The following is a 144,179-nucleotide window of genomic DNA, read 5'->3' as shown; positions in this document are numbered from 1 at the left end:
AAAAGTGTTATTTTAATCCACCCGGGGAAACAGACTCAGACTGAAAACATCACGCCATAAGGACGAAATACAACCTCTGAATCATTCATACGGATAATAGGTCTTCAAACAAAAGGAGAGGGGGGAGGGGGGCGAATGGAAACGAGTGGGGCTGAGCCAGTCAGTAGCAGGAGCGGTTTTAAAATCTCTGCTCTAGGTTATATTTAATCTGTGTCCACAAAATGCTGCTACAGCGTGTACCGCCGCATTCCCGGCCATATGGACGTCTGTCCGTTCGTCGTTGTAGCACATTCCCTAAGTTTTTTTTTTATTCCGTCCTCAAAATCTTCCACGATAGTCGTTGGCGTTTCAAACTCAGCTACCACCACAGAGTGGACTTTGGGTTAGCTGGACGGAACACCAAAATCACTTTGCTTCCGTGGAGCACATAGCTTCCCTGCTATTTATGTTATGATAATTTTTAATTTTTAATGCCCACAAACTTGGATGCAGACTGAAAAATGAGAACAGCTTAAAACGTGGATAAATGAATGCGGTTTCGTGGTTAAAGTGAAGGAAATAAATTTTGAATCTCATACCACTTTGTGGCTCCTCAGCAGTGGTGCTCTGATGTTTGACTTTCTGCTGGTAAAAGGACAACCGCTTTCTCGAGGAATTGAATTATAAATTTGCATCGTAGTTTATATCGAATTCAACATTTCCTTAAAGCATCCCATTCCGATACCGGTACAAGATACGACCTCAAAATGCATCTGATGTTGGCATTTTCCTCCGTACGAACCATTTTTACATCCAATTTCAATGTCTCTATAAATTATTCCATGTTACAAGTGGGTACTACCACATCTCGATATTCGATCTCGGTTTCCGCACTTTATCCGGCTTTGATCCAGAAACGATGAGACAGCACATAACTGCATGTAGGAACATGTGAAAATCTGTTCTCGGAGCCTTGGATGATGACGGTACAGAAGACACACACACACATTGTCTCTGGTGGAATGAGCCGAAGGGATTTTTTTTCTGTTTCGATTCGAGGGATTGTAAGTACCGGATGTGAACTTGTTGACTGAGGGGAAAAGACATTGCTAAGACCATCTCCGACCGATTCGAGGAAAGTCAAAGATACCTACTTCACTGTCTCTTTGGACGAGATGATGATTATCGAATCTGAGAAAATTGGAGATGAGATTGAATATTTATGATGCTGAACAGTTTGTTCGTTCACTTTGATTCGGAGCTGAGCTGTAGGTTTGACAGTATAGATATAGCAGTATGTGGTGCACGAAAGTTGAGAAATATTTAAGAACTAAATAGAAGGTCACGAGTTCTGTTTGAATTTCGCATGATTCGAACTCGTGACCTTCAGCATGAGAGGTATGGATACCAACCACTACACCGGGCTCATCTTCGTTTTCTCTTATGATATCATACTGCTTTCAATTCTGTATTTACACGATTCTCCCTTTTTTCGAATTTGGTCTCATTTAGGATGACTACAGATATTTTTTCTGGGTTTTTGATACAAGTTACAAATAAATGGATCGAAAAAATAATAATGATGGCGATCTAGTTACAAAACAATATTATCAAGAATTAAATTCCTGTGGCTTTCCTAGGACAACTTTCCTTACAAGTTTGAATTGAACAACTCTTTGACCCGACTGTGTAACCGCGAGATAACGCTAGCAAGAGAAATGTAATAATCAGCGGAGTCAACTGCACATGACAAACGGAGAATGTAGTACCTAATACACATTGAATCGTAGATTATCATCCGATTGAAGCTGGACGAACCTATGCGCAGTAACGATCATTACAACTGAGACAGTTGAGCAAATCAGAAAACGGACAATGATTACAACAGGCACTATAATTGCGTTGCTCAGCACTGTGATCGCTATGGCATTAGCTGGTAAGCTTATATTTACGCTCCTCTCATCACAGTTTTTTTGAAAATATTTCCCACATTAGCCAAATGCAGTTTACCAGCACCGGGCGTTTGTGGGATCAGAGCGCTGAAGGAAATTGAGGAACCGTTCTACCCGTGGACAGCTGTGCTTATTGTGCAACCTCAGTGGAATGGTCCTATTGTTGCCATCTGTGGTGGAACCCTAATATCCGATCGGTTTGTTTTGACACCAGCGCATTGTTTCGAGAATTTGCCGGGATATGTCACGTGAGGGAAAATGTGTTCTTATTTTACTTCTTTGTTTATTGCAGTAGCAAATTCATTCAATTTTCCAGATTCAAGATACGTTTGGGTGGGTGGAACATTACAAGTGAACGGGCCTGCGATGCCGAGTTGTGTGCAGGAAGAATCATCGACGTTGCAATCGTCAGTCATGTCATTCACCAGGACTTCAACTCTAGCCACATCCAACATGATATTGCCATGATTAAACTTGCCAGGCCAGTGACATTCACGAATTTTATATCGCCAATATGCCTTCCTTGGAGTGAATCACACATGAATCCACTTGAATCCGGTAGAATACTCAGAGTTGTGGGATGGAACATTGTGGAAGAAAATTACATTCCTAACGTTACGGATTTTATTGGGGATCGCCATCAAAACTCCATGGAAGTGCGTACCGTAAGCGACGAGGAATGTGATTTTGATTTTCAGTCAACTTCGGAGATTTGTACCGAGCAAGTGGATGAAAATAATCTTCAACGTGTTGATTTTGCAAGATCGCTCGTCACGCAGGAAAGGGATGATTACTGGTATCAGCATGGACATGGAGTTTGGGAGTTTGGAAATCCTAAGCAACACGAATCTGATATATTCACTCGTATTACTCATTATTTGGATTGGATTCGGGAGAACTTGAACGGTGCTGGTCCATGCTGATCATTGTTAATAAAAATCATAACACAGATGTGATCCTGGAATTGATACACCTCAGATAATCAGAGTTTTATAGGAAAAGCTCTGGATTAAATTAAAGCCAAATGTATCCATTGTAGGTACCTTTACCGGTTTAAACCTCATTTCTGAGCAAATATTCTTACACTAATCTAAACAGTGTGTGTAGCTTGATGACAATTCCGAGTTCATACATCTTCACAAGCAGTGATGCAATCAAGGTTGCAAAGACTCATTTCAGCTAAAACAAAGTTTTTCTAAATTATGAAATAATTAGATGCCATGATCAAATTTTGAATTGGTAGGATACAAGAAGAGGTTGCAAAGAATGTGTTTGACATATTAAACCTGTTTATTTCACTTCATGAGAGTCACAATCAGCGATTTTTCACAAACTCATTCACTCACTCACTCACTCAGCGATCAGCAAATCGCTGATTGTGACTCATAGAAAGCAAAATTTACAGGTTTTATGTTTCCAACGCATACTTTGTAACCTCTTCTTGTAAGTTACAAGTAAAACATGCCATCATACCATCTTTTGGTTTTATTATTCCGAAAAACATTATTTTAGCTGAAATGAGTCTTTGCAACCTTGGATGCAATGCGCTACAAACTCTATTGCCGACAACGCCATGGTTTGTTACTCCAAATACTCGCACGTTGTAATCGTTCATCAATCGTTTACCTTTAACGTCATTTCCACAGTCCACATCTGAATATGTCACCAGAGCTTCTTTTTCTTCTTCTTCTTCTCCTTCATAGATGGCTGAAGTCAAGATTTTCTGTCACATAGCGAAGAAATATGCATATGACTTAATTACCATTCCATCTAAGGCCGGGGTCACGTAACGGAATTCGAAACGAGAAAATATCGTTTCATATTCCGCATTGTGACCTCCGGTTTTGTACTTAAAAGTCATCTCATTTCTCGCGATCCAAGGCTGCATGTCGTCCAGGGCGTCGCAATAATATTATCAGCGTCAATCGACAAAATCGATGCGACGAAGTGTGACTGCTGGCTTTCTTTTTCTGTTGAAGTCGAACAGCTTCGCAGCATTCGAGAACCTCAGTCGCCATCTGCAAACACATCTTCAATCGCTTGTCTCTCTTTCTCCCGTTACTTCATTTGTCTTTCTTTCAAGCTTCAGTGAAGCAGACTAGTGAAAGAACGCTTAACTTTGATAGTTTCGTCTTCCATGAAACACATCAACAGAGGCTTCATGACATATATATCCGAAACGAAATATATGTTTAAAGCATATCTCACGTGAAAACACATGAAGATTATAGGTAATATGTTTAATGTATCTTCCATTCAAATATTTATTTTAAAAAAGTAACGAAAATGGGACAAAAATCATGTTAAATAAATTGAAAAAGCAGTGATAGAGCGTCGGTGAAAGGGATTGAGGTTTCATTTCAACTCGATATTCGCCGTTACTTTCATTGAAAGCGATGAGCAAAGCAACGACGAGAAAATCCACCGAAAACTGAAACGTTCCTTAAACCTGACCATAATGTTAAGAAGGACGCAAATTATTTCATTTATAGAAATGATCGTCTTGATGGACCCTGTGGTGGCGTTGCCATCATTGTTCATAGACGAATGAAACATAAAATTCTTTCTTCATTTGAAACCAAAGTTTTTTGAAACTTTGGGAGTTTCTGTTGAAACAAAATTTGGACAACTTACGTTTATAGCTGCCTATTTGCCTTTCCAATGCGTAGGCCAGCAAAAGAATTTTCTCAAGGGTGACCTTCAGAAACTTACCCGTCATAGGTCTAAAGTCTTCATTATTGGTGACCCAGGTAACAAAATGATGCTTAACAAGTGTTCTTTAAACGATTTTAATTCAGACTTAGTTTGAATAATTGTTGTACATAGACCATTTTAACCTTTGTTCAGCTTTTAAACATCTAAATCTGGTGATTTTAATCAGCCCAAAGCTTAACAGCAATCTCAATTATAAGCTTTTCAAGGCATTAACCAACAGTCTTTTCCAACCCTTGTTCAGCTTTCATTTTTTTTATTAAAAAAATATAATGGAAGACCGCTTCATATCTTATATTTTTTATGAGACTGCTTTAGAATGTTGCTGACTAATTGGATTTACATATTTATATTGTTATTACATATCTAAAAATAACCTTTACATTTTGGGATTCGAACCGGTGGTCACTGATTCACAGGCGTCAACTATACCCACTCAACCACATAAGCATATTTAAGGCAGAAGATAGGATCATTAACATGAAGCACGTCAAAATTAAGTTGAATAATAGCAACCGGAAGAGTATTATACAGCAATGCAGAATTGTAAACAATAAATTGTGACAGTAAAACATTCTTCTCATTTCAAGTGCAGTAAACACAATGTGGACACAAGTGCGTGATGTATTTCGATGCTATTTTAGTGCTATAATTGAATTCTACTTTTGAAATGCGGTATGAATGGTGTATCAAAGCTTAATTTTTACATACCTTCTCGGCAACTGCGAACTCGAAACATATTTACTACAAATCACTATCGCACAAATTATGCCAAATTTGGTCCACTAAATCAAATTATGACTGCTTACAATAAACATAGTGAAGCTATTGATTTTATAATGACAAAAACCAGTACTCAATACTTTAATTCTATTCGTAATTTTAACACATGACTTGCAACTTGTAAAAAATGGTCTACATCTGATTGATGACAAAATAAAATAAATAAATAAATCAAATTAAATGCAATATAAAGTGGTGAACAGATAAAACACAGGAATACTAATGTTAATACTTCAGACGTCGTCGCAGTCCACTTCTAGGTGGAGCTATTCTTAAAAAAAAACTACTCTTCCTAGTCTCTACTGCTGGTGCTGCTTGGGATTAGAAAGGTAGGCAGTGAAATTAGAATAACTAAAAAGTCGGAAATGCAACAAGTCATATTATTCTATCAGCCTATCAGAATAATTGAAGCGCATTGCTGGTTTGTGGAGTAGTATTAAGCTTAAATAAGTCTTGTTCAGTCTTTATATCAGCTAACTTACTGAGGTTGAATTATGGGGCTACAATTCGCTTCATGCACTACTAACCAACTGTATATTCAGCCTGATGTTTATCAGCTTCGTACACCTTAAATCAACCAGTAATCAACTTTTGTTCTTACAATTCAGCTTTAATTGTTACTTGGGGATTTTAATGCAAAACACCGCTCATGGAATAATGCTCAAAGCAATTCCAATGGTAATATTCTGTTTGATGATTTTTCTGCAGGTTATTACACTATTCAATATCCAAACAGCCCAACATGCTTTTCTTCTCCAAGAAATCCCTCAACTATTGATTTGGTCTTAGCTGATTCATGTCAACTTTGTAGCCAATTGGTTACCCATGCTGACTTCGGTTCTGATCACCTTCCAGTAGCTTTTGAAATATCCCAAGAAATAATTTCTAATCCCAACAGCTCTACTTTCAATAACCACAGAGCTGATTGGGAGAAATATTGAACATTTATGGAATATAACTTCGATCCAAACATTTCTTTGCAAACCAAAGATGAAATTAATTATGCCCTTGAATCTCTGACTACTTCTATAGTTGAAGCAAGAGCTGCCTCAGTACCAAAATGCGAGGTTAAATTCGATTCAATTATAATAGACGACGATCTTCAGCTCTTGATGCATCCTAAAAAATGTCCGTAGGAGACAATATCAAAGAACACGCGATCCTGCCATGAAAATTATCTGGAGGGATTTGCAAAAATTAATTAAAACGCGATTATCTGCCCTGAGGAACAAAACTTTTGAAAATAATGTTTCTAAATTATACCCGAGTTCCAAACCCTTTCCAACTCACAAATTTTTTGAAAAAACATCAAAAGCCTAGTTGAAGATGCTAATTCCAAATAACAGGCTGTAGTGGTAATTTTTATAATATAGATGGAGTAGATGAAAGTATAGAGTTGATAGTTCCGTTAGAGTGCGACAGTGTGAAAATTGCATATAGATAGTAGAATAGCGAGCTAGGACAACTTTTAAGGAAGGTACAAATCGGTTTTTTCATCTCTCACATATCGTGGTAGGGGTAAACAATAGCTGCAATTTCCAAACCTACGACTGGATGCCTTCCTTCAAATAACAACTGAAGTGCGGTAAAAAATCGGTAGAACTGTTTCAAACACATCGTTGGTACTTGAGCGGTCGGCTTGCATCTCTTTTTGCCAGTGGTGACGGGGGGGGGGACACCCTCACCATCCCTCTCCAAAGGGGGAGTTTGGTAAAGAGAGATGAAAAAACCGATACCTTCCTTAAAAGTTGTCCTAGCTCGCTATTCTACTGGTAAACGCTCCTATAGTTGCGGTACGTTAGAAGCGTTAGGTTCCTATAGTTGTGTATGGAGACTCAGTACACAACTATAGGAACCTAACGCTTCTAACGTACCGCAACTATAGGAGCGTTTCCCCTATCTATATGCAATTTTCACACTGCCATACTCTAACGGAGCTATCAACTCTATACTTTCATCTACTCCATCTATAGTATAAAAATTACCACTACAGTCTGTTATTTGAAATGAGCATCTTCAACTATGTAAATCGTTGACTTCACGCAGAAGTATTACTAAACATATAGTCAAAGTTCAAAAGCCTATTCCAGCGCTTAAAGAAGGTGGTAAAATTTTGATCGCAAATTTGGAAAAAGCTCAGAAACATGCCAAGCAATTTGAGAGTTCCCATAATTTCAGTTTGGGTCTTACTAGTCTCATTGAGAATCAAGGTGCTCGGGATTTTCTGAATGTTTTCTCTCGGGAAAATATTTTTGATGATATCTTGGGGACTGATTTGGCCGAAATAAGGTATATAACTAAAAAAATTTCTATATCCTCATCAAAAAACTCCCAGAGATGTACCTTGTCTTTCTTGGTAAAATTATTTAACAGATGTTTCCATGTGGCATACTTTCCTGATAAATGGAAAAATGCTAAAGTTGTTCCAATTTTGAATCTGGATAAAAATCCAGCTGAAGCTTCTAGCTACCGTCCAATAAGTTTGCTTTCTTCAATAAGTAAACGTTTTGAAAAGATAATTTTAAATAGAATGATGCTTCACATCAATACGAACTCAATTTTTGCAGATGACCAGTTTGGAGTTCGCCATGGGCATTCAACTACTCATCAACTCTTAAGAGTTACCAATTTAATTTGTTCAAACAAATCTGAAGGCCACTCAACTGGAGTTGCTCTTCTAGACATAGAAAAAGCATTCGACAGTGTTTGACATGAAGGTTTGATTGCTAAATTGAAAAAGTTTAATTTTCCACTTTATATTATGAAATTAGTTCAAAATTATTTAACTGACAGAACTCTGCAGGCAAAATTATCAACATTCCAAATCTAATTGACTACCTGTTAGAGCAGGAGTTCCTCAGGGTAGCATTCTTGGCCCTATATTGTATAACATTTTCACTTCGGACCTCCCTGATTTGCCTCAGGGTTGCCACAAATCTTTGTTCGCTGATGACACAGGCATTTCCGCTAAAGGAAGAAGTCTTCGTGTCATTTGCAGCAGACTGCAGAAAAGTTTAGATATTTTCTCTTCTTATTTACAAAAATGGAAGATTTCTCCCAACGCTTCCAAAACTCAACTTATAATATTTCCACATAAGCCTAGAGCTTCCTTTTTGAAACCTAGTAGTAGTTTCATAGTCGCTATGAACGGAGTTCCAATTTCCTGGTCAAACCAAGTGAAATATCTTGGATTAATACTTAACCAAAAATTAACTTTTAAAGATCACATTGAGGGCATTCAAGCCAAATGTAACAAATATATAAAATGTTTGTATCCTCTTATAAACAGGAAATCCAAACTTTGCCTGACGAATAAACTTCTAATATTTAAACAAGTTTTTAGACCGGCCATGCTTTACGCTGTGCCAATATGGTCTTTCTAAAAAAAATCTTACTACAATCTTTCACTTTTCAAAATTGAACCGTGTTAATTATGGCATTCAGCATAGCAGCCTCCACGTAATTTTTATGATTCTGCAGTTTGCTAGAAACTGCTTCTTATAAACTTATTTGTTATTAATACAATGAATTATAAGGAAAATATCTTTGAATTTCTTTAGCCTTTCCCCTTGACTGGTTTCACCATCCCTTACTACGGTACTGATTGTGGTCCGAACTTAACGTAGAAACTTGCAAAACAGCCCGCCATATGCCTTCAGCTGAGCAAAATTGACCTATGTTATTGATTTGATTTACTGAACAACAAACTAATAGCTCAAAGAGAAATAATAGCAAGCTTTGATATAATCTTCTTATGTACCACTAACCGGAACTTCTACCGAGATAAGCTGACGCTTCGGTTACTTCATAGAATTTACAAATAATACGATCATAAACATTTGTGAAAACAATTGATACCACATACTAAATAATAATATCTCGTACCCTGACGACAATATCTTACCCTTAACAAGTCTAAATATTTTTGAACATTTTTAAAATCACCCTTGGTGCATAATTAACGTGACCTCGATCTGCTTTATTTTCGTCTTTGAAAAATATAAAAAAATAAGAAACTGTTCGGCCTTTTTCCTCCTACCTTCAACAATAAGATATAACTGAGTGGTCAACACCCAAAACAATCACGCAAACGACCTGGGTTCACGACTCGTTGAATCCATACTGCAGTTTTTTTACATTTCTGTAGTAGCTCAATATGATATTGGTATGTTATTGTGAAGCTCAAAAACTCGGTTATTCATGAGATTTGCCAATAGCTTACTTTGGTATTACTCAGTTACTAGCCCATATGGTTTCTGATATTATTTTTGGTATTTTACCTCCAATTACCAAGCTAATAGCAAAAATGTTCTTTAGATATCCTATTTTAAGAATCAACATATGATATTGATTTGATATTTCATCGTACTCAGGTATTACTGTTTTATTGCAAAATTTCACCATGTTGATCATATCTCAAAAACAAAATGTTCGATCGGGATGGAATTCAAAAATAGAGTTCTATGAGAGATAGATATAAACAAAATTAACAGAGTTACACTCACTTCAGCAATCGCCGAGAAAGATGAGTGAGCATTACTGTTTTATCTTTAATATCCCTATGGTGGTCATATTTCCGAAACCAACTGCCCGATCGGGATGAAATTTAATTAAGTTCTATGGAAAACAAAAACAATCAAAATGGAACTAAATCGGTTCAGTCATCGCCGAGCAAAGTGAGTCAGTATTGGTGTTTCAATGCAAAACTTCACTATTTTGGTCATATCTCTGAAACCAAACGGATCAGGATGAAATTCACTTTGTTACTTACAAACTTTCACTGGTTTGGTCATATCTCTAGAACCATCCGATTGGTATAATTCGTTTATAAGGATCTACGGAAGCTAGAAACACACGAGCTGGAACTTGCTGCATAAAAATCGGTTCAGCCATCGTTGATAAAAGTGAGTGAGAAACGAACATTCCAACAAAAAATGAATGCTGAAAAAGTACTTATTCAGGCAAAAATATGTTTACTTAGCTAAAAAAATTATTATTCAGTTTTTAATCAGCTCAAATTGTTTGTTGGGATAGACACGTGCACCGTTCGAAACATTCATGTCAATTTCTGCGAGATATAGCGCACATAAAATTAACGCTAGATTTGGCATAGATTTACACGATATTTCGTGTAAATTTAAGCGCAATATCGCATAAATTAGCAATATTGTATGCAAGCTTGTAAACGCTTTTGCTTTTTATGCCAAGTATAGCTCAAAATTAAACGAAGAGAGATTTTACGCGACAGTTAAAATTCAGAATTTTTTTCTGTGTGGAAACTTTCTGGCATTGTAATCAAAAGATAAACATTTAACATATTGCTGTAATTTTATACAGTTTTGATTAGTTGTAGCTGAAGGTTGCCGACTAAACCCGTTTTCCTCTACAATAATGCTAGGATGACTACAACAAAGTCTTCGTTGTACAATTTATATTCCACAAGAGCTTAAAAATACAATAATACAATCGCTTCCCAGGCAAATGTTCTAATAAGCACTCGTCCCCATCAATGACAAACGCTATTCGGTAGAGAAGACGTCGATTTTCAAATTCCTTATTTCTCGTACCTCACGAAACAACAATGTTTCAAACCGTCACTGATACCGTCACTCAACCTGCGGCACGAAATCGCACAAGACTCGACATAAATTGTGTGATATCGCTTTCAATCATACTCCGATAGCTATTGCAATTTGATGTGTACCGGGCGCATATGTGATAAGATGGTGTTTGAACATCCTTCGCCGTATTTGGAACGTTTTCTCGTTACAAGGGGGTATGGCATTGCGGTGTTCGCACATTTACAGGTTATCCTCCTAGAAATGGGTCAAATTAAATTCAGAACAAGGGTTCAGCCTGAGACTGTCCGATCTGCTATCCCATCATCCATGTAATCGGGCTTTCCGGACCCATCGGGGCAACATTTGGGGCTTTCTGCGCTGAAAGCCAAACGATCAGACAAATGTTCTGGAAAAGACAAAAACCCTGTCCCCTTGAATTCGATGAAGAAACAAAGGAAAAGGAAGTTAATTGGGTTAAGTCTTGGGTAGAGCCTTTTTGGTTAATTAAATTTTCGCGGTCACTAATTGTTGACATTATGCAGATATGACCCGTTGAGTTGATGGACGGTTTTATCCTCTCACTAGTCGGGAAATTAAGTCTGCTACAGGCCACTATAAATATCAATTTACAAGGTTCAGAAAATAAGCGTATCATTAAATTAATTGGAATAATTTAAAATCGCCCGATTAAATTATTTATTAACTACTAAACGGCAAATCAGATTCAAAAGGCACACTTGATGATACTGGAAACCGATTTCCGGACACCATCCATCACTGCAAACAATAAATCACCAATTTGTGGAGTGAGCGTCCTAATGGCCCCCGCTACAACCATTATTCAAATTAACCAAACCATTCGAACCTGCGCCAGCACCGGTGAAGTACACTTCCGATGGACCGGTTTTTCGAAACGCTCTCCTGGTGATCATTTGTAACAAAACCTTTTCAACAACTCGTTTGCCTCGAATACGGGAGCACGGGATGTTGACTGCTGCTGCTGCTGCTGCTGCTGCTGCTGCTGCTGCCGCTACCACCGAACGAACGTGTGCTATAAACGATTTGTGAATAAATACGTTTTTCACCATTTCCGTCAACGGGGGACAGATTCTCTTTGATCATGACAATGGCTCCTCATTGGGGTGAAAACGTGACTGAAGACCCAGTTTCGGGTGCCCGTCAAAGAAGAGTCGACATACATAATGGCTTGCATCAAACGATACGGTGGAAGCTGCTTCGTGCTGTTGTTAAAGTATTTCATGTAATGATGAAGGGATGTTCGACTTTTTTTTTTGGGCTCTCCGATGTTTCGGTCTAGTTTAGGCTTGTCAAATTAAAAAAAAATGTATGTTCGTGAAATCTAAAAGTTTCCTGAATTTCTTGCAAGAGGTTTTACTCAAATATTTTGAGAGTTACTCTGAAAATCATGCAAACATTTAGTTGCGTATCTGCAACAGAAATCCCCTGATTTTTATTTTCAGACAAAAATTTGAATTTTTCCATGAGCTTCTATGAAATTTTCGCACACAACTCTGCGGTTTTTCCGAGAATTCGTCTTTAGAACTTATCTTAAGATTCTCTGGAATTCTTCCAAGAATTCCAAAGCAATTGTTTAAGATTTCACCTGGGATTCGTACAAGAATTCCACTATAGAATTCCATAATTCATAAGTTTCTTTCCAAACATTCTTCGATTATTTTTCAAATAATCCCTTTAAAATGTATACTTGATTTCTTCAAGAGTTTGTCTTGGGAGTATTTCAAGAGCTCCTCGAACAATTTCTTAGGGCCTCTTTTAAAAAATATCTTTGAATTCATCCCTCTAAAATTCTTCCAATAGTTTTTCAGAAATTCTTCCAATAATTCCTCTGGAGTTCTACATAAGGAATTCTTGCAAAAATATCTCAGTATCTCTTCCGAAAGTCTCTGATGAATTACTCTAAATAATTTTTTTATAATTATTTTGTTATATTCTGAAAATCTTATTGAATTGCCCTGCAATTTTTCCAAGTAAATACTCCCAAGTATAGCATAATAATAATAATAATGATCAACTTAATTCCTTCTCGAAGAAATTGAAACAAATCCAATACAATACTACTTCCACAGGGGCGCTGGTAGTGTAGTGGAAAGCGTGATTATCTCTTACTTCAAAGGACCTGGGTTCAATCCCAGTCGGTGCCGTTGGGATTTTCTGAGGCATAAAATCTCTGATCACGCCTTTGTTCGGAAGGGAAGTAAAGCCATTGGTCCTCGGTTCATGAGTTGATGGGTCGATATGTAGGGTCCAGGTGTGGGAGCTGCCTCCCTGGCGTTGGTACTATTGGTACTCACTAAGAAAAACAAATCGAGGAAAAAACACATCATCCATCTATTCGAATTTGTTCGCAAATTATGTGTACATCGTACAGCGTAATATTAGACAAACAGCGCACAGTGGGGATATAAGGACAAAAAGGATTAAAATTGACTGCCGCTGAAATCCGAATGTGAAACATTTTTTTTTTTACGTAGACTACGTCTTACGGGAAGGTACTGGGGGTAAATCGAAAATCTAAAATTGCGACCGTCACGAAAACGCTATAAGCTTTGTCATTTATAGATGAAATTAAAATCCGAATACACCAATCGATAGGAAATACCTTTCGTAAGCTGTTGCAATAAACTTTTTTTCAATTTTTCATAAAAACCTGGACAAATAAAAAGTGATAATTTTATCACTGTTTTCATGAAATAAACGTTCTCCCCAAACCCAGTCCTCATAATCAAGTACAATTTGGTTGCACATCGTGCTGCTTGAATCAGAAAAGTTATAAAACAGCGCTGCTAATGTGCCTCAACTTATTTTCGCTTCGGACGGCGGGTAAGCAGGTAGCAGCAGAAGCAGTAGAAAGGCGGTTCCTGTCAAGCGCGCAGAGTTCGAGTTTTGCACCTCGAACTTTGCGCGTCGTTCCCGTCGAGATCATTGGCTGCTGGCAGCGGCGTCACCTTGATGGCGCAAGCGCTCCTTGCCTGAATGATAACTACAAACCTCGATTACTTTTCGGAAGGACATATCAGCTTTTGTAATTTATGGATGGCCCTAATCACGCTCGTATAAAGGGTGATACGGTCAAAATTTGGTCAAGGGAAAACGCGTGTAAATCAGTGAAATCGTTTATTTAAAAAATCAAATTAAATTTCTTTTTCAAGTTCAATTAGTATAAAATTCAGGAAAAATATTCAGTTAGGCTTCCGCTTTTCCAAATCCGAATTGCCGGGCCTTACGTTTGACCCCTGCCATCAGATTTTGTACAGCCACCTTGTCCACCTTCTTCACCGCAGAAAGCCAGTTTGCCTTGAACTGCTGCTCGCCCTTAGCAGTTTTTTTTTGGTCTTCTTTAGGTTCCGCTTGACAATAGCCCAGTATTTCTCAATTGGGCGGAGCTCTGGCGTGTTGAGAGGGTTCTTGTCCTTGGGAACCACCTGCACGTTGTTGGCGGCGTACCACTCCATGGCCTTTTTACCGTAATGGCAAGATGCCAAATCCGGCCAAAACAGTACGGAACAACCATGTTTCTTCAGGAAAGGCAGCAGACGTTTATTCAAACACTCTTTCACGTAAATTTCTTGGTTGACAGTCCCGGAAGCTATGAAAATGCTGCTTTTCAAGCCACAGGTACAGATGGCTTTCCAAACCAGATATTTCTTTGCGAACTTTGACAGTTTCATGTGCTTGAAAACATCTGCTACCTTTCCCCTTCCTTTTGCCGTATAAAACTCCTGTCCCGGAAGCTGCTTGTAGTCGGCTTTGACGTAGGTTTCGTCGTCCATTACCACGCAGTCAAACTTCGTCAGCATCGTCGTGTACAGCCTCCGGGATCGCGCTTTGGCCGTCGTATTTTGTTTATCATCGCGATTTGGAGTCACTACCTTTTTGAAAGTCGATAGTCCGGCTCGTTTTTTGGCTCGATGCACGGTTGTAGACGATACACCCAGCTTATTTGCGGCATCTGAGAGAGAGGTTAGGGTTTCGCTTGAAACTACCGGCAACTCTCTTTGTCGTCTCAGCGGCTTCCGGTTTTCGATTTCCCCCCGATCCAGACTTCCTGGCTGTCGACAAACGTTCCCCAAACACTTTAATTACATTTGTAACGGTTGATTTGGCAACTTTTAGCGATTTTGCCAACTTTGCGTGCGAGTAGCTCGGATTGTCGCGATGCGCGAGCAAAATTTTGATACGCTGCTCTTCTTGCTTGGACGGCATTTTGACAACTGAAGAGTGAATTCCAAAATCAAAATAGGAGCAACATTCTACACACACACACCTTCAAAATGAGGGGTGTTAAGGTTTTTTAAATGCAAAATTGAAAGAAATACGTCAAGTTGATATTGACCAAATTTTGACCGTATCACCCTTTAGCAGGGTTATTCGATAACTCATCTGTCACTTTTAACCACGAGTTAAATTCAACTCACCCATTGCGACACAGCCTTGGAAGTAAAATTAGGGCCATCCATAAATTACGTATATTTTGACCAATTAACACCCCTTCCCCCTCGGAACGTGTTTTGCAATAAACCTAATACATGACCGGTCCCAACTTCTGAAACCTCTTCTCCTTCCTAACTACTACGTTATTTATGAAAGTTCCCTAATCATTGGGCAACACTGAAAGACAGCAGCACACATCACACAAAATGGGTTGGACATTTATGCGAAATTTCGGTATTGATAGACAATATATCGCGATCAGAACGTTTTAGCATTATGGCAAATGGCGTCCGAAATCGATTTACAGCCTCTCTACACGTCATCCCTATTACGTTTCATGTCATCACATTGCACAGCAACATCTTATATGGACAAGCTTTTCAGACATAACATATTAAGGAAGTTCATGTGCACACTAGTGCCGCGTAGTGAGAGAGTTCTTAAATAATATGAGCACTATCCGAAAGGACTTGGTCACTTGACCAACTTTGCTGAAGACAGCAACGTTCTATATAGCCAGGTTCTCGAGATACAGTTTATATAGGAAGTTGAGAGAGAGTTCTGAATTAATATGAACATCATACAAAAGGACATGGTTACCTGAGCAACTTTGCTGAAGACAGTAGCCTTCTATATGCCCAGGATTTTGAGATACAGCTTATATAGCAAGCTCATATGCACACTAGCGCTGCGAAGTGAGAGAGTTCTGAACTAATATAGCCAGCATCCGAAAGGACTTGGTCACTTGAACAACTTTGCTGAAGACAGTAACTTTCTATATGGCCAGGATCACGAAATATTCTATGTTGGAGCTGTGATCCATATATTATAGCACCCGTCATAAGTAACATAAAAGTGAAGCGCCTCTAGCGACGTAGTTCCCAATTAAACCTGAATCCAATGACACAGGCTTGTCGACCTATATCAGTACAACAACTTTATCGAAGACAGTATAGCTCTATATATTGAAACAAATGAGATAATCCACCACAGCCCCTATTAGTGAAAATCCCATAAGGTGTGGGTATCCTTAATTCGCGGTTCTTTATTCACGCCCCTGTTACCCCGGCAATAAGCATTCCTGATTGTACTCAGTTTAGTTCCCGTAGGGGCAAGGAAACGAATGATGTCTCGTGTTGCTTTCCACAGAAATTGAGCTGGATTTTGCTAAAAAAAAAAAAGAGCAAATTGCTTCTGTGTTCTTAGATATCAAGGGGGCTTTTGATTCAGTATCGATTGACGTCCTTTCAGACAAACTCCACGCATGTGGCCTTTCTCCATCAATTAATAACTTTTTGTACAATTTGCTGTCAGAGAAACATATGAGCTTTTCTCATGGAAACTCTACAGCTTCACGATTTAGCTTCGTGGGTCTCCCTCAAGCCCCCTTTTGTATAATTTCTACGTCAGAGCAATTGATAATTACCTTAGTGACAACTTGCAGATGACGGCGTAGTGTCTGTCACAGGGCCCAAAGAGGTCGACCTGCAAGGACCCTTTACAGGATACCTTAGACAATTTGTCCACTTAGGCTATCCAGCTTGGTATCGAATTCTCCACGGAGAAAACTGAGTTGGTCCATACAATTACCGGAACGTGCTGGAGAGCCCATCCGCAAGATCTTCTTTCTTCTTTCAAACATTTTCTTTGGAATTCTTCAAAGAGTTTACTTGGAACTCTTCCAACTTCATTCGAATTATTTCAAGAATTTCTTTGGATTTTTCCATGAATTTCTCGGGAGTACCTTCAAGCTTTCCTCTAGTATTCTCTTGAATTGTTTTTATAATTCTTCTGGCATTATTCGAAACCTTTCCTCTGGAGATCCTCCAGTATTTTCTGTGGAATTCTACCAGGAATCACTCTGGATTCTTTTATTCATCTGAGATTCTCAAATAAAAAACCTTTTTAGATTCTCTCATGAACTTATTCTTGCTTATTCTAAAAATCTTTATAATACGTTGTTATGAGATTTAAAACATTCAAGACATTCTAAGAACTCCACTGAATTAGCGCCCCATATTCCGCAAACTTTTGTCCGGAAGACTGTTCGGCTTTATTTTTCATAAGCTTCGATTTTATTTATTTTTGAGCATTCGCATATTTGTTTTAACTCGCTTTTAAGTTTATTAAGTGTGTACATTAGGGTGCCCAAAATAGCATTTTTTTTGGAAAACCTGGGGGCTCACCCTCCAAATAATAGCTTAGGGTTCTCAAAAACAAACTTTTGTATGACGGCAACTCTGGGAAATGTTGCTTCGAGTTGCTAATCTGAGTTTTATGAAAAAAGTCCCTTTTTTTCTTAGCTTAGATCAAAAAATATTTGTAATTCTTTCAAATCTAGTGAAACCTTACCAATTCAATTTTTTTACAATTTTTTTAGGGTCCAAACTATAAGACAAAAAATTGTCGCGGGTTGTTTTGTGTCTAATTTTGGTGTTACAATTTTCTTAATTCGCTAAAACAATGATTTTTTTGGAACCTAATAGCATTTAATCATTGAAAACGGAGTTCAAACATAACGCTAGTATCAGTCTAATGAAACAGAAAGATGAGAAATTTTATCACAAACAACTTTGCCAAAGACAGTTTGGTTCTATCTCTAAATCATCGTTTTAGAGCATTAAGAAAATTGTAACACCAAAATTAGACACAAAACAACCCATGACAATTTTTTTTTTCTTATAGTTTGCACCCTAAAAAATTTGTAAAAAATTCGTATGGGTTGGGTTTCACTAGATTTGAAACAATTACAAATATTTTTTGATATAAGCTAAGAAAAAGGATCTTTTTTTCATAAAACTCAAATTAGCAACTCGAAGCAACATTTCACAGAGTTGCCGTCATACAAAAGTTTGTTTCTGACACCCTAAGCTATTATTTGGAGGGTGAGCCCCCAGGTTTCCTGACAAAATGCTATTTTAGGCCGCCCTAGTCTCCATCAAACATCGTGCAATGTGTTGCATTGTGGTAAAGTTTCCCTTGTTTTTAGGCTTTAAAACGAACAGTTAAGCTGTCGGTAAAAATTACCTAAGTCGGTAATAATTTCTGAGTGTGTAGGACTATCTTTTGACAGAAACATTTTACAAAAAATATTCCGCAGAGTTGTTTGTTTCAACGTTGTTAACAACTTTTTGGAAGACGTCAAAATTCCACAGCCTACTGAGAATGAGATATTCTATAATTTTGGTAAATTCCACGATAAATCGTTTAATCAATTTTTTACGAACACCTTATAAAAAAAAATCAGTATCGGTGAAACACCTACTAAACAAAAGTTTAGGCTAGTCCCTTTTATATGAGGCTAGTTTCAAAATCTTATATCGTGGGGCTTTAAACAAAATTTTTTCGTATTTCAGTATTGTACTACAAAATTACGGTCAAACATTTATTTTCAAACCCAGTTTAGCCCACAAAATGAATGGAAAAACTACCCCCGATAGAACATTTTGAAACTAGCCTTAAATGAACGAGAAGCACCTAAGATTTCGTTTGGTGGGTGTTTCAGCGATACCTTTTTTTTATTAATCTTGTTCTGCCCGAGTCACCGTGAACACCCCCAAGTTCACCCACGTCCAAAAGACCTGCCCTTGGTGTGTTTGTGCAATGCTCCAATCTGCCAGTTATATCCACAGGATGACCGTTTTGCGTTTGCTTGGCTTCTTCTCTCGTCGTGTTTGACCATGGACGTGATGTGGACGGAACCTGTCGATGGCTAAAGGTGTGATTATAATTACGTTCATTACGAAGGTGAATAAGAAGGGCTTTTCTACACGATGATGCACATGATGTCGGTTACCATCCACAGATAGGCTAAGCATGTAAGGTGGTCGGATGCAGTGTCCCAGCATGTATCCAGTGTGATTGTACTAACAATTTTCGGTCAAACATAACATCCGGATTGATGTGACATCGTCCAGGATGACTACGAACTGTACATCTTACTCTACAGCATGGTGTTGGTGTCATTGACTCAGTTGTGCTTCACACAGTCAACTTTAGGGCTCTTAATTTGAACAAATTTAATTTCCGTGATTACACACTGCCTGACACGTATGGGACACAGTCCGGAGGGAAACGAACAGCAGTACACTACCCATACATGCGTGCCATTTAAATAGGAAACCAAGCAAATATGTGACGGTTATGCTTTTATGGGCAGTACACACCTACAGATTTTGTTTTCCTTTGCCATGCTATGCCAAATTTATCGAACAGGAAGGCGAAGGACGGATGGCTAGACCTATGGCTGGATCTTGGAATGCAACAGTAGCAAACAGCAGCATCCGGATAGCGATAACAGAACCTGGACACGTCACCTTGTAGCTTTGAACGTGACTGAAGTCAACGACACATAAATATTAAAAGGTGGACTGGTCCGTTTAGATATTGAGCGAGCGGTAGTCTCAAAACGATGCTTTAGTGTTCATCCCCATGTTCAGTTTATGCCGGTCACATACAACCGTAAGAAAGGCAAGTAACTCCATAACGATAAACATCGCTTTTGTGCGAGTGGGATCAGATTTACTGTAAGCGAGAAATCGTTTTGTTATGAATCATTAGGAAGGATTCACGGAAACTTCTTATCGGTTAGATTAGCTGAGATTGTTGTTTGCTCGTCGTAGAGCTATGATTTCAGCAACGCAAATGATTGATACCGTAAACCGGGGACAAATTGATTCTGAAAATCGTGACTATTTTTTATGTATGTAATCTATTTCTTAACTAGAATATATTGAAAACTAGTACTGGTGCGCAGGTAACAAAAGCTTATAGAATGTTTTATAAAATTGTTAAGGTAGCTATTAGAATAATTATTTAATAGAAAATTTCTAAATAGCACTTTGGAGTGAAATTGAATAACAGAAACAAAAGTACATCTTTAACACTTCTAAACTAATGTTTATTTGAAAAGCTTTCAAACATAAAATTAAAAATCTTAAAAATGTAAAAACGCTCGACTTCGATCCACATACATATCTAAAAAACAATAACGAAAACAGGACATACCGCATATTAAACAAATTGAAAGAGCGGTGAACACTTTCGTGAAAGGAATTGAAAGCCATAATGAGGTTTCGTTTAACAAGAAAATCGACGTTACTCACATTGAAAGCGATGAGCAAAGCAACGACGAGAAGAGCCACAGTCAGCCTTTCCTTCTTAGCGTGCTTCTTTTTCAATTTCGTTTCTTGCTGATAGTCTAGCTAGGCATTATAGAAATGGCGCATTGAACACGTTGTATGAGAGAAACAAAACACAAGTTCATTTTAGAGCTTCGAAAATGTAGAGCCCTGGTTGCAATCATTGGAATAATATTATCCATTCTCATATTTTTTGAATAATCACAAAATTCAAATCCATATCAAACTCTGGACGCTCATTTCGAATAAGCCTTCTCATACATAACGAGGCACTCCACTATCCACCTGAATAATTCAGTCGAAAACCAACATCCGCCCTATTCGCAACATCAGCCGGCGTACATCACCAATTGGTCAGGTGCCATCCCGCCAGAACAGGAATAATATATATTCTGCAAACCACCTTCCGGCAACCACTAATTTGAATAACAATGATACCGAAAGCTAGCCTCGGGTCGGAGTGGGTACGAAGGCATCAAGATAAGCATTAGCATCCTATGCTCGCCTCGGTCTGACCAACGCACTTTGGCATGGTGTCGAGTGCGGTTATTGTACGATTATTGAAACATTTAATACCATTATCCCCGGTATAATCTCGCTCATCGCAAATGAAGCTGGGTGTGTTATCATCCTTGAACCGAAACCTAGCGAGCGATAACATTCCAACCTGGTCATGTTGCTGACCACCACCTGGAGCCAACCGGACAGCCTTGCGTTGTTTACATCCGGCAACTATTTCAGAATAATTTGAATTTAAATAATCGTAACTGTATCCGAAATTGTGGGCTGCTCTGGAAAAACATGCAGATTCAATCCTCGTGATTCGACGGAGACTTCATCTATCAACGGAGGTGGCGAAACGCTGCCAAAGCTCAAAATCAGCAAAACCATAAAGATAAGCTCGCCGATGTGAAATGTTGATGATGCTGTTGATGGAGCAATGATGGGAAAGTCTAGCTATAAAGAGAGAGAAACGTCCTCAGAGTAGAGCCGAAAACCACTCACTGGATCGAACACACTGCGGCTGGCTGACTGGCTGGCCTGGTTGGGTTGGTTCTGTTTTGTTGGATTCTAGAGATGCAAATGGCATCGATTCTTGGCCCGTGAAACAGCACCACACAACCGGCGAACGATATGGCTGGCTGCGGTTCGAATTTATTAGCATATAAATTCACAGTACCAAGTTGGCTGATCGATTTAGATGGGGGAAATTACGACTTCGGCACTTCTTATCCTATTTTCGTCAGGGAGGGTGAATAAAGTCCTTGAGGGCTGATTTTGTGCATCATATTCCAGAGCATCGATTGATGACTCTAAGACTTCATTTACCCCCTGCCGATAATAGGTAAAGAAGTGCCGAAGCCGTCATTTCCCCTGTGTAGCAGCGGTATATGAATTTATTTTTTGTTCTATTCTATGCACGGCGGTGGTTGTTGGTTCCATGTTTATGAAGTCGAATCGAGTCGGGTTAAATCGGTCAATAGCGGAGCGAAATTCTTCTATCTAGCTGTATGATCTTGTTTTTCAGTGGATTTCATACCGAGAACGATTCGGCATTTCATTTCATTTGTGCTGATGGGAAGCGGTTTACGTTCCGCGGTGAATCAATTTTGGGAATTTTTTTTTTTTTGCTTTCTCTGAACTCGTTTTGAGTTGATTGATACAGCTATTACCATAACCGATAGGGTCGATAGGTTGTTCTGGAGTGGTTAAACATTGTTTGGAGCTTAAAGGTTTCCCTATACTGATTATTGGAGCGACCGCTGAATATTCGAAAACGCCTCGTGAATCCCATGTATATTCCAAACTACCAAACTTAATTAATGGCATCAATTCCCTTAAGGGGGTATTCCCAATCTTTTGCCTTTTTTCGGCCTGTTTTTCAATTAATTTTTTTCAAGGAAAATGAATAGTAATGCGCCTAACTCTTTGGGATTCTTGTTTATTGAACATTAAAGTTTACAAATAAAAAATTTTCGACATAAAAAAAGACATTATTGACGTCACAAAATGGCGGCAAACAGACCCCTGTTCGCCGCAAACGCCTGGACGGGCGAAGACTTTTCTCGGAACGGCTTCATCTGAAACAGATTTCGTGATGAAATTAATAATCTGCATAAGATTCTCTGGAGCTTCTCCCGTTGGCAGCAAAAAATCTTGCAAATTAACAAAATGGCGGCCAAATGAAAAAACAGGCGATTTTTAGCCCGCTTTTTTGCAGCTTTAAGGTGCTTCAAACAATGTTAAATGTTAATATTTTTGGCTGAAAGTGGGAGAAGCTCCAAAAAATTTAATAAGGAACAAAATGCGCAAAAATTCAAGTCAATATCTCTTATAGTTTCTGAGAAAAATCTTCGCCCGATAAAAAAAATGTGGTTTCGAGAAAAACGCGTTTAAAGTTTTGACTTTAGTTAAAACCATTTGGGGGTTCTTACCATTAGTCAGCTATGCCTGGACACCGAATTCGCTGATCGGAAAACGGCTTGGGGGGATGAAAGTATATAGTCTAAAGTACAAAAAAACGTGAAAAAAAAAATTTTGATTTTTTGAAAAAAAAAGATCGGGAATACCCCCTTAACCAAACACTGTGCACTAGGATGCTCCATTTGGGAAAAAAAAGTTTTAAATTTCTTATCGGCCACTCTAAATCGATTCATAGCCCCAAATATGAGGCTGTGCAAAAAAATGGTAACGATAAAAGTTTAGAGGTCTCGTAAATGGTTTGAAATTTTTATGGGAATTATTCACTATGGAGATTTAACTTGGGTTCTACATGTTACACAAATTAAAATGGTGTTACTTTGGCAATAACCAAAAAGTATTTTGTTGTTACGATCAGTTTTACAGCATATTAAGAAAGCATTAGCATTAGCATTATTGACCGCCCACGGTTGCTACTCTGTTATTGCCAGATCAGCTGCAATTACACAGAGAACCAACAGATGATGTTTGGGACTAACATTCATCCTCAATGTGTAAAAACTGAAGATCTAATATTTAGCAATACCAGCGCCGGCCGTGTCCGAATGCAGGTCCAATTGGGAATGGGAAGGAATGTGTTGACGTGATACTCGCTGTGAAGGAAACCGAGAAATCCTCTGCGCTTCCACGAGAAATCACTGGGATGTTGGATGTGGGGAAAGGTTTGCAGCAGCAGGGATTGTTTTTGGTAAACTAATGCTGATCGTAGTGATTTATGATAGGTACACAAACACAAAAACACACACACGCACTCGTGAGTATAAACAGAATATAAAATGATATTTAACTGAACTTTAACTTAATTTTAATTTTAACTTAACTTTAACTTAACTTTAACTTACCTTTAACTTAACTTTAACTTAACTTTAACTTAACTTTAATTTAACTTTAACTTTACTTTACTTAACTTTAACTTAACTTTAACTTTACTTTAACTTAACTTTAACTTAACTTTAACTTAACTTTAACTTAACTTTAACTTAACTTTAACTTAACTTTAACTTAACGTTAACTTAACTTTAACTTAACTTTAACTTAACTTTAACTTAACTTTAACTTAACTTTAACTTAACTTTAACTTAACTTTAACTTAACTTTAACTTAACTTTAACTTAACTTTAACTTAACTTTAACTTAACTTTAACTTGACTTTAACTTAACTTTAACTTAACTTTAACTTAACTTTAACTTAACTTTACCTGAACTTTAACTTAACTTTAACTTAACTTTAACGATCAGTTTTACAGCATATTTAAGAAAGACATAAATACTAAAAAATGACGAAATAGGGCGAATTGAAAGATATGTGGAAGACAAAAATACCAATTTCATCACAACAAAAACATGCTTGTTGATCATTGTCAAACACATACTAATTTATAATAACAACCAAAGTTAGAGCAATTATTCACTTTTTTTTCAAAATTTAGCACCCTGAATAATAGAGATTTTTAATGCTAATATTTACCATACATAAACTTTATACGGAGCAGTGAACGGAAGATGAACGGATAGTGGAGACCATACATTACTATGTCATAGACACGACTGGATTATTGTCAATGGAATACTAACTACTGTTACTACTGCTGTTTGTTTTATAAGTTAAGGTGTTCCAATTTCATCGCTGTAGTTTTAACAATAACTCCACTGATTTCTTACTTGAATGTTTCTGACACGGCTGACTCGGTTAACTGGTTTCAGGAAGTTGAAACAATGAACCACCCCGAATAGAATCTTTACTATTGATATCTAAAGCTTATATGGATTAGCATTAGCATTACAAAATTTCAAAAAATTAATACCACAAATACCCAGTCGGCGCCGCCGGGATGTTCTGAGGCATAACATCTCTGATCACGGGAAGTAAAGCCGTTGGTCCACGGTTCATGAGTTGATGGGTTGATAGGTAGGGTCCAGGTGTGGGAGCCATAGGTGGCAACAGTACATTTTTTGCAAAACCATCGTCCACAGCAAAACAAAACAGCCAGCACACGGGCGATCGTATATTTCTACATTACAAGCAAACAGCGGCGATAGAGAATAGTAAAAATGTCGTAGCCCATTATTTTTCAAACAGTTTATTGAAATTACATTTTAGCTGCAAGCTTGCGTGTGACAGTAAATTATTAACTCCCTTATTTACGCATCATTTTAACATCTAAGCTTATAAGTGGATAGCATTCGTTCTTATTTTATAATTCCATGCAATAAACATCAAATAAATCCTATAATTAACAGAAATCACCAAAATTCTACATGAAATAAATTTATGTCGCACGCGCCGCTGGTTTTGTCTGCTTCATTGTGCGCAAATGTTCTGTCGCCCGCAGAAAACAGTTTGGAAATGTCATGACATTTTTTCCGCTTGCCAGATTGTGTTTGTGCGTCTTCTGTTTGGTCATTGCGCAAAGTATCAAATGTTAAGGAAAAAACGTTAAACTTTAGTACTCGTGCCACCACTGGTGGGAGCTGCCTCTCTGGCGTCGGTAGCATTGGTGCTAAGCACGGAAAACAAGATCGACGGAAAACAAATCAAGGGAAAAAAAATACCACAAAAAGCATTGCCAAATGTAATTTTAAAAACCAATCTCAATATTTGCATATCAAAAAAACACCTAAACTTTAATATTTTGTTATTGATTTATACCGTAATTGCTTAATTTTCTATTGGAAAGATGTTGCAGGATCAAAATTCAAATATTATTTATTGATAGTTAACCTCTTACATCGTGCTAATTCATATAATTGTTAGATATCAAGATCATAATTTTGTAAGATTGAGATATTTTCATCTGCCAGGGAAGTATAATGGTACTCGAATAACAGTGAACACATTTCCAAAAACACAAATAAATTCGTTTTTAATGAAGTAGCTTTTTGTATTATAGTCATTTAAACGCTCTTGGGTCATTCGTGAGACTTGTCCGGGGTGAGATTTGATCTCGTGACTTTGGCGTGAGAGGTATGGATACTAACCACTACGCCGAGATCTCCTCCATAAAGTAGCTGTTATCCAGCCTGAAAAATACTTCCAATAGTGTTGTCCATTAAGGTGCAATTTAATTTGACTCAAAGCAGTGCTGTCATGACAAATTTGCAGCTGGTTACTGATTTTTTTTTATTAGCGCCAGGCATCAGGTTAGTTCCTCAAACTACATAAGAACTGCAAGGCAGTTTCATTAGCTTCTGGAAAATTTGAAAACTTTCAAAAAGTTTTGAAATCCTCGTTCATATTCAACGGAGATTTCTCATGAAAATTACTTGAAGTTTTCCTCAACATTCGCTTTGTGTTCTCCCAAAACTCTCATGGAATTATGCTAGAAATTGGAACGCTTCTCTTTTATTTTTTCTTCTTGATTTGTTTTCCGTCGATCTTGTTTTCCGTGCTGAGCAGTTCCCACACCTGGACACGAGGCAGCTCCCACACCTGGATCCTACCTATCGACCCATCAACTCATGAACCGGGGACCAACGGCTTTACTTTCCTCCGTGATCAGAGATGTTATGGCTCAGAACATCCCGGCGGCGCCAACTGGGATTGAACCCAGGCCTGCTGGGGTGAGAGGTAGTCACGCATACCACTACACCACCGGCGTCGCTAGGAACGCTTCTCTGAATTCTTTAAAAATATCACCTGAATATACGTAAAATACTTCTCGCAATTCCCGCAATATCACGCGTGATAGTGGAGCAAAATATCGTCCTTGATATTGATTTTACAAGCTCCTTTGATATTGCGAGACTATTTACAACGTGTGAAGTTGAAGCTAAGAGTTGAATCAACAATCAATACGAAACTAACGATTTGAAGTTGGCTCACTAGTTGACTAGCCTATTGGTCCCAAGCAAATGATTAACGAACCCCATTCTAGTTGAAATTCTAGTACTACACAATGTTTGTTTTGATCCGGTAGTCTTATTATAGTCAGGAAAGTTCCGAGCGCTTCAAGGATGATCAGAGAACTCCAAAACAGCCCCTTACTTCAGGAAATCACAAGAACTTTTAAGGAATTTCGAGGAATTATGGAATATCCCTAAGTGCATTTCAGGAATGTTCCGAAAACTTCAAGGAAATTGTGGAGTCTTCCGGGATTTTTTATGAATATCAGGAACATTTTCTGGATTAGTAGAATATCCCCCAGGAATCTCTTTTTTTTTCGGAATTATGTCCTTGTTTCTTTCGACTGTTCCGTAAGCGCTCTGGCTTCCGACTTTCTTCAGATGTTTCTTCCAATCTACCTTAGGAAGTGTCTGCCAGTGTCTCCACGAAGTATCTTCCGTCTTCTCCAGGAAGTTTAATTAATTCTCTCAGAAAGTTCCTTCGTCTTCTTCTGGAAGATTGTTTTTTTTTTGCTTCTTCTGGCTTTCCCTGGAAATGGCTACTTCTGGAAATTTACTTACGGTTTCCGAAACTTGTTTGGCTTCCTTTGGATGTGACATCCGATTTTTTTCCGATAGTTAATTTAAATTTTCGCCACAAGTTTCTCAATTCCTGTCTTGGAAGTTTCCCGGGTGTTTTCCAACTTTTCTTAGAACTTTCCTCGAACTTCATCCAGGAGAGCTTCTTTCGTCTTTCCCTGGAATTTTTTTTCAGCTTCGTTCAGAAGCTAATTCAAACATTCCCAAAGTTTTCTTCCAGAATTTACCGATCACAGTTCAAAAGCTAAAATTTTGCTGTGATTAACGGCTTTCTCAATCTTAAAACACTGCAGCGACTACGACGTAATCTGCCCAACATTTCGGCCATGGGTTGTGGCCTTTGTTCAAGGGAAAATATTGTTTGTCGTTATTTCAATAGTTTAGTCGTTGTTGTGGATGATTTTTCATATTTTGGTTTCATTTAATGATATTTAATTGAAAAAAAAACACTACTTGGTCACAATTAAGGCAACGATAATTTTAAAAATTAAATATAAAAATTAAAGCGTGTTTTAAGACTGAGAAAGTCGTCAATCAAACCAATTCCCCTCAAATCCCAGTTGTCACCATCGTTAAAATGTTTGCTTTCAAAAGCGTAAATATAAAATTAATTAAATCAGGCATAACATTTGTTAACGGCACAAAAGCATTTGTAAGCAATCGTTCTAAGGCCCTTTACACGCGAACCAAAGTACGCCCACGCAAAACAACATCATCGGATAGGGGCCTCCCTCGCCTTTCCGAAAGTGGTATTGGTTTGCGTGGGCGTACATTGGTTCGCGTGTAAAGGGCTTCAGAAAGTTTGTTTACAAATGCTTTTGTGCCGTTATCAAATGTTATGCCTGAAATAGTAAATACCGATAAATACCGATTTTTTAATATCTTTGATACCGATAAGCTTCAAAACAATCTGGCAACGCTGGTTTCGGTTGCGTTCGGGTAAAGCAAAAATCAAGAAACTCAATTTCACCACACTTTGGTGAGATTTGCACCTGGTGAGTTTTGTTAGTTCGATATTCCATGCTTTTGTCTTCGAAAATCAAGCGTGATCGAAATTTACCTGAAGATCTCGGAACTTTCCTGAAGTTCCCGCAATTTTCCTAATATTCATGGAACTGCATGCTTAAAATCTAATGATTCTAAAATATTGGACATGATATAAAAAATCCAAGAAAACTTAGCTTTTTTTCCTTAGCTTACTGAAAAAATTTACATGTACACATATAGTTTCTATCTTAGGACTACTAGTGGGTATGTGCTATAATAGTAGTGACTTTAGTGACAAAACGAACGAAAATAGTGATCAAATTGTGACTTTAAAAGAATGAAAATGTGACCAACAGTGACATTTATTGATCGGAAAGATATGCTTCCCATCTTCCGTAGATTGCGATTGAAAATAAGTATGAATTGAAAAAGCAAGAGCACGGTTCAACTATAACCTCCATTTCCTCACTCTGCACTCATTTATCCACCTCGTTCGTTTTTCAAAGCAAATAATTTACTAAGTTAAAGTTTAGATACAGATAGCAAATGATGATCAGAAAACAAATTTAGACAAATTTTGACAATTTTAGGTCAATCAATTATAAAGATCTAGAATATAAATGAAGCGATGCGTTTAGCAACTTGAAGAGCTGCAGTCTAGTAGATCTAATAGTGAATTTGTTTATTATCCAGTTCCAACCTGGATTGGGTATCAAGTTAGAGTCTGCTTGTTTTCTAGAAAACGTCAGTTTGATCGTTTGCTTTTATAACCTGGCACGGGTCGACTTTCGCACTGACAAAAAGTTCGGGTTTGCACTGGGTTGGAACAGGTTCCAACCTAAGAATAAACAAATTCGCTAAAAGTTACTCATGAGGATTTGAATAAAATTATAGTTCGCTTCTTTGTAGTCACTACAACGGACTGGTCCTCATTTTACTTTGCTCCATTCCTCCCAAGATTAGAAACTTCTGTAACACCTCAAAAATAGAAAATAAAAACATCATAACTCTATATCGACACTGAGCGTTCATAAGGACCAATGTCGAAAACATAACATTTCTTTCGTAAATGTCTCGTAGGTCAAAGTCAATCCATGTAAGCTACTAATTTTATCGGATAGGAAAACTCTTTCTGTGAGTGAGTTTTCATTTTCGAGAAATTCACGTAAAAAGTAATTGTTTACATTGGCCCTTACGAAAGTAAGCATTGACGTTGACGGCTACTCTGCAATTCTCGCATCACTTTTTAAAAGGTCCTAAGTAACAAATGTAAACAAATCGAGTTAAGTGATACAAACTATTACTCTTCTATCATTGTATATGATACAAAAACACCCATCCGAAATTACTTTCACTTATTTAAGATAATCAAAGGTTAAAAATTGTCCAATGTACAGTTTGAAATGATGAGTACATGATTGTTACTTCGGTCATTCGGACTGCCTAACATGATTGGTGCTCGTTTTCTGAAGGCGGGGCCAATCTAAATTTAGGTATTCTACTCTGAAATCTGTGAAAGGGAATCTAGTATCATGTAGAACAAAACGTCCAATGTAACACTCATTGATTATGTCATTGAGAAAAATCGTCCAATGTACAACTTGACTAGTCAAAACGTCCTATGTGGTTTTTTTTTTCTATATTGTAGCATGAAATTCAAAGTAAATTGTGATTTTACCGTTTCTAATGAATTTTTAACGTTATTATTTACTGACTGTTTCTAAACAGTTAAAATAATGATCTGTCGAACTTCAACTTCGAATTTCTCAAAATGGTGAATATGTTACATTGGTCTATTTGAAAAGTGACGCGAGAGTTCTTTACTCCTGGTAAAATCCCATAAGCATCTGACAATCTGTGCATGAAATCTAGCGGAATTTGTCTTATCTCTTCATTCGTTCAGCACGCCGCCGTTTCTTCACGCAAAGATTGACAGAATCATATGGGATTTTCATATGAGTGAAAGGGTAAGGAAATGTTCACCAAGTTTCACGCACATACTGATGTTTGCTTATGTGATTTTACCATAGGAGTGAAGAGTTACAGAGTGACCGAAGAGGCGAATTGTCAATAGTCACGGTAATGCGTAATGAGATGTAAACAGGTTAGGCCCAGATAATTTGTCGTCTCTTTTGTTCCTCCGCTGTTTAAAAGCTTGACGGAGTTTGACGTGTGGGCATTCTTTTTTCGACTAGCTTGACAGGGGGCTTTTCAAAGAATTTTTTAACTAGTATTTTCAAGTCGTTCAGAAGCCAATCAAGAGCGCTGTTATTCAGTAATACTCCGTTCACATAACAGCGTATATCACGTGATATACGCTGTCTTGCAATGAGCACTCATACTTCTAATATACACTGAAAATCCTATGTATGAGTGCTCTTTGGTAGGCAGCCTATATTACGTGATATAGGCTATAATGTGAACGGGGTATAATATTGCCTATTTACGCATGCAATATTTCTTCGTCTCTTCGGTCTTATTGGTTTGCATTGGATTCATTACGGATATTATGTTAATTGAATGTAATTTAATACAAACAATTCGAAGATTTGATGATTACGTTGAATAGGTGTAAAACCACAGACAAACAGACGTAACTCTTTGAAAAACTTGTTCTTGAAAACATAGTATCTCAAAACATATAACCTCAGCAACGACATCTCTCTGGCTTCTCGCGGAAAACAAGCTTGCTCACTAACTCGTAAACAATATTGCATAAAAGTTCTATAGAATGTATAGAAACGTCAAAGTGATCTGATGCCAGCGCTGCGGCGAGTAGTTCGCGGAACTGATAATATTCAAATCAACCGTTAAATGCATGAACGAAGATACACAATGAAGAGTTACGTTTGTTTGTCTGTCGTAAAACTATTATTTTGTCTGTGGAATGTTGAAATATTGTTAACTGTGCTTTTAGTGAGTCAACTTATGATTACATCACGAAATATTCAGGTGATGCATAATAATGATTAATTTCGTTAGTAAATAGTGCTTAACTTTGATAACTTTGGGAATCCCACCCTGCGACCTTAGCTAGCGGTCGAAAAAAGTTTGTTATGATTGTGTGTAGCTCCTCCTTTGCCTTTTCGATCAACAAGGATCAACCTTACCACAGCTTTTGTTACAAAGTAATTGGAGCTAGTTCTTTGTGTTGGGATTTTTGATGAAATTTACAATTGACGGCAATTGAGAAACATAGGGAGGGTTGAAATCTTGGATTTTGCAGGTATCGATAAGCGCTCGATTCAAGGGGTAGGTCACTCCGCACACCAATCTTGGGTCATCTTTTTTGTCAGTGTGCCACAAGTATGTCGATTGTGCCGGTCATAGAGCAAGCTGCGATTGTATGTAAAACACCCATCCCGGCAACCCGGTATTTCTGACACCTTGAATGTTTTGGATTGAAATCGCAAGGATAAATCGGATTGAGGATGACGCGGGAAGTGGCGAGTGTGCGAAATTTCGGTGTTTTGCGATCCATATGGTAATAAAAGTCCTGTGTTTTAGTGATTTATAATGCCCTCAAAGGCAGACCAGAAACCTAGCCTTTCGGCCGGAAAGAGTTGGAACCGGTGGGGAGCATTGTTGGAGACCGACTATAGAGGGTGAGGAATAGACTTCTTTAGTTTGTTTTGTGGGAGTTGAAACATTATTTGAATTAAGGGGGGATCAACTGCCTCTTTCTCTTGAGCCCACTCTGGAACCTGCATTTCGTATTTAGATCTATAAGTGAACTACTGGTCTGAGTTAATCTGGTATATTCAATTAGAAGATGTTCCTGAACATACAGTCAAACAGCACGTAATGTTCTGAACAACTTCAATGACAGTTGTCCAGCAGTGCTCCCATTTTATTTACAACAATCTAATGCCTCCGAGATTGTGATGAAAATGTGCCGATGGATGTTCCCAAGATGTGCCGAATATAATTTCGGCACAATGTGCTGAGTGACTTACCCCTTAGCTCGATTTCATTTATCGTCCATATTTATTATTTTATTTATTTTATTTCATAATGGCGTCAAACATCGATTTCGGGTCCCTGCACGTCACTCCGATTCCAAAAATATCCATACTGTGGGGTATGGACAGTATTTTTCAGATTTTCATGAACCGGATACCGCCATCTTTGATTTGAAAATGGCGTCAGACATAGATCTCCGGTTCCTACATGTCACTCCGATTCCAAAGATACCCATATTGTGGAGTATTTCACAGTTTTTCCCAGATTCCCAAAATCGCAAAACAAAACTCGTCATTTGGAATTTACTTCGTAAAAAGAAAACTCGTTATTTGGGATTTACTTCGTAAAAAGAGGGACGTAAATTGAATACTGCGTAAAAAAAAAGACTTCGTAAACGGAGGTTTCAGTGTTTGGTGAAGATATTCTTCCAAAATGGCACTTTGAGTAAGAAGTATTCAAAAGATCTCCAGCAAATCTAAGGTTTCTGTGAAGTCCTATGAATATTCAAGCGAATCAAATTTTATTTTGAAATGTCCAATTTTAGTTACATTATTCTTATTTTACAGGAATTAGCTTAAAATTTGAAGTCAAAATCTTCATTTATTTATCAAAAATATTCAAATGCCACCTTAAAATTTAAAAAAAAAATCATCAGAAGTCTTATTCAGATTCAGCATGTCTTCAAACACAAATCATGAAAAGTCTTCAAAATGTATGCATGAGAAAATACCTCCACAGAATTTTAAATATCTGCAAAATGAAGAAATCTCTTTTATTATTATCCATTTCAGAACATCGCTAGTAAAATTATTAGAAACATATGACTATTAACATAATCTACTATCTTTGTTCGCTTCCTGGATTAATATTTCCCGAATCCCAGGATGATGAGATCCCCCAAGAAATGGACGCTCTATTTAATAAGAATCTACAAGAATGTCAAAGTTAAAGCAAAGTTTGAACATTGCATTGTTTGAAGCAAAAAGAATCGAAGACAAACCAAAAGCATTCCTCTTGTCTTCTGAAGAAAGATCTACCAACGCTGTCATTGGGTGCCAATGGAAGACAAAGGCAGTAATTGTGTGGAAAAATTTGATCAATTTGTCAATCACTACCAATTTTCTCCCGCAACCTGCCCCAGAACGCTCGATGATTATATTCCAGTCAACTGCAATAGGAAAATTCGAAAGAATTCCCAATTTCCCCTCTCTCTTTCGCCCATGAGAAAATGCCACCAAAACCAATGAAGAAGTTGTCCGGATCCGGAAAACTATTTACTCTGGCGTAGTTCACGCAAACTCATTCTTTTCTTATCTCATCTTCTCCAAAAAGGAGGCCCACGTCGACGACGTTCCGACTTCCGGGAAGTGAAATCATGAAGTCTCAAGTTCGACAGTTGCGACAAACTTCCTCTCGTCTGCTGTCGGTGCAAAAACCAGCACAATTCGAACAAAGAAAACCTTAGCGTCCATTTTTCGCAACCCTCCTCTTTCCAGTTTTTGTGTACACTTACGTGTGGCAGTGAGGGCAACACTGTTGAATGGGGACGACGTGACGGTCGGAACAAGACACTTTTCCTTAAGTAAAGTTTCGCGAGAGCAATTTCAGTTTTGTTGGTTTTCTTCGAGCATTGTTTAAAAGAGCAGCGAGCGAGTCATGTTTTTCTACGGGAAAACAAGTTCAAAGTGGGGAAAAGTAAAATGTGGTATTTTTTCTCGAGAAACGGCAAATCTCCATCAATGGAAATCATTTAAAGTTCCAAGAGGGCTTTGGATGCTAAAATCCACCACTGCAGCTCGATGTTTTATAAGTCGATTCCTCGAACTGTCTTGCTAACCTACATTTTACCATAATGGATCATTGAAGATGCTGAGGTTTTGACAGCACCGTACTGTGGCTACCACAGTATTTTACATTGGTTCGTCCGTATACAGTAGCGCCAAATGAAAGCTGTGGTGGGTTCAAAACTCAGCCATCTAAAATGATCCATTTGCATGATGCACTTCTTCTCATATTTTTCTCGCAACAGCAGAAAACGGCTTCCTGAAGTACAAAAAAGGCTGCAGAGACAAAAGCAAAATGTTCCGTTTAACAAGAACTGCACTGCCCGCCAAAGAAGCCAACGCAATGCAGTGCGGTTGGCTTTCCATTGCTGAGTTGCGGATGCATCCAGCGCGCGAATAAGAGGAAAAATAGTTGCATTCAGGTGCAGCAACAAAAGATTCATTTTCGCATCGTTAATGAAAGTTTTCGAGGGGGTGGATGTGTTTTCCCAACAAACGCGGACAAAAATGAGCATCCGAACGCAGAAGGTTGTAAGCAGGTAGGTGATGCACTCCGGAGACAATGATGGATGCAATAAGGAACACGCTTATTGGATGTTAGTGAAGATTGCAGTTTAGAAAATATTGAAATTATACTTTTTGGAGTGATGCTTCAATAATTTTGACTTGTGAACGCACCTTACCTTACCTTTCCTGGTCCATTGTCCTTCCCATAAAAAAATAACGATACAGGTACAATGAAATGTATTGTAACCATACAATAGAATAGGGGGTTGTTATGTATCTAAACCGTACAGAAAATCACTTTTCCCGAATAAACTTGAGTCATTTACCATTAATTTTATTGTTTTTCTATTGTTGAAAATTCATGCTCTATGGAACGTATTGTAGATCTATTGTAATAACAATGTTTTAAATTTACTTGTATGATATACATACAATAGGATCGATTGTTGGCAATAGATTGTGTTGTGATTTTATATTATTTTATGGTTATTGTATGGTTATTTTTTTTCGGGTTGGGTTAGTCTTCTCCTACTGTACAAATTTATGCCTTCTAACTCGTTTCGTGACTTTAGCTTGAGCGTTCACACTTGCTCCACTTGGTATAACCACCTAGCTCCCTTAACTTCTCTGCGTCTTACACCGACCGGATTCGAGGCATACACCATTGTTGCGAGATTTTTGTCTGGCATTCTTAAAGCGTGTCCATTGGACTATTGGACTTTGGGCTCATTATTCATCTTCATACGACAGTGTACTGCTACCTAAAGCTACAACAAATTTCAACAGCACTGTTCAGTGCTAAATATTAACTACAAATGTCCAACCTTGTTTGATTCTTATTCCTCTTCGATCCTTGTTTGGACCCTTAAGGTAATCTGGCATGGATATCGATTTGTAAAATTCCTCTTCGATCCTTTGGATTCTTATAGTAATCTGCTTGGAAGTCAATTTGGAGAAATTTTCTTTTTCCGCCATGGAAGAAAGAAGAGGCAATAAATTGATCCCCCTTCTCATGAAATTCATTTGAGCAATAAATTTGATATGTTCAGAGAATGATCATTTCCCGACTTAATGCCAAGAGGGAAAAGGTCCCCCCTACTGTGGTAACCACTTCCGATTTCTATGCTCTTTGCAAGGAACTTTTGAACGTCGTTTTCACTTCAAATTGGCCGTCGGGGTGAATTTCGTGTTTTGGCTGAAACCTTGGACGGATACGAACGTCTTCTTGAGTATCTTCCTAAGAAGAGGCTCATTTTTTCAGTTACGATACCAAATCAGAACGTCTGTTCAAGGTTGTCTTGAAAGATCTGCCCAGTGATGAAGATCAGATCATTGATGGCGATTCGCGTAATGGGATTTCTAATGATTTTTATTCAGTACACTTTATGTCAAGCGAACTAAACAACCTTAAGGCCTTAGAAAATGCTAGCCATATCCATGTCCAAGTGAAGTGATAGTTTTTCATTTCCCGGTTGGGTGTTTTTAATAGACATGTTTCATTGCTTAAAACATTGTCCCAGTCGCGGTTAATTTACTAATTAATTTGATCTGAACTCTAAGTCGATTTAAAAAATCTATATTTTGAAATATGTATGAATATTGATCGAAAATTATGCGCATAGGCTTTTAAATCTGCTTGGACATATTTAGCTACATTGGAAATTTTCTCAGTCGTGGTAGATCTAGTAGATTGAATAATATGAGTTAGTTTTTTTATTAATCAGGTCTTCTCTTGAGAGTTAATAAACAGCAATGGTTTGGAAACGCGTACAATTAATATATTTGACAGACCTTGTGGAGTGATTAGAATGAAAATTTTATCGACTTGTTACTTGAAATCAATAGGGTTGCTAAGGACTTTGTAACAATTAATAAAGTCTTCGGTAGCTTCGATTTCTATTACATCAATACCCCCTTTTAATCGGCTAATCCTAGGAGCTTCCAAAGAACTTGAAATCTTGTATTATCCAGTGCTCTGGTGAATATATCCACTAATTGCTTGTTGCTTGGGATTGACTCAATCTTCAGTGTTCCCTTGTTGACGTAATCCCGCAGAAAGTGATGCTTGACATCGATGTGTTTCGCTCTTCTACATTCTGCGTTCTTCGTCATAGAAATACACCCGTGGTTGTCCTCGAAGATCGTGTAGGACTGATCTGATGCCATAACCTGTAGGTCCATGATAAATCCATTCAGCCATATACCTTCAGACACAGCCATACTTAGCGCATTGTATTCAGCTTCACTGGGTCATAAGGCCACCGTCTGTTGTTTCCTGCTGGTCCACGAAACTGTACTGCCAGAAACTTGTAATACAAATCTGAATACAGATTTCCTGTCTATAGAATCTGGAAACCAATGCGTGTCGGCAAATCCCACCAGAGCAGTTGAATTTATCCTTTTTGGTGTATAGCAGCTTCATGTCCTTTGTGCTTTTTAAGTAGCGAGCGATTCTCTTCAAAGTTTTTCCAACGGGAATCTGCTGGATTCTAAAGATATCTACCTAAGAATCCTATTGAGCAGCTGATATCCGAACGAACCCATAGCATTGTGTACATGATACTTCCCAGTAACTCTCGGTATGGGTGGTTCGTAGTGCTTATATCTTGAACTTGCAGCAGACAACCCTTCTCCATCGGCGTTTTGCGAAATGCAGTTAACCATTCCAAACTTAGTCAGTTCTCGGTAGATTCCAGTCTCATTGGACAATGATAGAGCCCTGTCGTATCGAATCATGATATTCCCAGCAAGTAGCATGATTACTTCCTTCAGCTTTGTTCCAACAGCGTGGCCTTTGTTTCAATCTATATAAAGATTGCTTTAATTTGCATACCAGGTTGGATGGCGCATCAATCCCATCCGGAACAGACCATAGAGAAAAGCTGTCTACACGTCAAGTTGATGCACGTACATTTTCCTGTGAACCGCCACAGCCAGGACAGTCCGAATCGTAGCCATTTTTGCTACTGGAGCGTAGGTTTCAGTGTAGTCCAATCCATGTCTCTGTTGAAAGCCCTTGGCTACTAGAGGAGCTTTATAACGGACAGGTTTGCCATCTTCATCCTCCTTGATGCGAAACACCCAGCATTTGCAATAAAAAGGCTTGAAATTGTCTGCAGCTGAAACCACACATTGTAACATATGACTTTCATTGGGAAAACATGTCAAGAAATTTATTCTGCATATTTTGAATCGGTGCACGCTGTGATAAGTGCTTGTTTGGAGCCAATTTTGCCCCAAAATCCCATATTTTCTGTAATTTTTTTTCCCAAATATGATACTTCATTGATTTAAATTTCCAGTACCTTTTATCAGAAGTAGCCAATATGTCTTCTAGTAGTCAACTTGTGCCTTTTAAAAACTATTAAAAACATATATAGGAGAGCATGAGGTCCAATAAGCCAGATTTTTTAATAAAATATAAAAAAAAATTCCGAATTTAAATTCAATATTAAAAATTTAAATATGAGAAGCACAAAACACTCCGAAACTGGATTAAAATAGTCAAAACGACAAAACTGATTCAAGTGCATGTTTTGAGCGTATTTTTCCCCGGTATCTCATATCAAAACAATTTACTTTATTTGAAAGATTTCTGCCGCTGAAATGCTTACACGAGATTTAGGTTTTCTTGAAGTAAAAAGGGATCTAAGCATCAAATGTTAATGCATGTTAAGAACCTGATTTAACCCAAAATCATCTATTAATTGAAAGCATTTGAACTGGTTTATTGGCATAAATAGATAATATATCTCTTTTAAAATTTCCAAATATACCATTTAGAAACCAGGAAGTGAGCTTTGATTAACTATTTGAAACATTCATAGGAGAATGAGGCGTCAAATAAGCCATGTGTCAAATATACAAGTTTGCTCATTTTGATGGCATATTAAAAAAAATAAATATGTACGCTGCACAAAATACTCAGTAAATAGGTTGCAATAGCCTAAAAGATCAAAATTAGAAAAGTTTAAGTATAAACTTTGTTTTGCACTGGTATCCTTGTTACTTGCTTTATCAGTTTTGTCCTTTAGACTATTGTAAACCACTTTTTGAGTGTTTTGTGCATCTCATATTTAAATTTTTAATATTGAGTTTAAAGTCAGATTTTTTTTTTCAATCTGGTTTATTTGACCCCATGCTCCCCTATAAATGTTCAAAAGTTTTTAAAAGGCACAAGCTGACTACTAGAAGACATATTGGCTACTTCTGAGAAAAGGTACTGAAAATTTGAATCAATGAAGTATCATAATGGAAAAAAAAAAACTACAGAAATATGGGATTTTGGGGCAAAATAGGCTCCAAAAATGCACTTATCACAACGTGCGCCAAATCAAAATATGAAGAATAAATTTCTTGATATTTTTCCCAAAGAAAGTCATATGCTGCAATGTGTGGTTTCAGCGGCAGACAATTTTAAGCCTTTTTGTTGCAAAAATTCCCACTGTGCGTCGCTTTCGTTCATGGAGTTCAGCTCGTCTTTCACGGCTTGAAACCAGTAACGTTCATCGTAGCCAAAACTCTCGTCGTAGGTTCCAGGTACATCGGAGCACCGGCATTCCAGTTCGTTCGAAGGCTTGAATGGCATCTATTTATGAACCGAGGATCCTGCGATCCCGTTCGCTGTGCTTCATGGTTGCCATATCAAGGTTCAAACCAAGTTCTTGTTGCTGGAGGGAGCGCTTCCGGTCTCGAAAGCTGCACAGCGTCATCGTTGTTACCAGATTCGTTATCATAAATCAGCGATACACCAAGATCCAACACTCTGATTCTTGCTCGGCTTGTGATGCAGTCGTGAAACTAAATTAATTTTGTTGCTCATCGTTGGATTCAATCCAAATCGCAAGGTACAAATTTCAGCAGCACTTCCGATTACTTCTTCTTAGGAAACGGCAAAGAAAATTAGTCGAACTTAACGTCTCTTGAGATGAATAGCTGCCTAGTTTCCGCATCCCATAAGCGGTAGCTGCAGCTCTGCTCTTGGGGTCTAGCTTCTTTTTCTGTTGCGATAGTATCCAAGCAAAAGCCTTGCATCCGAAAACTCTAAATTTTGCAAGATCGGGTTTGTCCTTGAGCCAAAGCTCCGCAGGAGTCTTCATATCAGCGGTTGCGTGGGTTGAACTCCTGTTGACTAAGTAAACTGCAGAAAACACCGCTTCACCCACATGGATTCCAGGACCACCAGCATCGTACGAACCTTCTCTATTAACGTCCGGTTAAAACATTCTGCTACCCCATTTTGTTGAGGTTTATATGCTGCCGTGGGCTCAATTTCGATACCTTTTCGTCGTAGCATCGCTTCTGTTCATTGGAACAATATTCACGGCCTTGGTCAACGGTGAACTTCGACACGGCGTGGCACAACGCTACTGTCGCCATCGCCTCGTAAAAGCTAAACTTCTCGAAGACTTCGGACTTCTGCTTCATTAGGTAAACGACTGCAAAATGTGTGAAATAATCTCCAAACGAGACGATGTACCGGAACGCAAACGTCAGAATGGATCTTTTCCAATGGACGACTAGCACGTGATCGGGTTCCGTTAAATGGTTCACGGCACTGCTTCCCGAAGACACATGCATCGCAAAATTTCAGTTCATCATTTATATTTGAAATACCTGTAAACCATCTTTTGCTTGACCAGTACGTCCAGATTGCTCTTACCAATGTGGTCCAATCTACGATACCAGATATTGACGTCTTGAGTTGCACACAGATTGGCAGAACCGTTGGAATAGAAGATGTCTAACTCGTAGAAGGCACAGTGGGCAGATCACTATCACCGAGTTTTCATTCGGTCTGAAACTCACCGTTACGCCAGCCTTGGCCAACCTTTTTGACTAATAACAAATTTGCACAAACAGAACATTTTTTGACGTAGGATTTCGTCTTTCGGCAACATATCGAGTGTGCAATTTCAAAAAACCAAAATCGACCACGTTACGAAAAGTGGTCAGGTTTTGACCACTTATAACTCTGTCAATAGAGGATAAATTTCAATTCTAAGCAAGCCAATCAGTTGGAAATTTTTCTACATATCTGCTTAAATGAACACTTTATCAATTTTCAATAGGTCACTATCGAAAATTACTTAAAAGTCCAACTGTTGCAATAGTGATCAAAATTATCACCGATTGCCTGCAAAATCGCTTTCCCTAACACAGATTTCAAAATCGAATGACATCCGGTCTCGCCGAACGGTGCTTATTCAATCACCGTGTGGGGTGGTGTCCGGTCGGTCGTCATCATCAGCAACAGCATCAGTGATTTCGGCGCTTGGCGTTTAATGTTGTTCTCCAGTACACAACGAAAAGCTGCCCGCAAGCAAGCGAGCTGCAGCCCACGTGAGCGTCCATTCACCGAAGAAGCCGCACCGTTACTGATCGAATTCAGTAGCTCTTCGTGATTCGCCGTGTGTTATCTATGCCAAGCGCTTCACCCTCGTTCCAAACAATATACAGCTCCCTAGCCTCATCTGTGTTGAACACCCAATAGATCAGTATTGTTCAACCATCACGACAAAACGGTCCTTTTCAGGAGCACCATACATTTGTTAAACAATATTTTCTGGACATTTGTCAAGGTCATCAATCGGATGTCAATTCTTATAAGTTTGGCACTTTCCCATGAATTTCTTAGGCCTCTGCTTGAATCCAGCGAAGGCAGTAGGTTTCTCTTTACTAGTATTCACCATCCGGTCGGTTTTCTTTAGTTCTTTGGCCATCAAACGTTCACGTACAACATGTAGAGCCAGTTGGTCTTCACCCAGGTTTTCCAACGCAGTTAGCAGGGGATTATATCCTTCCTCAAGCTTCGTACCAGTAGACTTGAGTTGCCGAATAAGCTCATCAAAGATCTTGAGATGTTCCTTGATCGACGTTCCATCCATCATCTTGAGTCTTGCAGACTGCTTCTAAGCAAAAGTTTGCAAGGATACTGACTTCTTTGATTAGACGTTCTCCAACACGGTGTAAATTTCCTTGGCAGAATTCTTATCGCGGATCAGGTCCAAAAAGTCATCGTGAATGAACGAAATTAAATATTACATTCGATGCCTTGCTGTTCATTTTCTGGAACTTTTCCGGTTCAGCTGCAGCCGTTGGCGCGTTTTTGGTCATCGCGTCCAATAGCTCGACAGACTTCAAGTACATCTCCACGCGGAACTTCCAATTTATAAATCCAGTCCCGGAAATCGAAATTATTCACTGTACAGTTCCCTTCCGTGAATCGCTCATGCTTCATTGTGGAACATCCGCACCGACATTGAAGGTATCCGGTGTGATGCTTTTCAGAGAGACTCGGAATTTCCCGTCCGAAAGATAGTTTTTAATGATCTTCTCAAGGAAGATTGGAAGACCGTATAGCTGCAATTTGTAGACCAGGCCATCATGCCAGACATTGTCGAACGCTTTTTCATCGTCCAATAATGCCATGGCAGATGTTTTAGATACAGACTTGTTCCGTCTGAGAATATTTGTCACTCGAGTTAGCTGATGAACGGTCGAGCGACCTTTACGGAAGCTCCTCGAGCAACAAGTTGTTTTCATCGGCAGATGCCAGTTTAGATAACCCCGAGAGAAGGCCGATGGGTCGGTAAATTGAAGGAGAGGACGGATCTTTTCCAGGCTTCCGGATGGGGATGAATTTAGCTGACTTCCAGCACGAGGGGAAGTATCCAAGTCTAAGGCACTGTGCCAGTTTGTTGAAGAATCTAGCACTCAAGTGTTTGAGGAGTTCCAGATTCAGAATTTGGTCGAAATCTGGGGCCTTCATGTTTTTAGATGATTTGATATAGGCCAACAGTTCATCAGCAGTAATCTTGCATTCCATAGAAAAATTGTTGGGAATTTGATGGAGAATGGCTGCATTTTCAGCAATCGCAGTATCGTATGGATTAGCTATGTTCTGTCCGAGATTATGAGAGCTGACGAAGTGTTGACCTATAGCATCAGCCTTCTCTTCAGGGGTTATCAGATGGGCGACTGAATCATTGGGTTGATTCAACGCTACACGGGCTTATTTTTAAGGATTTTTGTTAGTTTCCAGAAGGGCTTGGCACAATCTGGGAGTGAACGCAACCTGACACTAAAGTCTTCATTTCTGAGGTCCACCATCCTGGTTTGAATGATTTTTGTTAGGCGATGGCAATGGAGTCTTATAATGTCTTTAGTGGGTCTATCAAGGTTCAGATGTCGATGGTTGCATGAACTCCGGACCGACTCCTCCGAGTAGGACTGTCCGAGTCCAAGATGGTGTAATGCCCCTCTTGCAGGTCCGAGGACGGTGCCAATTCAATTGCTCCAACCTTTGCCCCAAGCTTGGTGTTTGGCATTTAGGTCACCAGCGATGATGAAGTTCCCGCACCTTCGGATGAGTTTGATGATGTTTTGCCGGAGGGCGACCCGTCTCAGTTGTTGGTTTGCTTGGTGCAGTAGGTCGCGATGATGGTGATTGGGCCAAGTGATGTGCTCACCTCAACCCCGATGACTTCGATTGTTTTCAGCTGGAAGCTTGGTAGTAGCCGGCAACTGATGTTTCGTCTGGCAGCGATGGCTACTCCCCCATCACCAGAGCAGGTGCGGTCAAGTCTTACGAGCCGAAAGTTGGGAAGGAAGACGTTCAGCTCGGGCTTAAAGTTCGTCGGTGTCTAAAGTGCGTCTCGGTGATGATAGCGATGTCTAAATTTAATACGCTCGTTGAGGAAATTAACGAACTCGATGATCTTGCTCTTGAGTGAACATACATTCCAGTTGGCGATATTGATGGCTTCACGGTTTATGATTGTCGATGAAACGTGATAGCAAGAATCTGCTCGGTTCTGGTCCTGCAGGAGCGCTTGATGATGATTGCTTCTGCCATGATGGTAATGAGTTCCTCTGTTGTGAGCAAATCTCCGTTTTCATTTGATGGTGGGGCATCATCGCGACGCCAGGATATTTAGTCCCTGGGGAGGATAAGCAGTCGTTGCCGCATACGATAGTTGACGCGGATTAGCCGAAGGGTTTGGCACCTCAGCAGTTGGCAGAACCAATGCCGCAGCAGCAGCCAAACGGTTGTTGAGTGGAAGCGGTGGAAGAATCGGAATCGGACGCCGTTGGGTAATGGTGGGAAAATTCTGCTCGTTGCGAGCCGGAACTTTCTTCCGACCTGGTTGGTTCTGCGTGGAGGCTCTTTTGCGGATGTCCATGAACTCCGCACGTTTTTGGACTTGCTGGTAGCCCGATGAGCTGCACCACAACTTCTGCTTCAACAGCTGTTCGACGGCCTTGTAGTGGTTCTTTGATGGAACCATCAGCTTGATACCTTTAGTGCACATACGCATGGTGCACTTCATTCTCTTTCCGATGTAGAACTCGAGGCTCTCCCGAAGCCCGGACGGGAATCATTTCATGAAGAATGGCGGTACTTTCTCCTTCCTTTCAATTTTCGGCTCGTCGATCTGAACTCCAGGACGTTTGGGAGAACCAAGATCATGTATATACAAATTCATACGTTGGATGACATATAAAGCTCTCACTTAATAACTTTGGAAGTGCATCAATAACACCACCCTACAAACAATGTTAGCTGCAGAGTAGCTTTTTCAGGTAAAACTTATCTGCATACCAAAGTAACCATAGGCACGTTATTTTGCCTTTTTGACTATACAGGGTGTTTGGTTCCGGGTTTTACATATTTTCAGGGTAGATAGGGCTCCTAAAGTTATGAAAAAATCCCCATGAAACATAGGGTCGGAAATGACTGCTAAGTGAATTATTCAACATTTTATGTTTTTTTGTATTGCCAACTTTGGTTATATTTTTTTAATCTTAATGTGGTTTTCTGATTTCAACATACCAAATGAAAGATTAAAGTCTAAGCTATCAATGTTCTTTGAAAAAAAAAACTCGATTAAAGTTAATTTTCATACATTAAAATTGAAAAGTATGTTGAAAGTACCAAAAAAACTGGTGAAATTTCATACATTTTAGTGTTTTTAAGTTGAAAATTTTCATTCCTGTTTATTTAGTTGTTCTACAAAACATTTTCCATGCAATTCCCTAGATTTGTGTCTTTGGTAGTAACCTTGTAGGTTTTATGGTTTCTTCGTAATTATTGATTTAAAACAGCCAGAAAAACTTGTGACGTTTTCATAAAATGCGCTATAGTCACCCTATTCGTTCGTACGTTCGGCTGTTGCAGTGGACTACGCACATGAAAATTTGATAGAATGTTATTGTAAATGTTTAGCTACATTCTTAACTTTTGATTACCGCACATCTGCTGCGCCGAAGGAAAACATAACTGCGGAGATGTTTCGCGGTATCGAATATTGCTCAGTCTCAGCAGAAAACACAACGAGAGACACCGAATCGGCGAATTCTGAGAGCGGAAGGGAGAGAAGTAGGTAGGTGGTAATAAGTCGATGTCCTTTTTATTTCATAGCACTCGCAGCTCAGCTGCGGTGCTGTTTCGATGGAGGAGTGTGGAGCTCCGCTGCTTCTGTATACACACTTAGATTTGTTTACAGGAGTTAGTATTTTTACTGGATTTTTGGATTACTGACTCGGTTAAAATTCAAATTACTGTTAATCGTAAAGATTGGTTAAAATCGAAAATTTTTATTTTTCATCATTACACGGGGTTAACAGAAGTTAGTCTGTAAATTTTCGTAACACATTTTCTCAACTTTGTTTTTTTTTAATTTTACCGAAGAGTTCCGCAATTCAAAAACTTGGTAAAAATTACTGACTCGATAAGTGTGTACTGATGTATGGTTGATGAAGAGGCTAACATGTGGAGGGTATTCTCGGGCTAATGAATTCGATAATTCGATACCGCGAAACATCTCCGCAGTTATGTTTTCCTTCGGCGCAGGAGATGTGCGGTAATCAAAAGTTAAGAATGTAGCTAAACAATTACAATAACATTCTACCAAATTTTCATGTGCGTAGTCCACTGCAACAGCCGAACGTACGAACGAATAGGGTGACTATAGCGCATTTTATGAAAACGTCACAAGTTTTGCTGGCTGTTTTAAATCAATAATTACGAAGAAACCATAAAACCTACAAGGTTACTACCAAAGACACAAATCTAGGGAATTGCATGAAAAATGTTTTGTAGAACAACTAAATAAACAGGAATGAAAATTTTCAACTTAAAAACACTAAAATGAATGAAATTTCATCAGTTTTTTTGGTACTTTCAACATACTTTTCAATTTTAATGTATGATAATTAACTTTAATCGAGTTTTTTTTTTCAAAGAACATTGATAGCTTAGACTTTAATCTTTCATTTGGTATGTTGAAATCAGAAAACCACATTAAGATTAAAAAAATATAGCTAACCAAAGTTGGCAATACAAAAAAACATAAAATGTTGAATAATTCACTTAGCAGTCATTTCCGACCCTATGTTTCATGGGGATTTTTTCATAACTTTAGGAGCCCTATCTACCCTGAAAATATGTAAAACCCGGAACCAAACACCCTGTATACAGCAGAACAATGTTAATATCAGTGTTTGTAAGTTCTGATGAGATTCGTATAAGGCAGAAAGGGCCACTTGTTTGGCTTATTTGTTACTTGGGTAAACCCATTTTTGCCTCTCTATGCTGATCTGCCCCTTAATTTGTTAGCTGGTTAAGGATGTGTCCCAATTACCAGGTTAAGGTGATACGGCCTGAAAGCCCTTGCTCTGATGCCACTTCGCATTTTCGGAGTATAATTATCAGCTACCGGTAAACATACAATAACAAAACTTCTTGCCCATGTTCGCTCCGACGCAGCAAATATGTGTTTTCGGAGACGAGCCAGCCTACGGCTGAAAGTCTCCTTAATAAAGATATAAAAAAAAAGCAAATATGTAGTCGCCCGAAATCTCAATAGTGTACGAGATTTACTCCTTTGAAAATTCGAAGTGGCCGATGATTCTGCCGATGATTTGGGGACGCTGGATCGTATCACCTTAAATTTAGCTCGTGGTTAAAAGTAACAGATGGAAAGTTAATAATGAACCCTGCTATCCGAGCATGTTTATTTCTGGCAGAAAAGGAGCTAGATGTTGACAACCGAAAACCATTCGAACACAGAAATTTTTCAACAAGGAACATAAGTATCAAAATGTCACACAGCCTATGTTGAGAGCAGGTGAAATCTCATGTGAGAGCGTCAAATCTAGGAATAAGAATAAGAAGAAGAAGAAGAAATGTGTTTTCTATGTTAATGTTATTCAGTGTGCGTTATTGTTTAAGTAGAAGCCATAAAATTAACTCATGAGTTTTGGTTTGCAGTAACGAGATTTAAGTTGACTCCCGTAGCTAAATTCAATTTCGCGTGTACATCACGCATAGTGTTCCGAACAATGCACAGTATAATGATGTCACACCGTAGGATTGAAAATTTCACCGCGAAATGAATATGAGAGTAGGACACAAAAGTGAATCAAGAAGCAACAGTACCAACATTTCCGTTTTTCTTATTTCCATACATTGAGGGATGAGGGTGAAGCTTCAGAATACATATGCTCGACTTTTTATACGTCTTCCCACACATTGTCTTCGGTTTTGCTCCATGTGAATATAACTCATCAAATGGCATACATATAGAGGGTGCGATGACGAGTGTGGTTTTTGGTCCGCACGAAATGATGACAATGTTCATGAAATGAACAATATGCTCCGAGCAAACAATACACCCTTGTTAGCTTGGCGTTTATTATTTCCACCGGTTTACTTGCGTTTCATAGAATGGAAGCTGATAACATTAGGTGTTTTCGAGTTTATGATATATATCGTATATGTGACTGAAATTTGTAAATTATCGCCTAAAGCAATCGAAAACTCCATTGAAATACCCTTGTAAAAGCGAAACAAAGGGAACGCATGGTTGTTCGTTCCGTTTTCGTCCCAGAATCCAAATTCACTGATTATCTACTCGTACTGTCTACCATCAGGATACTAAATTATCCCGTCAATAAAGGCAGTCTGTTGTGCGATCCCAGCCCGAAAAACTATCCGATTCCCCCGACTATTTATCACATGGGACAGAGGACTTAACCGTGTCCCGCTCCGATAGGGGTCATTGTCTGTTTCATTGTGCTTCCTCTTTGCTTTTCCACTTGATCTGACTTCTACCCCTTCCCTTTTGCCTATGGGGTGCTTATTTATGAATGGAAAATCGTATAATAAATCTAATTAAAGTTGCCTCGCACATTGTTCGAATTTATTGCCGAACGTGCTTTGATAATAATGAACTCTGCACGACGCACAATGGCAAACCTCCAAATCAAAGTCGGATAAAACCTAAAATGTTTCTGAATCTATGGCTGAACATCACTTTTTAAGACAATTTGGGAACTAAAGAGTGTTACGATCAAAATATGGTCAAACAAGAATGCGTGTAAATTGATTAACTTTTTTATTTAAAAAACCAAATAATTTTTCTTTTTTAAGTTCAATTAGTATAAAATACAGAAAAATATTCTGCTAAGCTTCCGGTAGACCGAATCCGAATTGCCGTTTAACTCCTGCCATCTGATTCTGTACAGCCAGCTCCGTCCACTTTGTTCGCCGCAGAACGTCAGTTTCCCTTAAACTGTTTCTCACTTCCAACAGTTTTTTTGAGTCTTCTCCAGGTTCCGCTTGACGATGGTTCAATATTTTTCCCCTTCCGGTTGCCGTATAAAACTCCTGCCCAGGAACCTGTTTGAGGTCTGCCTTGACGTACTCGGCGTGCGAGTGGTTCGGATTTGCTCCCCTTGCTTGGACGCCATTTTGATAACTGAAGAGCAAATTTCAAAATCAAAATAGAGACATCATTCTGCACGCACACACCTACAAAATGAGGAGTGTTCAGGTTTTTTAAATGTTCCATGTTTAAGTCGACCAAATTTTCACCGTAACACCCTTTAATCTCTCTAAAGTGCGATCTTATCTTTCAGATACTTATGAATTCAATGATTGATTATTTGTTAAACTGTTGTTTAAACGGTTTTTACACTGTTTGTTTGAGATACTGGATAAGGGCATCATAAACATATTTGAGAAAATAATAAATCATCAGTTCTGTTTCGATAATTATCCATTTTTACTCGGGTATGGGAAGCTTGCAGTGAAACTTTTGAAATCTTTCGCCAACTACATTTCGAAGTGAGAACTGTTATAAAGATGGCGCTTGCAAAATTCTCCAATGTAAGCAGGCGATTTATGGCGAAAATCGCTCCATAAAGGAAAACTAACCTTTTCCGGGGGAAACTGTTGCTTGAATCCCGTAGGAAAACGTGTTTGGTGACTAACTGTTCTTCTTCTGGTGTGATGCTGTGATGTTTTAATGTTACATTATTCATAACAATTTTACATTCACAGGGAAAGGTTTCCTTCTTGGGCAGCTGCAATTTACGGAAATGGTGAAAATTTGTGATATTCACTAGGATAAAAGTGGTACTTTAAGATGTTTTTAGAAATAGTTTATTTTACAAAGTTAGTTAACCTGACATGATGTTGTTTCTCACAATGGTTAGGCGACTACCTTTGGTCATTCTTGGGACTGAACAATGTAATACAGTTAACTCTCCCTTACTCCGTATTCTACGGACCATCGACCTAGGGAGGTATCGAGTTACAGAAGATCAGAAAAAAATCACAATTCTTAATTCTTAAACATAACCCAATTATTCAATTGTCTGTTTAGCTATAAAACTGGAAATAATGTTATAAAAAAATTTTTGCCTTTGTGAAGCCGCTCATTTTTGTCAGATTTTTTGAATGAAAAATTTACTTTTATTTTGAATCTCATTGATTAACTTAATTGGTATAACTTTAAATATCATAAATTATCGAAACAAAATGACAAATCTCAGCATTGAATAGTTAATCAGTGTCATCTATTTTTCAGTTACAGGCATTTTTTTGTGATTTTAAGCCATCTTTGTGTTTGTAAGGCCATTTTGGTTATACAACATGCATTTTTGTTTTGCGATTTAAAACCATTATAGTGTTTTTAAGACCATTTTGGCATGTTTATTCATTATTTGTGAATCACGAGCTTTCTCAAAGTGAGTCACAATTGAATAAAGTTTGAGAACCGCTGATCTATAGCATGTGATCTTTCGAACTGTTTCAATAGACTGTATAGTATGCACTCGGAAAAAAGTTAATGGTTGTGTCCAAAGCACGACCACATTGTTGACGTAGAACTACGAGATTATTTTGCTATAATAATATGTAAATGACAAAATAAATAGTTTCGAAATTTTATTGAAAATTCGAAACCCGTGATATTTTCCACGGAACTTTCATTAGAATTCACTTGAAATTATCTTTCTAATTCCCTCATAATTAATACTCTCGGAATTTCTTTGAAGTTCTCATAAGAACTCTTTTTACATTCTTCTCGGAATTTATTTAGAATATTCATTAGAAATTAACCTGTAATCCTCTTGACAATCGTCATGTAATTTCACACAGAACCACCTAATAATTCCACTTGGAACATAAACAATTGACTTAGCGTTGAACTCAAAACTCTATCAAAATACTTCCAAGAACTCCATTGGAATTTGTATCTTACATATCTTATTATAGCCGGCGCCGGTGGTGTAGTGGTAAGCGTGACTGCTTTTTAACACCCCGATGGGTCTGGGTTCCCAGCCGAGGTCGGTGAGATTTTTCTGAGGCATAAAAATCTCTGGTCACGTCTTCCTTCGGAAGGGAAGTAAAGCCGTTGGTCCCGGCCCATGTGTGTTGAATGGGTGCGATATCCTACGCAGGTGTGTGGGAGCTGCTTTTCTGCACATTCGATTTCCGTCAATGGATGGCAATCGATGTCCGTCGGTGATTGGCACTAGATTGCGGAAAAGAGACCGACGTTAAATAAAGGAAGGAAGATATCTTATTATCTCTAGAATTCATTCTAAACTTTCCTCTAAATTCCTTTGGATTTTTCATCAAAATTATCGAATAAGTTCTTCAGAGTGATTGTATCCGGAAAATCTAGTAGTTGAGAAGATTATTATTTCCAAAGAGAGAACGGTTCATTATGAAAATTCACGGACTTCTCCCGGTGATTTATAATTTCCGGCTTTTTCCCGATTTCCCGGTTCACTGGTCACCATGTGTCCAGTATACAATAGGTCTTACCCATCTGAATAATATTACTAGAGACAGCAGTCGAAACACAGAAAACGACACTAACTCAGAGAGTGAGTAACTTTTGCTCATTCGTAAGGATACATTTCTAAAAGCGTTAGTCGCTCAGTGCATGAGTAACCTACGTAAAAGTGACTCACTCTCTGAATAAGATTCGTTTTCAGTGAATGTAGACTGTTTAAGCAAGCCTTTTGAATCAAAAGTTACTAGCGCTGTATGGTTAGTGAATTCTGAGCTAAGAGGCCAATCATGCGATAGGTATTGTCCATCCGAATAACTTCACTCAATACAGAAACCTACTTTCTGGCCGTGCTGTCAAGTTGAAACATGGAATTTGATGCAAATTGCACACTGCACAGCAAAAAATAAATTTTAATATTACATCCAAGAGGATACACTTCAATCATGTCGTAAATCTCATGTAATTTTTATGGCCACAAAAATAAACAAATGTAGTAAAAGCAGTGTAATGTCAGTTCATACACTGTATTAATGATAATTTTGTCCTTTTTGGCAAGGAATATTACAGAATATTTTTGACACTATCAGGGCTGGTAGCGATCAATGCTGTCAAAAATAGTGATTTTAGTGACCATGTTGAAGAAATAAGTGACCAAATAGTGACTTATAGTTGTAAAAAAGTGACTAAAAAGTGACCTAAGGGAAGAAAATTAGTCGTTCTCATAAACACTTAATTAGGTAAGATAGGAACCTTTAAAACGAAAGATTCAATAGAAAGTTTATGACTAAACCTCCAAGTGTCTACTGCCTGCAAAATCCTGAAAAACCGGGAATTCTCAGGGAATTCTATTTCTCCTGAAAATACCTGGAAATCTTAAGAAAAATTATCATTACTCATGAAATTGATTTTTTTTTTGCTAATGATATTCCAAAGAAAAGAATACATTTTAAAATAAAAAAAAAATCAATATTACTAGTTATTTTCATTCACACATTTGAAATCGGAGTATAAGTCCTCGTAATTTATTGGTGAATACTGAGTGGGTGAAGGGGCTGCTAAAAGGAGGATAACAATTAAATCTGAGAATAACTCCAAGAGATCTTCAAAGAAATTCGAAAAATAATTCCAGGAGAGATTGTCAAACAAATTAAGGGGAGAAATCTAAGGAATTTGTGAGAAGAAATGAAAATGAATTCTTAGAAGGCTTTCAATGTTAGTAGAATTAAAAAAAGGAATGAGATTAAATAAGAAATCTTAAATGATTTCAATAAAAATTCTGAGAATCTTTCCATAGGATTTCTTACTGAGGAGAAATTCAATGCAATTCTTAGTTAAATTAAAAGAAAATTTTTAGCGGCGCCGGTGATGTAGTGGTAAGCGTGATTACCTCTCACCCCAGCAGGCCTGGGTTCAATCCCAGTCGGCGCCACCGGGATGTTCTGAGGCATAACATCTCTGATCACGCTTTTCTTCGGAAGGGAAGTAAAGCCGTTGGTCCCCGGTTCATGAGTTGATGGGTCGATAGGTTAGGGTCCAGGTGTGGGAGCTGCCTTCCTGGCGTCGGTAGCATTATTGGTGCTAAGCACGGAAAACAAGATCGACGGAAAACAAATCCAAGGAAAAAAAAGAAAATTTAATTTGTTGGATAATTGCGAGAAGTATTCTAGCTATATTCTTATGATATTTTTTAGAGAATGCAGACAAACGTTCCAAGTGAATCTTTTAAATAATTCCATGAGAGTTTCGGGAGAATACGAGCGACTGATGAGGAGAACTCCAAGTGAATTTTTATGCGAAATCTCCGTTGAATATGTAATGGACTATTCTGAGGTCTTCCTGATGCTCACAATACTTATCATGATTGTATTTAACTTCTCAACTTTTTCGGACTCCCTAAAGTTTTCACAATTTTCCTAACGATCATGAATCTTCTCTAAACTTTTAAAAATTCACTGAATTTCTCTAAACTTCTTTAAAAGTTATGTAATTTCGCTGCTCTGGAATATCTCTGCCTTGAGAATATCTGTTCTTTCTTAAAGCTGTTTAGCGAGATCAATATCTTTCTTGAAGTGCTCGAAACTTCTCTAAAGTGTTTGCAGTTCTCTTGAAGCTTGTTGTACCGCCCTGAATTTAATTGAACTTAATTCTAAAAATGCTTAAGCTCCCGCAACGAAATAATTAATATAATTATATGATCAATATTTTAAATTTGCCGAACCTCTTAACGGAATCTCTTTATGGAGAGCTTAGAGTGTGTGGGTTTATTTCCTTTTAATTACTTTAAATAAAGTGGTGTTGAATACTTGGCACTGATGAAGTCTACAAGTAGTAGACGAAATACGCGGATCTGCCAAAAGATAAGCAATTATAACGGAATTAAATGGAAATAAATCAAAGCTCTCCATAGTTCTATGATTTTCACTGAAATTCTCAAGATTTGTTAATTTGCAAAACTAATTCATAGCTTCTTCAATAGTCTAGAGTTTCCTGACGTTTAAAAAACTGCCCAAAATATTTCTAAATTTTCTTAGAATTCTCTAGAGCGCCCTGAATATCAAGTGTTCTTTAAAAGAACCCACAATTTTGCTGGAATTGATTGAATTGCCTTTGAGTTCCACAATTTTCCTAAAGTTTTATAAAGTTTATAAACGCTCACGGAACTTTGCCTTAAATCACTTATTTTCCCTGGAAAGTTCAGTCTGAAGTTTTCTATGCTTACCTTAATTTCCCCAAATTTATCAAATGTTCCGGTAAATTTTTTTGTATAAATTTTTAATTCCCTGAATATTCTCAAGTTTTCAGATCAATCCTAGAATTCTCGGAATATCCCATGATTCCAAGGAACTCCTTGTAAGTCGCTGAAAATTTCCTTCAATTAATAGTACTCGGAAACAATATATTTTTTATAGTCACTTTAACACTTTTGGGTTATTTTAACTCGTGACTTTGGCGTGAAAGATATGGATGCTAACCACTACGCCGGAGTCTAACCCACCCCAGAATCCCACACCCCCACCCACCCGAAACAATCTAAAAATATCTAAATTTCTTAGAAATTAACTGGAATTTCTTGAAAATATCGGTGCTTGCTCAAAGCTCTCGCATTTTTTTAATTAATGGAACTTCGTTGATATTCTCTTATCAACTTAGCAAAATTTCCAAAAATTTTTAGGGTTTTAAATTTTCATGATATAACACCCTTGAAAAACTCGCACATTTTCCGGATGTTCATATAATTTTTATTGCGTTCCCGAATTTTTCTCTGATCAACCGAAATTTCCGGATATTCCCGGAAATTTTCTTCAAACTTCTCTTAGGTTTCTGCAATTTTCTTGAATGTTTTTTAACTACCATTTAATTCTATGATCCATCTTGATGTTCTCGGAGCTTTCCTAAAGCTCTCAATTCTAATGAAGATCTCGGTTCTACTTTAAAATAAATGAAATTCTCGTGAACACCTTTAAACTTCCCTGGTATTCTCTGGATTTCTGTGAAGTTTCTTAAATATTTCTGAAGTTTTTTTTTAAATTTTCTGAAGGTCGCTGTATTGAATCTCTCGGAACAACTTAAGGGTTCTCAATTTTATTTCAGCACATCATGAAATTATCCTGAATTCTAAACTCACGCTTACAGATTTTTAGCCAATCCAATATTTAGTCTGGGCCAAAATCTCGAAGACTTCAGCTTAAGATCTCTGGAATTCTCCATGATCTCTAGATCTAATTTTTTTGAGATAAATAGAACTTTTTAAAAGTTTCCACAATTTTCCTAGTACGAAACTTCAAGGCATTAAAAATGTTGTGATCTTAGACTTACTAAGATGAAATAAAGCTGTTTCTTTAAAACTGATTGTCATGTCTTGAAAACGTTTGCGTTAATTTTTGTTGTTGTTTTACAAAAAAAAATCATTTCATAAATGGCTTTCTTATTAGAAATCTGGAAATTATCCGTCAAAGTTATAAAAAAAAAAACCTGGAAAACTCAGGGAACTGTAGATATAGAAAGACGATTAAACGTAAAAAAAACTCGGAACATAGGTCGTCAACTTCAAATTGTTCAAAAATTAGAACAAAATGTAGGCCTTTTCTACACACTGCAAGAAGTATGATCAATCTTGAAGTAATTTCACGTTAAAAAATGTTTAAAATAGTGACTGATTACAAAAAAAGTGACTTTAGTGACGTGGCCTTAAAAAAGGAGACTTTTTTAGTGATTTGCTTGAAAAGTGACTCGCTACCAGCCCTGCACGATTGAAGTGCATCTACTTTGATGTGATATCCAAATTAATGTTTTGCTCTGAAGTATCATTCTATGCCTCTACTTTTTGCTGTATTTAGCTGATGTAGGTGAATGAATAGAAAAAAATGCTACGATGTCCAACGTGCAACGCTGAATGATTATGTGGTTTTGGATTGTGTTGTTTGGGCCCCACTTTCTGATAGCTGTGAGCACCTTGCGGTCGAAGAAAATGTATGAAAAATTTGACTATTTGCATATTTCTAAATTTTTAGCTATTTAAATATCTAACATTTATAATGTGTGACATATCTCACAAATCTTATAAAACTGCCGACACGATCGACACACAAATCATCAAAATCCATTGACTATTGGCCACGTTATTAGCATTTAAAGTCTGACCAATTTTCGTTGCATTTCCCTGGATTGGTACCCTTCCCAAAAGACGTAGTCCTACGTCAAAAAATCTGTTCCCATATTCGTAAACTCAGTCATGAACTATAGTTCACGGTCCTAGCGTAGAAGGAAATGTACACCGTGAACTATAATAGTTCACGGCTCTCGTTCACGGATATGGGGAAGGATTTTATCGCGAGCATTTACAAAAACAATATTGCTTTTTCCCATCACTAACCATACACCATAAACATGTTTTCCATAGTTCAGAGCAATCTAGACAAGGTTATCCATGTGTAAATTATGTTTCTTTATTCCCCTTCGAAATGAAACTTGTTGTCCTCAAATCAGATAAAATTGGATGAGTAACAGCTGTAACCTAGGTATTTTTAGTGAGCCTGGAAATGCTCTCGCAACGTTGGGCTTTAGGTAGTGATGAAAACGTCGCTAGAACTATTCCACAGCCGCAGTCAGTTTATGAGCAAAAGGAGGACGCACATTTTTTGCCTGTAGACTTCAAGTCTCCGCGTACATCGTACGGGTTAGGCAAAAGATGTGCGTCTAACTTTAAAAACTGTCACATTAATGGCCCTTTGCTCATTTTCAACTTCTATTCAATTTTCATACTGCCGTACTCTAACGGAACTATCCACCTACTCTCTTCTAAAAGATCATTCACTAGCTAATAAATTATCACACTAAAGCTTCATGTTAGCATTTCCAACCAACTCTTAAATTTTTAGTTTTCGTGCATACAAATCGAGAAAAGCTAGTAAAAATATAAAATAACACTTTTTATTTTCATGGATTTTGTCCGGCCTACGGTCACTGTGCGACGGTGTTAGCGTATCGCTTTTCCGAACCCGATGATTGTGCATCAACCGACCGAATGTTCTGCTGTCTGTTGCTTTTAACAATGATTGACAATGAAGATGACGATTACAATGATGATGATAACGGATGGTTGACTCGATTCCGGGACCGGTGTGAAGAGTCCACCACTAAAACCTCCAGCTCGGTGAATTACGCCACTCCGCAAAGCGGTTCATATAATTTGCCTTTCCGGTGGCTGACTGAATAGTTCGACTGTGGAGTGAAATTGATAAAACCGCTCGATGTCATTATTGTTGGAAGGCTTCCAAACTCGACCACGCTAAATTGGTTGCCCCCTACCTATATTAGAGTAGAGAGCATCTAGGCCTTGGATGGGAGAGCTCAAAACAGGATGAAATTTTCATCGGAATTGATTTACTGTTTGCAGCTCCGACACTGGCGCAGCAAAACGGGGAGAGGTCTTAGGGTTCAGGCAAATAAACATGTGTTTGAATTTTTAAATTGTTTCATGTGTACCGATTGTTAATGGAAAGATTTATGCTATGAACTTTTTACTCAATGTTTATGTGTTAAAAATCTCGATCGAAAATTTGTATGTTCAAGCCCCGGTGAACGTTTTCTGTAGAACAGTAATGACACCCTCCCTCCCCGTGTTTGAAATTCTTTTCTAATGTTCTACGAAATCCATTCACTTTTTCAGTGGTATTATTGCACCAAATAATACTTTAAACATCCCTCTTGTTCCGGAGACGAACCAGCGTTCTGTTTAAAGTCTCCTTAATAAAGATAACTAACTAACTAGCTACATCCCTCTTGAAGATAAATGAGAAAGATTTGGAATGGAGGTTAAGTGAAATTATTGAAAGATATAAGTCTGTTGCGTGGAGGGGCTGACAGAATCGAGTCATTAATGTAGTATCAAAATGCAGGATGCGGGAAAAGGTATTTTCCTTCAAATCGTGAAGATTTTGGAATACCGATATTTTTTGTATATAGTGCATTGTAACAAATATCGAATAGGTATCCGTTTATATTTTTCTTTATAGAGATAATTTTCAATTATGATAGTTGCAAAATGTTCAACTACAGTCAACTCTTCACAACTCGATGCCCACCAGCAATCGATCAGTTTATTTTCACATATCCATTTCTAATTCAGTCAGTAAGGTTTTACTAGATTTTTGAATTGCGGAGCTGTTCGGTAAAAATTAAAAAAAAATTGTGGAAAATTCAAAATATCTGTTAGCCCCATTTAATAATAGAACATAAAATGTGTAGATTTCAATGATTTCTTTCGGATAACGGTCATTTGAATGATTACCGACTTTTTCAGCAATTCAAACCCCCAGTAAAAAAAATACTGACTCCTGCAAATTTTCTAAATGTGTAAACAATGGGGTCTACTAGTTTTTTACATCACATAACAGGGTTTCGTTTCACTTCATGTGAACGTCAAAACGAGCCAAGCGCGATATTTGAATGAGGCGTATTGGTGAAATGCTTATTATTCAATAAAATTTCAGTACAGGTCATACCTACATTTTTTTGTAAGCTAGACTTGATCACATCATGAGCTAAGAGCTGTTTTATCTGGTTTTATTTAAACCTTACAATGGTGCAGAGAGATGCAAGCCGTATAACATTTCATTCAATTTGTTGCTTGCTTGCGAATGTTTTTTCAATAGCTTGGGGTTTCATGCATGTTGTTGAACTGACAGAAAAGGATCTCGCAGGTCATTGATATTAATTTGGATGTCTATTTCTAATAAAATAAAAAAATTGAAAATATTTTCTTTAAGTTTAATAAGCTTGAAGACTTACAGCCCAAGTTTCATTAACAACCCTATTTTTGGAATAAACTTGCGCCTTTGAAGAAGGCAACCAGAGTGCTCGAATCAGTAGGTAAACATGGGGGTAACATGTGAATTAATTGATCGAACTACAAATGAAATTTTAATACTAATAGCACTGTACTATATAACCGGAAAAAAACAAAAGTGGAAAAAATTAGGCTTCTGATCACGGAAAGAGCACCGACTTTATCTTTCCTGTTCAGAGCGCCAAACTGGAAAGTAGAAAATCGAAAATTTTAAAAGAAAATCTTGAAACTAATTTTATTGAAATAAAGTCTAATTGATTGTGGAAACAATTTAAATTGAATGAAAAAGCAATAGTGTGTTGCAAAGTTATCAAAATACATACTTTTATTTCCAGAGTCTATCCTGTTGAAATTAAGTGAAAAGCTAATTTAAAATCGTGAGTCGTGTTTAATTCGGAAATTGTAAAAAGTTAATAGCTGGATTGATTTTGAAAAAAAAAGATTAATGTTTGAATACGAAAATAAAACGTGAGTCATAGAAAGTTCTCAAAGAATTGGAAAAATAAAAATGGAAGATACGCAAGGTAATTGGTGGAAAATATTTATTTTCGTGTTTGAGCTGCTAATATTCGCTTATCCGCAGTCACCACACGTGGTCGCGTGCATCGTTGGGATTTTGCGAAGGGTTTATCGGGCAGATTGTGCGAGCAGCGAGGGCGATTCCCTGGGTTTATTTTTTGCCTTGTGACTGCGTGCCACTAAGAATAATCTCAGAGTACGTGGTCATCGGAAAGGAAAGTTCGGTCTCGCGAGCACCACCCGTTACAACGTGGTCGCCACAATCCGCGAGTAGTCTGTGTGGGGAAAGTTTGCCACTGCAAGAGCAAATCGTCCAGACTCACGTCCCGGATAAAACTCAACAACCAGTCCTGATCAGATCCCAGCTCTCCCAGGGTACATCTCCGTCGCCCTAAGGAAGCCGGGAGTCCCCTTCCTGATGTTAGAGAACGCTGTCTTGGCGTCCAAGCGGCCCTTTTTTCCTACCGCATGGTCCTCGAAGTTGGTACTCCAACGGCTTGCCTAATCGAGCGACGAACCATCGTCGCCCACGCACCCAAGTCATCCGTTCGTGGAATCCGTACCATCGTACAACGATCCGTCGACAGTTTCGACAACCAGACCGGTCACAACTTCCGGACACACGTGGCGATAGTTGAACACACGTGATCGACGAGCGACTACGGCGTCCACCACCAATCCACCCCGTGGCTGGTGAATGGTAATCCAACGATCTACGAAATCGTCAGATATGTGTCTTCCTTGTTACACTCCAGACCGTGCTCACTTCACCAATCGCAGTTTCACAATTGAATATGATCTGACCATGAAACAAGCAACTCATGGGATTCCCGATCAACTTCGACCTATTATTATCCCGCGTATTTTTACTGAAAAGTACCAACACGTCAATTCCGTGAAAAGATATTTTACAGACGGGTCTCGTCTCAGTGGATCCACTGGCTTCGGTGTCTTCATGAAAACTCTAGCACCTTCCGCAAACTCCAGGAACCTTGTTCCGTTTTTGTTGCTGAGCTGGCAGCAATCAACTTCGCATTGGGGATGATTTCCAATATGCCCACAGACCATTACTTCATCTTCTCGGATAGTCTCAGTTCGATTGAGGCTATTCGGTCGATGAAACCAAGTAGGCACTCATCTTATTTCCTTTCAAAGGTAAGGGAGCAGATGTGTGTGCTGGTCGAAAGATCATATATGATTACCTTTGTATGGGTCCCCTCACATTGCTCAATCCCAGGCAATGAGAAGGCGGACTCTCTCGCAAAGGTGGGCGCGCAGGAAGGCGAATTGTATGACAGGCAAATTTCACACGATGAATTTTACCATTTAGTGCGTCAGAGTACCTTTTCGAGTTGGCAAACCGATTGGGACACTGGAAATCTTGGACGGTGGTTACATTCAATTATTCCTAATGTTTCTTCGAGAGCGTGGTTTAAAGGCTTGGGCTTAAGTCGTGACTTCATTCGGGTGATGAGTAGACTTATGTCCAACCACTACTCGCTAGATGCTCATCTCAATAGAATAAACCTCGTGGACAGCAACATCTGTCAGTGTGGAAACGGTTACGATGACATCGAACACGCAGTTTGGCAATGTACGGACAATGACGCCACCAGAGAGCGACTTTTGAATACCCTCGAGGCCCAAGGAAGACAACCCTATGTTCCTATCAGAGACTTGTTGGCAACTCGCGATGTCTGCTATATGCAGTCCGTTTATGTGTTTCTTCAAATGTCTAGTATAAGAATTTAATTCCCTTGTCTTTTGTCTCTCTTTATTAGTTTTTGTTTGTCTTGTCCCCCCGTCTCGATGAGTCTCATCGTCGCCCACTGGTCACCATAGCCGGTCGAACTCCAGACGAAGCTAGAACAGCACTACTATTCATACTGGCGACAACGCTCTGATGAGACAACGAAACCCTACCCCAAGCTCCTCCCCTGATCCTATCCTTCAACAATGTACCCCTCTAACCTCGAGTAAGCCGCGAGTAATCGGCCCAACTCCTACTAGACATAGAATTAAGTGAATTTTGTTACACACAGTGAACAATGAATTATCGGCTCCGTAAAGCTAACGCGATTGAGCCTTCCAAATAAACGAAATGGATAAAAAAAAAAAATTCTCGGATAGTCTCAGTTCGATCGAGGCTATTCGGTCGATGAAACAAGGTAGGCACTCATCTAATTTCCTTTCAAAGGTAAGGGAGCAGATGAGTGTGCTGGTCGAAAGATCATATATGAAGGCGAATTTTATGACAGGCAAATTTCACACGATGAATTTTACCATTTAGTGCGTCAGAGTACCCTTTCGAGTTGGCAAACCGATTGGGACAATGGAAATCTTGGACGGTGGTTACATTCAATTATTCCTAATGTTTCTTCGAGAGCGTAGTTTAAAGGCTTGGACTTAAGTCGTGACTTCATTCGCGTGATGAATAGACTTATGTCCAACCGCTAGATGCTCATCTCAACAGAATAAACCTCGTGGACAGCAACATCTGTCCTGTCGGTGTGGAAACGGTTAGGATGACATCGATCACGCAGTTTGGCAATGTATGGATAATAACGCCGCCAGAGAGCGACTTTTGAATACCCTTGAGGCCCAAGGAAGACAACCCTATGTTCCTATCAGAGACGTGCTGGGAACTCGCGATATCTGCTATATGCAGTCGGTTTATGTGTTTCTTCAAATGTCTAGTAAAAGAATTTAATTCCTTTGTCTTTTGTCTCTCTTTATTAGTTTTTGTTTGTCTTGTTCCCCCATCTCGATGAGTCTCATCGTCGCCCACTGGTCACCCACCAAAGCCATTTGAACTCCAGACGAAACTAGAACCGCACTACCATTCATACTGGTGGCAATGAGACAACGAAACCTTACCCCCAAGCTCCTCCCCTGATCCTATCCTTCGACAATGTACCTCTCTAACCTCGAGTAAGCCGCGAATATTCGGCCCAACTCCTACTAGACATACAATTAAGTGAATTTTGTTACAAACAAAGAACAATGAACTATCGGCTCCGTAAAGCTAGTGCGATTGAGCCTCCCAAAATAAACAAACTAGTTAAAAAAAACGATCTACGAAATCTGTAAGTTGCTGAACGGTTCCTTAGTACCCACACGCACACATACCACCTCCAATAGAGGAGAAATTTTAAATTGGGTTCTTTAATTTTAAAAAAAATATATCGGTTTTTATACATCATCTGAAAGAGCTTCGTTTTCTGAGCACAGCGATATTTTATTTTGAACCTACACACTTTCATCTCGATTTTTAAATAAAGATTTAAAGCAAAATAATAACGTCACTGCTTGATACTAAACTAACAAACCAACAGCTTGCTCCCATACAAAGTGACACCGAGGGGCGCCAATAAGGTGATTTTTGCAAATGTAATCGTACATATTTAAAATAGTTCCAGTGTACCAAAATTGATGAAATTTTGGGTTTGGGTTCCATTTTTAATGCAGATTACGAATATGCATTTACCTCAATACCCTTAAAGAACCCAATTAGTAGCCCTACTAATTGGGTTCTTTAAGGGTATTGAGGTAAATGAATATTCGTAATCTTTATTAAAAATGGAACCCAAACCCTGGGAAGAAAGGGGAGAGAAGATTTAATACCAGTAGGTTGACTCACGTTCAGGGACCACACATATGGAATAACGTCACAGTTAGGAGAAGGAAAATGTTTTAATATTTACAACACAGACATCAAAACTACAAAAATAGACTTTGGAGAAAAACACATAGTATTTTTTCCGTGATTTGTTTTCCGTCGATCTTGTTTTCCGTGCTGAGCACCAATTTTACTGACGCCAGGGAGGCGAAATTGAATTTAGTACTTTTTATCAAACCGGGTTTTGGGAAAGGATATTTGGAAGTTGGTTGAATGTTTAGCACATCCTTGGAGGTGAATTCTGCAGTAGGGTTGGACAAACAGCAAGCAAGGCAAAGCGATCGGAGTTCTGAAAGGTGACTCTCGTCATCTGGCGCATAAGTCAGAATTTTGGAGGACCTACCAGGATCCTCCTTACAAGCAGAATGTCAGAACGAAGAATTATAATTTTTTAAGAAAATGCTGTGAATTTCCGAAAAAAAACAACAACCAACGCGACCAAATTTCGGACGATTCAAATTTCGGACACTTTCAATTTTAATTAAATATTACATCCAGTTAGAAACAAAGTAATAATGTTAGATGATCGTGGAGGGCACTAGTCAAAAAAATTTAAAATTTACAAGACATGTGGATCATATTCGACCGAGATAATCAACTTTTAAAAGTGTCCGAAATTCGAGTTTAAGTGTCCGAAATTTGAATCGGCACGGTATGTTTCAGTTTCATTTCAATGAAGAAAATTTAACCGTTTCAGACAATATTTCCGAAAATGTATACAAACACCACTGGTTAGGTTAGGTTAGGCTAATACCGAATCTCTAGACCTGGGCAGGAAGTACCTCAACCGGTTCGGACACGCAAGGATACCCCTCTGTCCAAAGCATGGAAATGAGGAGGAAAGAAGCACGTGGCCGTCGACAGCCCAAGAAACAGGGAAAGTTGAGAGAAGCGAAGCGATCTAGCAACGCCAACTAGACGAGTTGAGTCAATATGAATGCATGAACACTAGACTGATGCAAAATTTGACTTTTTCGCTCCACAGTGCTTAAATGATCTCAAATTGGGGCCTCCAAAAGTTACAACTCATTTGGTTAGAAACAGACTTCGCACAAGCCATTTGAAGTTTACATGTAAATTACTATGGGAAATCTCAACTTTTTGTTCATTACCTTCCAGTCTTTTTCCATATTAAGCTGAGAAACAGTTCGATAGCCATTTTTATAGAAAATTTTCTCAGCTACAACTTTGCTGAAGATTGTTTCTATGTAAAACGAGACAGGAAAAAGTTATTAATTATTTAAGAGATTGGTAAACTTATGACAAGATCAAGCAGCAGCTCTGTAGGCAACACTGTATTTTGCAGTGTGACATAGTCGCCATGATTTTTGTGTCCTATTCAACGCCCCAGAAACACCAATGTTGCCTGCTGAGCAGTTGATTAAGCATGATCATAAGACATCAGCGCATTGAACCATTGATAACTTTCGATCCTTGCATTTAATCAAAAAGAGGTCTTCAGCAGCGTTTGAAGCAGACCGATTTGGTGAATTATTAGATAGACATGAACAAAAATCTTGGTTTTACCATAGTAATTCCCATACAAACTTCAAATAGTTTGTGCCATCTCAGTTTCTCACCAAATGGGTTCAAATTTTGAGAGGTTAGTCAGGATCCGATTTGGAATCGTTTAAGTATTGTGGAGCGAAAATTTCAAATTTTGCATCAATCATGAACACAACTGTTTTGGTGGGTAAAAATCCCCATTCATGGAGCATCTGCATTAGCAAATGCGCATGTAGTATTGCTGCTTTTGTGAAATTGCTCAAGCAGTAGCATTATAGCCTTTTGTAACTTTTCCCTTACTATAAAACAAAAAACCACTCTCTCACACACAGGTTTAAGATTAACTATTTGCAGCTCTTATTATCATGTAATGGTTCCATTTAATGAAATTAAAATAATTCACATTTACTCAAAAGCCCTTCCATCCCTGAAAGAACACCACCTATGGCCGTCGGTAAAAAGGGCACAACCCGCCCCGGAAATTCATTTCCTTCAACGCTTAATCTGTGAGAATTGCAGTCAAGCTCCTACAGCTATCAAAAGTGGCTCCCCTTAAAACCGCCAAGGAAGCCCACCGAAGCAGCAACAGTAGCAGGAAAAGTTGTATAAATTTCCAATTACTTTTTCATTACAGCCCATTGAACAGCACTCAACCCTGCAGCACCGGTAGGTACTACTATACGTATGCTAGCAGTGTGAAACGGTTCGTCACGTGGCAACTGGAGCCCGCCTCACACGTGTTCCACAATGAAAGAGCCATATTCCTTACGTTTGTAACGCCCCAACACCCCCCCCCCCCTTCCTCCCTACTATTCATTGCAATGTTGGCAAAAGTTCCACCTTTATGTGAGCTACGGTTAACTACGGAAAAAGAACCAAGCCTGCAAAATCAGTGCCAACTTGCATGCGAGGATGATGAGGGGAGCAGCGACACGATCGAATTCGATGTTCGCTGGTTTAAAATTTACTTAACATACATGTCGACACGTACATCCCTGCTGGAAGCCGCAGCAACACCTCGGGGGCAATTCGGACCGTTCCGGATTTCTTTTTTATTTTTTCTTCTTTCTTGTATGAGCAAGCTGAGGGATGGGATGGAAAATGTAGCTCCAAAAGTAGCAACAATCGAGTCGGCATGGGCTTGGATTTTAGTTTTGCTGCATGACTGTGGAAAAACACTAATTTTAATCTTTAAATTTGTCGAGCCTTTTAACGGAATCCCTTTATGAAGAGGCACAATTTGACAAAGGATAATACTAATATCCTGCGGATTGTATCTTCGCCTTGGAAACTAGACGTAACATAAAATTTAGAAATATTTAAATATAATCCATCATCATTGCTTAATATCAAGGAAACGGATACTCGAGACTCTTTAGCGTGCCACTTAAAACCACACATCGTAGCATGTTGGAGACCAAATTTAGGTAACTAGGTAAATGTGACATGAACTGCTGAATTTGAGTACATAATATCAATATTATTGATTAGTATTTAAATCGTAAATAAAAGATGGATTCTTCAGTGGTGTTGTGTACTTGGCACTGATGAAGTCTGCAAGTAGTAAATACGCGTATCTGTCAAAAGATAAGCAATTATAACGGAATTAAAAGGAAATAAACCAACACACTCAAAACCAGTGTTGGCAAAATCAGAAATCAATTGATATTTTTCTGCTCTCATGCGCTCGCAATATCACGCGGGATATTGGAACAAAATGTCATGCTTGATATTGATTTTACAAGCTCCTTTGATATTGCGAGACTATTCACAATGTGCAAAAATCAAGCTGAGAGTTGACTCGACACAAAAATGATTCCATTGCACATAGTTTTTTTAGAAAGAGAAAGCATAGTTTGCTCTTTTTAATCTTCACCGATGGCAGACGCGAAGGGACTGCTGCAAGCCGTTATGGAAATTATGGCTGCATTCGGGAGTAAAGCAAAAATCATTAAACTCAATCTCACCACAGTTTGGTGAGATTTTCAGATGGTGAGTTTTGTTAGCTTGATATTCCGAGCTGCGATATCACAGCTTGCAAAATCAACCGCAGTAGTTTGCTTGTTAATTTTTGTCTACGAAAACCAAGCGTGATCTTGGGCGTTGGTGAGATTTGATTTTTTGATATTTTCCCAACACTGCTCAAAACTAATTTAAAGCACTAGGCCTAAAAAAACTATCTTTTCTTCTATAATTTGGATTTTTCCTATGGTCAAATATGCTGAAAATTTAGGAAATAATTACCAGAGCAAACTATTTTTGCACTACATGGAGGAGGGATTTTGTTTCCAGATTATCTAAAAATTCTGCTGCGACTTTGAATTAATTACCTATTCACGGCTGACGCCTTCATATTTTATTGATATTTTGCTATAAGCAAAAGTCTCATTCATAATTTTGAAAACATTCGGAATTCTGTGAAGAAGTGTTTCTGATGTTCAGAAAAATACTGAATGAACCTTTTCATTTTTCAAGACTTTGAAAAACACCCAGAGAATTTGATTTAAATAATCCATGGATATCATCTAAGTTCTATAAAACTTAAACGAATGTTCCTGTACTTCTACAAAGAGTCAGTGTCGATTAATTTTTAGATTATCGTGTGATACTCGTTAATATGTTTGTTAAGTACGCGACGACATAATTAGCTAGTTCAACACATAGACGATGTTATATAAGAGACGCGCGGAGAGAATAAAAGTAAATCTACTAATTTATTTTCCTGCAAGGTTTGGCAACCCGCAATTTTGTGTTTACTTCAAGTGACTTTTAATTTGAGCGACTGTCGTCTGCTTCAACATCACGGTAAAATTAATACATTTTTAACCGTATCGGTAGTAGGGTTTTTGATCTAATTTCCGTCCTACTAAGCACAACCCGCGATTTACCTCCCTTTGCTGAGCGAGTTTAAACAAAAAATGTAATATTTCTGTCAAATATGACTTGCAAATTTATTCACCTTTCCATACGTACCGTTGGATTTGATAAAGAGTCACAAATTGTTGAGATATTGTCTAAAATCTAACACTGCTTCTTGATTCTAAATTCGTTCTACGAGTTTCAATTCCGTCTTAACGCATTGAAACGCCATTAAATTTTCTTCGTCCTACGGATAAACGTAGAAAAAAAGGGATTTGCTAGGAGCGCTTCTTTTGTTTTGAGAACAATGAGCGTAAATATTCATGCAATGCGCTCTAACAGGATTTATGTTGTAGCTAATGAGCTAGCGCATCGGAACAAACCTATAATTGATTTGTGCACGTTGAAATCATTGATATTATTGATCTTTTCTGATCGATAGAACGGAAATGGGCGATTACGACGAAGTAGCGCTCTACCCTATCTCTATTCAATGGAAGACAACTCTGAGTGAAACCAAATATACCACCTTGGAGGGTATATTCTACAGAGCGTTGCACAATATTTCGTGAGAATACAACGAGAATACAGCTGGAGGGTAAAAATAATATTCCTTGTCCAATTTCACTTTTCATACGCAAACATAATTATAATTATTTAAATCTCAACAGTTCGGCTCTGGCTGAAAATCTCCTTAACACTCCGAATACGATGCCTCCGAAAAACGTGTAACGGCAAGTTTGCAATGTCATAACTTAGCCAGTTCTTAATGAATTTCAAAAATTATGGTACTTTTAGAATTCCTAGGGTTTGTAGATGATTTTGATTGCAAAAAAAATGAAAATAAAGTCATCTACTTTTTTAAAAAGCGAAAAGAGTTGTTACACGTTTTTTTGAAAAGTGTGTTTGTAGGGTTTTGCAAGTGGCGCAAGATCTGTCATTTAGATTAATGGGCACAAATGTTCACAATTAGCCACAAAACAGTCATGGTTCCTATATATGGATCCTTAAGTCAACGGAACAGTCCTCAAAAAATCCGGAACATCCGTAAAAGTGGTCAACCCATGGACCTGATCCTAGAGCTCTGCGGTTTTTTTGAAAATATTAGGAACTGTGATATAAAAATTTTGTTGGGGTCGTGACATAGAAATGTACCTGGATGGCCATGAGACCGTCCTCCGGAAGATCCGGAACATCCGTAAAAGTGGTCAATCCATGAAACTGATCCTAGAGCTCCGCGTTTTTTTAACATTAGGATCTGTGATATAAGAATGAATTTGGGACATGGACCCAGATGGCCATCGAACCGCCCAGCGGAAGATCCGGAACATCGGTGAAAGTAGTAGATCCACGATCCTGATCCTAGAGCTCCGCATTTTTTTTTAACATTAGGAACTGTGATGATAGAAGCAATTTGGGGTTGTGACATAAACATGAACCTGGATGTCCATGGGACCGTCCTCCGGAAGATCCGGAACATCCGTAAAAGTGGTCAATCCATGAAACTGATCCTAGAGCTCCGCATTTTTTGAAAAACACTCAGAACTGAGATGATAGAATGAATTTGGGATCGTGACATAAACATGGACCTTGATGGCCATGAGACCGTCCTCTGGAAGATCCGAAACATCCGTGAAAGTAGAAAATCCACGAAACTGATCCTAGAGCTCCGTGGTTTTCTTGAAAACGTTAGGAACTGTGATATTAGAATGTTTTTGGGATCGTGACATAAACATGAACCCAGATGGCCATTGGACCGTCCTACGGAAAATCCGAAAAATCCGTAAAAAAAATTTTTTTTATATCTTTATTAAGGAGACTTTCAGCCCTGGGCTGGTTCGTCTCCGGTAAAATCCGTAAAAGTGGTCAATGTATGGAACTGATCCTAGAGCTCCACGGTATTTTGGAAAAACACTAAATTAATTTGCGGTCGTGACATAAACATGTACCTAGAAGGTCATGGGACCATCCTCCGCAAGATCTAGAATATCTTTAAAAATGGTCAATCAATGAAACTGATCGTAGAGTTCTACGGTTTATTCGAAAGCATGTGGAACTGCGATATACGAAAGAATTTGGGGTCATGACATAAACATGGACCCAAATGGCTATGAGACCATCCTCTGGTAGGTCCAAAACATCCGTAAAAGAGGTCAATCAATGAAACTGATCCTAGAGCTCCGAAGTTTTTTTTTCCAAAAACATTAGGAACTGTGATATAAGAATGAATTTGTGGTCGTGACATAAACATGTACCTAGATAGCCATGGGACCCGGAAGACCAACAACATCCGTAAAATGGTCACTCCATAAAATTGATAGGTGGAAGCATTACTATGACGAGCACCTCAACGGTGATGCAGCAGAAAATGAAGATGGCACGGCAATAGACCTTGGAGCACGCGCAGAAGACGACTGGCCCCTGATCTTCAAGAAGTTGAGGAGGAGATCGGTCGGCTGAAGAACAACAAAGCAACTGGTGTAGATCAACTACCAAGTGAGCTATTAAAATGCGGTGGTGAAGTACTGGCTAGAGCGCTGCACTGGGTAATTGCCAAGATTTTGGAGAAGGAGATATTACCGAAGGAGTGGATGGAAGGTGTTGTATGCCCAATCTACAAAAAGGGCGACAAGTTGGATTGCTGCAACTACCACGCGATCACAATGCTGAGCGCCGCCTACAAGGTACATTCCCAAATTATATGCCGCCGCCTGTCACCATTTGCTAGAGTTCGTGGGGCACTACCAGCCGGGATTCATGGGTTCATATTCGCGAATCGATCCTAGAGCTCTGCAGTACTTTTTTAAACACTGTGATATAAGAAACCACAGGATCACTTTTACGGATTTTCCGTATCTTCCTATAGCCATCCAGGTCCATGTTTTTGTCACGACCACAAATATCACAGTTCCTTATGTTTTTGTAAAAAAAACTGCGGAGCTATAGGATCAGTTTCATTGATTGACCTCTTTTACGGATGTTCTGGATTTACCAGAGAATGGCCCCATGGCCATTTGGGTCCATGTTTATGTCATGACTCCAAATTCTTTCTTATATCGCAGTTCCACATGCTTTCGAAAAAAAAACGTTGAACTCTAGGATCAGTTTCGAGGATTGACCATTTTAAAAGCTGTTCTAGATCTTGCGGAGGACAGTCCCATGGCCTTCTAGGTACATGTTTATGTCACGACTGCAAATTAATTTATATATGACAGTTCAAAGTGTTTTCGAAAAAACCGTAAAGCACTAGGATCAGTTCCACACATTAAACACTTTTCCGGTTTTTCGGATCTTCCGGAGGACGGTCCGATGGCCATCAAAGTCCTTGATTATGTCACGATCCCAAATTCATTCTAATATCACAGTTTCTAACGTTTTCAAGAAAACCACGGAGCTCTAGCATTAGTTTCGTGAATTGTCCACTTTCACGGATGTTTCGGATCTTCCGGAGCATGGTCTCATGGCCATCAAGGTCCATGTTTATGTCACGATCCCAAATTCATTCTATCATCTCAGTTCTTAGTGTTTTTCAAAAACTGCGGAGCTCTAGGATCAGTTTCATGGATTGACCACTTTTAAGGATGTTCCGGATCTTCCGGAGGATGGTCCTATGGACATCAAGGTTCAGGTTTATGTTACAACCCCAAATTGCTTCTATTATCACAGTTCCTAATGTTTATAAAAAACGCAATTTTAGGATCAGGATCGTGGATTTACTACTTTTACGGATGTTCCGGAGCTTCCGCTGGACGGTCCCATTGCCATCCAGGTACATATTTATGTCACGACCTCAAATATTTTTTTATATCACAGTTCCTAATGTGATTACGTGATTACCTCTCACCCCAGCAGGCCTGGGTTCAATCCCAGTCGGCGCCGCCGGGATGTTCTGAGGCATAACATCTCTGATCACGCCTTCCTTCGGATGGGAAGTAAAGCCGTTGGTCCCCGGTTCATGAGTTGATGGGTCGATAGGTAGGGTCCAGGTGGTGGAGCTGCCTTCCTGGCACGTCGGTAGTATTGGTGCTCAGCACGGAAAACAAGATCGACGGAAAACAAACCAAGGGTAAAAAAATCTGAAAGTGGGTACACACAGCAAACAGACATATCACTCGCAAGTTGTTCATTGAACAAGCATTTAGCGGTAATTTTAAAAATACCGTAGTTGGCGAGATGAACCGTCACACGGTCTAAGCCAGGGAAAAGAGGAGCAGCGAAAAAAAAAATACCGTAGTTGGTAGTACCGCCACCTGTGGCGCTCATAGTCAATTACCTTGCAATTGAGGTTACACACTACCGCCATCTGTTCAGCGTACTGCCCACCACAGTGTACTCAACAGATGGCGGTAATGTTTTAGCGACGATGTTTTACAGTGCGAAACATTCAATGTGTTATGTCTGTTTGTCTGTGGTGCATACATCTTTCTCCACCCGTAATTTTTAAATAAAGAAGTGAAGACATGTTGACGATCCCCTCCATATTACCGATAGTTAACTGTAGTCTTGTTAGCTGGAGCCATGACCCCCCCTAAACCAAAAACCGAAAGTGGTATTGGTTTGCGTGGGCGTACTTTGGTTCGCGTGTAAAGGGCCTTAGAAAGTTTGTTTACAAATGCTTTTGTGCCGTTATTAAATGTTATGCCTAAGTTGACCTCTTCCGATTTGTACGAAATTTGGAAGATATATTTATTTTTCTTTTTTTTTCTAACACCATTGCGACCAGTATTTTGATCTAGTGTAGTATGTGTCGTGTCTAGCGCATGTCGTATTACTCCATCACGATAGAGACATTATGAAGTATTCGATTTTTTACAGTTGTCATTGTTGTCTTCATTGCAAGGAATCGATTCTAATTGAAAGATCCCGCTATTTATACCCTTCGGAGTGTTGGAACACACTACAAAGGGGGACCCCTTTGTGAGTCAAAATTTTGAGTCCTTAGAAACAAAAATAAGAAATGACACCGATAATGAACTTGCATCGAACCCTAGTATTAACCACTTCAAACTAGACAACAACGAATAGAATATTAGGAATTGCATAGATGAAAACTAACTAACTCATTTTTCAAGATCATTATCGGTGGACAAAGCCGAGTCTTATCATTATCAACAAGGCATAAAAAGTAACAAGGACTAAGATGTGTTCCTTTGATTACTGACAAATCACCGATCACTTTAGGTTTTTTGATTACTGTGTTCATTTATTTTCCATCGGTACCTTAAAATTAAAAAGAATACATCAGACAAATGCCATTTGCAAGCGACATCATCTAAGCAGCAATATCCTCCACTGCTGTATTATTTGACGCTCCATATTGCATCATCAATCGATCGAATTCGGACTGCTTCTTGTTGTACGTCGCTACCAGTGCGCTATCCTTATGCTCGTCAAGAACCTGGGAGAGATACCGATTGAACTGGCTGTTGGTTTTCTCTTTCTGCTGAGACAATGCCAGCAGGTTGATCAATGCATCGTAATTGTTCGGGTCCCGATTCAAGCATTCCCTCAGGACATTTTCAGCATCTTCATACTTCTGCTGACCAATGTAGCACACGGCTTGCCCGTTCATTAGCAGCAACGAGGGCGAAAACTTATCGCAGAAATCTTGAAAAATGAAGAATGCATCCTGGAGCTTTTCTCCCCCAAGCTGAATGTTCAACCAAGCCTGCGAAAGTTGCGTCAGAGTGGCATCGTCATCCTTTTCCTGCATGGTCTGCAATACCTGCTTGGCCAGATCCACGCGGGACATGTTGAGTAGACATTGAAGCTGCAAGGACAGGCATTCCAGATTGAAGTTTCCGTGCAAGATTCTAGAATGAAAATAATTCAGTAACAAAAAGTCTTCGGTAAAGACGTACTCTAGAGTTTCGTACCTCAGGGCAGATTCATAAGTTCCCTCGTTGCAGTAAATGGTGGCACCGACGATGATCCAAATCACATCCAGCGCATTAATGTCGCCTTTGAATTTCTCATCGAAGAGATCCACAATTGCTTCCTTGCGGGATTTATTCGACAGATATTCTGCCAAGTGGCGCAGCGCCAGCAGTGGGGTTTCATTATTCGGCTTTATTTCGTCCAACACCACCCGGTACTTGTGCTGAGCAATGTATGCCCGGTAAAGGAACACGTCCTTTTCCAATGATGGTTTCTAAAAGATTGATGGAATACAATTTCTGAAAGTTTCAATCAGACCTGTTTCTGCACCTACGTTTATCTTGTTGGCCTCGTTGATGCAGTGTTGATAGTTGCCGATGTAGAAGGAATTTTTCACATCGAATAACTCATCCACTTCGTTGGATTGCCGGCTCATTTTAATTATTGACTATTACTCAATCCCTTAAGAAACTAATGAGAAGACTTTTGCGCGAATTCTTATAGAGTTTTCAGAATAATTAGCAAAAGTACAGAAAAGTGACGTGGAATCTGGAATGCAAAATAATTTTGTATACACAAGCTGTTGACGTTTCGTTTATTTGGCAGATCTAAAGAATTATTATTCTTTTTTATGAAAGCAACACTCTTGCGGTCGGTATTCAAACTATCGGCCTATAAATGAGCACTAAATACGGTCGATCAGACTAACTCAAAATTGAGTCATGCTGACTAGAAATACTCAGGAGAGATGGGCGGAGAGAATGATTTGAGCCAAATGAACTGCCAAAATCTGAGTCAATCGAACACTCCCATTAGATTTTGTCCGAGGATTTCTTATTTTTATTAGATTAAATTTAAGAGTATTGCAATCGAACAGAAATTCAATCACCTCTATGTTTCTTGTGCTTCTCAAATTCAACTAGTTTTTGGAATCATAAACAATACTCTAACCTCGATTGTAACTCTATATCTTAGTTGGTTAAATAATGGCATCAAGAATATTGCGATGCAATCAATGGATCATTTTAGATGGCTGAGTTTTGAACCCACCACAGCTTTCATTTGGCGCTACTGTATACGGACGAACCAATGTAAAATACTGTGGTAGCCACAGTACGGTGCTGTCAAAACCTCAGCATCTTCAATGATCCATTATTATTTGACACGTAAATTGAATCAAAAACTAAAAGTCATGTGAAATGCTGGCTTCTAGCGAAGACTTCATATCAAGAAGACTGCCAGAATCCAAGCGACACATACAGTAGCGCTGGGCTTGAGTGAAGGTGGAACCAACGCATAGAAAAATGAGCAAATACACAAACCTTTCTTCTGAGGATGTAATCTTTGCCATCAAATTCGTTCGAAGCATTTACCTTTGAGCGGCAGATGATGCGATTGTACCTGTCGCATACACAGCAAAAAAAATGTAATATCGATTAATGTAATTCAAGCTGATGTATGAAATAATGATGTAATAGCAAAAAGCAGATACAATATTACATCAATGGATGTAATTTTGTTCGCAAAATCGAAGTACATCGTACAACGTTATATTACACAACCGATGGATTGACCTGGTTGCAGCAGTTTGGATGTAATATTCAACAACTTTTTTTTTTCTGTGTAGCGTTAATATGAGAAAATTGAAGAGTTGCCAGTATTTTTGATATGTTGTCTTCGCTTTTAGCAAGGGTTGCAAGATAATTTAGATACAAATCTCACTCTTTCACTCTACTCAAAACTGAAATGCATAAACATAAAATACAAAATGATACACTCTTTCCACACTGTCAAAGATCATTGCACACAAAATGAACTTTGTTCAAATCAAATAAAAATAATGGCACAAGCTTCTAAGACAATTCTATTACAGCAAACCACATTATTTTAATTGATTTCTTCGCCAGTTAGTCGTCTGTCACTTCATTTGTGCTGATAGGTATTCAGTTTCAAGTAAGCTTTTATTGAATATTGAGAAGTTCATACTGAACGAGAAGCAGTTTATGATTAAGACCGAGGATAAGCGGGAAATTCCGATGTAAGTGTACCTGTTGACGTACGTGATGCATCGCAACATTGTCAACAGTTCGATTGATTCAAGAACGACAAGTTCTTCCAGGTTGTGATGGAAATCCAAGGCTTCCGGGATGGATCTGTTCGAGTTTATCGATCCAGACCCGTGCTGACGGAGAAGCTGGGTCGTTGGATCATTCTACAGGTTGTTTTCATGCACTCGTTTAACATTCTGCTCCGGGACATCAAATAACAAATAACGATAACAATTTCCATATCTAGCTGATTGACTTTGGATCGGCGACGTTCGTACAAGAAGGGAAATGTGGGCTCTCGGTGTGACACTATACGCACAGACAAACAGACATAACACATTGAATATTTCTCATTGTAAAACATCGTCGCTGAAACATTACCGCCATTTGTTGAGTACACTATGGTGGGTAGTACGCAGAACAGGTGGCGGTACTGTGTAAACGTTAAACGTAAGGAAATTGACTATGCGCGCCACAGGTGGCGGTACTACCAACTACGATACTTTTAAATTTACCGTTAAATGCTTGTTCGATGAACAACTTGCGAGTGTTATGTCTGTTTGTCTGGGCTATACGTGTTGATGTTCTTCGGGAACCCATTCGTGGACGTTGAGGAAATCCTGCAATCCAAACGGATAATTCCGCACGAAATCAACGAAGAATTGGAGTACGTGTTGCTTTAGCTGTTGGATAAGAATCCCAAAACTCAGATCACCCACGGTAAAAACTTGTCACATCTAATCCAAATTCTCTTGCACTTGACTCAGTCTGTCATGCGGCACTACGAATCAAAATGATTTATTATTGATTTTCAAGTGATTTGCGTTTTGAAACAAAGTGATTTATCGTTGAAAAATATGTACTGCATAACACCTTTAAATCAAAATGATTATCATTTGAATTGGCACCACTGATTTCATCCATTGAATTTGATTAGTTTTGCTTTTGGAAGCAAACGTGAAAAACGCACATGCCAAACATTACTCGCGAAGATGGCAAGTCAACAACAAATAAATTAAGAGCAAGAAAGCGATAATTCTCCATTTCCATTTGCATTCTAGAGCGCGAGTATTACGAAATTGTTGCTGTATTCAATAATAGCACAGACAAGCAGACATGACACTCGCAAGTTGTTCAACGAACATGCATTTAACGGTCAATTTAAAAGTATCTTAGTAGGTAGTACCAACAATCAATACGAAACTAACGATTTTAAATTGGCTCACCACTTTAGTAGCCTATTGGTCCCAAGCAAACGATTAACGTACCCTATTCCAGTCGAAATTCTAGTACTACGCAATGTTTGTTTTGATTCGCTATGAAAGTTTGACAGATAAAATGAGGGGTTATTGGTTTTACCTATGTTTCGAGGGGTGATTCGACAAGCTTGGGACCGAAGATAGTACCAGAGGTGAGCCAAAAAGTTGAGCACGTTTCTTCAGGACCTACTTGTCTTAGAGTTACCTCTATGGTAGTACCATAGAGGTAACTCTAAGACTGGAAGGTCCCGAAATAACGTACTCTACTTTTTGGCTCAGCTCTGGTACTCTCTTCGGTCCCAAGCTAATCGATTCACCCCTCGAAACATAGGAAAAACCAATAACCCCTCATTTTATCTGTCAAACTTTCATAGCGAATCAAAACAAACATTGCGTGGTACTAGAATTTAGACTAGAATAGGGTACGTTAATCGTTTGCTTGGGACCAATAGGCTAGTCAAGTAGTGAGCCAATTTAAAATCGTTAGTTTCGTATTGATTGTTGGTAGTACCGCCACCTGCGCATATCACTGTAACTGGAAAGTACCCATTAATGGGTAAAAAAGTGCCCATTTCGCGGTAAAGTAGGTAAACTCATAAAATGGGTAAAACGTCTTTACCCACTTATGGGTAAAGAGCTTATACGTCAAATCATGGGGTACTTTTTACCCATTTCCATATTGCATTGTTTTCCGTAACTGGGTAAAAAAGTACCCATTTTTTAAAATGTATTTATGGGACTCAAATTTGTGGAATGAAACAAATATGCTTTTAACAACGTTATAAGCTAAGAAATCATTCAAATCATATAGTGTTTCTTACCTTGAAGCTTTTTGAAGATATCACCACTCTTTAAACTATTCATATATATCACATTTTGAACTTTTCAAAACGGAACAAAAGCACTCGACAATGTAAACCAAGTATATCAGCAACGCTATGGTGTAATAAAGATATTTTTCACCCAATAATGGGTAAATTTGTACCCATTTTTGATTCCTGAACAGGTTTCGGAAATGGGTGAAAAATTACCCACTATTTGAAATTTTCATTTACGCATTTTTTGACAGGTCCATACACTACCACAAAATGGGTACTTTTTCACCCATTAATGGGTACTCGCCAGTTACACTATAGTCAATTCCTTTGCGTTTGACGTTTACACACTACCGCCATCTGTTCAGCGTACTACCCACCACAGTGTACTCATCAGATGGCGGTAATGTTTTAGTGACGATGTTTTACACGAGCTACTAGCACAAACGAAGTGACAGACGGAGCGGCTCGAAAACTTTGGTGACTAACCTGCTATTTCATTTTTTCTGTGTACCACATGGCAACACCACTACTACTAGACTGTACCACATGGCAACACTGCTACTGGATTGTACTAGCATTTTCACCAAATGTATTAGAATGTTTTGGTTCTATCTCTTTCACTCTACTCAAAACTGAAATGCATAAAAAAAATGACAAAATGATACACTCTTTGCACACTGTCAAAGAATCATTGTGTGTACAATCTAACCCCCACTGTCCGGCAGTGTTATTATGGAAGAAAACTGCTTTTTATCACCCTTAAATTAAAGCAGGTTTAGTCCGGGAGTTAGAAGGTGTTAGCTCTATTGCAGCTCCAGTGACCCATTTCAGAATGCCTGGTAATTCACGACCACTCCGAGGTCACTTTTACTTACAATAAGCCCCGCATGTTCACTCTACCTTTATCAAATGGATAACGGTATCATAAACACACTTCCAGATTCAAAAAATATTATTTCCAAATCTGGCACGTATATAGTTTTGAAATGTAATCAACTGTATTAAAGTGATTTGAATGGACATTTCTTACCAATTTTGTTTCGAATACCTCTTGATTCATCTGCTGGCAGCACTTACTGGCCCTTACCAGCGACCAACTCATCTGCCCGCAAAAGCAACAACGTCTAAATATCAAAGCTCTCCGGACGTCCCCTCGAAAATGCAATCGAGATATGTATAAGAACAATCTTCAACTGGAACGTACTCACCAAATCAATACATCCGGAAGCACATTCCCGATGCTTATTTTTCTCTCGCAAAAAAAGGGAACTCGGTGAGCAATTTTGTGATACGGAATTTTCACTGAGCATAAACCGCGAATTTACGAATTTCACCACACCCAACTGCGAAACACGTTCAGAAGCACTTTTGGTACACTTTCGATCAATTTCTTTCGAAAACACAAAAAAAGTTGCAGTCGAGCCAACATCAACACCCGAGTCAACACCGATTGTGCCGAACTCTAACTCTTTCACGCACCTTGCAGCGCGCAAATAAACTGAAATTAAAAATTATCACTCGCGATGCCACTAATTTCTGGCCCGGGATAAAATCAAATAACGCAGATTGCGGCATCTCTTCTGATGCTTGCAAACATGTTGAATCACGTTTTCTTTCTCTATTCTAAAACTTCCCGGAAATCGAGAAAACTACCAATCACACACGTATAAACGTCCGGGAGGCAGAGCGCCAGTGCTAATCCGGCAAATGTAGCCGAAAACTATGAACGCGAACGCACGCACAAAACAGAGAACAACCGTATCCAAAGGCGTTTGAAACTCTTGCACACTGTCAAAGAATCATTGTACACAAAATCAACTTTGTTCATATCAAAACAAAAAAACTAACCCATCTGGTGGATGATGGCACAAGCTTCCAAGAAAATTCTATTACAGTGAATCACATTATTTTAATGGATTTCTTCACCAGTTAGTCGTCTGTCACTTCGTTTGTGCTACTAGTCTTAGAGTTACCTCTATGGGTATACTAAGCGAAGAAACTAGAAAGTAAACGGGTGTCGAAATAACAATCTTTTCCCTCCTCGATGACCGTAAGGAGGTGGCCGGCGCCGTTATTGACCTCAAAAATAAGGATCCACCGTGGATTGCTAATCCCAAACCCCATTCATATGTTTTCATATGCTTTCAACGGCATATATCGCAAAAGAATAGAACGGATTCACTTTTCGTATACTGTTTAGATGTTTTACTTTAACACTCTATTGAGACCGTATTTCTTATGTAAAAATAAAGAAATAATCATTTGATATTATGGTTATGGTTTGACTCTATCACGCGGTGCATTTTACCCCAATGTTGTGGTGCGTTTTGTTCACTGTTGTCGTGCGTCTTACCCCAATGTTGTGGTACATATTTATTGCACCGTTAATCGAGCGTTTTGTTTTACCATAGAGGTAACTCTAAGACTAGAAACTCCCGAAGAAACGTGTTCAATTTTTTGGCTTGGCTCTGGTACCCTCATTTTATCTGTCAAATTTTCATTACGAATCAAAACAAACATAGTGTAGTACTAGAATTTGGACTAGAATGGGGTACGTTAATCGATTTGCTTGGGACCAATAGGCTCGTCAAGTAGTGAGCCAATTTAAAATCGTTAGTTTCGAATTGATTGTTGGTTTTACCCCGCTATCATTTTGGAATCGACTTAAACAATGCCTAGAATAGCATAAAAATCATCGTTTTGGAGTTCGAAATCACTCGATCTTCGTAGAAAACATTGTAATGAACCATACTTAATTACTTTCTCCTTGTTTTTAGCACAGACAAACAGACGTAACTCTTTGAATAACTTTTTCTTGAATACAGTGTACATTAAAAAACAGAACATCAGTTACGACATCTCTCGAGCTTCTCACGGAAAACAAGCTTGCTCGCAGAGTCGTCAACAATGTTGCCAGGGTAAACAGAATATACAGAAACGTCAAAGTATTTCGATTCCAGCGCTTCGGTGAGCAGTTCACGCACATGATAATATTTAAATCAATCGTTCAATGCGTGAACGATGATCCAGATTGAAGTGTTACGTCTGTGATTTTAGCTTCCATACACAAGCAATTGACGATTGATCATTTTAGATGGTCAAGTTTTGAACCCACCACAACATGTTTTTGGCGCTACTGTATATGGACGATCAAATGTAAAATACTGTGGTAGGCACAGCTAATTTCTATCAAAATCTCAGCATTTTAATTGCTCCATTTTGCTTAAATGGTGCATTTTGCACCATCCTACACTAAGAAAATTTCAAAGATTGTTTTATTTGTCCCACACATGATTTCTATGTTTCGGACACATACTTAATATGTGTACACATAAAAGCTATGTGTGACCACACATACTATTCATTTGACTTATAAATTTCATGTGTACTTCTGAGTGGATTCTGTTTATGTGTGATTACTTGAAAATCATGTGGTATTTCACATGGAAATTCGTCAATAAAAATGTGCGGAATTTTTGAAGATGCGTGATACAGAGAAGGAAAGAGGTTAAAGTATCGAAAAACTTGAGGACGTCATATTTGAATCAGGAAGAGGTACATCTAAAAAAATCAGATAGTATGCATTTCTTTCAGTGCCAAAAATATTTCAACATTCAGTCTAGTTTGTTACCGAGTCGTTTATTGAGATTGATCAATTAATCAAGTAATGCTTACAAAGTACAGTATTACTATTAAACATTTCTGTTCAAACATACAAACGGAGTGTTTCATCCTTTTGCTTTCCTGTACTGTACTGTACTACACTAATAATAACTCACGAAATCTAAGCGTTTCTTGTTCACGATCCACGATCAGCTGCTGGACGGCTTCCGTTTCCGTCATCATCGTCGGTGACCCAAATCCTCCACTAAACGTTGATATATGTTGGCACTATAAACTGACCGGCCACTCAACAAGCTTCACAGTTCACTGTTGGAAGTAGGCTGTAAATACTAACGCAAAAAATGCTGCGAAAATAATGAGTGCTCGGATTAATTCAGGGATGACACGGGGAAGCGAAACTATGGTATTGATTTCCAATCGACGAGATTAAAGTGCGCGGATGGTTTTAACGATTTTTATTTATAATTTCCGTGAAACTTTTACTTGTTTTGTATTTTTATATAAACAAAGATGAAATGACATAAAATTAAAGATGGCGGTCAACGTCACACAATGTTTTTTTGTTTTGTTAAATTAAGTTTATTCACTTTGTAAAATATCTAACTTTTAAAGTGTAATTTCGACGACTACAATTCAACAAGAAGATGATGTCTCTTTTCAACCTTTGTTCACTTTATTTAATTAACTTATTTACATTGTCTCGTAATATATAAAAATAAAAAATTAACTAAAGTGACATTAGTTTACAAAATAAAAATCAATAAACAAAAGGGTCAACTAAGAAGATACAATTCGAGGAAAACTAACGAACAGAAACATACTGAAACTTAAGTGTTAATAAATGAGAGAAAAAATGTCTTCAATTGTTCATTTTCACTAGAAAAAAGTAAAAGTCGCTGTTGTTCTATTCTAACCCAAGGATTTTGATTTCATTGTTCTGGTTTTGTTTCGATCTACAATGAAATGTTAAGAAAACTTCGGAAAAACTCATTGTTCAATTATGGTTTTTTTTTCACTTTTGGGACACGCTCACTAATGTATTGTTTTGACTTTTTTTTTTGTTTGTTTTGGTTTTGGTAATAATTCGAATTTGCTCTCAAGTAAAACGAGAAAAGGAAAATCAACTCATTTTATCATTTGATTAGTTGTTGAAAACCAGACATTTGCTATTATTTCTCACGATTCTTTTTTTTTTGGTATTCAGCTTTAATACTTCTTAGTAGAAGAAATCGATGTAGGTTTCCTTCCTAGTTTTAATAAATAACGATATTTTTTTGTTTTTTTGTTTGTTTGTTTTATTGTTTCGACTTTTTTTTTAATAATTTATTGTTGCATTATTACGTTGAATCTCGTAAGAAACACGATAGTCATGTAGTAGCAGCTGTTAAATGCTACTAGAGTTTAGTTCCAGGACTTAATAGTTTCGCCTATACAGGGTGCAGAACGGGAAAGAAAGAAAAAAAATACAGATCATTAAGTTCATTGTGTACTCCGTTGGTTCTCGTTTGAGTCTGGTAAAGTAAACCGAAGCGTCTTAATCACTATAACGTAACAAACAGTAACAATCAAAGGTGGTCGTGTGGGTTCAAAAGACGAAAAAGCGGGGATTTTTTTTTTCGATTGGAAGTGTTTGAATCGTTCCAAGCCACGGCCGTCGCAGTCGTTTCGTCAAATTTTGGAAGGCACATGGGGTGGCTTGAACGGACTTGAGGAATCGAAGCAGTTAGAATTGAGTAATCGGGATTTTTTGCAGAATAAAACGTCAGAAAAGCATTGTGTTAAAATAAAAACTGAAAGTAGGGTCGTCTGTGTGTTCTTTTTTTTCAACTAATTGTCTATGAAATAAGTTAAAATAAATAACTTTACTTGTTTCCGTAGATTGTTGATCGACTGCTTAGAATTATATCACTCTTTAAAAAAAAAAAACAATCTAATATAATTCTAAAATGTCGCTGTAGGATGGCATACAGACTGTAGGGTTGGATGGCTTTGGAAAAGTAAGCAGTAAGGATGACGTAAGGTTGCTGTCGATGTGTTGATAAGTTGATTCTCCACTATCGGTGGCGTTTTTTAATCGGAAGATTCTTCCGGTTGATGATATGGTTTCGTAATGGACAGGTTGACAACCACAGTTGACAGTAGTAGCAACAAGAACAACATCACAAACACAGGACGAGGTTGATGAAGTATGCGGTAACATAGATAAAAGGAAGGGCTTTGGCTATATCCGAGGATGGTTAGATGTTGGCTTCCGGACAGACTGCGTTGATCTATTTCCATGCTTCCAGGTGAGCATTCGTTGAGCGGAAACAGACACGATCTGTCCGATCATCGCGATAGCCGAGGAGGACTGCCGTATGTCTGGACCCCGCGCTTCGATGGCCGGTTCCTAGTCCTTCTTATGCTTTCGATTCTTCCTGCTGTTGGTATCTAGTGCCGCGGGGGAGTACGACACAGGAAATGGGTAGCCAGGGTACGGGGGCATAGGGATGTTTTTTTTTGTGAAGCATGTATCAAAGACGTTGTTGCTGGCTTTGGCACGGCGGGGTTCGTGATGGTGGTTTTATTTGGCTCTGGAGGGTATTTGGGTGTGATGATTAACAGTTGAACTGATGAAACAATAAGAAGCTTGTGGATTGTTTGATGACTTAATGGAAATCAGGGTTGGCTGTGTAGGGGAAGAAAGAGAATAAAGGAAATTTTCAATTAACATTTTCGTTGGTTTGCAACGAGATTTTCTAGATCCACTACTTGGTGCGGTTTCCGGAACTGGTATCAGGGTTGGAGATGGTCGATGCTTTCGTTAAATTAGAGATAAATTTTCATTGCGAGGTTAATACCATTTTTTCATTCGGATATTGTACACGACCGATGAGACTAACTAAGAAAGTTGAATGAGACATTTCTAACAACGGGGGGCTACTCAGTGCTAGTTTTAATAAATTTATCTTTCTGCTGAGTAAAAATTTCTATCTCTATCTGAGTTAGTCTCTTACTACTGACCAAGTTTACACCCATTGTCGATTTCTCGCAAATAACTCAATCAGGCAAACCAATATTACCAATAACACCTAGCGCAAATAGCTTTGGGAGAAGCATGTCGCCAGGCTTGCAATTGCTCATTACAGCTAAAATGCTATTTTTCAGAATTACAAAACTATGAGATACTATTATGATAATTTTTATTTGTAGGAAGCAAGAATGGGTGGTAAAGTTTGTGTATGGCATAGACAATTTGTCAACTTTGCTTTCAGAAGGTCACAACTATCGATTTTAGATCGCTGATTGCTCGCTCATCGTTACAGCTAAATGCTATTGTGACCCTCTGAAAGCTAAATTGACAGATTTTATGTATCATACAAACACTTTACCTTCTCTTCTGGCATCTTGTAAATTAAAAAAATAAAAATAAAATATTTCACAGCTTCATAAATCCGAAAAATAGCATTTTAGCAGTAATGAGCATTTGCAAGCTTGCATGTCGCCATACTTTTTAGAACCTGAGCAAAGATTTCGTAGCAGGGAAAAGCGCTCATAATCGTGTGCTGGCAAGTTGAAATCAACCCGACAGCACCTTCGGCGGCACGTTTATGAGCAATATTTCCTGCTGGGAAGGTGTTTTAGGATGATCACAAGCCACCGCTCGGCTATGTTTGTGGTGGTAAGCGAGCTGTCAGCAATCTCTATAGATTTGTCATTGGCTTCTCTGACCGTTAATTTGCGTTATTAAATGGCCGTTGAAAAATAAGTCTGTGGATTCTGGTGGCTAAGCTTAAACCAATCCCATAGAGAAAAACAAAACAAACTAATGGAATCCCTAATAAACAAATACCATAAATGAACGGTAGCCGGCATGGTAGAACTATCTCACAAGTGGTTTGGATGGTACCCCGAACACGTCGTTAAGCTCTTATGGTTATTTTTGTTAGGGATTCTGTTGTAAACCGTATTGAAACATATTTCAAGCTGAACATTGCATTAGGTCCTAAGTAACATTGATCAATTCTCTTCGTCGACTTTTACTTTGGCACAGAACCGTTTCTTGATGTGTTTGCCGTATTAGATGCTAGATAAAAGCTTCTTTTATCGATCTGTGTGCTAAAAATACCTGGGAATGTCTTCACATGGCCGTGGGGATGCAATGACGAAGATAATCTGTCAATGTTGCTTATGACCTACCTAATGCAATGTTCAGTTTGATTTTACAGAAAACGAAAATTCCAACGTTTCCAGCATCAACACTTTTGCGATTCACTGTATTTAATGATGCACAGTGATAGTTTCATTACTCGCCACTAGAGTGACATAGTTGACGGAAAAGAGAATTTGATGATCCAACCGATCCAACTCGTTGCTCTGGTGCTGAATGATGGAACCTTCAAATCAAAGGTCACGGTCGATCAGACCAACTCAAAATTGACGACTCAATTTCGTCAAAAGTGAGCTGCATTTTCCGAGAAAAAAAGCCGTGGAAAACCAGGAAAGACTTCTGGAATATGAGGAAAATCCATTAAACATGTACTCAGTCTTCTTCTTCTTCGCATTTCAAGCTGCTCTCAAGATGTATTTCCACAGTTATTAATTGGGGGCTTTGGATACCTGTACCATTTTTGCATTAGTAAAATTGTGTGGCAAGTACAATACAATCATACTTTTATGTCCAGGGAAGTCGAGAAATTTTCCAACCCGGAAAATTCCTAGACCGGACCGGGAATCGAACCCAGCCACCTCCTCCAGCATGGTCTTATTTCGTACACGGCGAATGAGAACAACTCAAATTTGAGTTTAGTTCACTCATAATCGCCAAAAGTGCAGGAACTCAGCTATGAGTAAAATTTGTCCCATGGTTTTCTGTGGAAAACCTAAAAAATTTGCCGGAAAATGGGGAAATTGATGAAAATTTTATTCAGTATCGGAGTAGTACCAATAGACTGAGTGAATCCAATCTTTACTTTTCTCAAATTCGGGATTTTTTTCCCTGGAAAATCCTGGGAAAACATGAGGCAAATTAACTCATCGCTGAGTTCCTGCACTTTTGGCGATTATGAGTGAACTAAACTCAAATTTGGGTCGTTCTCATTCGCAGTGTAGCTGCGCCTTTACCGATCGGCGATAAAATTTGTCTCATGTTTTCTCAGGTTTTTCTAAGATTTTCCAGGGAAAAAATCCCGAATTTGAAAAAAGTAAAGATTGGATTCACTCAGTCTATTGGTACTACTCCGAGACTGAATAAAATTTTCGTCAATTTCATCATTTTCCGTCAGATTTTTTAGGTTTTCCACAGGAAACCATGAGACAAATTGACTCATCACTGAATTCCTTCACTTTTGGCGATTATGAGTGAACTAAACTCAAATTTGGGTCGTTCTCATTCGCCGTGTAGAGAATCTCGGCAAATTCAACTCACTTTTTTAGGTACACGGCGAATGAGAACGACCCAAATTTGAGTTTAGTTTTAGTTTGATAAAATGCAGGAACTCAGAACTCAGCGATGAGTAAATATGTCTCATGATTTCCAGGTTTGTCCAGGATGAAATTCCCGAATATGAGAAAAGTAAAGATTGGATTCACTCAGTCTATTGATACTACTTCTAGACTGAGTAAAATTTTCGTCAATTTTCAGAAGATTGTTTTGCTCATCGCTACGTTCCTGCAGTTTCTGGTTATGAGTAAACTAAACTATAGGCCACATTATGTACGACGATCGTAACGACTTTTTCATACAAGCAGTTCATACGAAATTCGCTTCCGTTCAAATTTCATACTTAGTTTAGGACATTGGAATTAATCGATAAACACTCGGCTTTACTATTTGTACCTTACCAACACCCATGATACCAGTCCAGCAGCTTACATTCACACGTTGCACTACTTGCAGCTACAATATGCTATACTAATAGAGCATTTCCGGAAAACATCTATTCTAAAGTGAAGTGCCCGTTGTTAAAATTTGTGCTTGTCTCGAACAATTATAATTTACACAGTTATTAATCACTGTTGCACTATTGCGACAATTACTAGCATCCTTCCGGATGGAATGGTGCATATCCTACAGACATCGAACATGGAATGGGTACTTACTGCGAATGAAAGAGGATTCATCGCAAGGAATGTGTGATGAGAAGTACAAGGAGCATGACAAAGTAGAGGTGGATTTATGCGCGGGAATGATGAAATAGATGACTCACACTTCGACTGGTCGGTTTCTTGCTAAAAAAAGGTATCTGCGCAATCCATCATGCACAGGCTAAAAAGGCCAAAAGCGTTCACTCTCGATCAATCACTTGTTCACAACACACTTGCTGGTAGAAATGAGAATCTTCGTCTTTTGTATGTCTTCTGCGAAGAAGATCCGTAGGCACGATCTCGGTTAGAAAGGTGGCGATGGCAATGATGAAAAGTGTTCAGCGAATCTTGTGGAAGTGTATTCAGAAAACTACGAACTCGAGCGGTACTCGCGTGAAGTTCGACGCTCTATTAGTTAAGCGGCCGGGAGATCGCTCGGATGGGCTTTTTTCCACGTTGCAAATCTCTCGACGACTTTCCCTTCCCTTAACCCAACAGTTGACAGTGTTGACTTTTTGTGCGGCTAGAGAAGAGAAAGAAGCACGAATTTAGTTATGAGGGTTAGTAAAAAAAATAGTAAACACACTCGCCTAATGTTTTTTTTTTGTTAATGTTTTAAATATATTTAAAATGCATTTTTTCTAGGTTTTCAGTTTTTCATGTCTTCATTAATGACCTCTCTCGCCAAGAAGACTTCCATTAGTCAGTTTTCTTTGTTCCTTCACTACAGTAATGATAATCATATTTGCTTGCTGCTTTTCCCTTTTTGTTTTTTTTTTCATTAAATAGTTGGAGTAAAAAACTATTGTTGAACAAAATTCACACAGTCATATCTCGATTTTCATTATTATTTTTTTTTTTTCCTTAATAATGTTTCATACAACCGGCTCGCAAAAATGAAGTGCGTTCGGTTTATCTTTGTTGTACTATACTACTTTTTAGAGCTTGTTTGCTTTCGTCAACAAATACCGGGGAATAATAATAACAACTATTTTACTCATTTGATCCTCTCTCTACAAGTTTACTAATATTCATAGGCTGTTTACTGATTTCCCACAATCTTGGATGTGTGTGTGTGTGTGTTTATGATTACTGTTAGGTATTTTTCTTCAACTTGAATTAACACCGCTCTTGTTCAACTTCTGCTGCTGTATAAAGTTGTGTGTATGGGTCTGTGTCATATATTGATTTCAGATTTCGAAGTAACCTAATTTAAACTCAGTGTTTCGTTCCCTACTTAAGTTTCATCAAATCACGAAAAAAAAGAGCAATGAAATAATAAAAACAAAATTTCATCAATGTATACATTTATTATCTAATTACGCTAACTTGATTTTCTTGCTGTTTTCCCTTCAATTCATATTACGCTCACCGTTATCTGTTCCGTGTCGTGTGCATGGAAAGTTCACACACACACAGAGCTGCTAATGTTGTTTCTGGTTTTCCATTCTGTTCTGTATCATTATTTTTGGTAGACATTTAGAGCCGTCAAAACGGTCGAGAAAAAAAATCAAGCAAAGAGACACGCCACATTCAAAAAGTATTCTGTCCTCCAGATAACAATTCAACAACAATGCAAGCAAATTTGCTCGCAAAAAAATATTTAAAAAGCATCCCCTCATTTCAGTTGCTGTGCTCAAGATTGTTCAACAAACAACAACAACAACAATAACTACGACAAATCGACTAACGCTTGGATGGAATTCAATGCTGCAATTCTACTACCGTTACTGAGGCACACACACACACAAAATGTCTATCAGTTGTGCTTCTGTATCTGGCAATTTTCTATTGGTTTTCACACAAATAAAATCAATTGCAGGTGGGGTACCGCTGTAAGTAAACGGGTAATTTTAGGAATTCCGACTACGTTTTTTTAAATTAAGTACACATTCTTCATCGTAATCTGGCCAAACAGAAGTTGCACCATCAGCGTGTGAGGGGATAAGCATGAGAAGATAAATTTCGAAAAATATAACGACTACCCATTACAGGTGGAATAATAAAGGCAGCGCCGTTTCTAGCTATGTCCATCCTTCGTCTCTGATTCAGAATTGGAGAGTATGAGAAAACCACTCGCCTAGAATTTGCTTCGTATGATAGATTATACTGTTTGTGTTTTTGTTTTACAGATGCTACATCTTTTCGTATTAGAGTTTAGTAAGATAGAAAATCTGAGAAGAAAAATGTGCGATTTACGTCTAGTGCTGATCAGCTCTCTTTCTATTTCTCACGGGTTGTACATTGAATACAGTGTTGTAAAGGTGTAATAAGACCGAGTAAAAAGGGCAGGGTACAATAATTTAAGTCTTCGTATTTTTGTTGGTTGGTTGGTTGGTTGGTTTGGTTTTACTTTTGAGCGTACGCCGTCGTGTTCGTATTTAATTCTAACTCACAGCATACGCCCAAAGATCTGACAAATGAGAGAACGAATATAGGAACGATCAATGCTAGTTTCCCTGTGTTTCAAAATACTTTTCATGTTCCGACGACAGCTGCAAACATTATTTGGTGATTTGTTTTCCTTTGTTCTTGTGGAAGAGTTGTTCATTTTTTGTTTTGTTTCATCATCATCATGCTCTAAATTTACACAACAAACGAAGCGAGCTCAAAAGTGTATCAGGCAAGCAAAGTTTAGGTTATGTTACTGCGAATTAGTACGTGTGTATCGTGTGTATTTCGAAACGAAAGAGAATTCTGCACGATCTTTGCGATAACTTGAGTCTACCATAAGCACTTTTTAAAGAGTGGCTTAGTGTTCAAAATTCGATGAACAGATAATTATATTAGTCATTAATTCATGTCAGAAACAAAACGTTCGCTTTGCGTACTTGATGCTTGTTGGATGTAAGGTTAGTTTAAATAAGTTATCTTCCGTTTTCTGCTTAGCTTTCGATCTAATGATAGGATATAGGAAGATCTATAATAAAAGGGTTGTCGCAGTTTAGGATAGGTTAAGGTGCTACATGATTATGAGGGAAAGTTACAAACGAAAAGTAAAGATCACTCAAACGCATTCCACTCGCGCATATTAAGGTAGAACTCATTCACTATCACTGTCATTAGGTAGTACTTAATTTTGTGTTCGTTTTTTTTTTTGTTGGTTTCGTGGGGAGGGTTAAACAGAGGTTTATAGGATTCGTGTTTGTTTTTGTTGCACATATGAGTTGGTGAAAGCGGATGTTTGTGTGGTTTAATTTGGTTTGGAAAGACTTTCTTCAAGTCGTTTGCTTTTGCTTTCCTGTAGTTTGTTTTGTGTGTATTGGTGTATAATATATTATTAATAGTATTGCATTACAATTTACAATTTTTGTATCTTTTTTTTTTGGATGAAATGTATATAAATATATACGATTGTATAGCAACGTTGTATAATGATTTGCGGTTAACATGCTGATCTTATCCTTCATAATGTGTAGAAATAGAGGTTAATCGCAAAAGGTGTTTTTGTTTCAGGAAAACACTTCGCTATGGGGTCCATTGCTTGGTTTGAGATTTAAAAACAGAAACGAATCCTATGCACAACACGCGCCTACCGTTCTGAGGGAAAAATTGTAATACACAAACGTAGGGAAAGATTTTTTTTTTTAGGTAAACAACTAAAAATTACAGGGGAAGTCTTATGAGAGTAGGACGACAGTAATTAAAAAAAATAAACATTCAACAATCATTTGCAATCACGGATCACTTAAGAATTATCATCAGCTTCTAGGTTCAGTTTTGCTAAAATCACTCGTATCGTCTCGATCACGCGCACGCCTCTCGCGAATTAGACTTATTTTGGAGCGAATCGCTCCGCGCTTATCTCTCGGGCCGTCAAGCTTACAAATGTGACTTTTCTACATCGATTCCAGGTGAAAAGCAGAACAAACTCAAACGCAAATTGCAAAACCGTCCTTCATTGGAACCGAACACGGAGAGAAAAGCCACAGTTGAAACGATCGCCCGAGAGTGACTTTTTAGTTCCTAAAGATTCCCCTTCACTATCAACTTGTTTTACTAGACGCGAAATTAAACTCTTACTTGTAGCATTTTTTTTAAACCGCCTAATTGCGTTCGGTTGTTCTGTTTTTGTTTTTTTTGTTTAGTATGGACCCCATATGATGTAAGCAAAGAACACGGCCCACGCTAACACTAGCCAATGCATAGTTTTGATATAGCTCTCACCGTCGGAGATCCTTCTGGCGACGAACTTCAGGATTTCATCTAGCAGTACAACTGGCAGCGAGAACTTCATCACAGTCAACCATTCGTCTCCATTCAGTGGGGTGACCTGGAACACGGTCTGTTTGAGGGAGAAAAGTAAGATATAGGCATTATTTCTCCATACAGCAGAAACGGCTTCTGGAATCAATCGCTGTTGACTAACTCAAACTGTCGGCGAATTGCTCCGCATCCGATCCGATTTGGTCAGAATCACTTTACCACACCGGTACCAAAAATTGCAACTCAATACTTACGGAAAGCACCTCGACGTGCAGGATGACGAAGTGGAGACCGAACGACAGAGCCATGGATCCGATGAGCCACAAGTTCGACCATGGGGGCATGGTGATCAGAGACTGGTTCTCAGACAAGCTGTGGACAAGAGACAGAGAGAGAGAGAAATGGTTACATATTCCCTAAAGCGATCGAAATTCCTCGCAAATCAACGCACCTGTTCATGGCGTTCAACATCTCAATGGTGACCAGGACGGACAGAGCCATGGTCATTGGGTGAGGGTCGCTGAAGACCTTGCAGTCAACTCCCTTGAACTCATCACCACCGGCAATGCAGGACAGATGGTGGGTCAAATGCCAGTAGGTGAGCTGTGGACCGTTCTCGGAGAACATGAACCACCAGGCAGCACCACCGACGGTAGCGGCACCGACATAACCACCAATAGCCATGTAACTGTTTTGTTTGGAAGAGAACAAAAAAATATTAAGCCTCCCGAATTCGCAAGCCGTATGTCGTCGTAATTGAAGCTTACCGGAAGAAGAGCCAGCCGGAGATCAAACCTTCATTGGCCTTGCGTGGTGGCTTGTCCATGATGTCAAGATCTGGCGGGTTGAAGCCGAGAGCGGTAGCTGGCAGACCATCAGTAACCTATGCCGAAAACGAAAGAAAGTTCAGTTATCTTTCCTACGACGAGAGAAAGTCTACCGCAAACTTACCAAGTTGACCCACAGCAGCTGGACTGGGATCAGAGCCTCTGGCAGACCAAGGGCAGCAGTCAAGAAGATGGACACGACCTCACCAATGTTGGAGGAAATCAGATAACGGATGAACTGCTTCATGTTGTTGTAGATAGCACGACCTTCCTCAACGGCGGCAACAATGGAGGAGAAGTTATCATCAGCCAACACCATTTCGGAGGCAGACTTGGCGACAGCGGTACCAGAACCCATAGCAATACCAATTTCGGCCTTCTTCAGAGCAGGGGCGTCATTGACACCATCACCAGTCATAGCGGAGATTTCGTTCATGCTTTGCAGATACTCGACGATCTTGGACTTGTGAGCAGGTTCGACACGCGAGAACAGACGAGCACGAGCGCAAGCTTCACGCTGTTCGCTGACTGACAGATCATCAAATTCACGTCCGGAGTAGGACTTGCCGGTGGTATCTTCTTCCTCAGTGAACACACCAATACGACGGCAGATAGCCTCAGCGGTAGCCTTGTTGTCACCGGTGATGACAATAACGCGGATACCGGCAGCACGGCAGCGGACAATCGAATCGAAGACTTCCTTACGTGGGGGATCAAGCATACCAACAACACCGATAAAGGTTAGGTTGACTTCATAAGTGTAGAACTTGTTCGAATCGTTAAGATCCATATCTTCTGGCTTCATTGGGCTATCGGCAGTGGCCAGGGCCAAACAACGGAGGGTATCGCGACCGGTACCGTACTGGCGAGTCAGTTCCAGGATGCGGTTCTTCAGAGTCGAAGTCAGTGGGACCTTGGTGGTTCCGACACGGGCATGTGTACAACGATCCAGGAGACCTTCAGGGGCACCCTTGCAGAACAGTTTTGGTCCGTTTCCGAGGCGGGAAGCCTTCAGTGGGGTACAGTAGCTGGACATGGATTTACGATCGCGGGAGAATTCCAGAGTGAATTCCTTCTTCCACTTGGTTTCAATTTCCTGACGGACGCAGATAGCTGCCGAACGGCGATCCAGACCCTGCTTGGTAACGTTGAAGGGATTCATCTTCTCAGCGAGGACAATCAGAGCGGTTTCGGTGGCTTCACCGACCTTTTCAAAGACCTTCTTGACTTCGTTGAAATCAATAGCGGAGTCATTGCACATGATGCAAATGGTGCCCAGTTCCTGCAGAATATCGTAGTCGGAAGTCTTGACCCTCTGACCCTTCATGGTAACTTCACCAATTGGTTCGTAGGTGGAGCCGGAGATTTCGAATTCAGTGAAGCTGCTGTCGTTGCCTTCAACCTTGTCGAAGACGAACATACGCGAGACGGACATCTGGTTGGTGGTCAGCGTACCAGTCTTATCAGAGCAGATAACCGAGGTGCAACCCAGGGTTTCGACGGATGGCAGGGAGCGGACAATAGCGTTCTTCTTGGCCATACGGCGGGTACCCAGAGCCAGACAAGTGGTGATGACAGCGGGCAGACCTTCAGGGATGGCAGCAACAGCCAGAGCGACGGCAATCTTGAAATAGTAGACGGCACCCTTGATCCACGAGCCACCGTGAGCTGGATCGTTAAAGTGACCGATGTTGATGGCCCAGACGGCAATACAGATCAGGGAGATAACCTTGGACAGCTGCTCACCGAACTCATCCAGCTTCTGCTGCAGGGGGGTCTTGATTTCCTCAGTTTCCGACATCTCGGTACGGATCTTACCGATGGCGGTGTTCAAACCGGTTCCGATGACAACACCACGAGCCTTACCGGCGGCAACGTTGGTACCGGAGAACAGAATGTTCTTCTTGTCCTGGTTGACGGCACGGGGATCCGGAATGGCATCGGTGTGCTTGATCACGGACACGGACTCACCGGTCAGGATGGACTGATCGATACGGATGGTGGTGGAGAAGATCTTGATCAGACGGATATCGGCGGGGATCTTGTCACCGACGGACACCTCAACGATGTCACCGGGCACGATCTCCTTGGCGCGCAGCTTCTGCACACCGGACTTGTCGCCACGGACGACCTTGCCCATCTCGGGTTCGTACTCCTTCAGGGCTTCAATGGCGGATTCGGCATTACGTTCCTGTGTGTGTTGTGTGGAAAGGAACGGGGGGTTAGTGTTTTGATCGGCCGGATTTTTTTTTTGTATGATAATGGAGGTTGAATCGATATTTCTCGTTCCATAGTTTCACATTCAGTCGGTATTGAGTTCAGTATGATTCGGTTTGTGACTAAATTACAGTCAACTTTCCTTTATCCGATCTTTCCTTAATTCGATGGAAACCCGGGCTACTTCAGGGGGAGGGGATCCAAAGGTGGTGCTTCACCAAACGTAAACAAACATTTAACATTTGCTTGCCACAGGTAATGGCAGAAAAAAAAAATGGAAATCAAGATGGAGGCCATTTATGATAATTTCCAAACACGCGATAAAAACACGAGCATAGTTTGAACGAAATTTTACGAACACTGAAACGATTCGGTTTCCAGTGCTGCTGCGAATAAACTGTTTGTTAGATTTTCCATCAGTTTGGATATCACGCATTTTAGATGGCTTTTCACGACAAATTGACATTAATATGAGATGATATTAATTACGGAAGGAAAGCTATCGATTTGCAAGGGAATCCATTTTGAATCCGGTATAGATTATCAGTCGGATATGTGTGCATCACTGTCAAGAAAATCGGTTGATGCAAACTTCAAGTGCAGTTAACCCTACTTTTCCGAACAAAAGTGCCTGAAATCCAGTCTGAATTTTCTCTGGTTTTACTCATTATTTGAGTCCTGTTTACTAAAAAAGTCACTCATTGAATGTGAGAATTATCATTTATTCTCCTCAAAATATGCTTCGAATATGAAGAAAATCAAAGACAATTTTGATCATTTTAAGAATATACTCGTAGACTAAGTAAAATTTTGCACGATTTTCGTTTTAATCCCGCAGATGGTTGTGGGAAATTGAAAGAAAATTGCTTCAGTCTAAGAATTTGAGTAAACGGAACTCCAATTTGAGTAGGATTCAATTTGGTGGCATGATTTTGATTGTTTTTCCAACTCAGTGCTGAGTGCCGCTGCAAAGAAGATATCAAAGCGGTTCTAGGTTAACTACTGTTAAGAAAATCAGTAGAATTCAGTTAAACACAAAACCACGGGGGCCGCTCATTCGAAACCCTCTTCATAAAGGGTCGAACCAGTCAATGGCTGAAAGCCTGTATAGTAGAGAAAAACTACAAGGGAAAGCCCTATATGGTTGTACGCAATGGTGACGTAGGACTACGTGGTCTTATATAACAAATCTTATTTGTTAACTGCAGCAAAAGCTTGAAGAAATAGGAATTTAAGCGGGGTTCTCTCTGCGTATACTCTTGAGTATGACGCGCTTGACATAGATGACCCACAGCGACTCACGAAGAGCTACTGATTCCGATCAATAGTGGTGCGGCTTCTTCTTCCTTCTATGGATGCCCATGTGGGTTGTAGCTCGTTGCATGCGGAGAGCTTTTCGTTGTGTACTGGAGAACACCACCACTCACCACGCGGTGATTGAATAAACACCGTTTGGTGAGATCGGATGGAATTCAACTTTGAAATCTGTGTTAGGGAAATCGCTTTTCGCAGGAAATCGGTGATAATTTTAATTATCATAGCAACAATTGCACATTCGTGCAATTTTCAATAGTGACATTTTTAAAAATGATAAAGTCTTGAATTTATCCGATGCGTAGAAATATTTCTGACCGATTGGTGATAAAATTATTGAAATTGGTTCAGGGGCAGCTGAGTTATTAACGTTCGAAATCTTTCATATTTTTGTTACAAGTTCCATTTTTGGTTTTCACAAAGTGTACCTCCATATAGAAATCACAGACGTAGTCCTGTGTCAAAAAAAAATCGACTGATCCAATTTGTATGCAATGGACCAGAATTTATATTTATGAACTTTTCAGACATTTCGATCCCAATCAAATGTCGACTCATTTTGATGAATACAATTCCCTAAGTTTTCCAGTTTTTCCAGGACATTAACGATACATTTTCAGGTATTTATCGGAACCTCAATTGGGTTCGCTGTATTACCTACGAACTCCCCCAATGAATATGCTCCTGAAATAAACCCTCATCAGTGTTCACTAAATATTTCCCTAAATTGTCCATTGAATTACCTGAGAAATTAACTCTAAATTTCTCAGATGTCCCGTAAGTTCCCTAGATACTCTTCTTGAGGTTCTCTAAAAATGATAATCGGAAATGCATTGAAACTCTCCTAAGTATTGCTTTGAAATTTACCTCAGTTACCGTTGGAAATTTGCTCAGAATTACTTTGGAATCAACAGGATTTTTTTTGAATTCGTGTTGGAATTCTCTACTGACAAGTACCTTTGGAATTAGCTTGGATTGCTCCTCAGAATTCTGTTGGAAATTCACTTTGAATCCTACTCAAAATTCCCTAGGAATTCTACTCAAAACTACCCTAACGTATTACCTGGGATTATGAGTTTAACAGAACTAACTTGAAATGAATCTTCTGATTGCACTTCAAGTATGCCTAACAATTCTCTTAAGAATTCCTTTGAAATTGTCTCCATCACATCACATCTATCACATCAAATTTATTCAGTAAAGTACATAAGCTGTAAAAGTTTGGCAAGGACCTTATTTTTTTTTATTTGGTTTCTTGGAAAATTAGTGATCATCCGACGTCTTGAAAATTATTTAATTAACTTTTTGAAAATTTGCCCAAGACTGTTATTTCGCCCAGGGATTAAAAAATGTGTCAAAGTTCAAAATCTGTAGACATTACCCATGTTTCAGAAAGCATTCAAAAACAATTCAAGTTTCAGAATGTATGCTGTAACTGATGATAAATCCATTTCTAAATTTATATCTTCAATGAGCAAAAGTGAATTACGAAGAATATAAAGTTGGTTTTAATTTAAAATGTTTTGAAATTCTTGAGAAGGTTCCTCGGCGTACTTTAAAATATTGTTATCTAATTTTGAGGAATTATACTTGATGATGGATACAACAATTTCAAAATTCTCTGAGCAGTCCAGATTTTTCCAGGAAAAATAAAATTCCCTGAAGATTCCAGGTGCCATGTCGTATACACCCTGAATTACCTCATAGCTAGGATGGTTGAAGAATAATGATAAATGTCTTTAATTTCATGCTGAAGGCTTATCATAATCCATTAATTAATGATTAATTTACAAAAATTCAAAAGCAGTTTTATTGTTCAAAACCAAAATTACGTTCATGTTGATGTGTTCATTGCCTTCTACTTGCCTACCGGAATACAGTGAGCACATTTTCATTGACATAATATCATTTTAAATGAAAAATCTGCTTAATAACGTCCCGTTTCCCCTTAACGCCCTTCAATTGACTACCGTTTTTCCGAGCCGATTGAAAGCTTCTGAAATCGAGCACATTTTAAATGCTAATCGATTATTGGTTTCCAGATGAATTTTAATAAATACGAAATAAATACTGTAAAGAAAATCGACTGATGGAAGATTCAATGCAGTTTCAAATCTGACAGCTGAATGTTGGGTCAGACTGCAGTTTCAATTAGTAGATCAAAAACGGTTCATAAAACAAAGGAAGCCCAAATTTGTTGTTTCAACTAAGTTTAAATCACAAAGCTCATCTTCACATAGCCATGACCATTAGTGCCATGCTGCAAACATTCCAGCAACCCATTAGCTCCATTAGTTCGGCTGTTTCGACGACCGATCACTGTCAAACATTCCTCATTCCTTTTCCAAATCGTAGTAATTTGTTTATTCATTGCTTTATGATGGATGGTGACGTGGCCATGATCGTGTGCTGTATGCATTTTTCCTTACCTGCCACACGCCGACGCAGGCGTTGGCGATCAGAATGAGCAAAATGACCAGGGGTTCCACAAAGGCTTCAACACCTTCATGTTCTTCAAAAAGGGCGAGGACCTGAAAGATTAAAAAAATACATAGTTAAAAAATCAATTCGCCAAATCAGCGTACCGTGTCGTCCCGAGTCAGTTCGCATGTCAGAGTCCGTCCTACCACCAGCAGTTCTAATTCTAAGATCAAACAAACTTTGGCTAACCGCAACCAACAATAACGGTTTGACGTTGACGTGGAAAACCTTCGCAGAACATAAAAAAACGCCGCGTTGCGGTATTGGAGTAAGAAGGTGGGTGAGGTGGGTGACGTGGTAGGTGGCACAAGGTCGGCATATTCTTACCACCCCCCTTGGCAGACACGAATAAAGTCGCTACGGTGGCGGTGTGAACATGCCATTTATCATACTCGAACCAAGAATAGAAATGTTGTAATTTTCTATTTTTTTTTTTTCAAAACCCGAAAATTTGTGACAGAATCGCGCAAAATGTCCAACATCAACGGGGACTAGAGCTGACAGATTTGATGTCTGTTTTGTTTTTGCCTATGGCCGTTTGCTCCTACAGTAACTTGTGAGATCTCCCTCCCAGCCGGTGCCAGTCGTAAATTATACGCTCTTCAAGAAAAACCGTTTGACCGTACCGGGATTTAATTATCGATAACGCCTTCGGGTTATATGGTATTGTGCGTCATCCAGCGGCAGTGGCTAATGGGACTCTTGAGATTACTAAAATAGCTTCGCACTAACTCGTCGTAGAGTGTGAAGAGACCAACGTGCGAGAAGGTTTCTGCTATTGCTACAACAGCTCTGCGCCCGCAGTTGGGTGATTTTGAAGAGCGCGAAGTACATTTTCGTGTAGAACAATAAGTTGACTTTACTAATATCTCCACTTTTTCGGTGCTGTTATGCGAAGGTTGTCGTGGCCAACGGGCTGTGGTTCAGAATCAGAGTCAGTGGAAGCAACCTGGAGCCTGGTTCGAAGGCGGCCGAATTGGGTCAACGTCTGGGTCGATAAAGTTTAATACTTACAAAGGAAATGATAGCAGCCAGCAGCAGAATCTTAACCAACAGATCATCGAACTGTTCCAGAACTAATTGCCAGATTGTTTTTCCTGTGAGGGTGATTGGAATTGGAAAGAGATAATTAGTACTTTGTTACGATTTTCGAACGGATGAGCACGGCAAGTGACCTGTCAGAATCCACAGTTATCATCATCATCGTCGGTAGAGGTGGACAATCCGAAACAGAAACATCGCATACTGATTCGATGTTTATGTTCCCTTCTGAATATCATAAATACTTCACATTGTAGAATGCTTATACCCTATTAAACAAAACATCGCTTACTGTTCGATGATTCCTGTAGACAACACGATTGACAGCACTTATGTTGTGTGTGATTGCATTTTTTTTTATCTCTCCCTCTCTCTCTTCTGTTGATCAGCGGTACTAACCATCCACCTTGTAGGTACAACTCCACAACAACCACGTCCACAACGGAAAATGTGGTTTCCTTTCTTCCTGTTTCTCGCTTCCCAACTAAGTCCAATCTATTTTGATTGATTGCACTCCGTGCTCCGTGGTTCCAGAAAACAGGTCACATACCTACATAGATTGGTGCACACCATGGTCGCCGTGTGCCAGATTCCGCTGCATGCGCTCTTGCAGCAACAAGGTGCAACAGAACACGGGAAACAATCGGTAACATGTGCGCTAGCTCCGGCAAAATTTAAATTACACGGCTCACCACCGACCGGTGGTCGTTGGAAGATGAAACGAACTTGGGCTGGGTCATGTCTTTTCCGCGGAGCGGAGACACAAAGCGCCACACCACCACCCGTACGGTTACGGCAGTAAACATTGCGCATTGATTTATACTTTGTTTACACGAGTGTGTGTGTTTGTGTTTGCAGGGCCAGTAGAATTTCTCGCGCCCGGTTTGCAAAAGAAAGCAAGATTCCGACTTGACAACGCGCGACCACGCTGCTGGAATATGGTGGTGCGCCGTTGACGAGCTCGAGTAAATAAAGTCATGGACGATTATATACCGATGTAAAAAAAAAAACCGTCTGTGTACCTTTTATATTTACCCGACACCCTTCTGCATTTATTATTATTATGTACCTGGCTGCAGTCCATCAGCAGCGACTGAGGAGCAGCCATAATCATCAAAGACGATGACGTCGAAGCTCTCGGAGTACAGTAGTTGCAATATAATCAGCGGTTGTTTTGGTTCAGTAAGGTTTCCTTTGTATTGGGGCAGGCCCTGCGACTAGTACTAATTACAAACAGGGGCGCACAGATGATTCGATCTGCTGCAGCTCAGTGTAGTTTGAGAAGTATCAGATGAGCTGGAAGACGACGTTTGTTTGTCGCTAATTGGCACTGCTCCGCTGATAAGCCGGAGAACTAGATGTGGGTATGTTGGTTTCAGGTAACTGGGTTTACACCATTATTCCGATCATGCCGACACGTTAACATCGATCGATGCCGATGTTTTAACTTGTGACCAAATACCATCGTACGAGTTGCTTGTGTATTTATTTTAAAACAAGCATTAACATAGGTGCAACTGCATATGACCGAATCGTACATTAGAACCAATCATGGGATTATTAACTTACAGTCGGTGCGGATGAAACATGCTGCTTGCGCGAGCTGATGAATATTTGCTGGTATTAAATTTACAACTGATAAATTAACATCTAGAACCAACGAGCATCTTGATGCATGAAAAGCAATTTCGTTGGAACCGATTTGATTTAAATCAAACGACGGTAAGATCCAACAAATATTCCTTCAAAGTTGTCTGAGAGAATCCGGAATGGATACCAAAATACAACACTTTCGCAAAAAGAAGCGTTAAATGCTGTGGTTTAACATTGTAGGGTGCCGCTGTAAAATAATATAATAAGTTTGTAGTATGCCATTTGTTTGACAGTGTCAGTGGTACTTTTCGCAAGAAAACATCCCGATAAGATCGAAGAAGAAAGCAAGAAGCGACAAGGATTGGTGCCGCTGTAAACAAATGTCAAATTTCAATAATATACATCCTTTTGTAACAACGTCGGTAGTTGTTTTCATGCGAAAAACACTTCGATGGCGATAGTATAAGAAGCGCCAAGGATTATGCTTTAACATTATTGGTGCCGCTGTAAATAAACATATTAAGTTTGTAATAAGCTATTTCTTGGCAATATTGATAGTAGTTTTCATACGACAAACGCCTCGATAGTTTTGAAAAACGTTCCATAACGAGTTTTCTAGATTTGTGGCGAACAAAAACTTCTTGTAGGGGATGGAGGGGCATCGTAAGCTTCCTGTGCTTTAGCCTTGGATTTGTTATGGTTCGAAACATTTTAATTGGTTAATAATCATTGCAATGGTGACATTGAACCTAGAACCAATTAATTTGTTTAATTTGTAATAATTAACCTGTAATTGGGTTTAGGATTCCCCGCTTACCCCAAATATCAAAATAATCCAAAGAGCATTAAAAAAAATACAATTCTCCCTTGAACACATTTTGAGACCCAGCACTGCAAGAAAGTTATTTCGGATAATACACTTAACCAAACGCTAATTTGTGGCTGGATTCCTCCGAAGGAAAATCGTAAAAATAGCGCTTTTACCTCCAAAATTATTTAATTTGATTTCATCTTAATTGCAATAATCGCAATACTTGAACTTCACTGAGTAGCTAGTTTTCCGTGCTAACCAGGTTTACAATGAAGACCTAGAATCCCCCAATTTTCATATTCTTGCATGTACTCAAAGGCGCTCAAAGGATTGATTTTTGTTGGACACAGCTGGATCGAACAGACGCACCAATCCACTCGAAGCTTAAATTTTGACCGGCACAATTAGGTGTAACATCTATTAAGAGACGTACATACCCATTTGGTGGTTAAATGGAAATGGATTTTTATCAACCCTCAGGATTTCAGTTCAACTCAGGAATGTGCCAACATCGCGTGGGAGCTGAATTAACATTAGGCCCAAGATCATCGAAATATCCTTTTATTTGAATGATTTTGATCAACTTGCAAAAATGCAACATCAAGCATTGAGCAACCACAAGTTCGCAACTCTATTTAACATTTTAAACGAATAACCATCCTCGAACTACACGGAGTAATTAAGTTGTTTGAAACAAGCGAAGTCAGTTATACTTTTTAAAGGGACTGAGAAATATTTCTCTAAATTTTAATGAACCCTGATTTTCCAGGTAGCCAACACCCTGTAACTGGAATAATTTAGAAAATTTATGAAATTGTAGGCTATTGCACATTTATTTAGATCGCAGACATAATTGTTGGTGTCTCATGCTAAGGGAAATTTAAGAATTCCGAGCTAGAACAAATATTCAAAATGTCGGGGTTCAGCCCAATAACCCAAATTTGAGTAAATCGCATATAGTAGTTTCCATTGAAAACCAGCAAAAAAAAACCTACTCTTAAGTATATTCTACCCAAAATTAAGTATAATTCACGTAAATTTGAGAATATGCAATTCACTCAAAACTAACTTATTGGGCTGAACTATATCGTTGGGTCGAATCTCTCGTTCCCTTTTTGACAACAATAAAGAGTGCAAGTGAGAGGCTGAACTCAATATGAAGTAAAAAAGAATTCAAATTATGGGTAGTATTTTTTCTCCGTGTAGTATCGAGTATCTCGCTGATGGCTGCGACCTGCGATCCAGAGAAGAAACCATTCGCTCCATTCTAAAATCACCGCGTTCTCGTGATTGTACAGAATAGTCAGGCTACAACAATTCATTGCTTAATTTATTTGCAGCGGCACCACGGGGATTTAATTAGCATAGGCGAATTAAAATAACATTAAAAAATGCATATTGAACAGGACTCATGGTGACTAGCAGATCCTGATTAGCAATAGTAGCTTTTCCCCCGGAATTTTTGAATTTTTTCCGGCTTTTCCACACATTTAAATTTAAGACAAAATCGAATGCGATTTAGCTATTGTAGTAAGAAATGACCTAATATAAAAAAATATAGATTTTAAACCAAGAAAAATATTGATATGTAAAAAAACTATTTTGGAAGATTAGTGCAATCAATTCAGAATTTAAAAGATACCACTAGGTGAAATGAGTCAATACTAAGAGAGCAGTATTTTTCCTGGATCTCGAATTTAGCTCTGCGTTCGAAGTCATCAAAATTTGTTTATGAAAATTCACTCAAAACTTTACAGCATTTGTTTTGATTGTTCTCAAGCATTTCAGAATTTTCAGAATTCTTCTAAAATAAATTTTAGATTCCCTTTGGGGGCTTGAAAATGATTCCGCAGAACACACAAAAAAATGCATGTAGTTCGTCCTTCGTTTCCCTTTGAAATGAAACTTTGTCTAAGAATTCACTGATTTTTTTTTAATTCGCATGAATTCCAGCTTGCAATTCACATCGGAATAATCTTAAAATTTTACTAAGAATTATTTTCTGAAAAAAAATAAGTTCTCCTCTAAAATCTTTTCTGAACATGCACTTTGAATTCTCGTTAAAATTATCCAGAAAATAATTTTGAGATGTTTTTTTTTTCTCTGAACTCACAATTGACTCGGAGTTATAGTCAAAACTCTCTTATTGCGGTATAATACCCCGTTCACATTACAGCGTATATCACTTGATATACGGTGTCTTGCAATGAGCACTCATACATCTAGTTTTCACTGGAAATCCTATGTATGAGTGCTCATTGCAAGACAGCCTATATTACGTGATATAGACTGTAATGTGAACGGGGTAGTAAGCTCCAATTTGGATTAACTTTCAATCCCGTCCCTATTTGAATGAGCTGCAAAATGTTTGCTCAGAGTCGTGTTGATTAAACCTGATGTCGACATCAAAGTAGTCGGACATTCTTGAACGGGATTTAATCCAAGGATAATACCGGCTGGAGCTTACCACCATTAGAGTTCATCCCAAAACTCCATAGGAAATTTTCTGTGATGTTAACGCGCATTATGGAGGGTCAAGTTTGGCCATTGTTCCCCACTGCTCTTCCGATATGTATTGAGGTCCCCCTAACAACGGCGCCAAATTTGAACGAATTTGGTTATGATCTGGTTTTGAGGGAGAATTTTAAAAATATTGGTAATACTATGAAGAGCAACTTTGTCGAAGACTGCAAGTCGATTAGATTAGATTAGAATCAGATCGATTCTGAGAAAAAGTTATTATTATATTAACACTCCGAACACGATGCCTCCGGTAAAATGTGTAACGGCAAATTGACAATATTTGAAAAATCATTGCTCAGCAATTTATGGATAGATTTTAAATCTATTGATATCCAATACATCTTTAAAGTATGTAGTTTCAAATGGAGCAAATAAATTTGAAATGCGTCAATAAATGGCTGAGCTGTTTTTTTTTTCAAACATTGCAAGTTTGCCGTTACACATTTACCGAAGGCATCGTGTTCGGAGTGTTAATTTAGACCTATTGCTCCGTGCATACCTACAGGCGTAAATATGAGTGGAACACTTGGTCTAAAGTGAAAGATTACTAACTTTTTGTATAAAGATCAAATCGATTTGGAGTCTTCGACAAAATTGTTTTGTATAGTCTTAGTCGAAGATTTGGTGAAATTTGATCAATATTTGAATCATAAAATTTTTTAAATTCTCCCTCAAATCGAGATTATAACCAAATTCATTCAAATTTTGCACTGTTGTTGCCACAAACGAAGTGACAGACGGAGCGGCTCGAAAACTTTGGTGACTAACTTGCTATTTCAATTTTTCATTGTACCACATGGCAACACCACTACTACTGGATTGTACCACATGGCAACACTACTACTGGATTGTACTAGCATTTTCACCAAATGTATTAGAATGTTTTGGTTCTATCTCTTTCACTCTACTCAAATACTCTCTTTGCACACTGTCAATGAATCATTGTACACAAAATCAACTTTGTTCAAATCAAAACAAAAAAACTAACCCATCTGGTGGATGATGGCACAAGCTTTTAAGAAAATTCTATTACACTCAAAGATAAATTAAATCAAAAAAGCTTAAAAAGTATGCAGATTCCCGCTTCACCTTATTGAGTCCGAGACATGATTACTTCGGCAGTAGTCATGCATGATTAAATTCGAAATAATCTTTCCAGTATTAAATATTATTCTTTTTCAATACTGATATATAAACAAAAACAGATTAAAATTCAATCAAAAATTATTAAAATAGAATCAAAAATTATTAAAATTTATTCAAATAAGATTATCTTCAATCTAATCAACCATGATTAAGCTGGGATTAATATCAAATGCTTAGTTTTTAGAAAGAGAGTATAAATTTTAAATCTTTCGAAATGATTTCTAATTGTTTTGGGAAATTTAAAAAATGCGCAGAATTAGGCCTCATTCTAAAATCACTACCTACTCTGGTCCAAGGATTTTAACATTTTCTCAAAGTCCAAAATCTTATATTTTCGAAGAGAGGACGAAGTATTTTTTTTCCCCGATTTGTCATCAAAATGTCCGGCTTTTTCCCGGTCCACTGGGCACCCTACAAACTTATGATATTCTGCAACATCACGTCGTACCACTGTAAACAAACAGCGTTCAAAAATACGTTGAATTCCATTCTCATTATCCACACTTCGTGATGTCCACCAAATGACGACGACGAGTACGACGAAGATGACGACCATGCCGAGATAACACTTGGATTCGTTGACAAGTCACTGACGGGCTCCGAAGGCCAACCGCTGTACCGAAAACAGCCCGTTACTTACCCTCTTCAGCTGGGAGTTCTGTAATGTAGATAAAGCAGGTAAAACAACATTAGTCACTGGTAAATAGTCTGAGGGAGCTGTTGCAACAACAGCGTCGCAGCAGCTTATATTTGTTACACCAACATTCCGGGTGTCGGATTTTCGCCTCCTATCTCACACAGCTCGCGGTGATACTGACCTAAATTTGCGTCATAATCTTCCAACTTTGGTGGTTTGCACAAGATAGAGAACTGGAGCATGAAATTGTCGCCGGAAAATCCCACCGTTAGACGCTACACCCAGACAGTGTTGCCAGAGAAAAAAAAACCCCGCCTCATCGGAAACAGCATTCCAACGAACCCAACAACTAATAACCTAATTTCCCGGAATCTACTACCGCCGCTGAATCATATGATTTGCGCTAAAAATACCGATAAAACGCTCTCCTCATAAGCATTCCCTCGGGGCGCAGTAATGAGCTTACATTCAGGCAGCGGCAGCAGCAATAGAGCGGTCTCTGACTGACGTTGAGTGTGGGATGAAATCTTCTTACGAAAACATACACATCACGCACAACGTGTGTAAGACCGATCTCGTGGCACTCGCTGAAAAGATTTTACTCCACGGTCCACAACAACCTGGCGAAAGGGATTCCTTCCTGGAACCAGACACACTACCAGGTTTAAAAATAAACACGTTACAATATTTAGATGATGATATCAAATTATTGTTGCTTTATGATCGAGCCATTGTTTAGAGAAGAAAATCATAGAATTCAAAGCTAGTAGACTGTGATAGAACGGAAGTGCGATCGACAAATTATCGCAAGAACCAGAGAGAAGGGCGATTTTTCCACGGTTGGTTTATTGCGGCATTCGCTGCGGCCAACAGCATATAGCAAAATCTGGAGAATTGAGGGGGAGGGGGCGGTTCTTATGTGAAGTGCGGTTTGTTGTAAATGCCTTTTAATTAACTCTTTCATGAGGCAATAAAATGGGATATCGAAAACTAGTTAATCACGATGGCACGTGGCCAAATGGAGGAAAATTGGCTGTGCTGAAAAACTGACAGCATAAATCGATGTCAAAGCCGTTCGCAACAAAGTCGTGGTTTATTGGGTGCGTGATCAATTTTTGAAAGAACGGAAATAATTTAATAACATTTGCTAAATAGTAAAACATCCCGCGAAATTCGATGATTTTCTACGCGAAATGAACGTTTTTCAAGAGTTTCTTTTTTTCTAAGGATGTTAGAATTCATAAGGAAGAAATTCTTAATCATTTGCACAAAAATAACCTGCTAAGCACAAACAGATTTTGTGGGTGTTATTTTCAGCTTTGCTAGACAATTGTGTTTAGAAACTGGTTTCTAGCAATAGACAAAGTGACGGGAGCAAAATGGCTAAATTTGTATAGTTTAATTTTGTTAAATCAAGCATAATCGTATCGAGGGCAAAATCTACACTGTCATGATACAGCAGGAACAAATATAACCAAAAGTTCTTCTCCATTAAACTGACAGCATATGTCGCATTTGCCACCAAAATGATAGTGGTACTGATTCTGGTGATCAGTGGTAGTGGTATTTAGACAAGAGTATATTTAGATTTTGGGTCACAAATCAAAAGCAAAGAAACTACAGAACTGACAGCAGGGAAGTTTATCATCATCATCACAGTTGGAACACGATATCCCATTACACTGGAGTCGCTTTTTACGCGGGTGATACGTCCCGCGTAAAAAAAAAACGCGTAAAAAAAAACCGCGTAAATTCCGGAATCCGCGTAAAAAAAAACCGCGTAAATTCCGAAATCCGCGTAAAAAAAACCGAGTAAAAAAAAAACCGTGGAAGAAAAAACCGCGTAAAAAGCGATATACCGCGTAAATTCTGAAATCCGCGTAAAAAAAAACCAAAATCCGCGTAAAAAAAAACCGCGTAAATTCCGGAATCCGCGTAAAAAAAAACCGCGTAAATTCCGAAATCCGCGTAAAAAAAAACCGCGTAAAAAAAACCGTGTAAAAAAAAACCGCGTAAAAAGCGACTCCAGTGTACATTTCTATGTTTCTTAAATCTCCCTTTCGATTAGATCATTCGTTTTGGAGATTATGAAACTGACAGCATTTTAGGCATCGTACGAAAATTGAGCAACAATCCGTTGAATGCAAAATGAGACAACCACAGCAGCTAAACAAAATGATAGCAACAACTGACAGCTTTTGAGTCACGTATAGGTCAACAATGTTGTTAACTATAATTGCAGCTCGAAAATTCCCTTTCGTGCCAGATCTTTTCCGACCCCAACCCTCTATCCCCCCGGGGGTAACGAGCAACACATTTGTCAATCTTAAAACCGCTTTTGCCCGCTGGCAAACCGTACATCCTCTCTCTCACCTTTGATGATATTGCACTCAGCAGTGACATCGAAAAGTGACAAGGCGCACCTTTAGCACACCTACCGGTTAGGAAAACGGATCCGTCGATTCGCCGAAAATAAATATTTACCATCGCCGAGCGAAGAAATGCGCGATGATAGAACGGTCCCAGGTCGAAATTCGAAATTCTACGGCGCACGGTTTTGTCCCCAAACCACAACCTCTCGCTCTTTCTCTCCCTTTCTCTTCGAGTTGTTCGACGACGCTAGGCTAGGTTAGGCTATTTCGGGCCCTTGGCTAGCTGGCAGGCAGGTTGCCAAAACCACAACAACACCCTCTGTTGAGCGCACGGAATGTAAACAAACCGCGAGGTAGTAGAACTGCGCGCAAAATCCAAAGATCACCAACAAGATCTTTGAGCTTTTGCGTCGTCCTCATCGTCGTCGTCTTCGGTGGCGGCGTCACCTTGTCGTTTGCATTGATGTTGTCAACATCGTCCTTCTCTGTGAGTTTAGAGAAATTTTCCGGTGGATATTTTATCGATCTCGCAGATCTGAGGTCGCCACCTTCGCATGTTGTTTTTTGGCTAAGAATTTACGGCCGCCAGCCAGATTTAGAGGAACAGGTGGATTTTGTGTTCACCCTATGTCATAGCGAACTGAAATCCTATGATGTTCTCCGATTTAACGGGCATCGGTGTGTATGAGAAGCGTGATGTGATCTATTTTCGTGTGTCAGTCATTCGTGAGTGGTAATCGATTGAGCAAATTTTCGCCAAGTGTTGCGTTTTTCGCACTACGTACCCGGGGGTATCGCGTATGTAAACAACCCCTGGGGCTCTGCTGGAACAATTTGCATAAGTGTGAGAGTTCCAGAGCACAGTTCCTTCGATCAAGGGGGCGATGTTTGTTTAGGTTTCACTCGATTATCGGAATCGAATCTGCCTTGTATATAGCGAGATCATTCCCTGTATGGAGCGCCGCCACCGCCGTCCGACGGAACAAAGGAAAAACTGAATTAACGTCATCACTCTTGTTTACAGCCGGCCAGTGAGAAGAAGTACCCGTGCGTACAAGTTTTTCCATTTCTAGACGCAACTACAACACGATCATCTGCTGGAAGAACCAGCGCAGGCAACGACGATGATCGTGAGCATTAAGTTTCTCGCATGAAAATTCCATCTGCACCGGCTAGAGAACTAGCATTTTTGCGCTCAGTGTTCCGCCTCTAGTCACGGTTAACGACCACACCACGTGCAATTTCCAAGGGACGACGATGATCATGATCACCGGTGCGCAACTCACTCGTCAACGGCGCTGACGTCAAAGCTGACCCACAGTCTCACACTGCCATTAGTCGGCAGATGCAACCGAGTTCGGTGCAAGTGCGTGACTGCTGCAAACAGACTTCAAAGCGTGTGACGGCGAAAAGCAGTCTGTTTGTCGTCGAACTGCTGTGAATTTATAATTTTATTTATAACTCCGTCCTAATCGTGCCAATGCCGCACGGCGAATGAATAATTGTCCCCACGGAGTCTCTATCTCTCTCTCCCTCTCTGTCGGTCGAGTTGGTTGGATGGTGGTGGTTGTTGTACGCTCAATGAAAACTTCGGCGCTGTACAACAGGAAGGAACTTGGAGGCATGCGTCGGGAAAAAAAAGGCCATGACACTGAACGGCAGGCAGGCAGGCTGGCAGGCAATCCGATGATCATAGCGGTGGTGGGAACTGGTTTGATTGCGCGATCGGATGCGTGTGATCGGTGTAAAATGTCAACTGCACAGCTCCCTCGTTTATCCTTTCCGCATTATGGATGGTGCAATTCAGTCAATTTGACTCAGGCCTGTGGAGTTACTTTGATTGTCCGTGTGGTGACACGATGATGCGCTTTGCATTGGCGGATTCTGGGTTATGGTTAATGCCTATTAGTGTGTCGCTATGCAGGAGGGAAGGGGGGGGGGGGGGGGGTAATTTGCCTATCGAAACTGCAAGCCACGTCTCGTCAGACAATCCGTACGTAAATGGGTAAATGGGCAAATGATTCTCGTTAGGCGGCGAGACTGAAAACACTTATTATTGCCTCTCAATAATACACCTGCGCCTCCTCCTCCCCTGGGGGCAAAATCAACTTTCAATTGCGACGCAATTATACGAAACTTTCCATTTGACTATCGTATGCAATTTATTATACGAACTTGAAATGATCGAGCTAAGAGTTTGGCACTTACATTCAGGCATTTTTCAAGATTTCAGTTGAAAATCAAAATCAATGAAAAATGCTGTCAGTTATGCCAACTGTTGAAAATAGGTTAAATGGATTGATGAAGATGGACAATCTAACGATGGAAACGATGGAAACGATGTAAATCCCATTATTCAAGTAAAAAGCTGTCAGTTGCATTCCAGTGATGAAGAAATTACGATTCAACAGAAACTTGATGTCTGAGCTCAACTTAGCGTTCGTTCTTTGAGAGTTTTTACATAGAGCATTCTAAGCTATTTTTGCATTCGCATATTTTGCAGCAAGCAAAATGATATGCAATGCGCGCCTAGGGAAGTCAAAACTGTGTCTTCAAATCGTTTTTTTTTTTTCAATTTCTACGTTTGATCAGTGGCGTCGCCCTGTTCAACAACTCTCAAAACGTAAACAAACAAAACAATATTGGTTTCAATGGATATAAATCAGTGAAACTAGAAGATCCTATGCCTTTTGAAACTGTTTTGAATGTACACATGACCCTAAATAACGTTTTCAAAGTTGTTGAACAGGTAAAAAGTGAGGTTACGCGACGTCACTGCGTTTGATATTAAATATGTTGAATCTAGCAACTTGTTCAGATTAAAAAAAACTTCATGTTGAAAGCAAAAGGATTACCGTAAGCTGTCAGTTTTAATCTCACAACTACTGACAATTTCCAATGGCTGAAAGTCTATTTATTAACGTAAACCTAACTTAACAGCATTAAACAAAAAATTATGTATGAAGATCTGAACATTTTTCCAAAAATATCGATTTCAGAAGCGAATAAAGAAAACAATATTTGATAGGCCAGTTCGGTAGAAATAAAAGCTACCACTTGTTGAAAATATTACTTTCCAAAAAGGATCTAATTTAGTAAAAATCGACCTTTATCGGGAAAACAAAATAAAATGCTGTAACTTTTTGTTTACTAGCTACATCTGTTGCGAAAATCAACCATGTTGGTATTCTATTCTATAGAAAATTGCAGCAAGAAACAAAAAACTGTCAGTTAAATGCAATTCAAACTTGAGAAATTTTGAACCAAGTAACTCACAAAGTAAGTTCCTTATTTGTTTATATAAGCTGCTTAAGCTGCTGGCACATGATACCATGCTGTAAGTAGATGTGATTAACCGCTTCGGAAGCGGAATTTGCCGAACTCAAGATGTCGTTTGGTGAACTCAATTATTAAAAGACATCCCTTGAATCACAACTACGAAAACTGGAAGATGAGCTCGATTCGCAGAAGAAGCTCACGATTTCGAAGGAACGGACAGCAGAAGAACTAACCGCAAAGCTCGCTGAGACATGCGACTCCAAGAATAGTCTCGAAATTCAACTGAATCAACTGGAATCTGACCGATCGGCGGTGGAATCCACCAATCAGCTACTCATTCAGCAGCCATCGAACTTAAAGACACAGGTTACCGATCGGTTGGATTTCATAGATGCGAGAATTGGAGAAAGACAAATCCATCCAATCACTGTTGGAGAAGAAGGTGTCGGGCTTCGAGTCAATCGTCGCCGAGAATGACGAAATTGAATCACAACAGCTGGTCAGATTGCAGAACGAGCTGGAACTGGTTCGGGATGATATACGAAAGATCGAGTCGGAGTTGGCAGAGGTTAAGGAGGAGAACAATGATGTGGATCGACGGTTGATACAGCAACTGAAGGATTATGAGGCGTTCCTGAATGAATGGGACTCGAACAGTGTTCAACATTTACGCGAAGAGAACAGCCTATTGATACAGGCTGAGGAAAGTTGCAAGTCACTACTGGCAGCTAAGGAGAAACGGCTGGTCAAAGCAAATGGAAAAGATGTTCGGAAAGAACCAGCAGATGGATTCGTTGTCGCATGACTTTATGCAACTGAAGGTGGAGTAGTCTGAGCTGGCGGCCAAGAAGGAAGAACTGAACGAGGCAATCGAGCAGAATGAAATCCAGCAGAAGGCAATGCAAGAAAGTATGAATCATTTGAGGGAAAGCTTGAAGGCGAAACAGCAGGAGCTGGATGTGATGCATTCGGATGTGACAACATTGAAAGAGACGCTGCATACGTTGAAGATCGAGAGTAGTAGATTGAAGTCGACGCAGGAATTGCAGCAGAATAAAATGCTTAATTTGGAGCTGAAGAATACCGAGCCGAGTAAGAAGTTCGAAAAGTTTGAAGGATCGCCGAGTAAGACGGAAATAAGTCACGTGGAGGACAATCTAAACTGCTGAAGCAGCTGGATAAGTACAAAGGGTACGAAGTGAAGTTGAAGCAAATGGAGGAGCTGCATCAGAAGGAGCGCGAGATCAACGAACAGAGCATCAGGGACAATCATAAGATGAAACCGATTAGGAATAGCATGTGAAAGGAGATACCTTGGATAAGTCACTGTATTGTGGACCGTACACGATTGCTTTTATTGACAATAATCGTATTGTCAATACATTTTATATTGACGTCAATACATCGGTATTGACAATATTTCTGTATTCACATCATCAATATTATTGTCAATACTTGTAAGTATTGACAATATTTCTTACCGTGTGGGGTTTGCTTATAGGTAACTACTGACAGCAAGACATTTTTGTTTCCTGAGGACTAGAGGTTAGGCCAACGTATAGGAGAGTTCTGTTTTTATTCTAAACATATCAAATTTGAAGGCGAAACAAAACTTAACATATTTATCAGTTGAATTTGAAATGCTGTCAGTTTAAGAATCAAAATATAATTGTTTCCAAGTTGAAAAAAACGAAGTTTAAATGGCATAATGCTGGAAATTAAAAAAAAAAGTTCTTAAATATTGGAGACATTTTTTTAAACGACATACACTAAAGTGCTTTTGGAAACATTTTTAGTGGATAGATTAAAAGCATGGCTGATTTTTGCAACAGCTATCGCTAGTCAAAAGTTAGGCGACTTATTTTGTATACAGAAAACCGGAAAATGTTGATTTTAACGAAATGAGGAATATTTCTGAAAATAAATATTTTGTACAGGTGCTGGGTAAATTTTTTACGCAACACCTCTACCAAATAGTTTTTTCTGTTTTCGCTTTGATGTTTGTGGAAAACTTTGAAGCCATCATTGAGCTATTAGATAACCGCCTGTTGCTAGTTTTGATCTCAGAACTACTGACAGCATGGTGCCCCTTTTTTTAGGGGTTAAGATATTTAACAAAATGTATGGAGATCTTCAAACAAAAAGGGTGACCAGAATCTGCAACCAAAGGAGCCAGCATCTGAACCTACATTGTCTAACCAAAAAGGGTTTCGATTGGCTTTAAATCAACATTATTTGTTTCATGAGCGACATCTGTTGCAGAAATCAAGCATGCCAGTAGCCAGGAAGAAATTGATTTATTTTGGTTGATTTCCGCAGTACGTTTACGATAAATGATAGTACTTATTTCTGAAAGCGGCATCACGAATAGATAGTTGTCAGCTACATAGTTGCTTCAATGACCAACCTTCTTTTGTAGCTGTACATAATAAAATCAAAATCCTCGCTCAGCGAATAATGTACACACATTAAAGACGATAATCTTATAACAGTGTCGCATGCCAAGCTTCCGATCGACGCGACGGCTGACGGCCAGCACATAGCAACAATAAAACAAATTCGCTTTAGATTGACCTTCCTTCCGTTTCGGATCGCCTCAATAGCAAACCACTCCAATTCTAACGCAGTCTCGAAAACAGGGTGTCACAAAACCAATTTATCCCCGCCCCCCACAGTTTACCCAACTTTGTAAAGTTTCTCGCGAACACACACACACACACATACACACCGCACCTTGTGCCTCGGAGTGATTGCCTTGTTACAGTTCACCAAAGAGGAAGCCTTTTGAATATCACTTGACATTGTCCTTTGGCGACGGCAACCATCCACCACCACCCACGTTCGTGAGACACACACACGACGAGGTACCCCCGTCATTAAAACGAGTATATCTGTATGTGAAGAGAGCATGGCAGAAGAATGATGGCACTTATTCTGCATCCTTCATGAAGGAAAACTGCCAAGAGGAACTTGCACTTGCCTGCTGACAATGGCATTCATGGTTTCTTGTTGAAACACCAGAGGGAAAATGTTTCCTCGGAAACAATAACAGCCTGACCTGAATCCGGATGAATCAGGCTGGGATCCAAACCGCTGTACATCAAACATCTGCCAGAATCATCAGCCGGCTAGGCTAGTCGGGGGCAAGATCTCACTCAAGCCGTAGAAGTTAATCTTCGATACTTTACGCCGAACATCTCGCAGCTTATATTATATTTATTATTTTAGTAGAAAATATTTTCTCAATTCCTCGCTTGTGTCTGGATCGGATGGACCGTGCCACACACCGCACTTCCAGATTTCTGATCGAACCATTTGCGCTCCGCTTTGCAGCAATAAGTAATATTTTCATCGCTCGAACTGACCTTCCCCGGGAACACAAATCTTCAATCCACGGGCAGCAGAGAGTTCATAAAAGAAATTTTATTGTATTCTTAAAATAAAAATTATTGCATGTGTTTCGCATCACTGCTGCTCTCTGCCGGAGATCGAAGAGGGATTAAGATGTCTGTTCTGTTTATAATTACACAGCTCTTGAGAATAGATTCGTGATCGCGCACAGGCCAGCCAGCCAGAAGAGCAACCACAATATTTACAGCGGTGCCGAAAGCATGAAAAATAGTCGAACATTTATCCGGCATTCGCATGATTTGTTACACCCGACCGAGATCGAGGTAACGTCACTAATACACAGAGTACACGAGTGTACTGATAGCAGACGGCAGCCGGTAGAAAGCACGTGCTAATCTGCTAATATGCGAGGATGCTGTAAGGAAAGGGATCAATCATTCAAATGAGGGCCGCGCGAGATCTCGCCGATTTCAAATTGTAACTCCTCGACCAGCTCTCGGAGACGGGTGGGATAAATATAAACCCCCAGTCTGCAAAAGGGAGGAGGGGCAGAAGGCGAGATGGAGACCCTTTGATCTTTAAACAAATCCCAACACTACACTTGTGAAACTGTGTGCTGTTTTTTTTTAATATTTCTTCGAAGAGCTCTAGTATGACGAGAGTTGCCGAGAAATTGAAATCGTTTGATCTAGATAGATAATAACTCGTGGGTAGCTAGCTAGCTCGGCGGCTGGTGCTGTCAGATAGGGAAAACCGTTTGAAGAAGCTGAAATATTGTGTGATATTTCAAGGTGGGCGCTTCGGAAGAGGTTTGCGTTTGAAAGCTTATGAAAAATAAGCAAAACCGATTGATTGTAATTTTTAGAACAGAAATGCTGTCAGTTTTGCAATCCACGAATAAATTATTAGGTTTTGCAATCAAATATCATTCAAATTTCAATCATTTAAAATAAATATAATAGTGAAGCTGACAGCACGAATTTCGGAGCAACATTTATCGGCATTCAAACAAGTGGATCACACTGACAGCATTACAACAATTGGCTTAAACAAATAAGCTCGACGTTTTCGACAAACTGACAGCATCAATATGTATTTATTTTTCACTTATTTTTGATCCAAGACCGCTAGTTTTACATTTTAAGTTAATTTGAAGCTTCACCATTGGCAATAGCACTTTTCGTAAATTTTCACCTTTATCATCCGTTTTCTGTCTGCACTTGTCTCCAACATGGGCCAACCTCTTCCTATTCAAGGGGGGACTCAAAATGTAAATATTTCTTCAACCCCGACTTCTCTTCAGCTCCCAGATTATCCAGTTCCTCGAAGACAACCTGCTTAATTATTTATACGCTCCGTCTAGCAGCCAGCAAAGGTTTCACAGCAGAACCTCCGCTGCGAACATTTTCCCACACATTTAGGTTGTTTTTCTTTCGACCGGAATGAACCTAGCATTATATTTTTTCCCAGCCACGAAAGCTAGTATTGAAAGGATCATGCCATCCGCACCCGCCCTCAGCTCAAACCGGTTTCACTCGGATTCGGTTGGATTGTGATTTTCTACGCGTTTACACTACTACGACTGAGGGAAGCTGCGCGAGAAGCACATGGTCTTTGGTCCAAATTGTAAAAACGACGTGTAACAGTGTGTGCGTACTGCGAAGCTAAACAGATGTATCGCCCAGCACCCTTGGTCATGCTCTATATTGCCAATTCAGTTTCGTTATCAGTCCCCGTATTTCAGCGCGGCAAGTACCTCGTGGTATTTACTCAATTGATAAGCCTCATTCGATATTGCACACTTGTGCTTCCATTACCTACTACTACTCGCTACGAGAGTCCGCCGAAATGGAAGCGATAAGGCAAGCTACAATTTCGTTCGTCGATCCCAGGAAACAAGAAGAATCGGAAATTGACATAATGAATTAGCTTCATCCCGTCAATCGGCAAATTAGTAATGTTTGATCGATGTCGCTCACCGCACGACGTTCGTCCTTGTCGATAACATCATAATTGTGACGACGGAGCGAGCCATGTGGTCAACGCAATTCCACGTGGTGCCCCAATGATGAAGCAGTAACACCGGCTACACGAACAGCTGATCCGTGACTGACACGAGACTGGCTGGCTGTTGGCTGCTGTGCTGCAAAAGCAAGGGGATAGCGTATCTTAAGCCCGGCAAATAAAGCGATTTACAGCCAGACACAATGGAACGGAGTGGGGTTTGATCTTTTTGTTAAACATCCTCTTCACGTCTGCCGCCACTTCACGGTGAGAGTGGGTCGGTTTGTACGGCATAAAAGCCCATTATAAGAGGGTTAATTGCATCCTGTTCGAAAGCTTTCAGGAAGAGTTTGGAAAGAAAGCTGAATGGAGCGATGAAGTGGGTTTGGTAAGGCAACTGACAGCAAGTTTATGTCCCAGTCAAATGAATTCGATTCTTTGTTTCATTGCAATAAATAAGCTCAACAAGTTACATCAGAAAGAAAGTCTTGAATGCTAGTAACTGACAGCATTTATAAGAAAATATTTGCACAACGTGATTTCTCAAATATTTAGCACTCGGAAGCATACTAAATGGCGAAATGAATTGCACGTACAAATGCTGTCAGTTTTATTTAATCTTATCGTGCAGTAACACTCAGATTGACTTTATCAACCACATATTGTTTCAGGAATGGATTTGTCAAATTCGCTATGTGGGATGATTATTTAACATCATGTACTCATCTTTAATACCATGAGTCGGATTTAACCAAATAGTTAGGCTAAATACTTCGACGATGCATATTAGAACCGACAACATAGAAGATTTAAACGGACTTTACGAACTATTCTCTCATCACAAGAATGAAAGTTTTGCTAGCGATTTGTCGACAAATGCCGCCAGTGAAAAGAAGTTTGAGGATGTTATTTTTTAAAATATATTGACATGAGTTACCATTTAAGGTGATACAGTCTAGAAGCCTTTGCCGTGATGCCACTTTGCATCTTCTGGACTATAAATATCAGATGCCAGAAAACACAATAGCATGCTTCCCCATATTTGCTTTCATGCTTGAAACCGCACTAGTTTCCGAAATTTGCTCATTGAAACATTGTGGCAGGGCAAGTTCGCCGTCCTGCCGGTGATTTGTGGATGCTGTATTGTATCACCTTAAGAATTTCGCTTCTAAACTTTGCTTTCATTTTCACCTTTAAATTCAGTCGTTTAACTTTTCCTTGAATCCATTTTTGTCCGTAATGGTATTAAAACTGACAGCATATCGGTTGTGTTACACTATCCCGAATGTCACTCGCTTGAATGACCACTTTCCCGAATGAGATTCTGCTTTCCTTCACCGAAAATAGTTTTCATGTAGCTTCTATTGGAAACGCACATGATTTTCACCCATAATCAAAATTAATGGAATTCATCCGAATTTCACATAAAATCTATGCGATCACATTAATTTTATATGATTTTTCATATGAATTTCATCGGCCTCATAATATTCATGTGATTTTGTGGTGGGATTTTTGACGTAGGACTACGTCTTTGATTTCTATATGGGGGTACACTTTGTGAAAACCGAAAACGGAACATGTAACAAATTAAGAAAGATTTTGAACGTTAATAACTCAGCTGCCCCTGGTACAATTTCAATAATTTTATCACCAATCGATCAGAAATATGACAACTCATTGCATAACAATGCTTCCGAATGTTGATTTTCATCGAGAAACTATTGAAAAACTGGTAAATGTCCAGCATTGTCCAAAAGCGTCGAATTAACTAACAAATCCACCAATTACCTACATGCATATGCTGCTTCCCCAGCACAGTCGTCAGAGAGTAGTAAGTAGACGAAACAAGTCGAAGTGGCATTCGCCTCCGGTCCTCGGACGCGTGCGAATAGGGAGGATGGAATTGCGTAATATTTTGCACATTCATCGCCATATTCAGAACCAAACGCAAATTCTTCGAGATAACCACCATCCGTCGTCTGGCTCGCCGTGGAGGTGTCTGACGTATCTCCGGTCTGATTTACGAGGTGTGCTGAAGGTGCTCCTGAAAAATTAGATCCGTGATGCTGTCACCTACACTAAACACGCCAAGCGTAAGCGGCCATGGATATCATCTACGTTTTGAAGTGGCAGAGACGCACTCTGTTTGGTTTCAGAGGTTAAATCATCACCAACTTTGGCAACAATCCGGCTCTTTTCAGGGCCACCAAGCTTATTACAGTAAAGAGTAGGAATTGAATTCATCTGCCTGTTTGTCCATATTCAGAACCAACGGTCACACAAAATGCTCATGTAATCAAACTGGAAGCAGGGGTACACATTATTTTGATCAACCTTCCTCATTTTCTGGCAGATTTTTTAGGTTTTCTACAGGAAACCATGAAACAAATTTACTCAACGCTGAGCTCCTGCACTTTTGGCGATTATGAGTGAACTAAACTCAAATTTGGGTCGTTCTCATTCGCCGTGTACTCAAAAGGAAAAGAGCCAGTGTCGCTACTCGATAGCAAACTACTCATAATGGGAGGAGTCTTTGTAGCTTTTATACCACTTGGTTGCATATCATTCTGCTTTAACCTGAAAAGATATAAAAGAGCGCTGCTGTATGTCATTTTCGCTTCGGACAGCGTGGTGAACAGCAATAGCAGCAGTAGTAGGAAGGTGGCTAGTCCACTCCTTCACACCTAACAAGCAACAATTGACTGGTCGTGGCAAAGGAGGAAAAGGTCTGGTAAAGGAGGCGCCAAGCGTCATCGCAAAGTTCTTCGAGATAACCGCCATCGGTTGTCTGGCTCGCCGTGGTGGTGTCAAACGTATCTCCGGTCTGATCTCTACAGAGTTGTAATCAAACATGGAAGCAGGGGTGTATGTGATATTGATTGATTCTCTTAATAAACTTTCTCTTTTAAAAATGATTACTACAAATTTGGTACGCCTTCAATTCAAAAACGGAAAGAGTTGAGATAATAGATAATTGATCAATTAAAATAACTAAATGCTCTTCACATTTATTCCGTTCACTAGCGGTCCTACGTCAAGCTTCCGTTCATGCCCCTAGGCACAGACCCTTCTACTTTTTTCACATGGTTTTCATCCATTAGATATGTGATAAATTTTTTGGGTATATGATTGCTGCATGTACTTTTCACATTCGTGACAATGGAACTCGTGATTATGGCGCGTTCGGGGAAGTGATATTCGGGGTAATGTAGCACACACAATCCAGTATATCATGGTTCATTACACATTGTCTTTAAGTAAGTCAATTTTCTGAATGAATCATGGAATATTGTCAGTTTTGATACCACCACTACTTGTAGCAAAGAACAATGTTGTCAGTAGTTGTGAGAGAGTAAAATTATCAATTTTAGTACAATCCACTATTGATGCCAGTTATGGTTTTAAAAAAAAATTAAATAAGAAAATTTTAATTTTTTTGACCACCCTAACATGGAAGAGGCCCCCTAAAGAAGGGATAAAAAACGGATCTAATATTTTTCGACAAGGAACAAAATTACCAATTGTCACGAAATTCTAAGATCCACTCTAACTTAAGAAATAATTTCGATCCTGTTCCGAAAAGATACGATGGTGGGTCGGTAGCAAATTTCAAATGGCGTTGTCGATAACATGTCACAAACACCAACACAATATTTTTGTTACCTTACTTGAAATCAAGTTTAAAATGTGATATGTTTTGGCCACCAAAATGGCTGATTCATACCGCGACACCGCCGATGAACTGACCGGCGCACAGGTCTACTCCCGTGGAGGCATGAGATAGCACAAGTATAAATTCAAAGCATTTTAAGAAGCTGATTATTACTTCAATGCTTTTGTAAGGGTGAATTTCTGATGCTTATTATAATGCATTATTTAGAGTAATTTTGTGATGCTTGTTGAAAAATTAAAAATTAGACCTTTTTCTATACCCCTAGAGAGTGTGGCTGTCAGTAGTAGTGCGATAAAAACTGATAGACCATCCACCATTAACGACAACATACACTACGATAGAATAGTTATTGGAATAGGTTGTTCAGAATTTTTTATGGAATATAATGCTGTCAGTTATGATAGAACAACGTTATCGAATACTAGCAAAATACAAGCTTGCTTGTGATTAGGAAATTATATCATATGCTTTCAGTTTCGATTTCACGACTACTGACAGCATAGTGCCACTTTCTGAGAGGCGTAAAGTTAACCGAAAAAATAATGTATGGAGATTTTATATTTTTTTTCCCCAAAGATATCGATTTAGGAAGCGATAACAAAACAAATATTTGGTATGCCTGCGCCGCAAAAAAAAAAAACAAAGAAACTGTACCAAATATATTTTCTTTTCAAGAAATGTCTTTACTTCGTTAGAATCAAGATTTTTTTCGGTTTTCTGCATGCACACAAAATCTTCGTAAATTTTACCCAAGACAACATATCAAGTAGTCACGGTACTCACAAAATGGTGGAAACTGAGTAGACAAACTTATAAAAGTAAAATTTAAATGCAATTTTGAGTTATTTTCAACGGCATTATAGTTGCAAGATTAAAACTGACAGCATATCCGGAGGCGAACCAGTCTCAGGCTGAAAGCCTCCACAATAAATAAAAATTAACTTAACTGACAGCATGTCGTAATCTATTATCAATATGCCTGATGGTGACATATTTTAAGCAAAATTTTATTCCATTTCCTGTTCTGAGTAGAATGTCTATCAAATGGTGCCTGACATCGGATCGAATTAATCCAATTTAAGAAAACATTGTACAGATATTGTCCATGTGAAGTTTGTAAACTAAATTTAGCTTTGCTTGAAGAGTACCAGCATAAAACTTTCGACACATGTTGACCTTTCTGAAATGCTGTCAGTTAAAGTCAATTTAAAACAGGAAATGTAAACACCGTACCATCTTACAAACACAAATGCTGTCAGATTATGCCTCAATGTGTATAAGTTTAAAAACAATGAACAACAAACTGACAGCCTTACACAGAAAGGAAAAGAAACGTATTCTATAGTTAACAAATTTCCCGCTAATTCTTCCCTCAGCGCTCTGTTGGGGCAGGGGTGGAGTCCAAATCAATCATAAAACACAGCAGTTAGCCTTGGCAATAAACATCGAAGTGAACCAAATTACTACCGCCTACTGTCGATGGAAGTTACTGACCACTACGGGCTAGCGTGACCCACAGCAATAAATGAACATTCTACGTGACTTTTCGTAGTAATTTGCACTCGAACTCGGAAAGCCCTAAATCTTGACCCAGAGAAACCTGATTTTCCCATTCTCTGCTACTTGCTATAAATAAATAAATAAAGTTCTTAAAAATAGCTTTCTAGTCGGGAAGGGGACTAAATTTGCTTGACACTGATGGGATTACGTTTACGTTCAGGCACAGATCGGTGGACATTACCGTTCCGTCGTGTCGACTGGAAAGACATTCGAGCGGGTTGATATTGCAACACCAGCGTGAAGAAAGTTATTAATTAAGTTATGACAAGCCCGAGACGACAGACAGCGGTGGCAACTCTTTCCTCTCTAGTACTAGTATGTACTACTACTACTACTACAACTATTACTACCTCTAGCGCACAGGGACAAGACCGACCGAGCTAGAAATATGCATATTTAACGCTAGATTAAAGAGCTGCTGCACTTCGCCCGTTCTGGTAAACGGTGCACGGAACAGCTGCGTGCTCTGGCGAGGAGAGACACAGAGTTCCGAGACTGTTTTGTTTACTTTGCCCAATGCTCGGTTCGAAGCGCGGTGGCGTTGTTCACGACCTTCGCAAAATTTGGAGCCGTGTGCGATAAAGCACGGTCGTCGTCGGCTGCGAGCGTTGTTCACGCACCAAACCGAAGAAGGTGGAAATGCGTACGTCGCGTGGGTGGTAGGCATTTGCGACTTCATTAGAGTAGAAATTGAATTTTCGTCCTGCACGCGTCTGATACGGACGTACAGCAGGAAGGGCGCTCGTCCTGACTAGTAGTAGAAGCGGTTCGCCAATAATTGGGAACGTTAATTTTTGGACTACGTTCGTGCCTGCAACAAATTAGCGCGAGCTAGACGAACAAAGCAATGTAAGCGAATTAATTATAGAGAGCAATCTCGCGGAATAGAACGAAACTCTGTTGGAACGTTGTTTTAAAGGAATATTTGATGATAAGTTGCTAGGGGCAGATTCACGCGACCAGCGCGATCCTAAGTGCTCACGTGTGGTGGGTAGAAACTATAGCTTTCTGCGCACCTCTCTGTCGATTGTCTAGCTCTAGTTGGGTAGGTAGCTTTGCGCGATCATGATCATGAACCACGCAGCAAGCGAGACTAGTGAAATGAAACGCAACAGTGTCGGTAATAGTATGAGTATAGTAGCTGGTAGTAGTGGTAGTGTTGGAACCCGGTTTGTAATCCGAGACACTGACTGCTCTAGAGCGAAACCGACTACGAATGACGTAAATCGGAGTGGTGCGCGTTCAAGCACCACCGAAAGACGTGTCCGGGCCAGGCCGACTTATGTACCACGTAGGGTATGTTGAAGCGACTGAAACAGTGCGCACGGCAAGGTGGTAGTGAGTCACCACAATGGTCTGCTTGCTGCTGATAGGAGGCGAGTTTCCTGAACTTGATGACGAAAAAGAAAAATCGTGTACTTACCGTTGGGACCCCACTTCTTCTGATATTCCTTGACCTGATCCAAGCTCAGACCCCGTTCTTGATCCACTCGGTAGTGACTAAGCACTTCTTCGACGGTCTTGCTATGGCCGTCCTCCATGGTGAATTATCTAGTAACCGGCAGTTCTGTAAATGGGAAGGAGGAATTTTGTTTTTGGAAGCATTAGAATCGGTTGCACTTTTTTTCAATCGCAAGAAATTAGGAAACGTGGTTTGCACTTTTGCGAGTCTGGAGGTTGGTCGGTGGTGGTGGTTAACCGTTTGTGACCTGAAAATCTGTGATATCGAAGCACTTTCACGCCGCATCGGCTGGTGTTGAGTTTGTGACACAGTTTGTGGCGTTGACAATCGTTGAGCACCTGTATGGGCACACATACACACACGGATCGCAGTTCTTGGAAGCATTTGGAGCAGATTGTTTCGATGGTAGCGAGCGAGCGAAAAAAAAATCACAATTCGATAAATTTATTCAGCGTTACACTTGAAGATCGGATTGGTTTAGCCGTGGATCGGTAGATTGGATGATGCAACTGAGAATCAATTGTGTAAACAGGAAAGTACGCGAATGGTGTGGCCTAGGAATGGAGGATTTTTTTTTTGCCAATTGCAAACGAATTTCGCTCACTTAAAAGAGATTTACCATTGTCAAAAATGATCGAATAAACGTGTTAAATTGGCAGGTTTAGTAAAATTTGTTTCAAATTAAGTTGGAAGGATAACCAAATGAAGCTGATTACAAAATGAATGTACATATGTGCTTTATGTAAATAGGATTGTCTCAACTTGTATTTGTTGAAAACGCATTAGATTTTTAGCTATACGACTAACTTCAAAAACTTCCCCCAATTGCTTTGCAATTTTCATTGATTTAAATCTAAATTAATTGACCCACAAACCGTTAGTGGAATGATCCTTAAATTATTTTTATAATTCTTCAGAAATCTTGAAATTAATGAATCTGCAATCGATAGTGCAATTCTTTTGCAATTATTTATAAGGGATGCTTCATTGAAAAAAAAACTCATCGGATTCGTTATCTGGATTTCGAAGTTTGAAGAAAAAATTGGCTCACAAAACACTGCGTCGCAAAGAATTAAGAAACTCTTGTGTGTTGATTAGCTTTCCGATTCGATCGACATATATTTTGGGGTGTCTACTCCTCACAAATCCCTTAGAATTTTACTCAAAATTAGTTTGACTCTCTTGAAATTCTTCTACGAATTCTTTGAAGTTCTCCTGGAATTATTTGCGGATTTAATTGTAATTCTCCTGAGCATACCTCCTCAGTATTCATCGCAAACTCGCATGGCATTATGCTTCGGATTCTTTTTCTACCAGAAACTTCTTGAAATCTTTTGGTTTTCTCCGCTGAATTGCCTCTCCTCAGATATATCAAGAAATAATCCTCAGAATTCTCTTCAAAATTTTCTAAGAATTTCACAAGAGTTAACCTAAGAAACTCCTTCGAGTTTTCTTTAAAATTTCATTTGAATCCTATTCAAGGGTTTCCTAAAATTATACTCAGAACTACTTTGGTATTTTTCTTGGGCTTCACAAGGAATCTGGAGTTCCTCAGAACTACCTTGAAAGCAGATTACACATTACACTGTTTTCCTCACAGTTATTCCGGCATGAATATTTATCTTCGTTTCAGCTTCTGAATTTTTAAAATTTATGTTGTTACTGAAGATAAATCTGCGTCGGATCTGTTATGACAATAAACGCAATCAAATGCCTTTTCTTAAAAAAAAACGTAGTAAAATAATTTCAAAATTCCTTGAGTAGTTTCCTGAGGATTCGAGGTAAAAATAAAATTGCCTGAGGATTTCCAGTTTCCGAGGTAGTAGACACTCAGTATATGAATCAAATTCAACTCAAATCATTGCATCTCTATCTGCAGATTAGTACCAAGATCTTTGAAACAAAAATAGATTTTAGTAACGAGCTGTCAAGCAGATTTAGGACATTGTCGTGGCCCGGCGGCCATGACTTGGGACACTCTTAAGCTAGCTTCGAATGCTATTGCCACGGATTTCCGGAAGAACCCTCGAATGAAATACGAAACGCATCTTTCCGTGCTACGATACGTCAAAAGACTAATTAATCTCTGTCCCCTTTGATTGCTGTGTTCACACTCAATTAGTGATGAATCAGATGTTGCAATGTCCCAACATACATAGTAATGCATTAGTTATTGTTGAGCATTGAAACTACTAATATTAGGCAGAAGCCGTAACTAGCCGTCATATAATTTATGAACATTCAATCCTAGTTGATGATTATTCGTAGCAATATAGTTACATATTAATTCATCACATTCATGAATTTCTAATATTTCTTCAATTGGTTACTGTTCTACATTTCCTTCAGCGTCCACTTTCTCCATACGTCTTTATGATTTATTCTCAAAACCGTTTCATAAACAACATAAGATACTAAAGCCGATTAATTTCTAGATAACACCATCAACAATAGCCGCCTCTAGTTTACCTTACAAAATGTCTCACACGTTCAAATCAAATTGTTATTTTCCACAAGCTGATGTATAGTTTATGACTGACAGGTTTTCGTTTTTGTAGCATTACAAATATACCAGCAACTTTCAAGTGTTGATCAGATTTTTGTGGAATGACATCCAAGGTTTAAATTTTTGGGTATTTTCCAATAAAATTGCTCTACATATGGTAGCTGACTTATCAAACCAGGATCGAGCAGCTTACTCGAAAGGGTTCCTCAAAAAATAACGGATCTTTCCCATCTAACGTTATTGGCCATGAAGGTAGGTAAGTTTTATACTAATAATTCCAAGTTCATTGCCTCACTTTCGTCATTAAAAGACTGACAGTAACTCAGTTCACACAATCAGAGCTGCTAAGGTATGTTCCAGTCTGCCAAGTTTCTCCAACCCAGTGCATACGACGTGCCACTCTGACGATGATGACGACGACGACGACGACGAGACGCCAGCTATCTGATTTGACAGCTCTTTGTTTACTCCGCGGTCTCGACACGTAACAGAAAACGGCAGCGATCTCCGCGGTGTCTTCTCCGCCAACCGGCATTTCCGTTGGCCGAAGTTGCCGAAGAAGCATTACCTGGCCGATCACCCCACACGCTCGCCAAATAGCATTCTGCTTGCTACCATGTATCTTTGTGTTGGTGCAACACACAAGAAAAGCTACACGCAAGCACGGGAAAAAAAAAAGAAAGGCAAACGACCCAGCCAACCAGCTAGCCGAGTGTGCGACCATAACCTTAAATTTTATCGGCAAAGCTGCTGCTGTTGAATGATGTGTCGTCGCAGATATGGCACAAGATTTGTAAAATGCGTAAATAACTAGTAATCGCATCTGGTGACGTTTTTTCCACCAGTTCAGTTGTAACAAGGCAAAAAAACGCGATGAGCAAGAATGGCAGCAGGAGAGAGCACCTCCCCCAGACCACCCGTACCCAGATTCCTCATCGCTGATTCCGTAAACACTTACGTGGTGATTTGTGTATTGCGTTCGAGAACGGTGCGAAAAAAACGGGTACGATTCCTCCCTCTTGCTCACTCTTCCGTACTCAGCGCGCAGCGCTTCCGTTCTACGGAATTTCCACCGAAAAAAATGATACTCTTCTATTTAAAACTTGTCGGAAAAAATGGCTCAACTTAGCGAATAACAGAAACAACTATCACACAATGGATTCTTCGGACTGACTGATCCTCCCTGATGGGTTATTCTTCCGTGTGATCCTTTGTAACAACTAAAAGTGCAGATCAAAGCAGTACAGCAGCAGTGGGTAATCCTCGGAAACTTCGGTGTTGCTCTTCACGCACGCACTCCTCGCTTCGGATTGCAATAAATTTTTATTGTGCCAATCACTACACTCACTCACTATTCAGCGTGTTCCTCCCCCGAAAGCGGATTGCCTGACGAAAAAATAATGACTTCCCGGACTATACTGTGGCGGTGAATTTTATCATAAAGTTTTACTGGAAAACTTCAACCTGATCACCGAACGAAACGTCATTTTTCAGAACGCTTGCTGCTTCATTTTGCACGTCTAGAATTTGCAGACCGAAAAGGAAATGTGTTTTCAACGTTATTATTGGACGACAATGGGAAGCAGTAGCGGCGGTGGCGGAACGCGACGACGACGGTGGACAATATAAACGACGGATGACCACGGCGGCGAGCCAAGTGTAGCGAGAGAGGAAGAGCGCACGAGGCACACAACAACTGCTTGGCGATGTAGGTCTGAAGCAAAACTGAGCCTGAACACTACTGCGAACTGCGAACTGACGGAACGAACGGAGAGAGCGAGCGTGTTGGATTTTTTGGCCAACAAACAGAACAGGAGCTAGCTGCTGCTGGAAGGCCACGACAGAGGCGCCTGATTGCACGCACACTATCATTCGGGTGTGTGAATGTGTATGTAACGGGACTTCAGCAGAGAGAGAGAGAACACGACGACGCTTTCAGCGGGGAGTGTTTGGTCATAAAATTTGTTTACTGATCTTGTTTAAACCTCGATTGTTTATTGATAGCGCGGGGCTTCTGATTTTTTTTGACGTCAGTTGCTGGATGCAAACAGGATACGCAAACATAAGCTTTGAACTGCATTGCATTAATTTGATCAAACATTTCCTTTGCGTTGCTGAAAAATGACAGCCAAATAATCGGCTAAATATCACCACTGCATTAGATGGGTTGACGTGCGCTGATACATCGCGGAGCCACTCGCATGTCAAGGAGCCCTTAATAATTGAACAATAGACCTTTGCTGTGTTGATTTTACTTCTCCTGCTACCGGGTTTAATTACTGAAGTGTACAATCTGTGCAAGACCGTTATCAGTCAATGATAGAACCACAGACAAACAGACGTAACTCTTTGAAACACTTGTTCTTGAAAACATAGTATCTCAAAACATATAACCTCAGTAACGACATCTATCTGGCTTCTCGCGGAAAACAAGCTTGCTCGCTAACTCGTAAACAATATTGCATAAAATTTCTATAGAATATATAGAAACGTCAAAGTGATCCGATGCCAGCGCTGCGGCGAGTAGTTCGCGGAACTGATAATATTCAAATCAACCGTTAAATGCATGAACGAAGATACACAATGAAGAGTTACGTCTGTTTGTCTGTGATAGAACAGAACTGATACTAAAATTATATCTATGAAACATAATTGGACTTTGGACTTTGGTATAGATAAACTCATGTAACAAGTGTGCGAATGACAGCTGATGTATCCAAGTGAACCGTCAAATCGTATGGAAATGCTCATTTGTATTCAATATGGCGGTACATTTTCATTTCGGCACATCTATTACATGAGTATCTATAGTTTGCACTGTTTCTTCCAACGCTCTCAGGTAGTGAGAGCAATTCGCCTTTGAACGTATGACCTGAGGTAAATACAAATAATTAGGCACTTATCACATTTGTTAGACATATTATTTCTACAAATATTATAAATATAGAAATTTTTCCATCGAACGTAGCAATATTTGACGCTAATATCTCAAAATATTCATGCTGATAAACTCATAAACTAACTCCAGACAGGATGGCATCTGTAGGGTTCTTATGGTGGAAATAGTAACAATTTTAAGCTCTTCAATAAACCTGCATTTTCAGCGAGGGTAATCCTACAGACAAGTTAGATTTCACCAACCGTGGTTAACTTCAGTGTTCGGGTGAATTAAACTTGGCAAATGAGCAAACAGTCTCTTCCAGAATGCGAAAGAAACGTCCAATGAACTTGGGTTATCAAAGGGGTGTTGAGGTAACTGCATATTCGTAATCTGCATTTCAAATGGAACCTAAATCCAAAATTTCATCGATTTTGGAGCACTGAAACTATTTTAAATAAGTTTGATTACATTAGAAAAAATCACAATCTTAGCGCCCCGCGGTGGTACTTTGTGTGACCGGTAGCTGTCAATTTGTTAGTTTTGTGACAAATAATGAAAATAATTTTACTTTAAATCTCGATTTAAAAATCTGGATGGAAGTAAATTGGAGATTGAGAAAGTCTTCCTCTACCAGATGCTGCTGGGGTCTCTGAATGAGTGTTCGTCCGCTAGAAATCGACGTTTAAAACCTGTTTGTCTAGATAATGACCATGTTGTATCCAGGTTGTTAAAATTTAATATTTTGAAATTATTATTTTTGTCTCAAAAATCCAGCATGTTAGTCTCCGTTATTTCTACAACATTTTTTACGAGAGAAGTTTTGCGACTGTTTCAAAGCTCGGCTCAGCAGGTGTGAGAAAGAGAGTAAGCGGCGACAGTGGAGAGCCTTTTTTTCCACCAACACCATCACTGTCGCCGCGCAATTATTCAAGCAGCCTCAGACGAACGAGGCTAGCAACAAAAACGGCCATCAGCTGCAAGCTGTCAATGCATACGTTCGTAAGGAGAGAGAAAGAGAGCGCAGAAAATGATAGAAGCACGGAGAAAAACGAGAAAAACAGTTAGTTACGGAATCAGTCAGCGGTAGGGTTGCTTCGCGAGCAGCAGCGAAATATCTTTGGCAAGTGTCAGACTGTTGGCCTGACATCTGCCGGAATCCAGTTGGAGTTCCGGCTAAATGTCGGACTGCGAATCTTTTGAATGAGCAGTTACAGCGGTTTATTGTTTCAGTCCGATATACAATGGATTTGATGCAGGTTTGATTTAGATTCGGATATGCCCGAAAATATGGCGCAAAGATTCAACCAAAGGTCTCTTTTTTAGGCGGGGATTTTTTTTTATTTCTGTATGGTACCAAGTTTATCTTTGATTTTGTTCTGATTTGTTTACACCAGTTGTATCAAGCTTGGTTTTATTAGAACATCGCAAAAAAGGAAAATAGGAACGCGTTAAAAAGGGCTGGGAGTTTTAATTGCATGTCTGTTAATTAGGCGCTTGAGCTTGTATCAACATTTTGATCTCAATTACCTTTTAATATTGAATTCCTGTTCACAATGGCTTAAGTAACGTAATAGCCATGCTTGTCATACACAGAATTTCTCAAACTGCTGAATTGGTAATAATTTTGCACTCAGTTAACTGAACATGATTTTTCTTGAAGAAATCTATTAAATCGAGTTTCACGCTTGCTATAGACATGGTAAATATAGAAAATTTGATTTTATACATCAATCTGTTTCCGTTTTGGCGTTACAGAAGTGCAGTGAGAAATACTCGTTGCGCATCTGGGACTTCCAGTGGAAACTCATCGGTGTGATTAAAAATGTTCAAATTTTACTACTTTTTGGATGTCTACAGTGAAGAGCGATCCTACTCTATCAGTAGCTTTAATGAAAATCGATTATGAACATCTTAGTGAGAAGCTATTAACAAATGATTAATGCGAGCGTGTTGCATTGCGGAAAATCTGACTGATATTTAGCTGTCATTATTTCACAATATATCATAATCGCACTGGCCCTTGAATGAATGTAGTTGATTAAATTGTAAAATTTACCATGACATATGACGTTTTTTGCTTGTCATGAATTTATTGATGCAAGGAGATTAATACTTGAAATTTAATGAAAAAAAAAATCAATCAAAATTAAAAACATTTCTAACAGATATCGTTTCACTTGTCACATTTTATTACCAGGTCAGAAATCGTGTTCATTGCGTGCTCGAGGACCTGACAAAAGTTATTAACAATCCATTAATGAATTTGATGGAACTATTCATATTGGTGAAAAGTAATTCTCGATTACTCATTGTTAATCCATCGGCAGAAACAAGTGATAGGAATTGTTTTTTTTTTGAATGATTGATCATCCATCCATCCTGAGTAGTTCGGGACGGTAGTTTCCGATCTTCTCGTGATAAATATTCCGGTTGAACGGAAAAGTTGTCCCTTAAGTAATGATATTCTTTCGAATTTTCAAAACTGATAACCACCAAATCATTGAAACCATAACGAAATCTTGAAATCAAAAACTTCAGTAGTAGTTCATTTCGTCAATTAATATTTCCTTATCACCACAATATTATCGTTCTGTTCCCGAGTTTTAAAATGTAATCCAATACAAACACTTGCAGCCTTACCCAAACAATAATAAAAAAGCGATTCTATAGACACGGAAATGTGAAAAACAAACATCTTGCCCGTCCACAAACAGTAATAGGCTATTTGTTTATGAACCATGATTTGTAAATTGACAGCATTTCAATTCGCTTTCGCCTCCCGGAGCACATAACTTTTTCCATTCCGTAGTTTTCTCCAAAAATATTAAATATAGACCATTCATCTTTTCGTTTCCTCCTCGCGTTCGCGATCCAATCGAGGGAGCGTGTGATTTTTTTTCTCTTCTATACGGTTATTTAACATTAATCAATGCACGTATTGGAAAAGAAAATTCAGCGAGGTAACGGGAGGTGGCGGCTACATGTAAACAAGTCGAAGTGCGCAATTAGGTGCCAATGAAGCCAATGAATCAAATTGGCACGGTCTAATTGAATTATTTTATTGGACCATATTTCTTTCGCGTTCAAGTGAATTGCGGAGCTGACGGAAAAATGTACTCGTTTTCCGACTTCCTCGAGACTACGTTGACTGACAGAGTTACTCTGAGAGCATTTTGGTTTCTTCAGTTGTTGGAAATTTTGATGGGAAAATGCGATCGCATGGGAAGTATTATACATGTACACGCGTATCGACCTATGATTGGTGTATAAAAATGGAACGATCACCTGGCCTGTTCTATTTCTAGACCCTCGTGCGGAGGATGGTTTGGTATATATCTCGCATTTATTTTCTGCTTTCAGTGGAATATATTTGTATTTTTGCAACTTTCTTTTTTTTTGCGTTCGAGCGCCGTTGTTGGTCATCCTCGTCCTCGCTGTCCAATCGCGATTACCACCGATATGGACTGGTATGGAGCATGACAGGGATGATCGTACCCGGCCACACGCAAACACTCGAGGGCGATCTTCATCATGCCCCTTGTGTAGCTTGGTTTTATTTAGAACACTTTAGTTATTTTTCTGGGTGACCAGTTTGCTTTTCCCCGGAGATCACTTCAGTGGTTGGGTGCTATTTTTAAATTTATGAATTTAATTCCGTATGATTTACTGCCGAACTGATGTGAACAGCACTTTAATGATTAGTATTTTCCTAAAAGATCGCATTTATTTCTCCACATCGTGTGTGTTCTCCGATAAGCCAACGTTGGCATATGGAAAATGATCAATCTGGCACTAATGTTTACTTAGGTTCACTAGAGAAGTCACTATCACATCGATATCACAGATTTCAACGGTTCAACGCAATCACTCTTAAGTAGTTGCAGGAAAAAAAAAATGCGTCACCGATAGCTAAACTCCACAAAACTTACACCGTTCCGAAGGCACTATCTGTAAGATACTGGTCGAACTGCTCAAATGAAACGTAAATTCACTACAAAATAGTGCGATTATATAACAGACCTTAGGCCCAGCCAGTTGCAAGCCAGGCTAAGGTGACTGATGACGGTAAGCAGCGCACTAGTGAAGAGATCGTAAACGACTAAGCATTCACCTTCGGTCGTAAGGATCGCCGTGAAAATCACCACTTGCGCAGTTGACGATTTTCCTGGTCCGGGTTCTAGATATTCGGAAAAGCCAGGCGCGCGCAGCTCGTGACACCGCTGAGCGAACGTACATTGAGACGATGAGTGACGCGCAAAAAGAGAGAGAGAGAGCGTGAGAGCATGAGTACCCACCGGAGTGAAGCATTACCGGCCGTTTTTGAACCTGCCCTGGTAATCAACGATCCCAGATGGCTTTTCCAATTGTATCCCCGGGGAAAATTACGGAAAGAATGGTCACCCACTTTTAGCACTCAGTTTAGTCACCGATTCGCCGGGGCAGTGTGGAAAATTCGCAGTCGGATGCCGGTCACAGCCGTGGGAGTGAGAAACTTCACTCACCCGGAGCACTCCAAGACTCTCTCACTCAAAAGTTCTCTGTGATCGTGTAGTAATTATTTTTACTCAGTCCCAGGGTCGCACATGTAATATTAGATTAAACGTACATTATTTTTAAAATAAATAATTTCTTCACGTTCGGAATGACGAAAAGGGATTGCGAGCTTTTTCACTCTCACTCTGCTCGCTCTGGCAATCCTCGTCGGGCCGCAGGGAACAGAGAGCAGTGGTTGATGCACAAATTCAAAAATAACCTGCAACTACCATTCCCGCCATATTTTGTACTGAGGAAACTTGAACAAGTGCATATCGCGGGCAGCAATCACCGCATCGAAGAGGGTGAAAATGAAATTTTACTTTTTCTCTTGACAGGCAACTGTTGGATGATGTTCTTTCTTGGGCGATTTCGCTTTTCAATCGGATATTTTTACAAAACACATGTGTCTATATTTTTCCTTACGTTTCTCGTTTTACTGAGGGAAAATGATGTTAGCAGCTTAGCGGATTTGTATATTGTTGTTTTCAAAAGAGCTGATATTGCTTTGACACAACGAGGTCATTTCCTACACAGTACATGCTGAACGGTTTAGTGACTGCTTCCGGTCAATAGGGGAGCGGTATCTGGAAGCGATTTTGTAGTTAAAAGTCGCCTTATCTTGAGTTCTCATGTTGGAAAGGTGTTTTTAAAATATAACTATTCAGCTGTGCCGCTGTAAACAGATCAGCTGCAGAATCTAGTGAACCCATGTTTTCGCCATACAAAAATTGCTTAATGTTCATTGACTCTAATATGCATCCATCACGCTACGATTGTTTTATTAGTTTACAGCGGCACGGTAGGAATCGCTTGAATCAATTATTGATTGACACAGCAATTCGAATCATTAAAATAAAATGTTATTACGTTTTGTAACAACGGTTTGCATTTTAAAATAGGAATTCGAAAAATCCCATTATATTGCTAGCACATGTGTGAAAAATGGATGCTCTCTAGATGTACTTCATAAATTAGTTCCTCGGAATGCTGGATCTACTACCAATTTTCTCATCCATCCGCTCAAGCAATGAGGCCCGTGGGAGTCCCAAAAATCCACTTTCCATACAAGTATAACTTATTGCTTCGATTAGCCCTGCTCCATTTCCAATACAACTCCAGTCTACCGAGAAAATCTGGTCCCTTGCCAAATCGACCATCGTTCGAATCATTTTTCCAGAAAATTTCACCCGGTTTCTGCGTTGCCACCTTTGCTGTTAGCTGTTTTGTTAGGGACTCCGTTCTGGGTTGCCGCCGCGCCACTGCATTCATCCTTGATCGATTTCCTCGGGTGAGTGAGCATTATTTTCACCCACTACACCATTTTCTCGCCATGGCTCATAGCAGCACGTGTTCGAGTGTTGAAAGATGCATTTTGGCAGTACGATACAGCCGGGAAAATAGCTCCCATTTCCTCCGTCCTTCCCGCTGCAATCTAACTACATCGGATAAACGCTACCTTAAAATAAATTTTTCGCTGCAGTCTGGCATCAACGCGATCGGTTGCCGCGACCGCGACCACGATCAAACCGGGATCTATAGTGAATTTTTTGGCAACGGCACTGTTTAAATGTCATGCAATATTTGAACTATCACGCGAAGGAATTCTGTTTTCGGTTGTGCATCGCCGTTCGTCGGAGATGGGATCGCACAGTGAAACCGTTCGAGATCGATCAATACGAGACACGTCAGACCACGCGTCTCCATGACACACTTTTGCTACGCTCAATTGCACCAGTAGGGTGGCGAAACAAGTGGCAAAATTTTATACACGAGTGCACTCGTCGCCGGTCTTTTTCGATTGGACAAAGCATCGCATCCAGCTCACAACAAACCTTGCCAGCTAAAATCGAACGATATTTTAATGAGCGAAGTAAAATTTATAATTAGCGTCGAAAATTTATTTATCGCATTTCAACCCCCATCATCGTCCCCAGCAGCCGAGACGAGTAGTTGAATGTTGAAAAATGCTCGAGGCGGTGCCTCTACTAATGATTTCCATGTGGAAATGTGCTCTAGCCTCTCATTTTAGTATTTGGATTGATTATTCCGGAACCGAATAGTGACCGGAAGGTCAATAAAAGCAGATTTCCCACAGCGTCGCAAATCTGTTCTGGGGGAAATGAAAAGTGAATAATCGTTAAAAATTTCATTGGCTTCATTTTGAAGAGATTTGGAGATTCTTGATCATAAACACACAGACGTACTGACACACGTACGCCATATAAACTGAAGAGCATATTTTGGATCAAATAGCTCTCTCCTAATGGACCACACAAGCCAATCATCGGGCTGCGTGTTGTTCGTTTAGCAAATTCGGTACGCTATCATCAAAATTCGTGACGCAATATCATGCGTCTACATCGAGCAACGTGCGTCTTCTCATCCTGTGTCTGTGAATTTACTGTTCAATACTCTCTATAATGAATGAAAAATGCAGCCTCACACAATCGGTATGTGTTTACATGGGACTTGTGGTTTGTTTTTCGGGCCCCGATGCAGACGCTGTGCTATCAAATCACGTTTTATGAACTTCAGACCGACCGAAATTGAACGTCGATGGTTCTGACCGCATGTGTTTGACCTAGTTCTGGAGAGCGGCGGACGGACAAATGCGTGTCTTCGAATGAAAATTAAATCATCGAAAGACTACCTTTGTTAATGTCGATCCTCGATGTGATCCAGATTACATTGGAACATTGTATGCCCTTCTGGAACACCCCATATTCCTTCGTGCTGTAAGCTTGGAGAAGAAGTTGGTGTGGACTTGTATTTCTCAAAAGTTAAAGTATTGTAAAGCACTGGAATAAGTTTAAAATTGAAGTAGATTGAATTGTTCTTCTCTGTAATGAATCGTTGCAAAAAAACCAAACACCAATTTGAGGGTAAATTTTCAACGAGAACCATGGTTCTGCCAAAAATCTCTTATGGCCTATTAACTTGCTGGACGTCCCTTTCATTCTGATTGAAATTTCTCTAAATAATCGGAGGATGCCAAATGGAATCACTGGAACTTTGACATGAATGGCTTTTTAAATAAATTGTATTGCTAATAATTCATAATCCCAGTTTCTAGTTTTGAAAAGCCTACAGTTACATTGTTGGCTTGGTGAAATATTCAAATTAAGGATATATCCGAAGCACCTGATTTAGAAACAAAAAATCGCATGAAATTCGACTTGAATGAGTTCAATCAAGCTCCTAATTTGTTTCGTTTTAACAATCAATCGATCATTGATTGTTCCTTTGCCAACTGAGTTCACCCAAATACATAGAAGAACATTTATCGTTCCAAAAATAAACGGTTAGGATTCGATCCTGAACTATTTTGAAAGGTACCGCTGTAAAAAAACTTTAAAAGTATGATTTGCAGCAGCTGGAGGTAGTTGCTGCCATTATTGTTATCTCCATTTTTAGAAAGTGAAATTATTGAAGGAGATACTGAATATTTTATAACGTTTTGGTTTTAATCTGCTTTGTACGATCAAAGTAGAGAAGTCCAATAATGCAACAATGTTTATCGGTTGAAAATCAAAAGTAACAGGGTTGATGTACCAGTCATCACTATTTATGGTGTGTTCCAATTATGGAATATGTGAATTACCGATTGATCTTCTATGCTTTTGAACCATTTGACATGGTACCGCTGTAAACAAACATTGGCATACCAACTAGTATTGAACAGTATGAATTGAATATTAACATTTTTATCAACATCTAATTACAAGAGAAAATCAATAGAGGGCGATAGGGTCATTTACCCAAAGTAATTAAAAACGCCAACATTTTTTTCGAAGTATCAAATTTCCTCAAATGATCAAACCTAGGTTGTATAGACTACCGACAAGAGTCAAATGACCGCATGTGATTTCAAAACAGCCATTTCAAGAAACAATGAATAATTACGATCATCACCCGAAAGACCATCATCGCCCTGCCATGTACATACACACACACACATATTGGCGTAGTGACCAGGCAGCAGCAAAATTCTCACCGGCATTGCGTAACGAATTTACGATGTGAATAAATGGCTAAAAATAGTCCGGGACACATTATGCCATTCTTTGCACTGTTTGACCACCGTCGGTCGCGTCCATCGTCGTCGTCGTCGTCGTCGAGAAGCGTCTTCTTCATCGTCAAACACCTTCCATTTGCCTGGCTTGGCCGCTCTCGGTCTCGAGAGGGCATTATTAGCGTGCGCGAATGAGACCATCTTTTTGGGCAGCCTAACGCCGAAAAAAGTTGACAAAGGACCTGCTGCTGATGCTGGGGGGCTAAAAATAGCGTACCGCGCAATGGACCATAGTTTTCGCTTGACCAGAGCTACCGACTTGAGAGTTGCTCGAAATGTGTTACTAGCGAAATCGTTCTTAGCTTGTTGGGGCAGGAGGAGGTGGGACGTATGTGAGAAAATATTTTAAGCTTGTTGTTATCTCAGGCCGTTGTGTTTTTATAAAAAGAGCGAGCATTTTCATATTTCACGGTTTTCGCCATGGGTGACTTTGAGTGGGGGAGCCGTATGAACGCCCCCTCCGTTTGGGGACCTCTCGGTAAGATTCCACCTTGAAGGGGAACCGGAAGGGGGCAGCTGGCAGAAGTAGCTGTCAAAAAGCGAAATTTTGTTGGCCATCATGTTGCATAATGTCCATTTTCTCACGGGAAAGAAGAGAGAGAGAGAGAGAGTGGACGTTCAAGAAGAAGATTGCCTTCACACTTATTATTTTCTTGGACACTCGAAAAGATCGTTTGAACGATCGAGGACAGTTGCGTAGAAGATTGATCACTTATGACTGTCTAGGTTTAGTGAACTGGTCTTTCCTTGGAGGAAGAGACCGCATTCGCTACGCACTGTGCACCTGTTCAGAAGTCAAAGCCGGGCCGTGATGGGTTATTAAAAAGACCGGCCACTATTAGTTCCCAGAATAAAGCCCGAACGACGTATTTTGAGGTTGAACCAATGTCAAAGATACGATCACAGAAAACCGCAAGCACGCGGTCACAAGCCGTAAATTGCAAGATCAATTAAAACTGATTTTAAAACAAACCCCAGCCGAGACCATTTTTCGTTTTCTTCACAGTTACTTTGCTCCACTGAACTTGCTGTGACATTTTACCATACATACGATTCAACGGGAAATGCATTCTAAATTTATATCATTCCGCAACCGGAAGGGGATCAGCTCAGCAAAGCTTATCCTGTCGTCAAGATCCGCTCTCCTGACTGCAGCTAATAAGTGGATCGGCGGCTTCCAATCAGCTTCCGATGTGTGCACCGTCAGTTAACTTCCATATCCAAATTTGGTCACAAACTCAACACTCTGTTCTAGAACTGTCTCACTGTCACTTCGGTTTCACCAAAGGAAAATTCTCTGTTCCTTTCCGATCAATCAATCTTCACCGAATATCGATATCACACAGTTTTCTACACGTCCAGCTGTGTTTTGATCGCTTTCAGTGATCGATCCGTCGAAAAACCAAAAAAAAAAAAAAGATCAATATAGTCAAAACACTCTGGATCCAAAACGGAATAACAGTGAACCACCACACCACGTGCTCCGATCGCCAAACCAGTAGGAATCACGTTTTCAATTTTTTCATATGAAGGGATAAAAACACACGCGCTAGTAGTATATTGTAGTAGCACAACCTAGCGGAGTAAGGCAAACCAAACAACTGACCTGTTCTGAAAAGGTCGAGACAATCGGCAATGATTTGAAGTTTGCGTGTCCTTTTATAAATTTTCCGTACGGTAGCGTCGAGAGAACCCCACCAGGCGCGGCTATCTTCGGCAGAAGTGGGAGGAGGATCGCGATACAAAGGGGTAACCGCGCGCATTCACGCACACAACCACCACCGGTACGTGAAAATTTCGATATTTTTTTTCCTACAGGGAAAATTGTGGATGCTCACTGGCTCTTGAAGTGCGGATTTGGGGATGGGAAGTGGGTGCTTCCCGTCGTTGCTACTCTGTCGGTCGGACTATGGTCGTACCATTACAGATGCAGAGTAGTGTACTAGGAGATGATCTTCTTTTTTGCTTTGCAGAAATCTACACCGGCTTAACGATCAGACTTGATGGGACAGGTGTGAGATCGAGTTAGGGTTGCCCTTTGCTAGAGATCTAATTCTACAAAAATCATGTAATTTTCAATTTTAATTTTGATTTTACTTTTTACTTTTCAATTGGTTGCGATATCGGGAGCTGCAATTTAAATGTGAAGGAATAAACTACACTTTTACAATGCTGATTTCTTAGAAGGAATTGGTCTCGGAGAACCAGTTTCGGAAGCAAATAAACTGATTTACACCGTTGGTTGGTTACATACATTTGGAAACTACTTAGATGGAATCATGCGGACGCATGGTACTTCAAACATGTACTTCGAAACATAGGGTCATTTATCTCCATGGGACGAAAAGGATTTTGCAATCTGGAATGGTTGCAATATTTTATCGATTTTACATTGCAAATTATATTAGCAGCATGAGCATAATTGACTGCTCGAGGATGCAACTCCGTGATTGCCAGATCAGCTGTAATTATTCCTCTTTTCAAACATGACTGGATTATCACTTGTTTCGTTCGACAAGTGCTTCAGTTCATTTCATTTGAAGCAAAGACTTGTTTCAATTGACGTAATGAACGACTCGAAAGCTGCTTCCTTCGTTTTTTTCCACTTTCACTTCAATTCGGGGCTCATTCGACTTGTCACGACTTGACGACGCAGGCATCAAAATATACTACCCGAATAGTATCCGCACAATATCGGTTGCCGATAGGAATGGCATCCGGATTATATGTAGTAATACTATATTATTTTATATTAAACGAACATTAAATTAACGAGGCCATTATGGACTCCAAGATGGCAGCCATCGACGCGAAGGTGTCGAAAATCGATATTAGACGTTATTTTGCAATCCAAAATGGTGGCCATCGGACTTCAGAAATAGTGTCAAATACCCTACAATATGGTATTTTCGGAACGGAGATGCCGCGTAGATGCTGAAAATCGATATCCGAAGCGACTTTGGAATTCAAAGTAGTGGCCATTGGTTTTATGAAGTGTCAAATACCCTAAGATATGGTTATTTTCGGAACGGGAACAACGCGTAGATGCCAAAAATCGATATCCGACGCTATGTTGGAATCCAATATGGCGGCCATTAGGATTCAGAAAGCGTCAACTATCTTACAATATGGGTATTTTCGGAACGGCCGATAATAGATATTTGATGCCATTTTGGAATCCAAGATGGTGGTCATCAAGTTTCATAAAACGTGTCAAATACCCTATGATATGGGTATTTTCGAAACGGAGACAACGCGTGACTGCACTGAAACAAATCGACATGTACCGTTTATTGGATCCATCTTATAACATAGCAATGTCAGGAGATTTATTCATTCTATGTGCTGATTGATAGATTCCAATGGATTATCACTTAAAAACTATGACTGCGATATGGAATGATTTCTATCGTAATTTCACATACTTAGTATTTGATAATACTTTGCTTCGAACGTGGTTAGCGATAGGTAAGATGTATATGAATATTGTCTGATATATTTCATGGTGAAAAACTGTTGATATGTCATGGGTGGGAACAGGCATCTAGAAACTAATGGAAAATCATATAAGTTTGCACTTTAAGCAAATCGAGTAAAATGTACCTGTTTTCATGATGAATATTGCTCACTAAAAGATATATCATATAAGATAATCATGTATATTTTATTGGAGTTGCTTTTAACGATTTTTGACGTTTGTTGATATGTCGCGTGTAAACAGACATGTAGAAACTTTTGGACTGTCATTTAACTTTGCAGTATAGGAAAACGGGTATATCTCATTGGAATAGCTTCCTTTGATTTTTGAGGTTTGAATATTGTAAAAAGATCTATCCCAATCATTAAATAGTCATATAGATTTGCCTTTTAAGAAATCCAACAGCAAACATTTATTTTGGTATGTTTTTCTGGGATGAACATCGCTCCCAATAAAATACATCTTACATAATTGTTCTTTATAAATTATTGAAACAATTTTCAACTATGTTATCGTACACTCATTAGAATGATTAGTCGAACTAAATATTGCTAACAACAATGATACTGTAATAAATAATCATTGTTTGTTATTGTTTCATAAGATAAGCGGTTCCGGAAAAGAATGTTTTGAGATTGAAAAAAAAAAATGATTCTACTGCAATATTTATTTGCTAAGATTCTAATTGTAAGCCTTCTACACGGCTAATTCAGATTCCAGCACTAGTACTCGAACTTCATGAACCAGTTCCATGAACTCATATAATGTAGTCGTTGTTTTATTGCACACAGGAGCATTAATAATGATTTGAATACACGACACCACTGAAACGGAGCATATATTGGTCAGTGCTATTTTTCTTCACTCTAGCAAAACGAGCATAACGTTGCTCTATATTCCATGTTGGGAGAGCTGTTATTACTTCATGCTAATTGAACGAGTTCAATATTGAAGTCAGCCGTGGCCCAATGGAATCGAGCGCAGACACGAAAAGCATCACAGCTCAACAGTTCTGGATCGAATCCCAAATCAGCTACAATAAAAAAAAACACAACTGTGAAAGCTCCCACTGCCTGGTGTTTATTTTTCGATTTATTTTTAGAAATCGATTAAATATATGTGTCAAAAGAATAAGTAAATTTCATGTGATTTTCACATAAACTTTACTTCGATTGATTTATGACACATATATTATATTGTGGTGAAAAGTAATGCTTATGCTTATGGGTATCAAATCCATTTCAGTTAATTATTATAATTTGACCGATTTTCATTTATCATATGGCGATCATATAAAAGTTTTCAAATTATCAGCATTGTCAATGTATCAGATATTCATATAGAATTTACCTGACACATTTTCAATCATATCATTTTCAATGGATTATCTTATAGCGCAAAATTATTAGACTTCCACATAACAGGAATATGTCAAATTGGTTCAGTGTGCCGAAAAAGGATATCCGATGCTAAGTTGGACTCCAATATGGCGGCTAAGGGTTTCAGAAAAAGTGTCAATATAGTTATTTTCGGAACAGGGACAACGCGTAGATGCCAAAAATCGATATCAGATACCACTTTGGAATCCAATATGGCGGCCATCAGGGTTCAGAAAGTGTCAAATACTCTACAATATGGGTATTTTCGGAATGGGGACAACGTGTGAATACCGGAAATCGATATCCGATGCCATTTTGGAATCCAATATGTCAAATACCCTAAGATCTGGGTATTTCGGAACGAGGACGACGCGTAGATGCTGAAAATCGATATTCGATGCCATTTGTAGGCTATTTGACACTTCTTTTGAAATCTGAAGCCACCATCTTGAATTTCAAGATGGCGTCAGACATCGATTTCTTTCTTCTAGATGTCAACCCGATTCCAAAAAAACCCACATTGATCGGTATTTGACAGTATTTCACAGTTTTTCTGAACCAAAGCCACCATCTTGGATTTAAAAATGGGCGTGACATCAATTTTCGGCATCTACGTCTCATCCCCATTCTGAAAATAACCATATTTTAGGATATTTGACACTTTTCCGCAAATTGGAAGCCACCGTGGCGTCGGATATCGATTTCCGCCCAAGTAACCAAAAGTTCCGCATTCAAAGATTAAAATCACTTCCAAGTTCCATAAAGTTCAAATAAAGTTCCGACCGAACCTTCAAGCTCCATAAAGTTCAAATAAAGTTCCGACAGAGCTTTCAAGCCACATGAAGCCATCCGCACAAGTCTTTATTAGTAACAAAATTTAATGTACGTAAATATGAAATGATCAGTGGCCCGAATAAATCATAATTCTTATATTTATGCAACATTCTATCCAAACATAAATAAAAAAAATTAAAAAGTGATTTACTGGATTCGAATCCGTGTATTCGGCATGCTCTCACATACGCACCAGTAGTATATCAGGCACAACACCAAAACGGCTCAAAAGCTTCTGCAAAAACAAAACATGCAAAGCCCTTTCGGGAAGCTAAATTAGGACACAATTAGCTATTTTAGCTGTAATGAGTAATCGTCATGAGTGAGTACTATTCTTTAAAGCTACTCGCTAATTGTGGCACTCTGGAAGCAAAATTGACAGGTTTTATGTGTCATACACAAACTTTACCTTCTCTTCTTGCATCTTACATATACAAATTATTATTATAATATCTCATAGTTTCAAAATTTAGAAAACTAGTATTTAAGCTGTACTGAGTATGTTCATACCTGTTTGCAATATTATACACGCAAACCAAAACATTATTACAATGCATGTTAGTTCCGTTTCCTAACATCCTCTGTTCATGAACATCGCAGCGAATGTTAGTAGTTGACCTTGCAGAGGATGGAATGTTTTTTAATCTTTTTTATTCCGTGTTCGGTCTATGCTTTCACCTACACAAGTAAAAATTTGCCTCTGCTATAACATAGCAGAACGACGCACACAATTGCCTCGATTCTCTCCAGCAGAAAAAGCAAACGAAGTCGAGTATGCGAGGGAGTGAGCGCTTCTTGTTTGGTTTTAGCCTCTGACGTTTGTGAAATGCACAAGTATTAGTGCAGAACTTTGGGTAAATTCAAAGGTTTTCTTGCACTAATACTTATAATTTACCCCGAGTTCTGCACTAATACTTGTGCATTTCACAAACGTCAGACAAGTCTATATATCTATTTAAATGTCTTCTCAAGTATCTTACTGAGAAGAAGCACAAATTTTTTACTTACGACACCAAAACTGAACGTGTGTTCAAGGTTGTCATGAAAGGACTGCCCAGTGGTGAATCCCTGGATCAGATCAAAGATGAACTGGCAAAATTACTTGGAGTTGTGCCACTCCAAGTAATCAAAATGAAAATGAAATCCCGTCCTGGCGATTCGCGCAACGGAATTTCTAATGATTTTTATTTAGTTCACTTCAAGTCTAGTGAACTAAACAACCTTAAGGCCTTAGAAAAAGCTAGCCTTATGCTCCATGTCCGAGTGAAGTGGGAACACTTCAGGAAGACTGGAGGAAATTTCCAAAACCTCACTCAGTGCCGTAAGTGCCAGGGATGGGGTCACGGAACTAAAAATTGCTACATGCCAGCTAAATGCATGAATTGTGGTGATTCCTCTCACGCAAAGGACGACTGTCCTGTGAAGGAAGATACTAAGAAATTTAAATGTTCAAATTGTGGTGAAAACCACAAAACCAATTTTTGGGAATGTAAGACTCGCAAAGCGATCCTACAATCCCGTTCTAACCGACAGGTAGGAAACGCTCCACGTTTC

The 144,179-nt window shown here is 39.2% G+C and overlaps 3 protein-coding genes across 6 annotated transcripts; 1 reads left to right on the top strand and 2 right to left on the bottom strand.

The window, feature by feature from the left end:
* The first annotated feature begins 1,799 nt into the window (after nucleotides 1-1,799).
* LOC135714814 (CLIP domain-containing serine protease B4-like) lies at nucleotides 1,800-3,080 on the top strand. The gene is made up of 3 exons (XM_065238184.1): nucleotides 1,800-1,915; nucleotides 1,975-2,179; nucleotides 2,248-3,080. The coding sequence occupies exons 1-3, from the start codon at nucleotides 1,855-1,857 to the stop codon at nucleotides 2,852-2,854; spliced, it is 873 nt and encodes a 290-aa protein (XP_065094256.1). The 5' UTR covers nucleotides 1,800-1,854; the 3' UTR covers nucleotides 2,855-3,080.
* Nucleotides 3,081-71,947: 68,867 nt separating this feature from the next.
* On the bottom strand, nucleotides 71,948-73,168 carry epsilonCOP (coatomer subunit epsilon). The gene is made up of 3 exons (XM_065238187.1): nucleotides 72,959-73,168; nucleotides 72,624-72,898; nucleotides 71,948-72,560 (listed from the first exon to the last, which is right to left on the bottom strand). The coding sequence occupies exons 1-3, from the start codon at nucleotides 73,058-73,060 to the stop codon at nucleotides 72,020-72,022; spliced, it is 918 nt and encodes a 305-aa protein (XP_065094259.1). The 5' UTR covers nucleotides 73,061-73,168; the 3' UTR covers nucleotides 71,948-72,019.
* An 8,221-nt stretch (nucleotides 73,169-81,389) lies between these two features.
* On the bottom strand, nucleotides 81,390-138,629 carry SERCA (ATPase sarcoplasmic/endoplasmic reticulum Ca2+ transporting SERCA). Of its 4 annotated transcripts, XR_010518895.1 has the most exons (12): nucleotides 138,541-138,629; nucleotides 122,901-123,044; nucleotides 105,239-105,256; nucleotides 98,499-98,581; nucleotides 97,433-97,534; nucleotides 91,597-93,663; nucleotides 91,413-91,528; nucleotides 91,097-91,333; nucleotides 90,900-91,017; nucleotides 90,607-90,724; nucleotides 82,240-83,041; nucleotides 81,390-81,800 (listed from the first exon to the last, which is right to left on the bottom strand). XR_010518895.1 is itself a non-coding variant. In XM_065238188.1 (11 exons), exons 2-11 carry the CDS (start codon nucleotides 123,016-123,018, stop codon nucleotides 81,775-81,777), a joined length of 3,003 nt encoding a protein of 1,000 aa, XP_065094260.1. In that variant the 5' UTR covers nucleotides 123,019-123,044; nucleotides 138,541-138,629; the 3' UTR covers nucleotides 81,390-81,774. The 4 variants fall into 4 exon arrangements, 3 of the variants coding, with proteins under 3 accessions (XP_065094260.1, XP_065094261.1, XP_065094263.1); XM_065238188.1 differs by lacking the exon at nucleotides 82,240-83,041; XM_065238189.1 differs by lacking the exons at nucleotides 82,240-83,041; nucleotides 138,541-138,629 and adding an exon at nucleotides 132,256-132,434.
* Between the last annotated feature and the right edge of the window lie 5,550 nt (nucleotides 138,630-144,179).

Source organism: Ochlerotatus camptorhynchus, unplaced genomic scaffold (genome assembly GCF_037179485.1).
Source record: "Ochlerotatus camptorhynchus isolate MF236.1 unplaced genomic scaffold, CSIRO-AGI_Acam_v1.1 ptg000737l, whole genome shotgun sequence".
NCBI classification, from domain to species: domain Eukaryota; kingdom Metazoa; phylum Arthropoda; class Insecta; order Diptera; family Culicidae; genus Ochlerotatus; species Ochlerotatus camptorhynchus.
This window is presented reverse-complemented; position numbering and strand designations above follow the sequence as displayed.

Excerpts from the sequence above, each read along its gene's own strand:
- LOC135714814 (XM_065238184.1), top strand. The coding sequence starts at position 1,855 with ATGATTACAACAGGCACTATAATTGCGTTGCTCAGCACTGTGATCGCT. Across the intron at positions 1,916-1,974 it reads GATCGCTATGGCATTAGCTG|CCAAATGCAGTTTACCAGCA; the intron begins GTAAGCTTATAT and ends TTCCCACATTAG. Across the intron at positions 2,180-2,247 it reads AATTTGCCGGGATATGTCAC|ATTCAAGATACGTTTGGGTG; the intron begins GTGAGGGAAAAT and ends TCAATTTTCCAG.
- epsilonCOP (XM_065238187.1), bottom strand. The coding sequence starts at position 73,060 with ATGAGCCGGCAATCCAACGAAGTGGATGAGTTATTCGATGTGAAAAAT. Across the intron at positions 72,899-72,958 it reads ACGAGGCCAACAAGATAAAC|AAACCATCATTGGAAAAGGA; the intron begins GTAGGTGCAGAA and ends TCAATCTTTTAG. Across the intron at positions 72,561-72,623 it reads ACTTATGAATCTGCCCTGAG|AATCTTGCACGGAAACTTCA; the intron begins GTACGAAACTCT and ends TTTTCATTCTAG.
- SERCA (XM_065238188.1), bottom strand. The coding sequence starts at position 123,018 with ATGGAGGACGGCCATAGCAAGACCGTCGAAGAAGTGCTTAGTCACTAC. Across the intron at positions 97,535-98,498 it reads TGGCTGCTATCATTTCCTTT|GTCCTCGCCCTTTTTGAAGA; the intron begins GTAAGTATTAAA and ends TTAATCTTTCAG. Across the intron at positions 91,334-91,412 it reads TCCGGCTGGCTCTTCTTCCG|TTACATGGCTATTGGTGGTT; the intron begins GTAAGCTTCAAT and ends CAAACAAAACAG.